The 133,856-nt window shown below is 35.5% G+C and overlaps 25 protein-coding genes and 1 long non-coding RNA gene across 56 annotated transcripts in view; 11 read left to right on the top strand and 15 right to left on the bottom strand.

The window, feature by feature from the left end:
• The window catches only part of LOC111478095 (mitogen-activated protein kinase kinase kinase 3-like), a 4,061-nt gene extending 3,368 nt beyond the window's left edge, over window positions 1-693 (top strand). The window contains exons 10-11 of the mRNA XM_023122194.1: window positions 1-79; window positions 170-693. The exon at window positions 1-79 is cut by the window's left edge and continues 22 nt beyond it. Coding sequence (XP_022977962.1) covers window positions 1-79; window positions 170-425 — 335 coding nt within the window. The 3' untranslated portion in view covers window positions 426-693. The remainder of the gene's footprint in view (window positions 80-169) is intronic.
• On the bottom strand, window positions 610-30,647 carry LOC111478100 (NAD(P)H-quinone oxidoreductase subunit O, chloroplastic). Of its 2 annotated transcripts, XM_023122199.1 has the most exons (8): window positions 30,547-30,647; window positions 6,322-6,326; window positions 2,618-2,784; window positions 2,463-2,518; window positions 1,439-1,504; window positions 1,323-1,364; window positions 1,142-1,201; window positions 610-799 (listed from the first exon to the last, which is right to left on the bottom strand). In XM_023122199.1, the coding sequence occupies exons 1-8, from the start codon at window positions 30,547-30,549 to the stop codon at window positions 770-772; spliced, it is 429 nt and encodes a 142-aa protein (XP_022977967.1). In that variant the 5' UTR covers window positions 30,550-30,647; the 3' UTR covers window positions 610-769. The 2 variants fall into 2 exon arrangements, with proteins under 2 accessions (XP_022977967.1, XP_022977966.1); XM_023122198.1 differs by lacking the exons at window positions 6,322-6,326; window positions 30,547-30,647 and having other exon boundaries at window positions 2,618-2,926.
• On the bottom strand, window positions 3,688-5,108 carry LOC111478101 (photosystem I reaction center subunit N, chloroplastic-like). The gene is made up of 3 exons (XM_023122200.1): window positions 4,639-5,108; window positions 4,062-4,187; window positions 3,688-3,949 (listed from the first exon to the last, which is right to left on the bottom strand). The coding sequence occupies exons 1-3, from the start codon at window positions 4,933-4,935 to the stop codon at window positions 3,860-3,862; spliced, it is 513 nt and encodes a 170-aa protein (XP_022977968.1). The 5' UTR covers window positions 4,936-5,108; the 3' UTR covers window positions 3,688-3,859.
• On the bottom strand, window positions 5,726-10,022 carry LOC111478094. 3 transcript variants are annotated; one of them, XR_002717400.1, is made up of 7 exons: window positions 9,689-10,022; window positions 8,866-9,179; window positions 7,980-8,631; window positions 7,682-7,881; window positions 7,349-7,593; window positions 6,228-7,200; window positions 5,726-5,985 (listed from the first exon to the last, which is right to left on the bottom strand). XR_002717400.1 is itself a non-coding variant. In XM_023122193.1 (6 exons), exons 2-6 carry the CDS (start codon window positions 9,132-9,134, stop codon window positions 6,410-6,412), a joined length of 2,157 nt encoding a protein of 718 aa, XP_022977961.1. In that variant the 5' UTR covers window positions 9,135-9,179; window positions 9,689-10,022; the 3' UTR covers window positions 5,726-6,409. The 3 variants fall into 3 exon arrangements, 1 of the variants encoding a protein (XP_022977961.1); XR_002717401.1 differs by having other exon boundaries at window positions 8,866-9,169; window positions 9,689-10,009; XM_023122193.1 differs by having other exon boundaries at window positions 5,726-7,200.
• LOC111478099 (SAL1 phosphatase-like) lies at window positions 10,647-14,024 on the top strand. The gene is made up of 8 exons (XM_023122197.1): window positions 10,647-10,905; window positions 11,240-11,315; window positions 12,116-12,189; window positions 12,279-12,484; window positions 12,746-12,956; window positions 13,047-13,145; window positions 13,246-13,399; window positions 13,600-14,024. The coding sequence occupies exons 1-8, from the start codon at window positions 10,702-10,704 to the stop codon at window positions 13,764-13,766; spliced, it is 1,191 nt and encodes a 396-aa protein (XP_022977965.1). The 5' UTR covers window positions 10,647-10,701; the 3' UTR covers window positions 13,767-14,024.
• LOC111478096 (2-oxoisovalerate dehydrogenase subunit alpha 2, mitochondrial) lies at window positions 14,057-18,047 on the bottom strand. The gene is made up of 9 exons (XM_023122195.1): window positions 17,579-18,047; window positions 16,425-16,562; window positions 16,167-16,349; window positions 15,478-15,635; window positions 15,290-15,389; window positions 15,079-15,190; window positions 14,859-14,998; window positions 14,598-14,783; window positions 14,057-14,352 (listed from the first exon to the last, which is right to left on the bottom strand). The coding sequence occupies exons 1-9, from the start codon at window positions 17,795-17,797 to the stop codon at window positions 14,182-14,184; spliced, it is 1,407 nt and encodes a 468-aa protein (XP_022977963.1). The 5' UTR covers window positions 17,798-18,047; the 3' UTR covers window positions 14,057-14,181.
• LOC111478097 (histone deacetylase 14) lies at window positions 18,562-23,898 on the top strand. The gene is made up of 9 exons (XM_023122196.1): window positions 18,562-18,766; window positions 19,217-19,461; window positions 20,011-20,085; window positions 20,380-20,481; window positions 20,973-21,044; window positions 22,410-22,466; window positions 22,675-22,926; window positions 23,144-23,325; window positions 23,455-23,898. Exons 1-9 carry the CDS (start codon window positions 18,724-18,726, stop codon window positions 23,753-23,755), a joined length of 1,329 nt encoding a protein of 442 aa, XP_022977964.1. The 5' UTR covers window positions 18,562-18,723; the 3' UTR covers window positions 23,756-23,898.
• A 3,934-nt stretch (window positions 30,648-34,581) lies between the features above and the next one.
• LOC111478028 (protein trichome birefringence-like 14) lies at window positions 34,582-40,001 on the bottom strand. 9 transcript variants are annotated; one of them, XM_023122096.1, is made up of 5 exons: window positions 37,417-40,001; window positions 36,979-37,144; window positions 36,291-36,473; window positions 36,023-36,218; window positions 34,582-35,591 (listed from the first exon to the last, which is right to left on the bottom strand). In XM_023122096.1, the coding sequence occupies exons 1-5, from the start codon at window positions 37,465-37,467 to the stop codon at window positions 34,763-34,765; spliced, it is 1,425 nt and encodes a 474-aa protein (XP_022977864.1). In that variant the 5' UTR covers window positions 37,468-40,001; the 3' UTR covers window positions 34,582-34,762. The 9 variants fall into 9 exon arrangements, with proteins under 9 accessions (XP_022977864.1, XP_022977859.1, XP_022977860.1 ...); XM_023122091.1 differs by having other exon boundaries at window positions 36,023-36,473; window positions 37,417-37,525; window positions 37,659-40,001; XM_023122092.1 differs by having other exon boundaries at window positions 36,023-36,473; window positions 37,417-37,525; window positions 37,705-40,001.
• A 2,404-nt stretch (window positions 40,002-42,405) lies between these two features.
• On the top strand, window positions 42,406-48,162 carry LOC111477854 (probable methyltransferase PMT26). The gene is made up of 9 exons (XM_023121792.1): window positions 42,406-42,516; window positions 43,333-44,574; window positions 44,691-44,840; window positions 45,578-45,848; window positions 46,012-46,122; window positions 46,244-46,418; window positions 46,684-46,956; window positions 47,225-47,419; window positions 47,512-48,162. The coding sequence occupies exons 2-9, from the start codon at window positions 43,369-43,371 to the stop codon at window positions 47,738-47,740; spliced, it is 2,610 nt and encodes an 869-aa protein (XP_022977560.1). The 5' UTR covers window positions 42,406-42,516; window positions 43,333-43,368; the 3' UTR covers window positions 47,741-48,162.
• Window positions 48,163-49,371: 1,209 nt separating this feature from the next.
• LOC111478539 (E3 ubiquitin-protein ligase RGLG3-like) lies at window positions 49,372-55,325 on the top strand. 5 transcript variants are annotated; one of them, XM_023122843.1, is made up of 12 exons: window positions 49,372-49,447; window positions 50,742-50,822; window positions 50,997-51,081; window positions 51,166-51,306; window positions 51,384-51,497; window positions 52,403-52,500; window positions 52,572-52,651; window positions 52,721-52,826; window positions 53,754-53,881; window positions 53,961-54,060; window positions 54,884-54,940; window positions 55,073-55,325. In XM_023122843.1, the coding sequence occupies exons 2-12, from the start codon at window positions 50,754-50,756 to the stop codon at window positions 55,154-55,156; spliced, it is 1,062 nt and encodes a 353-aa protein (XP_022978611.1). In that variant the 5' UTR covers window positions 49,372-49,447; window positions 50,742-50,753; the 3' UTR covers window positions 55,157-55,325. The 5 variants fall into 5 exon arrangements, with proteins under 5 accessions (XP_022978611.1, XP_022978610.1, XP_022978609.1 ...); XM_023122842.1 differs by having other exon boundaries at window positions 49,377-49,551; window positions 50,746-50,822; XM_023122841.1 differs by having other exon boundaries at window positions 49,378-49,551.
• Window positions 55,326-55,640: 315 nt separating this feature from the next.
• Window positions 55,641-57,397, bottom strand: LOC111478538 (gibberellin 20 oxidase 1-D-like). Its single transcript, XM_023122840.1, has 3 exons — window positions 56,846-57,397; window positions 56,104-56,425; window positions 55,641-56,035 (listed from the first exon to the last, which is right to left on the bottom strand). The coding sequence occupies exons 1-3, from the start codon at window positions 57,340-57,342 to the stop codon at window positions 55,760-55,762; spliced, it is 1,095 nt and encodes a 364-aa protein (XP_022978608.1). The 5' UTR covers window positions 57,343-57,397; the 3' UTR covers window positions 55,641-55,759.
• A 4,506-nt stretch (window positions 57,398-61,903) lies between these two features.
• LOC111477602 lies at window positions 61,904-69,792 on the bottom strand. 3 transcript variants are annotated; one of them, XM_023121460.1, is made up of 16 exons: window positions 69,612-69,792; window positions 69,315-69,405; window positions 67,763-67,937; window positions 67,553-67,658; window positions 67,061-67,143; window positions 66,551-66,577; window positions 66,278-66,447; window positions 66,066-66,182; window positions 65,511-65,591; window positions 65,106-65,167; window positions 64,822-64,878; window positions 64,450-64,521; window positions 64,038-64,283; window positions 63,270-63,385; window positions 62,855-62,968; window positions 61,904-62,178 (listed from the first exon to the last, which is right to left on the bottom strand). In XM_023121460.1, the coding sequence occupies exons 1-16, from the start codon at window positions 69,660-69,662 to the stop codon at window positions 62,019-62,021; spliced, it is 1,728 nt and encodes a 575-aa protein (XP_022977228.1). In that variant the 5' UTR covers window positions 69,663-69,792; the 3' UTR covers window positions 61,904-62,018. The 3 variants fall into 3 exon arrangements, with proteins under 3 accessions (XP_022977228.1, XP_022977229.1, XP_022977230.1); XM_023121461.1 differs by having other exon boundaries at window positions 61,904-62,172; XM_023121462.1 differs by having other exon boundaries at window positions 61,904-62,169.
• A 35-nt stretch (window positions 69,793-69,827) lies between these two features.
• LOC111477606 lies at window positions 69,828-71,926 on the top strand. The gene is made up of 2 exons (XR_002717329.1): window positions 69,828-69,916; window positions 70,485-71,926. It is a non-coding gene; the product is annotated as an uncharacterized LOC111477606 (long non-coding RNA).
• On the bottom strand, window positions 71,904-82,295 carry LOC111477601 (protein CHROMATIN REMODELING 24). 2 transcript variants are annotated; one of them, XM_023121458.1, is made up of 23 exons: window positions 82,213-82,295; window positions 81,476-81,741; window positions 81,232-81,363; window positions 80,127-81,115; window positions 79,911-80,041; window positions 79,763-79,817; window positions 79,395-79,523; window positions 78,860-78,967; window positions 78,689-78,744; window positions 78,479-78,569; window positions 77,614-77,751; window positions 77,452-77,529; window positions 76,064-76,273; window positions 75,915-75,986; window positions 75,444-75,524; window positions 75,250-75,368; window positions 74,376-74,487; window positions 74,065-74,133; window positions 73,902-73,996; window positions 73,229-73,363; window positions 72,711-72,779; window positions 72,494-72,626; window positions 71,904-72,218 (listed from the first exon to the last, which is right to left on the bottom strand). In XM_023121458.1, the coding sequence occupies exons 2-23, from the start codon at window positions 81,585-81,587 to the stop codon at window positions 72,069-72,071; spliced, it is 3,264 nt and encodes a 1,087-aa protein (XP_022977226.1). In that variant the 5' UTR covers window positions 81,588-81,741; window positions 82,213-82,295; the 3' UTR covers window positions 71,904-72,068. The 2 variants fall into 2 exon arrangements, with proteins under 2 accessions (XP_022977226.1, XP_022977227.1); XM_023121459.1 differs by having other exon boundaries at window positions 81,241-81,363.
• LOC111477605 (EEF1A lysine methyltransferase 1) lies at window positions 82,217-84,516 on the top strand. The gene is made up of 4 exons (XM_023121467.1): window positions 82,217-82,645; window positions 82,905-83,063; window positions 83,627-83,708; window positions 83,877-84,516. The coding sequence occupies exons 1-4, from the start codon at window positions 82,310-82,312 to the stop codon at window positions 84,020-84,022; spliced, it is 723 nt and encodes a 240-aa protein (XP_022977235.1). The 5' UTR covers window positions 82,217-82,309; the 3' UTR covers window positions 84,023-84,516.
• On the bottom strand, window positions 84,422-87,321 carry LOC111477603. 4 transcript variants are annotated; one of them, XM_023121464.1, is made up of 4 exons: window positions 87,129-87,321; window positions 86,813-86,911; window positions 85,049-85,981; window positions 84,554-84,961 (listed from the first exon to the last, which is right to left on the bottom strand). In XM_023121464.1, exon 3 carries the CDS (start codon window positions 85,843-85,845, stop codon window positions 85,090-85,092), a length of 756 nt encoding a protein of 251 aa, XP_022977232.1. In that variant the 5' UTR covers window positions 85,846-85,981; window positions 86,813-86,911; window positions 87,129-87,321; the 3' UTR covers window positions 84,554-84,961; window positions 85,049-85,089. The 4 variants fall into 4 exon arrangements, with proteins under 4 accessions (XP_022977234.1, XP_022977232.1, XP_022977233.1 ...); XM_023121465.1 differs by having other exon boundaries at window positions 87,162-87,321; XM_023121466.1 differs by lacking the exons at window positions 84,554-84,961; window positions 87,129-87,321 and adding an exon at window positions 84,422-84,503 and having other exon boundaries at window positions 86,813-87,061.
• Window positions 87,322-87,662: 341 nt separating this feature from the next.
• LOC111478769 (alpha-ketoglutarate-dependent dioxygenase alkB homolog 6) lies at window positions 87,663-90,498 on the top strand. The gene is made up of 7 exons (XM_023123214.1): window positions 87,663-88,073; window positions 88,160-88,220; window positions 88,323-88,361; window positions 89,497-89,609; window positions 89,756-89,987; window positions 90,059-90,105; window positions 90,204-90,498. Exons 1-7 carry the CDS (start codon window positions 87,966-87,968, stop codon window positions 90,360-90,362), a joined length of 759 nt encoding a protein of 252 aa, XP_022978982.1. The 5' UTR covers window positions 87,663-87,965; the 3' UTR covers window positions 90,363-90,498.
• A 2,212-nt stretch (window positions 90,499-92,710) lies between these two features.
• Window positions 92,711-93,579, bottom strand: LOC111478050 (RING-H2 finger protein ATL70-like). The gene has a single exon (XM_023122128.1). It carries the CDS (start codon window positions 93,415-93,417, stop codon window positions 92,902-92,904), a length of 516 nt encoding a protein of 171 aa, XP_022977896.1. The 5' UTR covers window positions 93,418-93,579; the 3' UTR covers window positions 92,711-92,901.
• Window positions 93,580-95,019: 1,440 nt separating this feature from the next.
• Window positions 95,020-99,163, bottom strand: LOC111477776 (digalactosyldiacylglycerol synthase 1, chloroplastic-like). The gene is made up of 7 exons (XM_023121662.1): window positions 98,160-99,163; window positions 98,011-98,043; window positions 97,817-97,904; window positions 96,906-97,387; window positions 96,566-96,832; window positions 96,029-96,378; window positions 95,020-95,942 (listed from the first exon to the last, which is right to left on the bottom strand). The coding sequence occupies exons 1-7, from the start codon at window positions 98,766-98,768 to the stop codon at window positions 95,411-95,413; spliced, it is 2,361 nt and encodes a 786-aa protein (XP_022977430.1). The 5' UTR covers window positions 98,769-99,163; the 3' UTR covers window positions 95,020-95,410.
• A 455-nt stretch (window positions 99,164-99,618) lies between these two features.
• On the bottom strand, window positions 99,619-101,742 carry LOC111477777 (ribosome biogenesis protein NSA2 homolog). The gene is made up of 9 exons (XM_023121664.1): window positions 101,613-101,742; window positions 101,402-101,521; window positions 101,237-101,304; window positions 100,795-100,903; window positions 100,643-100,711; window positions 100,497-100,554; window positions 100,107-100,342; window positions 99,955-100,006; window positions 99,619-99,861 (listed from the first exon to the last, which is right to left on the bottom strand). The coding sequence occupies exons 1-9, from the start codon at window positions 101,613-101,615 to the stop codon at window positions 99,794-99,796; spliced, it is 783 nt and encodes a 260-aa protein (XP_022977432.1). The 5' UTR covers window positions 101,616-101,742; the 3' UTR covers window positions 99,619-99,793.
• Window positions 101,743-102,956: 1,214 nt separating this feature from the next.
• LOC111478778 (exocyst complex component EXO70A1-like) lies at window positions 102,957-110,384 on the top strand. 3 transcript variants are annotated; one of them, XM_023123230.1, is made up of 12 exons: window positions 102,957-103,279; window positions 103,570-103,665; window positions 104,992-105,197; window positions 105,989-106,228; window positions 107,048-107,186; window positions 107,285-107,497; window positions 107,990-108,195; window positions 108,661-108,858; window positions 108,938-109,037; window positions 109,610-109,848; window positions 109,935-110,091; window positions 110,226-110,384. In XM_023123230.1, exons 1-11 carry the CDS (start codon window positions 103,121-103,123, stop codon window positions 110,047-110,049), a joined length of 1,911 nt encoding a protein of 636 aa, XP_022978998.1. In that variant the 5' UTR covers window positions 102,957-103,120; the 3' UTR covers window positions 110,050-110,091; window positions 110,226-110,384. The 3 variants fall into 3 exon arrangements, with proteins under 3 accessions (XP_022978998.1, XP_022978997.1, XP_022978996.1); XM_023123229.1 differs by having other exon boundaries at window positions 110,192-110,384; XM_023123228.1 differs by having other exon boundaries at window positions 109,935-110,384.
• Window positions 110,385-116,112: 5,728 nt separating this feature from the next.
• LOC111478384 (NDR1/HIN1-like protein 1) lies at window positions 116,113-117,065 on the top strand. Its single transcript, XM_023122605.1, has one exon. It carries the CDS (start codon window positions 116,250-116,252, stop codon window positions 116,874-116,876), a length of 627 nt encoding a protein of 208 aa, XP_022978373.1. The 5' UTR covers window positions 116,113-116,249; the 3' UTR covers window positions 116,877-117,065.
• A 1,490-nt stretch (window positions 117,066-118,555) lies between these two features.
• On the bottom strand, window positions 118,556-120,125 carry LOC111478813 (probable aspartyl protease At4g16563). The gene has a single exon (XM_023123289.1). It carries the CDS (start codon window positions 119,995-119,997, stop codon window positions 118,603-118,605), a length of 1,395 nt encoding a protein of 464 aa, XP_022979057.1. The 5' UTR covers window positions 119,998-120,125; the 3' UTR covers window positions 118,556-118,602.
• Window positions 120,126-122,516: 2,391 nt separating this feature from the next.
• LOC111478818 (NDR1/HIN1-like protein 3) lies at window positions 122,517-123,505 on the bottom strand. The gene has a single exon (XM_023123304.1). It carries the CDS (start codon window positions 123,392-123,394, stop codon window positions 122,654-122,656), a length of 741 nt encoding a protein of 246 aa, XP_022979072.1. The 5' UTR covers window positions 123,395-123,505; the 3' UTR covers window positions 122,517-122,653.
• Window positions 123,506-124,160: 655 nt separating this feature from the next.
• LOC111478815 (putative S-adenosyl-L-methionine-dependent methyltransferase MMAR_0539) lies at window positions 124,161-126,802 on the bottom strand. The gene is made up of 7 exons (XM_023123299.1): window positions 126,334-126,802; window positions 126,005-126,150; window positions 125,807-125,927; window positions 125,392-125,516; window positions 124,960-125,088; window positions 124,688-124,858; window positions 124,161-124,495 (listed from the first exon to the last, which is right to left on the bottom strand). Exons 1-7 carry the CDS (start codon window positions 126,521-126,523, stop codon window positions 124,424-124,426), a joined length of 954 nt encoding a protein of 317 aa, XP_022979067.1. The 5' UTR covers window positions 126,524-126,802; the 3' UTR covers window positions 124,161-124,423.
• A 382-nt stretch (window positions 126,803-127,184) lies between these two features.
• Window positions 127,185-133,053, top strand: LOC111478814 (transcription factor E2FA-like). Of its 8 annotated transcripts, none has more exons than XM_023123291.1 (16): window positions 127,185-127,540; window positions 129,308-129,500; window positions 129,735-129,788; window positions 129,897-129,982; window positions 130,054-130,142; window positions 130,268-130,322; window positions 130,507-130,559; window positions 130,637-130,687; window positions 130,780-130,828; window positions 131,215-131,280; window positions 131,384-131,460; window positions 131,665-131,896; window positions 132,192-132,258; window positions 132,379-132,499; window positions 132,576-132,720; window positions 132,802-133,053. In XM_023123291.1, the coding sequence occupies exons 1-15, from the start codon at window positions 127,370-127,372 to the stop codon at window positions 132,589-132,591; spliced, it is 1,380 nt and encodes a 459-aa protein (XP_022979059.1). In that variant the 5' UTR covers window positions 127,185-127,369; the 3' UTR covers window positions 132,592-132,720; window positions 132,802-133,053. The 8 variants fall into 8 exon arrangements, with proteins under 8 accessions (XP_022979059.1, XP_022979060.1, XP_022979065.1 ...); XM_023123292.1 differs by having other exon boundaries at window positions 129,732-129,788; window positions 132,382-132,499; XM_023123297.1 differs by having other exon boundaries at window positions 129,732-129,788; window positions 132,588-132,720.
• Window positions 133,054-133,856: the final 803 nt, after the last annotated feature.

The following is a 133,856-nucleotide window of genomic DNA, read 5'->3' as shown; positions in this document are numbered from 1 at the left end:
ACCGAAAAAGTATAAGCATATGCGATGGAGATTATGCGACGAACCCAACAATCTCTTCGAGAACTTCGAGGAGTCCTAGGTACTAAAACATCATTTCTTCACAATCTCCTCTTTGTCTAATTCTATATACTCACTTCGAGACCAATGCACTCGCTCGCTCTACGTGCAGGGGAAACGCAAGATTGATCACATCCTTGCCTGTCTCTCCTAGTTCAAGTCCATTACGGTCGTATGGCCCCGCACACCAGAGCTGTTATCTTTCACCACCACACACATCTTACATGGGGTTGGGTCAAAGCGGATACAATTTAAACGAATATGCATATAACACAAGACCGAACACATTGTTCACCCTCGATCCATCACGAGAGTCATTACTATTGAAAGTTCGGACTCACGGCGGATCACCAATAAGCCCTCTATGACTGAACTTTTCTTTAAAAACAAGGAAGAAAATCATCTTCCTGACAGCCCCAGGTGTGATTTTATCCATTATGTAACAATTGTGAAAATTTTGCAAGTGGGGTAATGATATGATGTAATTGGTTAGAGATATCTTTTTGGTCCTTGTAAAGTGACGGTGGTCTGTATATGTAATACTCAGTTTAGTAGCTCTGCTATCATCAACTTGGATCAGGCATTCAAAACAGATATCTATTCAGGAGGTTTCTATAGATCAATATATGTGTAAAATATGTAGTTTTAACTACAAATCTTTACAGAAACATGAGGAATAAACCTTTGAGGCATCCTTGATTCAAAGCTGTGATTACAGTCTTTCGTAGTTGAGTTTCTCCGACTGCCAGAAAAGAGAGAAGGCATCATAATATATGCAACAAATGGTTAGCAAAGGAAGTAAATAGGAAAATAAACAGGAAAGAAGATCAAAGAAAAGTCATAGGGAGTAGAGATGTCCACGGGGTAGGATGGGGAATATAATCTCGTTTTCGGCCCCGTTTATCCAACGAGGATAAAATATTCCTCACTCCTTCCTCCATTCCTTGTCTAAACGAGAAATCTCCTCCCCATTCGGGATAGGTCTCTACGATTTTAATGTTTAAATATATAGTCTTGCTTATTCGAAACTTGCTTGGTGACGAGTTAATGAACAAGATATCAAGAACAGCTTTTGAATAAATACCTTTATAAGCATGTCAGTCGGCAGCCATGCTGGTGCAGTTGGGACACCAACCCATGCAATCTGTCCAAGAATTTTGTGTAAGAATGTAACACTACAAATATATAGCAGAAATGAAAGAACTTGACATAAGATGGAAGCCAAAGCATCATATACAAATGGATCCCAAATCAAAGTTACTCACAAGTGCATACTCCCCCGTCTCGAAAATGCGAATATCTAATACCTGAAAAGAAAATCGACTTGTTAGAAGTCCCTCGTATATTTTAGCACGTTCGTGTGTAATCCGTGTAAACTGACCTCGCCACGGTCTTCGTAAATATAATCCAAGCCCTTGTAATAAGGTGGATGCCCAACAGATAGATACTAGTGGTAAAGAAGAAGAAAATATTGTCATCAGTCCAATAATCAATGGGAGAAATGAGAAGACATGTCAAATTCCATTCCTTTTAACATTATGTTCGTGTTTTAAAATTTTATGGTGGTGGCAATATTAAAAAGAGTTGAGCAGACAGTTTCCCATTGCCCCAATCTTAACCATAATAATTGAGCACAAAGGTCAGGTCATCATAGGACTATTGGGTGAGATCTATATCGGAAACGAAATACGTTTTATAAGGGTGTGGAAAAAGCTCTCTAATACACACATTTTAAAGCCGTGAGGTTGATAGCGATATGTAACGAGTTAAAACAGACAATATCTGCTAGCAGAGGAATGTTACAAATGGCATAAGAGCCCGTCATTAGACGGTGTGCCAGCAAGGATGCTGGCCCCCAAGGAGGGTGAATTGTGAGATCCAACATCAAATGGAGATGGGAACGAAGCACTATGCGTTTTATAATTGTGAAGTTGACGTTGATATGTAACGGGCCAAAACAAATAATATCTGATCGTAGTGGGGTTGGACGGTTACAAATGGTATCAGAGCCAAACACTGAGTGGTGTGCCAGCAAGGGCGCTGACCCTCAAGGGGGATGAATTGTGAGATTCCATGTCAGTTGGAGAGAGAAACGAAATACTCTTTATAATTGTGTGGAAATCTTTCTCTAACAGACACGTTTTAAGATCGTGAGTCTGATAGCGATACGTAACAGGCCAAGACTGTTACAAATGGAATAAGAGCCAATCACTTGACGGTGTGCTAACGAGAACGTTAGCCCCCAAGGGAGGTAAATTGTGAGATCTCACATTGGTCAGAGAGTGAAACGAAACATTTAAGGGTGTATAAACCTTTCTCTAAAAGACTCATTTTAAAATTACGAGGCTAACCGCCCTACTAATTACCACTAATTACCACAAAAACGATTCCAGAAAACTACTTACATTAACGCTATTAAGATACTTCTCTTTATCAACTCGCACAATCTGACCCTTCTTCACTACAGAAATCACATAAAAAAAAAAGAAGGAAATCAACAAATCTAAAATGAATCGTCAAGTTCAAGAACGAGGGCAGCAGAATAGCAGAAGAAACTCACTCGAATAGACGGGCTTCTTTAGAACCTTGGGAGAGGCGGCGGGGGAGCTTGAAGTTGAAGGTTCAGCCATGGGGGGCTGCTGGGTTTTGGTCTCCGATGCCTTATTCTCCGGATCAGTGGATTTTAGGGCTCGAATGGGATTAAAACGAAGTGGGTTTCTTCTAAAACTTTGCGGGAACTGAGTGAGGCATGAGAAAGAGTTGTGCGAAAGAGATGCAGAGAAAGCCATGGCGGAAAAAGGATAGAGATTAGTGTGTGAGCTATAGAAATGTCCCTCACTCGATGGGTAGTTCAACAGAGATAACGCTAAAATGATAAACCACATATCCACAGCATAAATTTTTTAACCGAGTTGTTACTACTTCCTCCCTCCCATCAACGTGGGACCCTCCAATTTACCCTCTTCGGAATCTAGAGTTTGTTAGCATTATTTCTTTATGTTTTTCCTTTCGAGCTTCCCACCGGATAGAGGGTGGTTTTCAAACTCTTAAAAAAATGTTTCGTTATACTCCTCAACCGATATGAGATCTCACAAATTATTTTGTAAAAATGTACCTACAAAGAAAAATTCACCATTCACATGAGGTTCTCTTGAAATATGTTTTACTCAAGGATTGAAGTACTTATTGTAGCCTTGGTGTTGAATGTGTTTTTAGCTTGTTGAGCTAGTTGAAGATTCGATCTTGAGACCGTCTTTTAAGTCTTTTGATCGTGAGAGCATTCTTGGTCTAGTCTTGTAAAGTTATAGAAGTATTCTAAGTGTTATGGTTCGAAACGAAGGAAAGCTACTTTATTCATCGGGCTTTCCATGTAGGTAATGTGTGATTGAACTTAGTAGACTCCGCCTCAACCTAGTTGACTCGAGTATTATTAGTTTTGAGCTTAACCCCTCAAGCTTCAAGCCAATTTACCCTTAGATGAGCTTTTTTTATTAGGCTTATTTTATCTTCAATTTTAATTTGAGACACGTGTCAATTGCAACTGTCTCAAATTTAATAATGGAATATTCTTTATGAATTTGAGAAATGTTATGATTTGTGATTGGTCAAAACTCTTATTCAACAAACTCATTTCCAACTTTCAAGATTAACTCGTTATTAGAATTTGAACATCACTCAACTAGTTAAAGACATTATATTTTCGATCAAAAGATTAAACTTTAAATCGCAGAATCGAACGCATAAAACTTCACACAAGTTGAGAATTAGATACAAAGACTTGAAATGGTTTCTTCCCTTCCCTTCACCATTTCCAGAAGACATTGGAACCACACTTGTACTTGTCCTTCCCCTCACACTCCAATTCCAAATCATCAGAGATAAATGGAACTTTCTGCAGCCATCAACAACAGAACAAAGAACTAACTTAGCTACTCAGCAGAAACTCATCACATATTGTCAGCATTTCAAAGGCAATAGTGATTAAAACTAAGCAATGTTCAAACCTTTTGTTTAGCAAGATCTTGGCACCCTGTGAAGTTCTCTGGGAACTTGCATGTTCCAAATTGAACGGTGTATGCCCTTGCAAAGTTTGCCCCACTTGTGGCCAATCTTTTCTTGTCATTCAATTCCTGTTGCAATAATATGCTTAGAAACATCATAGAATTTGCAGCTGAATCCTAATTCAGCCCCTTTACTTTGATCCTTTCCCATTCTATATTAGTGTTCAACTTTAAACTTGAGCGAGCGTTAGAGAGTCTAAGCTCATTGCTAGCCGATATTAATCCAAAAAGAAAAGCTTAAAGAAACAACATCGGTTGATGGACTTGGGCAGGTACAACAACTTTCAACTTTCAGCATAAATCTTGGACTCCCTACTTCTAGTTTAAGATATGACTTCTGTTTCATAAACTATGGAAATCCAGCAACAACAAGAACCATATACATTTTTGTGCAGAGTCAAAGAATCAAGAACCAAAAACATTTTTATCATTTTAGCTAACTCAAAGAATCGAAACAGGGCATTAGATAAAAGCAAATTGAACTCTTATGCATGGTTTGGTCAGCATAATAGGTAGCTACCTTGTTAGCTTTACTCTTCTCAAGGTACTCATCAATGACTCCAGCATTAGCAGAGTTGGAGGCAGCCGCAGCCGCAGCAAAGAGGGTGGCACCAAGGTAAAGAAGCGCAGACCTCCTTCCGTCATTCTTGGCTTCAGGAACCCTAGCCTGTTGAGCCCTAATCGCAGGCAACTTGTAACCCACAACCCCAGGAGATGCAACAGAAGGGGCGGCGTTGATTTTAGAGCTCAGGTCGGCCGATCCCGCGCCTAATATGGCGTAGTTGCAGGCCAGAACACTGGAATTCATGGTCGCCATTGCTTGCTGCGTAGGTCTCTGCAACTACTTAGACAAAATCAAAGTTGGAATTAATGGCGGTCAGTTGTTAATGGGGTAATGAGATTACGAGGGAAACTGATAAAAAAAGAAAAAAAGAAAAAGAAAGGGATCTATGAGATGGAATTGGATAAGGGACTGTGGTAAGAGTGTGGATAAGGTGAGATTTCCTCACTCCCAATTGGCAAACCATGGCTGTGATTAGGGCTTCGGACATGGAAATGTGTGTGGCGAGCTTCAATTCTGGACCCACAGTTCATCTTATAATTCCACTTCCACTTCGGACTGAATTTTATTATTTAAAATCCGCTATACTATAATTCCAATTCCTTTCAATGTATTTCATTTTCAGTAAATATTATTATTCTAATCTTTAAATTTTATTCGATTTGAAACTCTCTTCAGCACTTTAAAATCATGGGGCTGACAATAATAAGTAACAGATAAGAATAGACAATATATTGCTAGCTAGCAATGACCATGAATGGCCACAAATGATATTAGAGCCAGACATCATCGGGCGGTGTGCCTCTTCCTAGTAGATGCATTTTAAAATCATGCGGTTGATGGTGATATATACAGATCAAAACAAGCAATATTTGACCGTAAACTAATACAATTTTCTTTAAAAAAAAAGATTAATTGAACCAAACTTAGGCTATAAGGAAAAATATCAAATAGATTATCCAATCAAATTTTATAGATTCATAGACTTTTCAAATATTAAAGAAACAAATATTTTTAAGTAGTAAAATGTGCACCAAATAAGTTCAAGAAACAAAAGATCATCATTTATACCTTGCCCTTCAAATTCAGCTTCCACTTAGCTTCAATAAAATTGCTTGAATTCAGCAGTCATAATAAGCAAACACGATTATGAACAGTGATGACAGAGTATACATATGATCACTTTATCAGAGCTAAAAAAGAATGAACTTCTACTCATGCTCTACCTACTACCTAAAATGATCATATTAAAATGTTTTTCTATATACATATTCCTGCAATGATCCCTGGTAAATTCTTAAGGACCTGAAAAGGATGAAACATACGTTATGTAAGCAAAATACAGAAGGCCAAGAAGAATTTTGAATGCTTTTAGAATAAATTAATATAACAGCCCAAGTCTACCGCTAACATACATGTCCTCTTTGGTGGAAACCTCTTCCTAGCAAACGCGTTTTAAAAATCTTGAGGGAAGACCTAAAAGAGAAAGCCCAAAGAGGACAATATCTGCTAGCAGTGGGCTTGAGCCATTACAATGAAAGTCTAACCTCAACGACAAGACTCAAGCTATGCTTCTGTGTGGACATATCCGCACCATAACACGTGCTAGTTGTAATCTGTGCTTTTCACTCCATAAGCCACCAGATCTAACATCATCATACGAGTCAGAGTGTCGAAATCAAAGTACTTCAAATCCAGATGGGAATACAACAGCGAACAAGTGAGCAGTTTATCTTATTATTGACAATCTTTTTCTTTTCCGGCTCTTCTTTGGCATGGCCTTTTTGACAATATTGGATTCCAAGGGAAAAGCCACGGTTGATGATGGTTTCCTACAACTGGTTCTTCCCTTTCCAGAGGCCCATTTCAAGGGCAGCTTATTTACCACAGAGCTAATATCATTTGAAGAATTCAATTCAACTAGTTTCTGAATTTCATCAAGGATCTGATGGGTCCAAGCCATTGACACATCCAAGGCAACAGAATCATCCATTGGTAGCTTCCACATATTCATCAGTATTTCCTCAAATGATTGAAAAGACATGGAAGGTTTGTAACTCGGGCGATTTTCACATATCATATTCACCTTGATCACATGTTTGCAAAGATTTCCTTGCAATGACCAAGAACAATCGCAAAATGAGAATTCGGACCCTGGATTCCAAACTATATGTGAAACACTGCTGTCCTTTTGGCTCAGAACTTTGGCAAAAAGGTGATTTTCCTCATCCAAGGAAACTGAAGAATCTAGAATTTGCAGTGCACGGTGCCAAGAAGTAGAAGAAATATACTCCTCCTTGACATTTTGAAATGAATCACTTTCATCGGCGTATCGATCTAGCCAGTAGGTTGAATGCAATTCAGTGGTCAACTTGTGAACCAACCAGTCCACCCTCTGGAAAGCACCAAGATGAGAGTCATCAAACAGTTTTACCTTCAGTTTCATGTGATAGGCTTCAATAGCACCAGATGCCTCTTGGCTTGCAAGTGGAAAAGCTCTCATCGCAGAAAGCCACATCTCTGTAACAGTAGAAAAAGATTAACAAAAAGAAAATTTAGGGCGAAGTCTATATAAGGCTAAACATGTGCAATCCTTTCGATTGTTAAAATATATAGCACACTAGAAAGGTTTGAGAGCAGAGATAGATTGAAATAGAAGAAGTCTAACCAATCTTTGGCACCCAACAACCCTTGAAATATTCCATGAAAGCAGTTTGGTCAATGAAATCACGGATAAAATCTTCCAAGACAACTGAAGTATTGACTCCGTCCCAAATGCTGTGCACTAATTTTCCCAGCCGTTTGAACATTTCCCTCTGAACTTCAATGCTACTGCATTTCCTAACAACATTTTTTAGCCATGATCTACGAATGCGCCAAAGGGAAAAAAGCACAGGACAACAGAATATGTCCCTGAAAAATGAGTCAATGTTAATTATAACTATGTTTAAACTATACAGAGTTGAGGAAGGGAAAAAAACAGAGAGATTGGTCAACCTACGTGATAGGATCAATCTCTGTGGCTGCGTCGTCAATTAAAAACCCACTAACTTTCCATCCGGGCTCTACAGAATGAGCACGATCAAGTAAGGCCTTCATCCATTTGGATACATCTGATTTTGCAAAGCTGCGAGTGATGACCCATGCAACAGGGAGTGCATGCTGTCTAGAATCAAACACAAGAAATGTACACAGGGGGTACTGCACATATAAGGAAGATGAAGCATCTACAATTTTTAGTAAACCAGAAGCGATTGACATTCACAAATTTTTGTAAATCGTAAAGCACGTTCAATCACCTTAAGCCTCTTAATGCCAAATGTTGAATCAGCAGCAATGAGACTACGATGGCCAAACCGAATCATCTGTTGCAATTGCCATTCTGTTTGAATCCCAAGAATGAAAGGATTTTCTTCTGAAGTATCCTGATAAATAAATATGGATTTTTTATTGCGCTCAACCCACATGCGAATGCTAGCTTGATCATCCAGATCGAGCTCATGGGTAGACCGTTTGATGATCATCCCAAGTTTGTGAACATACTGGGAAGCAAGACTGTTTGCTTTTGCATTTGAACCACAGTATCGCTGAAGACACTCAAGATGTTTCTCAACAATGTTTGCCTCAGGAATTCCCAGATAAATCATTGACATTGTTTGTTGTTGGATCTCATTACAAATATATGGGATCCTATTGGCATTAGGGCCAATGGCCTCTCTGTCGAGTGGCCCATGGCAAACAAAGCCAGACTTGTTCACATGACGCCTCTCATTATATATTATAAGTGCCAGAGATGGACGAGCGTACAACCGCTTTACAACAAAATGGCAGGTGCAACCTCGCATTGATTGAGGTCTAGCAGCACGATTTCGCGTGTTAAGCCTATATCTTCTACTAGGTAAAATACATCCACCTTCCCCATAATTTTCAGGACCAAATGAGCACCAATATCTTCATACATGCATAAAAGGACCAGGGTGTCAATGAAAGAAATTAAGGAATTTATAGACAGATACAATGAGGGAGACCTATGCAAGGGTCACTTTGTAAGAACATCGCTTTTGTTTTTTTTTTTCAATGACAAACTCAATCTAGATTTTTCTAAATGAAAAAATAAAATTCTTAATTTGCTGAACTTTTTTTAGAAGGATAAATAAGAAATGTAAAAATTGCTATGAAACTTACTGTCGATATTCCAAATATTCATCATCCTTGAACTCTTTCAAGCTTCCCATCGATCGTTTCTTTCCCTTCTCAATATGAAACCGGGTCGGGCACTCTATATTAGTACATTCACCAACTATAAATGCATCTACTCGGACATAAGGAATCAAAGCTACTTCATCATGATGTTCAACAGTGCCAAACTTGGTCCAAGTCAAATCAGCTGAATAGAACTCCTCCTCAGGCGGATCTTGTACCTGAAGATCAAGTATTGATTCAACGATAGCCATCGAAATGTAGCTGCCGAACTCCAATTCCTAGCAATCTGCAAAGCTCTGTGCATGGAAGAATGTTACTCCAGAATTGTATAATCATAAGCAGTCACGAAAGCTAAGATAATTCACAATTGTACATACTACATTGCATATGGGCACCTTTCTTGTTGGAGAAAGTAGACAACAATAAGCATTTTTTCCAGTCAGTTCTATTAAGATATGATTTAAGAACTAATAGAGTATGCTTTCTTCTTCCCGCTTAAACATTATTCTTATTTTCACCAAAGGCGTCCTGGGTCATTTCGATGAAATTTAACCCCAACCCTCTTGGAAATTCCAACCATTATTTCCACATGGGCAATACCACTTCATAAACTGTTTTTACAAGAAAACCAACCCCTTAGAACAATTAATCACAGACTTTCAAGTTTTAATCAAACTTCATCACCCCATGTCTAATAAAGCCAAGACATGAACTACAGTAAATACACCCGTCGGTCCTATTGGAGAAACAAGAAAAACAGATAAAGACCAAAATTCGCAGCAATTTATCTCGTACGAGTCCTTACAGAGCATCAGGCGAAAACCAAATTCGATTAGCTAGAAACGCGAATTCTGAACGCAACAACCAATCTCCGAAGTAACAAATTCCTGGCAGGTCTAGTTGCTGGTCAGTCAGTTCTGGGTTTTAAGAACATGCTTCTGCACATATGGGTCAAAACTCGAGCTTGATTGTTCCTTCTTGGAAATGAATGCCAAGCAGTCAGTGACGGTGGAGCAAGAAAAGAGTCTGACCAGCGATGGTTTTGTGAATCCCCGAAGACGCAGGCATTAATGAAGAGTCGAAACAGAGGAGAACGAACGAAGAAAATGTTTGCACGATCTTCCTCGTTAGCCTGCACCGAGAGATCGAAAAAAAAACATAAAGATTAAGAGAAGAATCGGTCTGAGCCCTAAGCCCAATGGGCTTATTATTCGCTTGGCCCATTTAAATCGACATGAATAAAGCCCAAAACAAAGTGGCCCATGAGTCGCCCCATTCGTGACTGTTCTTTGTGCCATAAGTCCTCTTATTTTATTATTTTATTAAATTTATTTATTTTAGTGGAGGTGAGATTCAAATTTTCTTTTTGGTAATATTTTTATCGTGTTACTAGACCCATCCATACATCTATTTATTTATTCACTTACCAAATAAATAATTAAATATTTTTTTATTTCGATATAAATTATATTGAAAAATAAAAAAATATCCATTAAAAATATATTTGAAATGAATATTTCTTGAAAATATATATATATTTAAAAGTGTATAAAAATTCTCCGAAAATTATTCACATATCCCTACCTCGATTCTTGTAAAAATAAGTGAAGAATTTTGCTCGTTTATAGTTTATTTTATTTTTTAAAAATTGATTAAGAATTTAAATATTTATATAAAAAAAAATGAAAAGTATAAATAAAAAATAATAATGAAAAATATGCATTTCCAAAATTTATTCCGTCCAATAAAATTGTCATAAAAATAAAATTATGAAAGGAGGGGGCGAAGACGGAGAGAGAGAGAGGCAGAGAGAAGGAGATGGCTATAAATTTGTTGAAAACTGTACCGAAAGTTCAGAGCTCCATTACTTCAAAACCTTCCACCTCTCTGTTCTTCACAACCAGAAGGTTCTTCTCCGTCCCCTTGTATTCCCCACTTGCGTTGGCTGTTTCTTCGATGTCTTACGAGAAGGAGCTCGCGGCTGCGAAGAAAGCGACCTCTCTCGCCGCTCGTCTATGCCAGGCAATTCTCTCTTTCTAATACCCTTGTTATTTTCCATGAAATTTGTGCAATTCTGTAAATGTGAGCGAATATGGGTGACTTCCATGATGAATTGGATACAAATCAGGTGTGGTACTGTGATGTGATATTGTGATTCGAACCCTGCTCGTGTAATCGTTGTATGACCTAAACCAAAGTTATCAATTCATCGTACATTTACGTATCCTCATTGCTCGGGGGGTTTATTTAAAATTCCTACGATTGAAATTGTTCTTCTACAATGTTGCGCTCTTGGAAATTTCTTTAACTATACATCTCATTCTAAGCTGATTTTATCTGCTGTTTCTGGGCGCAGAAAGTGCAGAAGGCGTTGTTGCAATCTGATGTTCAATCGAAATCAGATAGAAGTCCGGTGACTGTAGCCGATTACGGTTCGTAAAGCTTCTATCGCTTAGTTTCGTTCTGTATTTTGTTGTTACCTTTTCCAAGCCAACGAGTCAGCTAGTCTGGTCGTTAGATCACGTTAATACTTGGAGTAAACAATATAGGAATATCTCTTGTTTCCTACTTTTTTTTAATTTTTTTTTATAAATACGAGTATAGTTGTCCCGGGCAACCTGTGTCTCTTGATTCTTGACTAATACCACAGAGAATCTTAGGATATTTCATTTACAAATGCGGTTCTTTTGACTTCAATGGAATATCACGCTCCAAATCTTGTGGAATTTCATTAGCTTCTCTAGCTTGGGTTTAATCATATCAAGCTACCGCATTGCTACGTTTGTAGCTGTGGCGTTCATTTTGATCCACTTAGCATAAGCTCACGTTCTTTTGGTAATTTTGATAGCTGCGACTTTTGTCTGATCACGAGTAGCTTCAAATATCTTCAAGAAAACTTATATAGCTGTCTGAGTTTCCATGAAATGTATATTGTATAACTAAGGAGATAAGCGTCAGCATAGAAGGAAATGTCGGGCTCTCAAATTTATGAAATATTGATATGATGGATATATTGAGAAAATCATTGAAGTGGTGATTGTCTTCTGCTTTCTTCACTTATGATCCCTTTTGCTTTTGTTAAGACAGGCAAATCCCTTCCCAATTCTTTTACTAGCATCAAGATTAAGACAAATAATTTTAGTTCGTGTGTGCCTCACTGCAGCTTAAAGAGTTACTTTGATATGTCAGAGGCTGACTGGATGTACTCTTTCTATGGCTCTTCTATGTCCAGGTTCACAGGCGCTGGTTAGTTTTGTACTGGAAAGGGAACTCCCTTCTGAACCTTTTTCAATGGTAGCTGAGGAGGTCAGTTTGTAGTTTTTATTATATTGTATTTAGAATCTGCTTTCTTTGACTTGTCTCAGCAAAATAATTTTGAAGTCTGGGGTCTCTAGGATTCAGGAGATCTACGAAAAGAGAGTGGCCAGGAAACATTACATCGCATTACCGAACTTGTAAACGAAACACTTTCCAGTGAGGGATCATACAGTGCTTCAACCTTAACGGCAGAAGATGTGCTCAGGGCTATTGACAATGGGAAATCAGAAGGAGGTCCTACTGGTAGACATTGGGTTTTGGATCCCATAGATGGCACCAAGGGGTAAGTTAGCAAATCAGAATTCCCTTTCTATTTTATGCACCTGTAATTGGTTTTCGCAAATGTCATAAATAATGCTTCAAACAATCTGATAGTTTTTATTTAGAAGTTTTTGGATTTAGAGGGTTTTTAATCCAATTAGCCATATTTTCCGGATGTTTACTTTTGAGTTTCATTAATATTTTATTCCCCACTTAATAGTTGATATTGATGGGGTTATCTGTCTATATCATGCGCATGTGTCTCTGACTATCTGTGTCTTAGATTTCTAAGAGGGGACCAATATGCTACTGCATTGGCATTGCTTGATGATGGGAAAGTAGTTTTGGGTGTCCTAGCCTGTCCAAATCTTCCCTTGGAATCAATTGGTAGCAGTAATCAGCATTCTCCACTTGGAGACGTCGGTTGCCTTTTCTTTTCTACAGTTGGTGCAGGAACATATATGCAGTCGCTTGCTGGTTCTACATTAACAAAGGTTCGTTCTTCAATGTTTTATCCAGGAGTTTCCTTCTTGAGTAGGAAAAAAGAAATGAAATAATATGTGAGGCATTTTGCTGCACTTTAGGTGAGTGTCAGTACCACTGAAAATTCTGAAGAAGCATCCTTCTTTGAATCATATGAAGCTGCTCACTCTCTGCATGACCTCACTAGCTCCATTGCACAAGTAAGCCATTCTTGGTCCACATTTGATCTATACCAGTTGTGTTTTATTCCTTGAAAGATATATTCTATGTGGTTTGCTGAGATGAGTAATTACCAAACAGAAACTTGGTGTTAAAGCACCACCCGTTAGGATCGACAGTCAAGCAAAATATGGTGCCCTTTCCCGAGGAGATGGAGCCATATACCTTCGTTTTCCTCACAAGGGATACCGTGAAAAGATTTGGGACCATGCTGCCGGATGCATTGTTGTTACAGGTGAATTCAAAATTTGGAGTTGTTGAATTACTAGTAGACTTGAGAGTTGTTAAATCATTACTAGATTTTAATGCTTCATTATCAAGTTCTGGTGATTTATCATTTAACATATTTTCAACGCTTCCCGTGGATTCAAATGTTAGTTTGATTCGAAAGGCCCATGAACTATTAACATTTTGTTTTCGTTGAAAATTCTACAGAAGCTGGTGGAGTGGTTACGGATGCAGCTGGGAATGCATTGGATTTCTCAAGAGGAAGATATCTGGATCTGCACGAGGGTATCATTGTTACGAACCCGAGACTGATGCCATCACTTCTCAAGGCAGTTCAAGAAGCTCTTCAACAGAGAACTTCTTCAACCTTGTGATTTTTCTTACGCTTGATTCTGTTCACATTGTTTTCAGCTCTGAATCCTTTTCTTCCACCCTCCTAGCTCTTCCCTCAATTGAAGCTTTTTTGAACTTCAACTGAACAAATCTTATTATTAGCAAAAAAAAAAAACTTCCGTAGTTGGGTTTATGCCCTCTTTTTATGATCATAACCAAGTAATACCGAGATTTTGAGGTATAGCAAAGATTTGAAGGAAGTGTTGCAGCTAAACTCAAATGAAATTCAGTTTTTTAAAGCTTTGTCTGACAATTTATTCAAGAACTTTGATATAACATTCCATTCATATATGGATGACTTGCTTTATTTCATCAGGATGCCTTTATGTCCTTTTATTCATAAACACTGCCACCAATTCACATATTTCTCAGAGTGTTTCAAAACCTAAAGACAGGTTAGAACAGTGGAAAGTCAGATGGGTAATCTTGTGGGTGTGTTTTGATTGTTTTTCTCAACCATCTCTCTTGCTCGTCAAGGTTGGAGGGAGGAACATCATACACATCAGTGAAAGCATCTGCCACAGTTGGCTTCTCAGATCTCTCTGCCAACTGAATTGCCTCTAATAGCTGTTTGAACCAAAAACACAGCAAATTAAGAATGTACACGACTCATTTGATAACCATTTTATGCTTATTCTTGTTTCTTTTCTCACCATTTCTTAGTTCTCGTGAAAGTATTTTTCAAAATTATTTAGTTCTCGTAGGTTGTTCTTTTTGTTCTCTTTTTTGGAATGGAATGGTCTCTTGTTTCTCATTAGGAAAAAGAAAAGACATGGCAAGGAGGTTGTTTAGTTGATGCACTGAAAATTTACCTGTTTTCTCAGGCTACTTCTAAGCTCTGCTTCGGCCTCATCACTCCACCAACCATTGCTTTCAATCCATTTCCTAAATCTGGAGACAGGGTCCTTTGCAACCCTCCACCATTCCACTTCCTCCACCGGACGATACCTGGTCGAGTCATCTGATGTCGTGTGGTGTCCAACTCTATATGTGAGAGCCTGTTAATGGAACAAAAGGTATCAGAACACCATTGTTATCCATTCAAAGAGAAAGAGATTGAGAACCCTTCTTACCTCAATTAAAATCGGCCTTCGTTCTTGAATTGCCATTTTTCGAGCAGCTTGAACTGTATTATATACAGCAAGTGCATCGTTGCCATCTACACGGATACTGCGAACTCCATAAGCCCGGCCTTTTACAACCACCCCATCACCTGCAAAACAATATAACACTCTAAAATCTAATAACGTAATGCATTCTTCACAACTGTAAATAGTGAGAAAAATGAGATACTTCGAAACTGGTCTGAAATGGGAGTACTGATTGCCCATCCATTGTTCCGGCAAATAAAAATCACAGGCACCTCCAAAACTGCTGCAAAATTTAAAGCTGCGTGGAAATCTCCCTAATGTAACATGATTCAAGAAACAACACAAAAATCAACTTGCAACTTGGAAGAGTACAACAAATTCGAACACTACGAGTTTTTCTTAGTATTCTGTACCTCGCTCGTTCCTCCATCTCCAAAATAAGTGACTGCACAAGCATCTCTTTTTTCCATCTTCATTGAATATGCAGCACCAACGGCATGGGGGATTTGAGAACTACAAATTAGAGTAAAACATGAGTAATAAGAGTTGAAGTGTTGGAAGATCTGCTCAAAATTTTTGACCAATTGAGCTCAAGTCTTACGCGATCGTTGATGCTACAGTAAAGTAATTGTGTCTCTTCGACCCGTAATGGACTGGCATTTGCCTCCCTTTACAATAATCATATTTGTTTCCGAAGCACTGGCTTGCAAATTCTTTCAAAGTAAAACCGCGCCATACGAGTACTCCTGCCTCCCTGTACTGTATGACGTAGGAGAGTTACAATAAGAACTATCAATCACACAATTGTGGTGTAACAACTTAAGCCCACCGTTAACAGATATTGTCCTCTTTCGGCTTTTCCTCTCGGGCTTTCCCTCAAGATTTTAAAACGCATCTACTAGGAAGAAGTTTCCACACCCTTATAAGGAGTGATTTTTTCCCCTCTCCAACCAATGTGCGATCTCATAATCCACACCCCAAGCGTCCTCGTTGGCGTACTGTTCAATGTCTGCCTCTGATACCATTTGTAATAGTCCAAGCTCACCACTAGCAGATATTGTCCTCTTTGGGCTTTCCCTCCCAGGCTTCCCCTCAAGATTTTAAAACGCGTCTACTAGGAGAGGTTTCCACACCCTAATAAGAAATGTTTTGTTCCCCTCTCCAACCAATGTGCGATCTCACATGTGACTAATTAGGTAAGATATTAGTGCAAGCAAATAATATTCTTTCCATGTGAGGATTTGAATGTGCTTTACTAAGGAGGATGATGAGGGGGAGGTATGAAGTAACCTGTGGGACAATGAGGTCATCCAATGACAATGCTGCAGCAGAAGCAATGTTGATTGCTTCTTCTCCGATGGAGGTCACATAGAAGGAAATTCTTCCTTGCCTTTGCGCTTCATAAAAGATAGTGTCCATTGTTTGAAGAGTAACCATGTCATTATACATCTTCATGGCAATCTCCTTACTCACCTAAATGAAAGTACCATCAAGTTCATAAATGCCTATCGTTTCACATGAACTTGGGACATGCTCAGCATAAATTACCTGTGTAAAATTACTGTACATACTAGGCTGCCCGTTGTCATCAAGAACACGAAAGCAGGGTATCCGCTCCTCCTCGCGCTCAGGGACGAAACTCAATTGAGGAGTAAATTTAACCTTTCCTCCTGGAAAGTTCAAAACCTTGTACAAGAAATGCAAGTTTCACTTCCAACAAATCATATCAGGAACTTGTACACAATTGAATGACATTGAATATTATGAACTCGTTCACAGTTGGTAAGAGGAACACAGAGAGATTTAAGGTGAGACTTTGAGAGGAATCTCTACTTTTTGAATAATTTATGCTCGAGATTTGTTCCACTTTATTATGAGGTCTTTGGTGTGGGAAAAACAATAGAATCGTCGAGAGGCGTGAGCGAATTCGTAACTATGATTGGTCTCTTCTTAGATTCTATGTTTCGCTTTAGACTTCTGTCACAAGGTCCTTTTGTAATTACCTATTGGATTTGCATTGAATTGCATCATTGCTAGAATACAGGTTCCTTCTTCCATAACCCGAGCTTGAAGAAGGCTGCAAGCAACAATGGTGGAAAAGCCATTACGCTTGTAATTTAGGAATCGGGATTTCAGGTTCATCTAACATAGTAGCAACAATGGGAGATTTAGAATTCGGGGGTCTAACTTCTTCTACACGAACCAACCAGCGAGATGGGTGGACCCAGGACAGTTCAAGGGGAACTTTCTGGATGAACTCAATCAATCCCAAAAGTAAACTCCTTTACATGAACTCATTTTCCATCTTCCAGACTACACAAATGGAATATACCATAATGACCTGTAACTTGGGAGTTTGAGCCACTAAAATACACAAAAGATTAAGGAATAATCTGTTCCCCTCAATGTCTTACCTTAAATCTCTCTCTGTTCTTATAGAGATTCCTCTCGAAGTCTTTCAAAGAACAAGGGGGAAGGAGTTGACAAGCAGAATGGAAAGGAAAACTACAGTTCAAAGTCTAAAACTACATTGTCAACAAATAATCATTTAGATGCAGTCTCGGCAAACACACAATCCTCAAACGAAGATTAAAAAATTAAGAGGAATCTTATCTAAAAACGATTAGGGATTATAAAAACAAAAAATACAAAACATGAAATTAGAAGACAATCAAAGTTGACCGAATCAGAGTGCATTCTACCTGATTGTCACGATCATCGTTGACAGAATCTATTTGTTTCTCCACTTCAGTCGATTTGAAACGATGAGCAGACAAATGGTTAAGCATATTTTCGAACCCCAAAACTCTGTTTCCGATCTTATGAACTGCAAATGGAGATTCGCGAAGCGAACCCAAGAGACGCATCCCGTTTCTAAAATGGGGGATGATCTTCGTTGCTTTTCTCACATGAAACGCCATCGCTGGACGGAGAATGCTTCAGATCGAGTCTTGAACACCGCGCAGAAGAATTGGGTCGTTGGGTTTCGTAATATAGATTAAGGGTCAGAGGGACATTGAGAAGTTTGTTGCCCTTGGACAGATTTTGCCAATTCCATTAAACGAATTCTTATCTAATTTAAGACTCCAATGTCAATCGGATAAGTAGCTATCGCACTAGCTTGTTGGCATTCATCCATATCCGTCTGAGACAAAAGAGGCATTCTTCTTTATACAAGCTAAGTTGTTCGTGTTCTTCACGACTAGTTTATGAAATATTTTGTTTTCAAATCATGATTACGATGAACTTCGCATTTATTTTCATGGCTAAATAGTTAAAGTTTTAATTTAATGTTATCATTTAAATTTGTTGAACCAACCCAAAATTTTAAATTTGTTGTTATGAATTTTGTTCTCATATATGTGAATCTCACCATTCACCTTTCTCTAGATATTGTCAGGGTCTATTACGTATAGTCATTATGATTTTAAAATACTTTGGTTCTCCTATGGAATCTCACAATAGCCGAAGGGAACCATATCTGTTAATGGTCGGTTTTGACGGTTCTAAATGAGACCACAATCAGTCACCACAAATATGAGTTAGAGTAGGGCTAAACCCTCTTCAAAGGCTAAAACAATACAATATGTACTAGTGGTAAGCTTGAATGATAAGAACGACTATAACAAATATACGAGCGATTGTGATTGTAATTTTTCTGAGAATAAAGGAAATTCATTTGTAGGTCAATGATTTTCAACGGCTATCGTTAATAATCGTGGGTTTCAATTAGGCCACGTAACAGATTCAGATTGCGAAAAGTTCCGGCTCCTCCAGCTTACCGCCTCGCCTGATATCTGGCGCGCAGTGTATCAACTATTCGTTTCCGTTATTGAAGGCTCTCCTAATGGAGTTTCGCATTCTGCAACAATCTTCATCATGTTATGCTGGTCTCTCGCTCCTATCTCAGATTGCGCTTCAAAAACTCTAATTGCTGCTTTATTTTCTTAATGTCTTCTTTGTTCTGGATTGTATTTGATTTCAAGTCTAAATTAGGGGGTGATTTGATTTTCTTCTCTATCTGGGTTCTTGTGTACTTACCTTTTTCTCGTCTCGAATTGATTTTATTTATATAGGGATTTTGATGTTTTTTGTTTATTAACTTCTTTAATGGTCGACAAATTTATGATCAGATATCACTGAGTCTTCCAGTTTTAGCATTCGTTACTTGTACACGAAGGTGGGGATGCTATCTGTTAGTAAAGTTATGACGATTTTGGGGTTGCAATTTCAGTGGGGAGCCTTCTTTACATCCTTGTTTGATGATTTTCCCCAGGATTTTTATTAGGCTATTCGATTATTTGGATGAGCGTTTCTGAATAGGATTGCAAATTGAACAGGAAATGTCTTGTGCTCGGTCCAGCCTCGTTTCGGAATTTGTAAGTTTCTTTGTTGGGCTTCCTCGAACACAACATTTTTGCAGAAGAGATGTTCACGAAACGAACCTAGGAGAAAAACACATTATCGTTCGGAAGTTAATAGGGTGGCTGTACTCTGTTCTTCTAGTTCAAGTGACAGTCCATTGAAGCTCTATGATAATGTGAAAATTATTTATTCTGTTGCTGCTGCTACGGGTCATAATCAGGTACTCCTAGTTTACTTAAGACCATGTTTGATTAATATATCACATGTCACGGTCATGTTTGTCCAGTATGAAGTTTCGGCAAAATCATGTCTATGTCTGGTAGACTTGAAAGCCTCAAAAGTACTATAAGGGGATGTGACTATGCGTCAATTCTTTCTATTTGGAGTTATATGCTATCTAAGCTGTTGTGTTGCTTTTCTTACTTGCTAGCCTATGACATTGCTTTCAAACTCTCTTTTTAAAATCTCCCTACCCACTTTCTACTCAAAACAGGGCGAGAGACTTGAGTATACGTCGTTTGGCCAACGACGACACACATTAGAATTGGCTGACTCATTCACGTTGAGAGTGTGTGCCACACAATCGCTTGTAAACATCAGAAGAAGTGCGATTGTGACACATTGCACTGGCTAAGAATACTAAACAAAGTAATAAAATGGGACAAAAGCAATAAATTCTAACTGGACCATCAAAGATCTTTCTGCTTTTCCCTACTTGTTTATTTACTTAGCTCTTGCATTGATTTGTTCCTTAAATTTTCTGTAACAGGAATCTCATCCAGAATCTCATCTCAGGGTCCCTGCTATAGCGAATGCTCTTGAAAATATGGAACTCACACCTAAGGTAATGCTCTTGGAAACTCACAACCTGATTCTGAGAGGTTTTTCCAACTGTTGGAAGCCAGAAATTATAAAACACGAGAAATCAGATTTTGAAGCCAACAAATCACACTTAGTCCCACATTTCTATCTCTCTATGTTTCCATTTCTAACTATCTCTTTCTCTTGCACATTTCATTCACTATCAAAGTCCTCTAGCCTTGTGCAATTCCTCCATAGCTGTGGTACTTTTTATTCATTATATGAACGTATGTTTTAAAATTGAACACTTTCCTTTTTTTGGTATAATATATTGCAGTTTCAAGGCTCAAATGTCGTTGAACTTCAAAATTACAAACCTGCTTCAGTTGATGACATTGTGAGTGTTCATTCAAAATCATACGTGACAGGCCTTGAAAAGGTAGCCTCTTGGTTTTCTATTAATTACAAGTTTAGGGTCATGCTATTGCCAAAGTCGATGTCAAAAATAATTTTGTTTTATTTTGAAATCACTTTCAGAACAGAAATGTAAATGTTCATACGTTCTAATGACTATGCATAGGTATTTGGACTATCAAAATCTTCTTTTTTGATATCAATCTTGTCATTCATGTTCACACAATATAATGGAGGTTGGTTTTTTTCATTTAGTTGGGAAAATTTGTAAATGCGCGCTTTATTTGCGTCAACTTGTTTCGACAACGTTCTAACCCTAGATCACGCTTGGAGTTGCAGAGGATTTATTTCAGTTGTAATCTTTTTTTTTTTTTTTTTTTTTCCTTCTTGCTTCTGATATTTGAAAATGTATCAGGACGTTTATAACTTATTTGGAGAGGCCAGAGTAATTCTGAAGCACTAAACATCTTCCTTAAAGGTCTTATTGCAATGGTGTTTACTTCTGCATATTTGCAGGCTATGGATAGGGCTTCTCAAGATGGTCTTATTTTAATTGAAGGCTCTGGACCGACTTATGCCACTGCCACTGTGAGTTTGTCTGCTGCAGCTTTTTATGCTTAATAATGTCAGTATGGAGTCGAGTCAGGACCCTAAATCATATTCCTTCCATCATGAACTCTAACCTTAATTGTGATATACTAAGGCAGGACCCTACAAGTCCAGGACCATAGCCACTAACGCCTTTGATGGCTAATCTTGAACATAAAGACCAAGGACTATAGCCCGTCCTTTCCATCCGAAGGAATCTAATAAACATCCAGGGGAATATTCTTTAATAGAGAATCCTTATAACTTTTTGCTTAAAGAAAGAAGAAAAGCACTTGACCATTTCCACTCTCCCTCTCTCTGCAGCCAGTTGGAATATGTCAACCATTTCGAGGCTGCAATTATGAGAATAAAATTTTGTTTTTAGAGACACCTGGCGAGTTTGTTTTAGCAAAATTTTTACAGCATTGCCTGTGGATGTGGACAAAGAAAACTTTTATTACCTACAGCTGTAGAATTCCGTTGTACTTAATTGTGAAGTTAACAACTCCCCACTCTTGAAATTCATCACCTAAGCATATTCCCCTTTTAAACCTGGCTTATATTTTCTTCTTCTGATGGACAAGAAACAATCAAGAATCATGTCCTTAAGTCACTCTAACTACAAAGTAGCAGTGATCACTCCCCCTATCGATTCCAACGTCACTTGATTGATTGTGAATTACTTATTTTAAAAAATATAATAACCATTTACAACTAAGCTATATCTTGATCTAAACTGTCTAATATTTTTACTTCCTATAGTTATTCCTATAGTTATACCTCTCTCATTGCAAATTGGGAAGTTCTTTTGTAAACGCCATGGATTATACATCCCTCTTATAAATTTCATTCATCAATGAAATTGTCTCTTATCAAAAAATAATAATAATAACCATTTACGTGTAGGTTCAATAACTGTGGTTTTGCTACTTCAGATTTTAATTGAAATGCATATTGGGTTGTGCATCACTTATGTAAATTATTATCTTGGTAGTTCTTACGGTGATTACGCTTAAAAAAGCTATAAGATTTTTTTTTTTGTTTTTGTTTTTCTACAATAATTTATTAAATGCATTATTTTCTTTTGATGAGATCCAATACATGAACGAAAAGGGAACAATATTTTAAGAAACCCTTTTTTTTTTCTTTGAAGAAGAATACGTTTCTCCCATAGAAACTATCTATGAAAGCGCCTTATTTCTGACCGTAGCAATCTGATCTCTGATCTCATGCGCATATGTCACACTCACACATGTCAAGTATGCGTCTTTTATATAATGTATTACATGATACTTTAGCATTAATGTTTTTTATTTGGAGCAATACCATTAGCTTGACCACATTTTGATACTGTTGGCAATGCAGACATTTAATGAATCACTTGTTGCAGCTGGAGCAGGAATTTCTTTAGTTGATTCAGTGGTGATGTCTCAACCCAGCACGTTAGTCACTTCTTAATGATAATTTTGTATGTAATCCCATATATTAAGCCAGACTACCAGTTTGATAGGAGAACTTCTGAGCTTTCTACTTTTAAGTGTTGAGACATTAGATTTTAATTCCGTAGTGTCCAAACCTTCGCATAAGCATAAGTAGTTGAAGTTTCATATTCTTGTGTACTTGGTTTCAGGTCAAAGCGTCAAAAACCTACAAGAATCCGCCAATTGGTTTTGCATTGATAAGGCCTCCAGGACATCATGCAGTACCCAAGGGACCGATGGGATTCTGTGTTTTTGGGAACGTAGCTATTGCAGCTCGTTATGCTCAACGTGTGCATGGATTGAAGCGTGTCTTTATTATAGATTTTGATGCTCACCATGGGAATGGGACAAGCGATGCATTCTACGACGATTCAGATATATTCTTCCTTTCAACTCACCAAGTTAGCATTCTTTAGAAACAATATGAAATATCTTTCATTCTTTGATGTGGTTATCAGAAACACGCATGAACAACTGAGACATGAGAAATTAACTGTAAACCTGTAATGCACAACTGTTGGTAACTGCATAGACTTGGGGGGGTTTCCTGGACTTTGCCCTGTTTCTTTTGCTTGGTGTCATTAACTTCCATTGGTAATTTAATCCCTTCTGGTTCAGGATGGAAGTTACCCTGGAACTGGTAAAATTGATGAAGTGGGTCGTGGAGACGGGGTAGGAACAACTCTGAATATTCCTCTACCAGGGGGCTCTGGTGATTATGCCATGAAAATGGTGTTTGACGAAGTTATTGTACCCTGTGCTCAAAGATTTAAGCCTGATATCATTCTTGTCTCTGCTGGGTGAGTCCCCCACCTCTAGAAAATTTTAATAAAGCTTGAAGATCAATCAACTTTTCCTTTTCTTTTTTGCATTTGATTTAGGAAGTTAATTATGTTCTAGTCTGAATTCGAATGATCTTATTTCTGCAGGTATGATGCTCATGTCTTAGATCCCTTAGCCAGTCTGCAATTCACGACCGGAACATACTACATGCTTGCATCCAATATCAAGCAACTGGCAACAGATTTATGCGAAGGTCGATGTGTATTTTTTCTGGAAGGAGGCTACAACCTCGAGTCTCTTTCATATTCAGTGGCTGACTCATTCCGTGCGTTTCTTGGCGAACGGAGCTTGGCGTCGGAGTTTGATAACCCTGCAATCTTGTATGAAGAACCATCAAGGAGGCTTAAGCAAGTGATCCAGAATGTAAAACAAATACATTCACTTTAAAGTTCAATTTATTTCTAGATATCTTCTTTTCATCCTAATTATTGTGTACTTTCAAGTAGACCTGCATAGTAACTTGATGTGTATTTGATGAACATATTTTCAAAGATAGGAAATATAAAGCAATGATATCTTGTTGTTTGTACCCCTATTGATCACAGATGATCAACATGGTTTGGGAGAATCTTGTAAACATATAAAGGAGTGGGGCAGTGGAATTCTCATTCCAGGATATTCCTACGCAACTCTTCTACTTTTCTTCATTTCATGGATATTTCTATACATCTTTTCTACTTTTTTCTCCATCAATGAGATTCTCATTCCATGAAATTTTGTACACTTCCATCAGCATTATAGAACTTACTAGTTCAATGAAAATATCTCAATTTATTGGTGTGGGAATCCCTTTAGTAGAAAAAAATTAGGAATAAAATAGCGTAGGTATCCATTATTTCTGGTAGTGGAAATCTCCTATCTGATCTATTATTTTGATCTATTATTTTTTGTAATGATCTGCGTAGTTTATTTGGAGACATTCTTCCTATCCCTATGTACCATCCTTTTAATTGGACTATATTCGAATTGGCCTCTAGAGATCGAGTAAGATCCAATAAAGATGAATATAACAGTTGTCGAAGAATTTTAGAAGTATTTTTTTCTCCTAGATAAATTTTATATAAATTTTATGAGATCACACGTTAGAGGGGACAAAACATTTTTTATAAGTATGTGAAAACCTCTCCATAATAGATTTTTAAAACATTGATGAAAAATGGGTGAATTGTGAGGTCTCACTCGATTGGAGAGAGAAACGAATACCTTCGAGGACACTGAGCTCCAAAGGGGGTAGACCGTGAGATTCCACATTAGTTGGAGGAGAGGGAAACAAAACATTCTTTATTAGTCTTTGCTGGGTCTCTAACGGGGATGGATTGTGAGAATCCCACATTAGTTGGAAAGGGAGAATAAGGTCGTAGAAAACCTCTCTCTAGCAAAAGTGTTTTAAAACCGTGAGATCCCACATTAGTTGGAAGGGGAGAATAAGAGCGTAGAAACCTTTCTCAACGCGTTTGAGTAGAAGAACAATATACCCTAGTGGCTCATAAGATAAAAGTAAGCTTGGTCCTGCCCGACTGAATTGGATTCAAACGCATCTTATCTAAACCATGAAATTCTTTGTGTCTGCATGCTAACATTCCATGGCATCTCAACTTCTATTATTGAACTCTTTCGTCTTCGAATCAACTTCCTTTATATCCCTTTATAACGACTAACCTCAACTCTCTATAAATATCGAGCTACTATGCCATATCCATACACAACAAGCCCACATTATTATAAACTTCTCTTCCAACCATCCACCAAAGATTACAATGGATCTCAAGGTAGTCGCCCACGGACAAAACGATGCCTTGCTTCACAAGCCCAAGTCTTGTGGTTGGGAACCAGTTAACGTCCATGACCCATACGTACAAGAACTGGGAAGGTTTGCAGTGATGGAGCATGTTCGCGGGCTGTGCGGTGTCGGGATGACGTTCGTTCGTGTGGTGAGCGGCGAGAGTATGATGGTGTGTGAAGGAAAAAAATACAGCCTTGTGGTAGAGGTGAAAGAAGTGCTGGTACTTCCTCACCAATGCCCTGCTATTAAGTTGTATGTGGCCGATGTGCTTGACAAGCAATGCGCCAAGTCCTGGGAACTCTTGGCTTTTGAGCCTTTCTGCCTACCCCCCATGGGCCCTGGCCCTGTCATCCACAATGCCTAAGCTTTCTTATCTCCTTACAGATGATAGCATGCTATTGTATTATCTTTATCTATTACTAATTATGCAAGAATAATATAAGAATAATAAAATAAAGACGATCTTACGTTTCAGTCGCTTATTTCTTTTCTCTTAAAAATCATAGTTAGCTTGTTAACATGAACATAACTTTTCGGTTATTGACATATATTTCTTTCTTTGAAGCTGAAAGATTAGATTCTTGTAACATTTCTTTACCACGACCAAATTTTCGAGAGTTTGAATCTCGGACTATGAATAAAAAGACAAACACAAAACCAAATAAAAGATGAAAATCTCAAACTATTCAAATTTATTACAAATGAGGAAAAGAGTTCGAGATACAAGTACAAAAAGAAATAGAAAAAACTCAAATATAAAAATGAACTGATACTCCGAAACGACCTTCTCTATAACTGCACAGATCTAGAATGCTCCTTCACCTCGACTCGCAACCTGCGAATAGCTCGAGAAAAAAAGGAAAGAGGGAAGAGGTGTATACACAAGAAGCAAAAATACTTGTAGACTCTTATCACAAACTTACCCTAGTAGGTATCGGCAGACTTTACTTTAAATTCTAACCTCTACTGTTACCCAAGTGTCTAAGGTGCTTTGAAGTTCCTAACAATACTTCAGCTGCTTACAGTCCCATACTGGATTCGAAAAAGGTGGTTCGCCATTTTCTCCATTTTTTTGGGTCGCAAATCGATTCACTTTAAAAGAAAAATATGGTTTACAGACTCATTTTTATTTGTTAATATTATTTTTATTTATTCATAATTAATTCCTTTGCTTTTTTTTTTTTTTTATATAAATATTTATAAATACCTATTGAGTGAAATGAAATTAAAAGATTAAAATAAATGGTTGAAATAATAAATATGTACTAATTTAAAAGAGAGCATGAGAATATTTATACCATTAGGTTTACAATTTTGCTTTAATATTATTTCTCATTTATAATTATTCAAATTATCTTAGCTTATAACCTTTTTTTATTTTACAATTGATTTTGATGATGGATGATTTCTATGTAAAATTCGGCGATCGCTGGAAAATGTGCCGAGTGCCGGAATTCTCACGCTCACAATCCACGTTCTCTCTCCAGCTCTAATCTTTTTTTTACGAGAGAATAATCAATACCGTACCATATTCGAGAGAGAATAATCTTTTTTTTTTTTTTAATCTTTGAAAAATAAAAGAGAGAATCAAAAACACTTATAACACTGACTCCTCGGAATGTTTTAAAAAAATGAAACCTTATATATTTTTAGATATAATTTAATATTGCTCGTTCAATTGGGCTCAGTCCAAACTTTGACTCACAATTTTATTTAAGATTAATTGTATCTAACTATTAATGTGTAATTTATTACTAAAAACGAAAAATACACTTACAAAATGTTTGTACTACCGAGTAATACACTAGTTTTAGTTGTTTGACTAAAACAATGTCGTAGTCATCCAAATTAAAGAATTTGATTCGAAACTATCTCCAAATAGATGAATGCTCAATTAATTTGTGTTGTAAGATTCGACTATATCAATTTGAATAGCGTTTAACAACTATAAATATGAAACTCCAAAATATTCATGAGCAAAGTAAGTTGGTTGAAGCTATCTATCAAAGGTGTTTTAGAATGAGTTCGGGAGAAGTGTGTCATTCAATTCCACTTCCAGTAATTAAGGATGTCAACGACAAAGAAGTGCAAGAGGCTGCAAGGTTTGCAGTGGAAGAGAATAACAAAAACGGTGGACATTGCTTCATTTACAAGCGTGTGGTGAACGGTCTGTTATATGGTATGGCCAACATACATATTGTAATCAAACATTATATTATGGTGATAGAAGTTCTAAACAACGATGGTATTCCTTGGTCATATGTTGCAAATGTGCGATTCAATGTGCGTCCCCTAAATGAGATGTATCTCGAATCCTTTGAAGATGTCCTTAAGGATTTCAACAAGCATTAGACTGCGCCCTCTCTCTCTCTGTACTCGCAGTTACTGTTCTTAACTATAAAAATGGCATAGAGCTACAATAAAATAATCACATACTTATCTTGTCTTTTTTTCTCAAATTTTGTCAAACTCGACTCTTATTTATGCATATTAAGGTACTACGAAGCTTCCTCATCGCTAAGTAAATATGACGATTATAAGTAAAATGACTAATTGTCTCAATCGCGCTTTTGATGGCAGCAGACTTGTGATTGTACGACACTCACTTCCCATCAAGAAGTGAGTTAAGCCAATTCGTTCTTGCGTCGCCTATGGCCAAACGACGTATGCTCAAGCCTCTGGCCTCGATTCAAGAAGAAAGTTTTAGAAAATTGGGGCAGAGAGATTTCGAAAGCGAATTTTGAAAGCAATAATTGAGAGATTGAAATTAGTGTTATATGTGATGCAAGCAAAATGACAGCAAAAACGGCTTACATCATATAACTATAGGAGGAGTAGGGAGATTTTGTTATACAAATTTTCTAATTTTATTTTGGATCAGCTTATTTTACTTCCTCACTATTACTCGTTTGAATATAAATATTAAAATGATTAGTTATTAAATATCGTTTGAATTAAAGCACAATCTTCCAAACCTAATTCATAAAAATTAAACTATCCGGTGTATTATACCATAAACATTTTTTTTATTTTAAATTTGGTTCGGTCATTTAATTCCAACAAATATAATAAATTATTCCTAACTTTAACGAGCATATTATCTTTTGGTTTGACACACATACGAACATGAACGAACTTGAATTTCGAGTTGGGTGAGTATCAAGGATCATAATCGATAGTACTTTGCTAATAACTTTGAGCATTCAAGAGGTCGAAAGTTGAATTTCTTTAAAAGGGTAAAGAAATAACCAAATAATTATTGTCAAATTTCAAAAAAACGCCCCACAAATTTCATTTATAAATAAATGGAAGCATTAGCTGATATAAAATCGAGATTATACCGTTTCATAATATTAAAATTAAATTATAAGTCATATATATTTTTTTTTTTGTTCTTTCAAATATTTTAATGCTCTAAATTTATTTGTGTTCAAAGGTTGAAAAAATGGTGAATTTATTTTTTAAATAAAAATATATTTAATTTTAAAAAATTGTGTTTTAAGTAAAATTTAGTTTAGAGAGAATAATCAATATCGTACTATATTCGAGAGAATAATCTTTTTTATCTTTGAAAAATAAGAGAAGAAGATTCGACTATATCAATTTGATTAGTGTTGAGCCACGACTATAAATATGGAACTTGAAAGTATTCATGATCAAAGGAAGTTTGTTGAAACTATCTATCAAAGGTGTTGTCAAAATGAGTCATGAAGATATGTTTCCTTCAGATCTATTTCCAATTAAGGATGTCAATCACAAAAAAGTACAACAGGTTGCAAGGTTTGCAGTGCAACGGAAAAACGAGAGTGGTGGACATTGTTTGATTTACAAGCGTGTAGTGAACGGTTTGTCCGATAATATCGACAACCCCGATCATCCTCATCAATATTATATTCTTGTGATAGAAGCTCTAAATGACGGTATTCCTTGGTCATATATTGCAAAGGTGAAGCACAATGGACTTAACTTCATAGATCCCTTCGTCTTTTCTTTTGAAGATGTCCTCAAGGATTTCAACAACCATTAGATTGCTCATTGTGTTTACACTAAGCCCTCTCTCTCTACAATAAAGGAGGCGTTACTGTTTTTAACTACGAAAATGGCATAGAGCCACAGTAAAATAATTACATACTTATCTATATATATATATATACTTATCTTTTTCTTTTTCTTTAAAATTTGTCAAATTCAACTCTTAATTATATATATTAGATAAGATCATAAGTGAAGGACTAATTTATTATATAAATACATATATATTAAAAAGAAATTCTAAATCAATATGTTAAATGCACTAATATATTTAAAAATAATTTAAGTGAAGTGTTCAATACTTGTGCGGTCGCCGGAAAATGCGCGAGTACTGGAATTCTCGCACTCACAATCCATGTTCTCTCCCCGACTCTAATCTTTTTTTTACGAGAGAATAATCAATACCGTACCATATTCGAGAGAGAATAATTTTTTTTTTTTTTTTAATCTTTGAAGATAATATAACACTGATTCCTGGGAATGTTTTAAAAAAATGAAACCTTATATATTTTTAGATATAATTTAATATTGCTCGTTCAATTGGGCTCAATCCAAACTTTTACTCACAATTTTATTTAAGATTAATTGTATCTAACTATTAATGTGTAATTTATTACTAAAAACGAAAAATACACTTACAAAATGTTTGTACTACCCAGTAATACACTAGTTTTAGTTGTTTGACTAAAACAATGTCGTAGTCATCCAAATTAAAGAATTTGATTCGAAACTATCTCCAAATAGATGAATGCTCAATTAATTTGTATTGTAAGATTCGACTATATCAATTTGAATAGCGTTTAACAACTATAAATATGAAACTCCAAAATATTCATGAGCAAAGTAAGTTGGTTGAAGCTATCTATCAAAGGTGTTTTAGAATGAGTTTGGGAGAAGTGTGTCATTCAATTCCACTTCCAGTAATTAAGGATGTCAACGACAAACAAGTGCAAGAGGCTGCAAGGTTTGTCGTGGAAGAGAATAACAAAAACGGTGGACATTGCTTCATTTACAAGCGTGTGGTGAATGGTCTGTTATATGGTATGGTGAACTCCAAAATATTTATGAGCAAAGTAAGTTGGTTGAAGCTATCTATCAAAGCTGTTTTAGAATGTGTTCGGGAGAAGTGTGTCCTTCAATTCCACTTCCAGTAATTAAGGATGTCAACGACAAACAAGTGCAAGAGGCTGCAAGGTTTGTCGTGGAAGAGAATAATAGGATTGGTGGACATTGCTTCATTTACAAGTGTGTGGTGAACGGTCTGTCATATGGTATCGCCAACATACGTATTGAAATCCAAACTTATATTATGGTGATAGAAGTTCTAAACGATGATGGTATTCCTTGGTCATATGTTGCTGACCATTCTCGTATCCTTTGAAGATGCCCTCAAAGATTTCAACAAGCATTAGATTGCTCCCTCTCTGCACCAAGTCTTCTCTCTTTATTAATGATTTTTAATCTTAAAAGTAATTTAAAATATTATATTATTGTGATTCAAGAACTAAAAAAATAATTTAAAATAATTTAAAATATCACAATATCGATTTAATCGTTCCTTAAAATTAAAAAGATGGCACGAATGACATTTAAGCATAGTTCAATTAAAATAAAAAATATTATCCGAATAAAATTTTAGAGACCAAAAGTAATTTTTTTAAACTAAAAAATAAGATAATTTCAATAATTAAATGCATAATATTAAAATTAAATTATAAGTCATATACTCATAAATTTCTTCACAAAATAGGGCCATAAAAAATTTAATTTTTTTCAAAAAGTTGCATTAATACTTTTTTTTGTCTTTCAAATTTTCTCATTGCAATCCCTAACGTTGAAGAAGTGGTGAATTTATTTATTTTTAATAAAAAATATATTTATTTTAAAAAATTAATTCATCTTTTATTATCTAAATCCACATTTTTTATTAGAAAGATAAAAAAAAATTACCCATTTAATTCTCACATATTTAATATTTAAATTAATTAAAATACATTACAAATTCATTTGAGCGATCAAATTTAATTACTTGTGTAAAAACTGTGTTTAACTTAAAATTCACTCGAGAGAGAATAATCAATAATCTTTTTTTATCTTTAAAAAATAAGAGAGAAATGATCCATTAATCTTTGTTGTAAGATTCGAGTATATCAATTTGAATAGTGTTCAACCACGACTATAAATATCAAACTCCAAAGTATTTAGGATCAAAATAAGTTTGTTGAGTAAATCCAGGTAGGAATATTATCTCTATTCTAATTATATACTAATTAAAAGTAACCATTTCTAGTTTCAAATTCTCAAAAAATTTTAATTAAAAATATAAAGATTTTAAGCCATATAAATTTTAAAAATTAATTAAATAGTCAAGAGATATTTTCATTTATTTTTCTTCTTTAATTATTTTTTAAAAAAATAATTTATTTATAGTTTGGAAAATAATAAAATATTAAAAAAATTATGAATATGAATTAAAATGAGATTATCAAACTAAATTTTTTTTAGAGACGAAAAATAAATTTTTTAAAATAAAACATACCATAATTTCAATAATTATATGCAAAATATTAAAATTAAATTATAAGTCATATATATATATATGTAAATTTCTCTAAAAATAGTAACCATAAAAAATTTAAATTTTCTTAAAAAGTACGTATATGTATATATANTTTTTTTTTTTTTTTTTTTTTTTTTTTTTTTTTTTTTTTTTTTTTTTTTTTTTGATACCAACAAATATTTTGTACAAAGGTTGAAAAAGGCCGTGAATTTATTTATTTTTAAATACAAATATATTTCATTTTAAGAAATTAATTAATCTTTACCTATCTAAATCCACATTTTTTATTAAAACAATCACTTGAAAAAAAATTTCCCATTTACGAGAATAATCAATACAGTAATATATTCGAGAGAACAATCTTTTTGATCTTTGAAAAATAAGAGAGGAATGCTAAATTGGTATTTATTGAAATATTCGACTATATCAATTTGAATATCGTTCAGCCACGACTATAAATATGACACTTCAAAATATTCAAAAAATAAGTTGTGAACGTAAGTTTCCTCCCGTAATATGTGCAATTAGGGTCTCAATGACTATAATGAAATTTANTTATTTTTGGAGTTTTTTTTTTTTTTTTTGAAAATTCAGGGTATTTTTTAAACCCAACTTAAAAGGCAGTTTTAAAACTCTTTAAAAAGTTGAAGAGTATGTTAAAAAAAATAATAATAAAATTAATAGTAGTGCCGAGATATGTTTAAATTTTAAAGTTTAATATTTTTTTTAGAAGTGTAAAATAGTATTTTTATTAATTTAGTTCTAATTTTGGAAAGAAAAAAAAAAACAAAATACAATTATTTTTATTGATTAAGTTAATATTAATTTTATTAATAAAACATTAAAAAATTTTGAAAAAAAAATCATAACAACGCATTAAAATTAATTTAACAAATAACAATGAGAGCAAATATAAGTTTTAAAAATTAATTAAATATTAAATAGATATTCTATATTCATTTTGGAAAACTCAATAGGAAAGATTTCAAAAAACACACTTATAACACCACACAGACAAAGATATTATCTCATTTTTTAAAAAACCTAAAGACGACAAAACACACCTCTCTTTCTCCTTCCTAATTTCTTCATTCTCACGTTTAATTTTAAAAACTTTTAATTGTAGAAGCCTATTAAATATTCTTGGACCGATATAAAGAAAGAATAATATTTGACGTTCTAGCTAGCTTTCAGACTGCTTTAAATGGGTCTAAAGAAAGCAACGAATAACTTATTTTCATGTCCCTAATCGACACATGTTGGACATGCATGTGTTGGATGATGAAAGTCCCACATCGGCTAATTTAGGGAATGATCATGAGTTTATAAGTGAGGAATACTAACTCTATTAGTATGAGGCTTTTTGGGAAGCCCAAAGCAAAGCCATCTTATACTCACTAAGATGTTTTACTTAACCTCATTTAGGTTTGCCGTGGAAGAGAATTGGACATAAAAAATAACAATAACAAGATTTCACTTCTTAAATATCCCATAGATATTTTTATGCATTCTAGAAAAATGATTTAGCAAAAGCTTAAAAATTAATAAATATGACCAAACAAATACTTTAATAATTAAAATTATATTTTATATTATAATAATATTCCCTTACATGGACAAAATTTCATGTTACCTTTAAAAAATTAAGGCATAAATACAACAAAACACACTTTATTTATTCGTTCTTTTCTTTCTCCTTCCTCATTTGTTCCTTCTGACATTTTACTTTTTTTTATAAAAAAAAACGTTAAACGTGAAAAAGGAGAAAGAAAACTTTTAATTCTGGAAACATATCGAATATTCTTTGACCGATGTAACTAAAACATGAGAATAATTTATTCTCATGTCTCATATTTGAGTACTGACATTTAAAACTTTTATTTCTCTTTCTCATTCTGATGTACATTTTTATCTTTGTTGCAATTTATAGTGCGGACAAATATTTTTATAGTCTCTAAATTTGTTTACCTTTCAAGGTAGTGAATTTATTTATTTTTAAATAAAAGTATATCTAATTTTAAAAAATTATTATTATTTTTCCTATCTAAATCCACATTTTTTTTATTAACTCTCACATGTTTAATATTTAAATTGATTAAACAACATATAATATATTAGCAATTGAATCGAGCCGCTAGTGTTTACTTGATCAAACTCAATTATTTATGCAAAAAATGTGTTTTAACTTAAAATTCACTCTAAAGAGAATAATCAATACCGTACTATATTCGAGAGAATAATCTTTTTTTATCTCTGAAAAATAAGAGAGGAATGTTTAATTGGTGTTTGTTGCAATATTCGACTATATAAATTTGAATAACGTTTAGCCACGACTATAAATATGACATTCCAAAATATTCATGATCAAAGCAAGTTTGTTAAAACTATCTATTAAAGGTGTTCCAAAATGAGTTGTGAACCTAAGTTTACTCCACTTCCATATTCAATTAGGGGTCTCAATCACAAAAAAGTAAAAAAGGGCGTGGTGAACGGTCGGTCCGATTGTATTTGCAACTACGAAGATCCTCAATATTATGTTCTTGTGATAGAAGCTATAAATGACGATGGTATTCCTTGGTCATATATTGCAAAGGTGAAGCACTTTGGGCATCACGAGAAAGAGCCTCATATATTTCCCTTTGAATATGTCCTCAAGGATTTCAAAAGTAACTAAAAGAATAATATTTAGAAAAAAAAAAAAAAAAATCCTTAACCCAAAAAAATATGTATTCAAAGATCAAAGAATTCAAAAAAAAAAAAAATAATAATAATAATAATAATTTAAATAATTATAATATTAAAATAAAATTGTAAATCTGATGCTCTCTTTTTGAACAAATTTGAAATAATAGTGTATTCATTTATATTTTCTTTATCATACAAAACAAATATTTAATTGAGAAGAGTATCCTAGCTAACAAACCCACCTCAAAGTTATCATCTTCGAGGCTACAAATTAAGATGTCTTACTAGGAAGCAAAGCTGAATGTCCAAAAGTGAACTTTTAAGACAAACGAAGCTATATTTGAGCAAGAAGAATCATGTTCCATGTGTCCGGAATACCGGGAAGACACCAATGCAAGCAATCACTACCACCCGAAGTTCCTTTGATATTGTAGTGGGATCTGTGAGCCTCATCCCTCAGATCGGAAAGAGCAGTTATATCCAACATCCTTACTTGTGTACCTCTTACAATACTCTCAACAATTGGATCGCTTGATCTATTCTGTTCTACTTTGCTTCCTCTTGATAACGGTGTGGTATTGACACAGCTACCTCCGTTATTCCATTCCCCATTGTGAAAATGGCGAGGAGACATGGTCCTGAAAAAAACCTTGAGTCGAGGATGAGAGGAGAGTTGCAAATCTAGCCATTGGACAATACTGTGCACAGTATAATTCTTAGCGGTGTCAATTTCTTTCAAGTTATCAAGTTCACTACGAATTCCATCTTTGTACATCACCCACCTATTTTCTCTAACTTTTGCTCTGTTCCAGTGATGTCCAGTATTAAGAACCAACACATCAAACAAATGGAGGAAGTTTCTCAAAAATGCTAGTGGACGGTCAAGATGCATGGCTACCTCAGTGGCTGGGTCTGACATGTTCAATGGCAATAACTCGTTGAGGCTTGTTGACCAATAGTATAAAATAGTAGTATTGGTACTCGGAAAACGATATGCCCATCCATTTGGACGAATAGCGCCCTTAGCTTTGACAAGACCATATTCTTTTCCTACATCTTTAATTTCAGGACTCTCTTCCCCACCCGTGGCCATACACATCAAAGATTGAAATTGCTGCCTTCCTAATGAATCGCCAATAAATGCAATGGTTTTGTCCTGCATTCTAGATCACTCAAAAAGTGTCAAGAATAGCAGAAACTAACCTAACTAAATCATAAACTATTAAATAGATACCAATGGCAGACAAGTTGAAGACCATAAGGTAAGTTAGATAACTATACTCTCTTAAGTCTCAGAATTCAGGGTAGGATGGAATTTGTTTAGTTGCATATTTTATAACTAGTTCGCTAAATAAAAACAAGACAGCTATACATCATCTTTTTTTTTTTTTTTAGGTGTTTCTAGTTTTTTCGTTTGAAAACTATCATCCCGAACATACTAGAGGTTACTAGTGACAAAAGAATGAAAAAAAAAAAGCCCACTGTTATCGCTTGTGGGAGAAAATCTGGATAAATTAACCTTCACTTCCCTCATGGAAAGTGGAGGAAGGCTTCCCGCTTACAATATGCTATAAACAAGAGGGAAGTCAAGTACCTTTTCAGGAATTCAGACCGCTCGAATGCTGGCAATTCACAATCTTTGGGAACCCAACGATATCTTTCATAGGAAAAATCAGTCCGCTCGGTCAGTCTACAAGCCCATGTTGCTGATAACCATCGCTTACATCCAAAACCAGAGTATAATGGTTGACTATCATCAAGGACCCATTCACCATTTCCATAGCTACAGGCTGAAAAGTTTAAGAAATAAAAATATAAAGTAGATTCGAAAGCAGCACCACTAGTTTGGGCTAAGTACTTACTGTTCTCATTACTCTTGCTCCTGTTAAAATTTATTGTGGATGCAGCATATGTGAGTGTAACTTCTGAATGTGCATCATCTTTTACGGTCTCTTCTTTTGTACTTGAATTTGAATATGTTTTTTCAGTATTCTCTTTTACTGTGTCAGGTATTACAGAACTGTATGTGGAACCTACCATGAACCCTAAACAATCATCAGCAAGAGCTACGCAAATAGTAAGAAAAGAAAAAGTGCAAAATAACCGATTTTAACATTTTCAATTGTCTGCCAGGTGTAAAGGAGGATTGCATGTTCACTTCGTAAGTTTTCAATTTTCAAAGCATTAAGGCTGAATAGAGGGGTGCGAGAAAAGGGATAGCAGCATGTATCAAGAGAAAGAGTTGAACCTATGGTAAAATGTAGAGATGTATTTTTAACTCGTAGGGTGAAGTCTCCATTTAAACGAGGAATGGGGGAAGGAGCGGATAGAAATTTCTCCCCATTAGCTAAACTAGGTTAAAAATCCCACATTAGCTAAACAAGGTTAAAAATCCCAATTGTTTGAACTTTCTCTTTTTGGAATGAGATAAAAATTTAACATTCAAAAACTAGTCTAAAGGTTCCAACAATAGAACGAAGAATGCCAAGAACTAGTCTAATTACATAATCGACATTCTCTACATTTATAAACAAGGGTTGACGAGCATACCTGAATAAGAAGTTCTATACCATGCTTGAACTGACTGAGAAGTGGTAATAAAAGAATTTTCCCCCCACGCCCACAACACCACGATGGTGAATGCAAGAGCAGACATAACAAAGGAACAATGCTTCCCTCTTGAGAGGAAATTGTTTCTCAATTTCATCTCTGCAAACTAATTCATAAGACAAAGCTCGATCAAACCTCAGCACCCAGAAATTTTTCTATCTAGATTAAGAACAACAGAACTTCATCATTTCTTTTACTTCCAGTAACAAAAATATTACTAGAGGATTACAGAACGAAAAGCAGCAAAATCAAAACCCTGAGAGTCAATCTTAGTTATTATTATCCATGTTGAAATGCTGAATGATGAATATTCTTATCCATGACCACCCCAATCTTAGTTATATGTTAAAAGAATAAATAAAAATAAAGGTATCCTACTTGATAGCAATCTCTCCTTTTCAGCCTTGTAGCTTCATCGTGTAGCTTCATATTCTCAAATTCTTTCCTTAAAATTGCTAGCTTCTTCAATGTCTATACATTTGCAACGCTGTGATCCAAATAAATCATGCTTAAAGTTCAAGTACTCTAACCATCATAAAAGTAAATACCATCGTCAAGAAGCATGTAACCAAATTTTTTCATATGATCTAGTAGTATGAACATTAACTCGTATATCTCACCCATCTGACTATGGGAATTATCTCTTGCCACAAACTTATGTCTTACGTTTCTTATTTCTATGAAGCTTTGTGCTACTTCCTTCTTGAAACCTCTTTCCTCCATAAGTTTTCTCACATTATGGGCATCCATCCATCTACTTGCTGCTGCAAATACATTAGATAACATTACATATCTTCCAGCATTATCTGGTTCCATCTCGAACAAAGTTTCTGCAGCTCTTATAGCCAGGTCCAAATTGTCGTGTATTCGACAAGCCCCCAGAACTGCACCCCATATACCGATGTGTTTTGATGCATTGGGTGCCCTGGATATTAAATCCAATGCTTCGGCAAGTCTATTTTTTCTTCCAAACATATCGATCAAGACTGCATAATGATCTAAACTAGGCTTAATATCATTAGACTTCTCCATTGACTCCATAATATATAATCCTTCAGATGACAAACCAGTATGGGAACAGGCAGACAGCACACCAAGAAACGTCACTTCATTAGGCTTTATCCCTACTTCTATCATCCTCCTATACGCAATAAGTGCTTCCCTTCCGAGCCCATTTTGTGCAAACCCAGTTATTAGTGAATTCCACGAGACTACATCCTTTTTAGGAACCAAGTTAAACAACGTCCTAGCTGATTTCATGTCACCACTCTTACTGTACAAATCAACTAAAGCATTACACATGTATACGTTCGGAAAATTAAGGTCGCTGCTCCTTCTGATTATGATTCCATGAATCTCTTTCCCTTTTGCTATCAAAGCAAGATCTGCACACGCACTTAAAACACCTACAAATGTGAAAGCATTAGGAGAATATTTTTCCTCCAACATTTGTTGAAACAAATCCAGGGCCTCATTGCTATACTTGTTTTTCACAAAAGCATTAATCAAAGCAGTCCATGTATGAACATTTTTTACTGGCATACTCCTGAACACTCGAAAAGCATCATCTAACTTGGATGTCTGAGTATAGGCTACAACCATGGAGGTCCAGGTAACAACATCTCTCTTCTGCATTCTACTAAAAACAGAATATGATGTGCCCGGTTCGCCACATTTACCATAAGCATTAATTACAGCATTGCAAACAATCATATTGAACTCCAATCCAATGAAAATAGCTGCTCCATGAATCTGACGCAACATTTCCAAAGCACCCAAACAGGCACAAGTACCCACAATACTCACAAAAGTAAACTCGTCCAAGACTAAACGATCAAAATCTTGTTGCATTTGCCAAAAGATATTCATTGCTTCTACATACAACCCATGGTGAGTAAAGCTAGAAATCAAGGTATTGTAGCTAACAATATTTGGATGAGGCATTTCATCAAATATCATACGAGCTTGACTCAAAAATCCAGCACGTGAGTAGGAGGCAAGAATGGTATTCCACGAGTGGATATTTTTAAAGGGTAAATCATCAAATGCCTTCTGCGCATTTTCCATAGAATTACATTTGGAATACATGTCAATAAGATGGTTAGCAAGGAACGGATCAAACGAAAGAGCGGACTTAATAAGGTGGGAGTGCAAGGACATGCCAACCTTCAAGTGTTTGTGTTTGATGCATTTTGAAATGAGAAAAGCATAGTGATCAAAGGATGGGAAAAAACCAGACAGAGGCATCATTTTCAGATCGTGAAAAAACAGAGAATTAGAATCGTTAAAGTGGGCTAGTTCACATAAATCTTCTACAAATTAAACGTCCTAATGCCCAATTATTACATTGAAGATTGTCCATTCACACTCTAGCAGGACAGCACTCAATGAGTAGTTCACCAGCAGTTGACGAAACTCCAACAGAGCAAGAACAAAATCGTATAACCAATATTATATCATACAAGATGACAATCTCTACAACAAAACCTTCATCAAAATCACCACGATTACTTCCGTTTCAACTCTAAACCAAGGCCAGTAGTTGAATCTGAATATAATGCTAATTACTAACTTAAAAGCGTCCAACATTCTGCCAAATCGATGTCCAAACAAAGAAATTCATACCTTCACGAACTCCGGAAACTTCAACAACAAAATGTCGAGCATTGTCTACAACCTGCTCGCAAATTTCATGGATTCACTAGAAAAAAATTTACCAAAATAAACAATAGAAAGCTCAATTCACAACTTTCCTCTTCCGTGTTTCTTTCACAAGTCGTGACCTAGAAATCCGACATGTGAACTTCGAACTTTTTTCCTCAATCCCCAATCGCAAAACCAAAGAAGCAACAAGAATTTTTCTTGAAATTCTTGGAGTATTCACCATATTTACTAGAAAACAAATTCCGCGTAGGGAAGACGAAGAACAGTAGAACTCAACCTCTCAGAATTTTTCTACTGCTTATCACAATTATAATGAAGTATTTAATTTAATCAAGTCGACCTAAATTTATTTATGATTTTTTCTATTTTAATTAAAATTTAAGATTTTACCTTTATTTTTATTAAATATGTCAAATTAACACAAATTAAAATATATAAAAAAATTGCAAATTTTGGACAAAAATTAACCCACAATGCCGAGACTATAATAAATTTTAAAAAAATTTAAATATTAATTTTTGCATTTATAATTTCAAAATAACTCTATTTCAAAGAGCAAATAATATTTTTCTAATTGTCCACTTTAAACATAAGCTATCGTCGGACTCACTCCTAACAATCCTCAACACATCCACATCCTCATCCATAGCCTTGTTGTTGCTCCGTTTAATTTTTATAGAGAGAATTTCGTATAATAAACCGTAAACCGTATGTGTTTGATGGTAAGAATTCTCGAACCTAGAGAAATCGATTCTATCCTAAAATTCAATAAAATTATAGATAGACTTTTAACGGACTCAAAAATACGCTGAGTTTCTACTTACCTTGTTGCTAGAAATCTTGCTCAACCGACGATGAATCAAAATGTTGCTTGGTATGGTTGAAGGAAGCTCGGAGTCCCTGTCATACTTGTTCTCTCTCTTCTACATGCATGCATTAAATAAAAATTCTCCATTTTCTCTCTCATGCATGCAAGCAAGACTAATAAGTTCTTACGTGCAACCTTAATTATTATATTTGTTAACTTTCTTTTATATGGTATTAATACGAGATTTTCGAGTTTAAACTCGTATGAGGACCGTTTCACTTCTCGTCCTAAACTCGTATAAGTTGTATTTAAGTCTTTGAGTTTTCCAACCTGGCATTTTAATCTCGTTTATTTAATTTTATTTTCCTCTTATTTCTTTATATGGGATCACATACTATATTTGGAATATTTGGAAATAAATTTGAAACTAATTATTGAGAATAAAGGTTAGTTTTGACCTGTTATATATTATATCTGTCTCACACTTTTAAAACGCGTCTATTGGAAGAGAGATCGAATGTTTTGTTCCTTTCTCCAACCAACGTGTAATATTACAATTTTATCTCGATTTTTTTTTCATCGATTAAAATTTTATTTTTTCAAATATTTATAAAAGTTCGAACTTATTGTACCTCATGAACTTAAAGTTTTAGATTTCACGATGATTTGATATCATCATGACTAAATTTCTCTCGGGCTTTCTTGACGTAATTTCTCATTCTCAAACCACGCTTGTAAACTAATGAACTTTGATTTCTTCTGTCAGCTCTTTTAAACGAACATCAAATACCAAAGTTTTTTTACTCAAACTTTTCTATTTTAAAGTTTTCTTTTACTCGGGATTTAATTACTTAAAAGAAATCTATAAATTTTGTATGATTTGTTTGTTTAATTGAAAAAGAAATTAGATTAAAAAGTTAAATCTACAAAATAATTTTTACAATAAAAAAAATAAAAATAATCCTTTAGAAATTAAAATAAATTTGAAAGGAATAAAATAATGAAGAAAAAAAAAATCAATGATCAATTTCAACGGTGTGGATCGAGAGTCGCTGTCACGTCTTCTAGAAGACGAGATTGAGATCTAAGTGCCACCTTACATTAAATTAAATTATATAGCGAAAATAAAAGACAAAAAAAAAAAAAAAAAAAAAAAAAAAAAAAAAAAAAAAAAAAAAAAAAGCTTAACCAACTTTACCTCTCTAATTTAAGTCTATTATTTTTAAATGTTTGAATTTAATATTTTAAAAATAATTTTTACCAATTTAATAATATAAAGAGGTGGGGAGTGAATCTGCGAACATACTAACTTAGTAGTAATTGAGATTTTTTTTTTTTATTGAGTAAATTTTAAATATTTAGAATTTACTAAATAATTTAAGAAAGAGAATTAAATATGTAAATATTTTTTTAAAATATTTAAAGAAAAAAGCGTTACAAAATTTATTATCAATTTTATATGTATTTTTATATATATTTTTTTTAAAGTCGACATCAAGAGATAGAGGGAATATTGCAAAAAAAAAAAAAAAAAAATGAAGCATGAAAATTTTAATAAATAATGTTTAGTTTAATCATAATGGCCACCTGTCATTCGCCCACATCCGATGTACCGCGTGTGATTTGCACGCGCACGCGCTTTTTTGAAAATTACAACATAGAAAGCGCGCGCGTGTTTCGCTCTCTCTCCTCACCGCGTGTTTTTTTCTATTATTTCTAAGGTCGGTGATTCCGGACACTGTTCGATAAAAAAGAATATGTTTAGCAAATTAATCATGTAATTACAAAACATTTAAATCAGTAATTTGATTAATTTCTGCTAAAAAAAAATTAATTAATTTAATCCACCATCTACTAATCCTCTCTTTGTCTCTCTATTTTCTCTATTAATTCTTCTCCTCCCCCTTCATTCGCCCGACCATTACATTTCATCCTCTCTGCCTCAGAAAAATGGTGGAATAGTTTCCAACTTTATTGTCTTCTTTTCTAGATCTGTTCTTTCCAAGGTAAGCCATGGCGCTATCGCTTATTGCTGGCTGGTTAGATCGCGCAGATCCCCTTCCATGTCCTCTCGTTGTTTCTTTCTTTGGTTCTTACAGTCAACATGTTTTAGCTTTCTTGCGCCTTCAATGCTCTAGTTTCTGGTTTCTGCTTGTTTTTTTCGTTTATGTGTGTTTTTATTGTAGATCTAATTTGGTTTTTAGCAAACTGTGGTTCCTTGTTGCTTTTTTGCTTCGCATTGGTGTGTGATTTATTCGTTTTTGTGCCACTTGAATTTAGATCTGGTGGAGTTTGTTTGAATTTTTATTGTTTTGCGTTGTGTGTGAATGAATGATGTTATCTTTTCATTATAACTTTACGTGATTTTTGGATTTTGTTTACGCGGGTAATTTATGTTTTTGTTCTGTGTTCTGGATCGACCTTGTTAGTATGGACGTACTAAATCATTGGTTGATATGTTTTAATGTGTTTTGAAGTTGATTTATCCGATCCTCCTTGTCTATTTCTCCATTAATTTCAGTGACTGATTGCAGTAATTGTGTCGTGAATTTTGGCTGAATTTTCTTTTTTGAATATTTTTCTTAGTGCTCTAGCCAGATCTATGTCAAGTTTCTCTCAAGTTGAATCTCTGTTTTTCTGGGACTTTGAATTGTTTGTTTGACGTTGATGTTTGAACGACTTCATGGGACCAAGTTTCACTTTTCATAATATCTTTTGCTTGTATGAATGCAGGTGTCAATGACCTTTGTGTATTCAACTAATTAATACTTAGTTTATTTTATTTTAAATTTCTAATCTGTCTATTCCCTTTCCATTCTCAGGTGCAAACTCTATAGGACACAACTTTACAAATAGAAATGGCTATAGGGAAGTATTCGAGAATAGATAACCGAAGGTCTTCGTCGAGTTACTGCTCTTCAGTGACCATTGTTGTATTTGTTGCTTTGTGCTTGGTTGGGATATGGATGTTAACATCATCATCTGTAGTTCCGGTTCAAAATATTGATGTGCCACAGGAGAACAAAAATATTGCAAAAAGTCAGGTGGTTGAGACCAATGAGGCCAACACTCAGCCTTTTGAAGATAATCCAGGAGATTTGCCTGATAATGTAAGGAAAGGGGATGGCAATGAAGGTTCTAATCAGCAGGAAAGCCAGGATGAGAAGCCTGAAGAGAAGCCTGAAGAGAAGCCTGAAGAGAAGCCTGAAGAGAAGCCCGAAGAGAAGCCCGAAGAGAAGCCAGAAGAGAAGCCGGAAGAGAAGCCGGAAGAGAATCCCGAAGAGAAGCCCGAAGAGAAGCCCGAAGAGAAGCTGGAAGAGAAGCCCGAAGAGAAGCCAGAAGAGAAGCCGGAAGAGAAGCCTGAAGAGAAGCCTGAAGAGAAGCCTGAAGAGAAGCCAGATGAACAGAATGGGGACAAGAATGGAGGGAATGAAGAAACTAAACCAGACGATGGAAGTAAAACAGAAAATGGTGATTCTAAGGAGGAAAATGGAGAACCAGGTTCTGAGTCTAAGCCAGAGGCTGGTGACAATGGATCCGGTGGACAAGGAGATCCTGAGGAGAATTCTAATGAGAAACAACCAAATTCAAATGATACAGAAGAGAACAGCAAAGACGACAAAAAAGCAGATGACTCAAATGATACTAAAGATGGAGAAAACGGTAACAGAAAGGAAGAGGAGAATGCGAAGTTAAATGAAAATAACCAATCCAAAAACCTGACTTCTGGTGAGGTGTTTCCTTCCGGTGCTCAGTCGGAGCTTTTGAATGAAACATCAACACAAAATGGGGCATGGTCAACTCAGGCAGCAGAGTCGAAGAATGAAAAAGAGACTCAAAGATCTTCCACGAAACAATCTGGGTATGAGTGGAAAATTTGCAATGTTACTGCTGGATCGGATTACATTCCTTGCCTCGACAATTTGCAAGCAATTAGGAGTCTTCGAAGTACAAAACATTATGAACATCGAGAAAGGCATTGTCCTGAAGAACCTCCTACCTGCCTTGTTTCACTTCCAGAGGGCTATAAACGCTCAATTACGTGGCCAACTAGCAGGGAAAAGGTTAAAAAGATTTAATATCTTTATTTCTGAAAATACGTTTTATGTTATAAGTTCAGTTTTTGAATTGTTTTTTTTCCCTTCATTCTTTGATTGTCTAATTGAGTGTGTTTCTGCAGATTTGGTACTATAATGTTCCCCACACAAAACTTGCTGAAGTTAAGGGGCATCAGAATTGGGTAAAAGTTTCTGGTGAGTACTTAACGTTTCCTGGTGGTGGGACCCAGTTCAAGCACGGTGCTCTTCACTACATTGACTTCATACAAGAGGTAACATTCTTCTCCTTGAGCTCCTGTTAGTGTAATATGTTACATGCCCATTTGGTTTGTACATTAGCATCTCCATCATTGGTGGTTGTGATAGTGTATCTGTGTACTTATCAGATCTTGCATTGCAATGATGATGCCGTGTCTTTTATCTAATCTACTTTCTCCACCACTTGCTGCTTTATTTAACTCATTCAAGCTAATTAATTGCATTCTTGATGGAAGTCACTCAGGGATATTGATCAACCTCACTATTAGCCGAGCAAACCCCCACACCCCACCTTTCTCTGTTTTTTACACAAATAGGTGCAATTTATAACATTACCAAACACACACACACACACACACACACACACACAAAAAAAAAAAAAAAAAAAAAAAAAAATTCTTAGTAACATTTGGTAGCTAATAAATTTATTTTCTACTTTTAGCAAAATTATTTCTCGTTGTGTAACATTTCTTCATTAATTCTATTGTTGTTGATGCTTTGGATTGGAGGAAATTTTATTGTATGATATTATAATTGACCAGCTAAGCTAGTGGTGTGCCTGTTTATATTGGTCGTTCTGGTCTGTTAGTTTCCTTTTACTTCGTTGGAAAATCTTTTTTGAGTGAATTTGTAAATGTACACAATTTCACGCAATCTAAAAATAGATGAGGATGACTACAGTTCTGTGGTCCTATTGAACTGAAGAACAATGCTTTCTGATTTATGCTTAACAAATTTTCTTACTATGCAGTCTGTCAATGATATCGCTTGGGGAAAACGATCACGTGTAGTTCTGGATGTTGGATGTGGAGTGGCAAGCTTTGGAGGATTTCTTTTTGAAAGAGATGTACTAACCATGTCATTGGCCCCAAAAGATGAACACGAAGCACAAGTCCAGTTTGCACTTGAGAGGGGAATTCCTGCCATATCTGCTGTTATGGGCACGAAAAGACTTCCCTACCCCGGAAGAGTTTTCGATGTTGTCCATTGTGCTCGTTGTAGAGTACCATGGCACATAGAAGGTAATGTGATCAGTAGTACGTTTGTTGGATAAATTTCTATTGTTTGGAACTGACTTCAATTTCATGTAGTGAACAGACTTCAATTTCATCACGTCAGTTACTGAATTTAACCATTTTATCAATAGCTTGAGTTTCAATATTCACTTCTGAAGAAACTGTGCAGGTGGCAAACTTCTGTTGGAGCTGAATCGTTTGTTGCGGCCTGGTGGCTTCTTTGTGTGGTCTGCTACACCAGTCTATCATAAGAATGCTGAAGATGCTGGAATATGGAATGGTTGGCCATCTCTAAAACCCTCATGATCCTTTATCAATTTTAGTTGTAAATGTATATGTAAAACTAGAGATCTTCAAATTTAGAGTCCTAATAGCTTTGCATCTTGTGGAACTATTTGCAGCCATGACAGAACTGACGAAAGCTATGTGCTGGGAACTTGTATCAATTAACAAGGATAAGGTGAATGGCGTTAGTGCAGCCATATACAGGAAACCTACTAATAATGATTGCTATGAGCAGAGATCTGAAAAGGAGCCGTCTGTCTGCCCGGATTCAGATGATCCAAATGCTGCCTGGTATTTATCTCTTATAATTTTAATTACTCCAGTTAAGAAATGTGTACTTCCATACTATCCAAGATCCAATTACTATGAAAAGGATTCTGCAAATATTGAGCCTCTAGTCCAGAATCATTCCCCCTCATATATGCGTTCTTGTTTGTTCAATTCCTTATTTCTATGTAAAGCTTAGACCAAATGTACATGTAATTTTTCTAAAATAGGTAAGAAAAGTTTATAGCTTTGTTGCTACTACAACTGAATTTGTTCAAACCATCTGCAGGAATGTGCCACTCGAGGCATGCATGCACAAAATCTCGACAAATGAATCAGAACGTGGTTCTAAATGGCCCGAACAATGGCCAGCGAGATTGGAGAAACCACCATACTGGATGTTGGATTCTCAGGTTGGAGTTTATGGAAGAGCTGCTCCTCAGGATTTTACTGCAGATCATGACCACTGGAATCGTGTCGTGACAAAGTCATATCTAACTGGCATGGGAATTGACTGGTCAACGGTGCGGAATGTGATGGACATGAGAGCTATCTATGGAGGGTAAGATTCTCCTCCCCTCACAGGAAATATACTTCAAAATAGCTATCATATCTGTCGCTTGGCAATAAATCTTATCAGTTAGTTTATATCTGGATCTGCAGTTTTCTACAGTTAGAGTTGTGTGTAATTTTATAATTATTAGAGTTTGAAAGAGTTTACTACGTATAGGGTATAGAAAAGATGAGTGTCACTACCGGTAAATCTGTTCTTCAAGTGTTGGGGGCATAGGGTTGAGTAAATATATGAACGGTTCTTCACTTTCTCACAGTTTTGCTGCTGCATTGAAAGATTTGAAATTGTGGGTCATGAACGTAGTCCCAATAGACTCAGCTGATACTCTCCCAATTATCTACGAACGAGGTTTGTTCGGTATATATCACGATTGGTGTGAATCATTCAACACCTACCCGCGTTCGTATGACCTTCTTCACGCAGATCATCTTTTCTCCAAGGTCAAAAAGAGGTAAAGCTTTACTGCTTATTATAAACAACATCATTTATCACTCCTTTCCTGAACTTTTGCTAATGCTTTACTCGATCTATCCACGTATGCAGATGCAATCTAGCAGCTTTAGTTGCAGAGACGGACCGAATCCTCAGGCCAGAAGGGAAGCTCATTGTCAGGGACAACGCGGAAACAGTGAACGAGCTTGAAAACATGTTCAAGTCGATGAAATGGGAGGTTCGGTTTACTTACTTCAAAGACAATGAAGGATTGCTATGCGTTCAGAAGTCAATGTGGCGACCAAGTGAGTCTGAAACACTCCAGTATGCTATTGGTTAGAGCCGATGGGTGGGCGTCTTGATTGTCATTCAACGGCACCATCATCTCACTCTACTTGAATTAGATGCCAAAGGAGGAGGGGAAAGGTTAGGTCATAATTCTTTTTTTGGTTTGGTTATTCAAAGTTTCAATTTCATGGGAATGCTACTTCTTCCTAATTAGGCTGTGTATCATCATCATCATCATCTTCATCTCATCCAAAGCCGCCGGGTGAAATTCATTTTATTCCTTCTTCAAAGGCTCGGTTTTCTCTGTACTCTATCATCTGATACTCGAATAGTTATTAATGAAAAATCACATACATTCTTGCATACACATGTATTTTCATTCTATCAGTTAAGGATAATTACACATTTTAGTTCTCTTTGTAATAGTTATGAAGCCGGACCTAAGATAGATAAATGACATTTATTTTTAGTTCAGTTGGTTTCTATTAAGAGTGTCTTCAAAATTTGTTGACTATGTAAGCTGAATTGGACTGAACAAGCCACGTGCCCATTTCTTTATTCGTTTCCTTTTAAATTCATTTTAAGGTAACTTAATGTAAAATTGTCCACTGCCTTAATTCTAAAGAAATTATTAACTTTTAGTGCAAACTATCTTAATTTTAATTCTAATGCTAAAATTACGGAAATTGTTTGACTTTCATTTTTCTAATGCTATAAATATTGGAGTCTGATTTTAATTGTTAAAATAATATTTTTGTCTACATTTATTTACTTTTATTTATTTAAACTTAATCGTTCTATTTTTAACCACTCTTAAATTTAGTCTTTTAAGATATTTTAGGTCTTAAAGACCATAATCATTTACTACAAATTTATTTGTTTTATTTTATAATTTTGAAAATTATAACCAAAAAAAAAAAAAAAAAATTGAAGTGACGTTTGATAATGATAGTAAATAGTAGAAACGTTCTTATAAATATTCATTATAAATTATAACTATTCTACAATACCATAAATACCCATTATGGGTTGGAACTCTCCCAATCCCAACTGTTGTGCCAACACCCAACGGTCATTTTGTCGAGGGTATTTTATGTATATAAAAAATACTCACGTTTTTCTTAAATGCTTTTAACTACTAATTAATTATTATAATTTAATATTTAATCTTAAATTATACGAAATATGATTGAACTTTAAAATAGGTTTTAATAATATTCTTAATATTTGTTAAAAAAAAAAATTTAATTTGTTTCAAAATAATTCTTTCATTATTTTTTAATTAAATAATTTAAAAAGTGATGTGATCGTGACTTATAAAATACCAATGCACATGGCAATAGCATAGATTTGACTTGTAATTTCGATTATTTTTGTGACCGTTTTAAAAAAATCATTTTTATTAATTTTCTTATTAAAAGAAAGATAAAAATAATAATAATAATAATAATAGTTTTTTTTTTTTTTTTTTTTAGTTTGAATATATTAATAAATTTTAAAAAGTTGTATTTTTTGTAACAAAATACTTGCCCTTTCCTTAAAAAAAAGTTTTAAAAGTATTAATTACTTTATGGGTATTTTTATATAATATACCAAATTCAAAAATATTTTATATAATTTAACAAAAAAATCTTTTAAAAAAATTAATTACTATCTCATATCAAGATAGAGTCATTAAAAAGGGGAAAATTTCTGGCTTTTACTCCCATTTGAAGATGGGTGCACGCATTAACAACCAGCCTTTTGCTTAAAGTCTGAGGTGATTTATATCGCATATTCAAATTCCCTTTTGGCCTTCTTCTCTGTTTGTATCTGTTTCCATTGCAGGCCATCAAAAGCTCTCTTTTCTCTCTTCTGCTCTCTGTGAGTTTCTAATACTGCTTGCTCTTACATGTAACCCTTTAATTATGCTTTGATTTGAACTCAACGCGTCTGTTTTCTTCTATTCACTGCTATTTGGACCTCCATGGCTTGATTTTTCTTCTGGGTAATGCTCAATTTAGCTTGGATACGGAGCTTTGAGTTCAATTCACTGTTTACCCATTGTTTTGGTTCAGCAGCCAACGTACCCAATTGCATTTTCCCCACATTTAGTTACTAATTTTATGTTCTCTGCTGGCGACCTATGAGATCCCATGTCGGTTGGGAGTAGAATGAAGCATTCATCATAAGGGTGTGGAAACCTCTCCCTAGTAGACATGTTTTAAAACCTTGAGAGGAATCTTGGAAGAGAAAGCCCAAAGAGGACAATATCTGCTAGCGGTGGGCTTAGATTGTTGCAAATGGTATCAGAACCAGACACTGGGTGATGTGCAAGTGAGGAGGTTAAGCCTCGAAGGGGGTGGACTTGAGGCGGTGTGTCAACAAGGACGTTGGGTTTCGAAGGGGGTGGATTGTGAGATCCCATATTGGTTGGGGGAGAATGAAACATTCTTTATAAGGATGTGGAAACTTCTCTCTAGAAGACGTGTTTTAATACCTTGAGGGGAAGCTCGAAAGGAAAAACCTAAAGAGGACAATATCTGCTAGCGGTGGGCTTGGACTGTTACAAGTGGTATCAAAGCTAGATACCGGGCGATGTGCCGCGAGGAGGCTGAGGCGGTGTGCCAGCAAGGACACTGGGCCTCGAAGGTGGGTGAATTGCGAGATCCTACATCGGTTGGGGAGGAGAATGAAGTACTCGTTATAAGGGTGTGGAAACCTCTCCCTAGCAGATGCGTTTTAAAAACCTTGACAGCCCCGCCTAGAAGGGAAAGCCCAAAGAAGACAATATCTACTAGCTGTGGGCACGACCCTTTTTCCTTCTAGCATCGATGAATCGAGCTGGGGTTCTTGCTTATGGGATAATCATAGATTTTCAATGTTTGACTTAGGAACTTAGAATGATTTGTTAGCTGACTTGATAATCAAAATGTGGTATTTGAGTATTCAAACTGGAAAATATTTGGGATGCCAAACATGTGGATGTTGTCATGTTGCTTTGAAGGATTCAAGTTCTGAGAAAAACTACTTTCTCCTTAAATGATAACGTACGTGCTCGAACCTTTTTGTAGGCAGACAAATAAATGGATTCAAATCGTCATCGTAAAATCGATTATCGACGTATTGCCGATAATTTCACCTCATTGGATCAGGTTTTTTCTTTTATCCTAACTGCTTAATTCCTGTGTAAAAGCATGCTGAACAGTCCATACTACGTCTACTTTGTAGCGTTTTTCGGTTTTTCACCTAAGATTAAGAATAGAATTACCATATCCCATGAAAATTATGTTCAAGCTGACATTCACTCGCGTACACATTTCGCTCAGGTTATATCTGCATTGAGACACGAAGGTCTTGAATCATCGAATTTAATTCTCGGTATCGACTTTACGAAGAGCAATGAGTGGACAGGTGAATCTTTCTTTACTTGATAATCATTATGAAGGTTATGAATGCTTCCATAGATTGCTAGAGGATATATGTCACTGACTGCAGGCAGGCGTTCTTTTGGAAGAAAAAGTCTGCATTCAATTAGCAGCACACCCAATCCATATGAGCAAGCAATATCTATAATTGGTCAGACATTGTCTCCTTTTGATGATGATGGTTTGATACCTTGTTTTGGCTTTGGCGATGGTTAGTATTAGTTTGTTTTTTAGATTCTTCATTGAAGTGTGAGTAACCAGCTTATTTTGGAGTTCTTTTTTCTGAAGCATTGACACGTGATCAGCACGTATTCAGCTTTTATCCCGATCACAGGCCATGTAAAGGGTTCAAGGAAGCTCTTTTTCGGTATCGAGAAATTCTGCCATACCTGAATTTATCAGGTTCATTTGATCTTTTCAGTTTACTTTTTATTTTGCTATTCATCATAATGAAGAGCTAGTTTTTAGTATCCATATGTAATACTTTCTGTGGCTACTCTCTTCTTCCTTTGGTTCTTTCGTTTCCTTCTCCTTTCGTTCTCTATTGTTTATATGGATGAGTGAGGAAACTGAAGATAGTAAGACTGTGAGATCCCACGTTGGTAGGAGAGGGGAACGGAAGAGTCCTTATAAGAGTGTGGAAACCTCTCCCTAGCATACTTGTTTTAAAATCGTGAGGCTGACGGCGACATGTAATGGGTCAATGCGGACAATATCTGCTATCGATGGGCTTGGATTGTTACAAATGGTATCATATTGTGAGATCTCACATTGGTTGGAGAGGAGAACGAAGCATTCCTTATAAGGGTGTGGAATCCTCTTCCTAGCATACGCGTTTTAAAATCATGAGATTGACGGCGATATGTAACGGGTCAAAGCGAACAATATCTGCTAGTGATGGGCTTGGACTATTACAAATGGTATCAGAGCCAGTCACTAGACGGTGCAAGACATTGGTCGGAGTAAAGCTAAACCCTCTCCATAGTAAACGCATTCTAAAAACCTTGAGAGAAAGCTCAAAAGGGAAAGTCCATAGAAGACAATATCTGTTAGTAGTAGAATTGAGCCATTACAAATGGTATCAGAGTCAGACACTGAGTAGTATGCCAGCGAAGACGTGGGGGGTGGATTGTGAGATCCTACGAAGCCATTTGTTATAAAGGCGTGGATACCTCTCCCTAACAGACACGTTTTAAAAACCATGAGACGTGATACGTAACCGATTCTTTTCATTGAGATTGACAATGTAATTTTCTTCTACCCAAGTTATAAATGTTCTAACGATGAACTGAAGCTTATTGATGTAGGTCCAACCTCTTTTGCTCCTGTTATTGATTCTGCTATTAGCATTGTTGAGAAAAGCAATTGGCAGTATCATGTCCTTGTTATTGTTGCAGATGGACAGGTTGTTGGATGTGCTCTGTTCTCATGTATGCTTCATTCTCTTAATGCCTAAAGTTGTATGCTATTGAACAGGTTACGAGGAATCCCGACGCGCCACCTGGAAGATTAAGTTTTCAAGAGCAGGCAACCATAAACTCCATTGTTGCTGCTAGGTAAAACATTAACTTTTATAATGTTCGGTAGCTTTTGTGCTCGAAGTCTCATAACGTTCGAATCACCAGCCATTATCCTTTATCGATCATTCTAGTCGGGGTAGGGGATGGACCATGGGATGCTATGCAGAAATTTGATGATAACATCCCTCGGTGCGCATTTGATAATTTCCAGGTATTTTCATTGAATCTACTTGCTTGGTTGTTTTTTAATTTTCTTGGAGTTATGAATGCAACGTTTGGTTTTGGTTAGGTGTGATGGTTTTTGTGAGATCTCACATCGGTTGGAGAGGGAAACGAAACATTCCTTATAAGATTGTGGAAACTTCTCCCTAATAGACGCGTTTAAAAATCGTGAGGCTGACAGTGGTACGTAATGGACTAAAACGAACAATATTTGCTAGCGGTGGGTTTGGGCTGTTATAAGTGGTAGCAGAGTTATGTGCCAGTGAGGACGCTACGCCCTGAAAGCGGGTGGATTGTGAGATCCCACATCGGTTGGAGATGAGAACGAAGCATTTCTTATAAGGATGTGAAAACCTCTCCCTAGTAGACGCATTTAAAATCATGAGGCTAACCGTAGTACATAATTGACTAAAACAGACAATATCTACTAGCGGCGATTTGGGCTGTTACAAATTGTATCAGAGTCAAACACCGAGCTATGCGTCAACAAGGACGTTGTGCCCCCAAGGGGGTTGGATTGTGAGATCTCACGTCAGTTGGAGAAGGGAACAAAGCATTCTTTATAGGGGTGTGGAAACCTCTCCCTAGTATACGCATTTAAAGATCATGAGACTAATAGTGATATGTAACGGGCCAAAGCGGACTATATCTGTTAGCGGTGAGTTTGGGCTGTTACAAATGGTATCAAAGTTAGACACCGGTCTGTGTGCCAGGGAAGACGTTGTACCCCCAAGAAGGTGGATTGTGAGATCTCACATCAGTTGGAGAGGGGAACAAAGCATTCCCTATAAGGGTGTTGAAACCTCTCCCTAATAGATGCATTTTAAAACTTTGAGGGAGAAAGTCCGAAGATGACAATATCTACTAGCGGTAGTTTGTAACTTAACTTTATATCGGCTTCTCTGTAATGGTGAAGTTCGTAAACTTCACAAAAATCATGTCTGAGAGCAAAGAAGCATCAAAGAAGGAAGCAGTATTTGCCCTGGCTGCGCTCATGGAAATTCCATTTCAATACAGAGCCACCCTCTCTCTGCAGGGTTCAAAGTAAGCCCCGAATTTCAATTCCAAGTGAATTTACAGTTCCTGTTTTGGATTTGACAAAATGACAGTGAGTATCATGCAGGAGAGAATCTGTGTATTCCAAAAGTGCAGGGCCGCTTCCTCCTCCTCCTGAAGTCATCAATCATGACAATGCTGAAAACCAGAGTTCCTCATCCGAATTGGTAACTTCGTTTTCATTTATTTTAAATGTCACGTTGGTTAGAGAAGGGAACGAAACATTTCTTATAAGAGTGTGGAAATCTCTCCCTGCTAGACACGCTTTAGAATTGTGAGGTTGACGGCGATACATAAGGGGCGAAAGAAAATATTATCTGTTAGCGGTGGGCTTGGGCTGTTACAAAGGGTATCAGAGCCAAACACCGGGCAGTGTGTCACCGAGGACACTGGGCCCCAAAGGGGGTGGATTGTGAGATCCCACATTGGTTGGAGAGGGGAATGAAACATTTCTTATAAGGGTGTGGAAACCTATCTCTACTAGATACGTTTGAAACCGTGAGGCTGACGACGATAGGTAATAGGCCAAAGCAGACAATATTTGTTAATGGTGAGCTTGGGCTATTACAATGATATCAAAGCCAGACACCTGGCGGTGTACCAGCGAGGACACTGGGCTCTCAAGGGAGTGGATTGTGAGATCTCACATTGGTCAGAGAGGGAAACAAAACATTCTTTATAAGGGGGTGGAAACTTCTTCCTACTAGACGCGTTTTAAAACCGTGAGGCTGACGGCGATATGTAACAGGCTAAAATAGACAATATCTTGTAGTGGTGGGCTTAGACTGTTACAGTTACAAGGTTACAAATTTAGGGAGGGGCTTCTCGTGAACAAGAAAAAATTAAGTGACATTGATGAAGGGGAGGCTAAAACGGCATATAATTTAGATCCTGTTTGGAATGACTTTTTAAGTGGTTAAGAACGTTTTTTTCACTCTTTAGTGGTTTCATTATTATAAAAAAATTTAAATTCAATTTCTCTGGTTCAAGGTCTGCCCCATCTGCCTGACAAATCCAAAGGATATGGCTTTTGCATGTGGTCATACAGTAAGTTCTCTACCATGCAACTCTCACACTGCCAATACTTTGACTAATATTTTCTAATGAAATGATATCGTATTACCCGACCGAGACACTCACGAATATCTGCTCACTATTCCCTCGCTGTATTCTTACTAGACCTGCAAAGACTGTGGGGTAACCATCTCAACATGCCCACTGTGTCGAGAACCTATAACGATGCGCTTGAGACTATATGCCTAAGTCATCAAACAACTTCCTGCAGCTGTGTCTATGCAATACCAAGTTGTAAAAACGATACCCGGTTCGAGATTACTTTGCTTTTTGATTCAATTATAGTTTATAAAAACTTGTTCATCTACTTGTAAAAGTCTTATGTTTACTATAAATTTTCAAACGAGTTAGATTTCTACCCGTCCTCAATTATAACAGCCTAAGCCTACTGCTAGCAGATATTGTCTTTTTTGGACTTTTTCTTTCAAGCTTCCCCCTCAAGGTTTTTACCATGTGGGATCTCACAATTATACAGGCTATTTCTTTTCAAATCGAAGAACTTATGTCTCCTATGTGGGCTTTCCCTTCCAGGCTTCCCTCAAGGTTTTTAAAACACGTCTATTAGGAAGAGATCTCCACACCCTTATAAAGAATACAGGATCTCACGTAAACTACGTCAATCTGTGTTTATACACTAAAAACAACAAATTTAAGAGTACAAGTAGGCTTAAAATGGGTTTGGTAAAAAGGCATTATATAGCAGCAGAAGAATGGGCAAAACACAGAGAATATGAATAAGAACAAAGTAAGAAAAAAGACAAAGGGGGAAAGAAAAGGGTTTATAATGAAATTTCAAATGGAATTGGTGGAAGGTGAAGATCGCAGCCAATGAACAAAGCTTTGTAGTGTAGCAACATCAGCTCTGTAATGTTTTTGTGTAAACTCCAAAAGATCTGACCATGTGAAATCAGGGTACTGTCTTGGCCCTTCTCTGCCCACCAAATCTCGTGGGGGTTGCACCACTTTATCATCTTTTGGGCACACAAAGAACACCAATGACCTCCTCACTCTCTTCCTGTTCACCACTGCCCTATGTAGACAGCTCTTATATGCACCGTTCGACAGTGCCTGCATTATTAAAAAAGTTAGTGGTTCAAATCTTCTCGACCCACCCTTAAAAACTCAAAAGGGTTTACCATAAAAGTGTCTCCAATGTTAATAACTAAAGCATCTGGTCTGGGCTTGACAGAGAGCCAAGTGTTGTTAGCGAACACTTCAAGGCCACCAACTTGGTCCTGATGGAGAATGGTGAGGGATGTTGGGTCGCAGTGAGGGCCTGTGCCGAAGGTCAGGGCGGCATTCTCGCATGGTGGGTAGTAATTGCATCTCATAATGGACCTTCCATCTTCGAAGAACTTCCTGTAATGGAGCCGCTCTACGCCCAAGCTTATTGCTAGAAGCTCCATTATCATTAGCCCTGTTCTCGTCATTTCCTCGCAGTATTTTTGGTACACCCATCTTCACAAATCACAACAAAACTTATTAAATAAAAGACAAAACCTTGAAAAAAAAAATAAAAAAATTAGGAATCACGCCTCCTGTGATATCATCCACTTTGAGCTAAGCTCTCATGACTTTACTTTGTGTCTCTCAATCATCCTCCTCTCGAACAAAGTACACTATAGAGCTCTCGAACCTGTGACACCTTAATCGAGACTCGACTCTTTCTATGGAGTCCTTTGTTCGACACTTGAGAATTTTATTGACATGGGTGAGTTAAGAATACGACTCTGATATCATGTTAGGAATCACGACTCTCCACGATGGTATGATATTGACCACTTTGAGCATAAACGTTATCATCCCTACATCAGCTAAAGTGGGACTCCTTCCGAACAATTCTCAACAAAAAAGAAAAAAAGTGAGAGGACGACAAACCCGGTTTTCTCGAAGTCTTGTCCCAAGAAGGATTTGAAGTAATGAAGAACATGGAGGCGTTGAGAATCATCGCTACAATACTCAAAAGAGAAGGTTTCTTTCCAAGGCAGCTTGGAGCTGAATCGATCAGCATGAGCTCCTGAATATCCACACACTCTCCCTGCCTTCTTTCCCACGCTTTTCTTCTTCCCCAATGGCATTTTGAATATCGTCTCCACCTGTTCGTACGCCGCCCTTATCAGATCCGGGTCCACCCCATGGTTCGTCACCTGGAACAATCCGTGGTTCCTACACGCCACCCGGATCATCGCCGCCGCGTCCGCCGTCGCCGCCGCGTCCCCTCGTCGGAATCCAGCTAAATCTATCAATGGCTCTTGAAGCTCTTCTGGGTCGTCGACAATGGCGGCTAAGTCGGCGTGTGGCCAGACAAATTCGGTCGGAAGGTTGCCGTTGTGAAACAGTGTCGGAGGAATTGCGGCGGTGCCGGTGGAATCCATTTTTTCTTTATATAATATATATATATATATATTTCCTTCAAGGGGTTGGATTTTGCTTTAAATATACCATGGAATGGATCTGTACGGCGATGTGATTATGTGAATGTTGCTAAGTATCTATCTAGTCTCTATTATAATAATAAATGAGTTCTTGTCTTTTTTTTTTTTTTTTTTAATTAAAGGAATAAAATGACACTCTTAATCCACTAATACATTGTCTGTTTGTCACAATTGTACTAAAACAAGAGTGTACAAAATGTGACATATGAGTGACACCTATCAAACTACGTGTGATCGAGAAAGACAAACATCATAATATAATCGATGTCGTTTTCTTACCATTATGTTATTCTATCACTTAATATTACCTATTGATTACTTATTTGAGTCGAGTCAAAAGTAAAATAACGTGGAATCAAACAGTTTTTTTTTTTAATATTAATACATTCTATTGAACTGGGTCAATATAAATATTTTTAACGGGATTTTTTTTTATTAGTATAAGCATGATTTATCAATAATTGACATATATTTATATGGTTGAGTGTCGGATTCAAATTTATTCAATTTTATTATAATCTATTAAAATCAAACAAAATTAAACGTACAAATAATTAAAATTATAATTTTTTTGGAAGTTAATTATAATAATTGTCATATTTTATTGTAGCTTTTTAAATAATTGCTGATAATTATGGTTTTAGAAAAATGCGGTGTAAAATAAAGTATAATAATAATTGATATATTAAGAATAAATTGATGTGTTTTAATTATTTAATTATTATAAAATAATTATTTAAAACTTATATGCTTTAAATTGTATTTAATTTTGCTTAATCTAAATTAAAAATTAATTTCATAAAAAATATATAAATATGGAAGGATAAATTTGAGATTCGTAAATGTCCATAATTACTCTTTTACCCTTATAAAAACAATGTGAAACAGTCCCTTAATTGAGAAACAAATTTTCTTGTAATAAAAAACAACTTAAAATTAGCTAATAAAAAAATACTTATTAAGTTTATGTTTTATTATTTAGATTTAAAAAATTAAGAAAATAATATTTACATTTATAACCTCAATTTCTATATTAAGATTGACTTTTATTTGATCAATTTTCGACATAAATTTTAACTTTATTAAATTTATAATTATGAAAAAAAATTTGGTTAGAAGTGTTGGATCATGAAAGTCCCACATCGGCTAATTTAGGGAATGATCATAGGTTTATAAGTGAGGAATACTAACTCGATTGACATGAGACCTTTTGAGAAGCCCAAAGAAAAGTTATGAGAACTTATGTTCAAAGTGGACAATATCATACTATTGTGGAGAGTCGTGTTCATCTAACACATAACTGTACATTTGGGAGTCGTGTTTTTTTTTATTTATTTATTTAAAGAAAATTACTATTATTTATTTATTCTGAAGCCGCAAGTAGGAAATGAAAAGGGCAAAGTCGTAAAATCACTTGTTTAATTGATTCCAGCTGCTGGCTGCAACTGCAGCAATGTCAGTGTACTTTGTGTTTGTGGTCTCTTCTTAAACCATGAAGTTTATTGTTGATATGACCAAATTATCCCATAATTATATTAATTATTAATTCTATCTAATTATTAATAATTAAACGTAAAATTTTGAGTTAGTGAAAAAAAAAAAAAAAAATTAATTTTATATAAAATTTACGTATGGTTCTAAACATGACCTGAAATTGATTCAGAATAATCGAGATGATAAAAATAGTTCAGAATCCTTTCTCGAATTTCAATACGTCCCTTAAATTTGCCTCTATAAAGGTATAATAAAAAACAAGAAAGCAAGTGAGTAGATTTTTGATGTCCTTTTGTTGTTGTTTATGTGACGAAGAATCCAAAAGAGAGCTTAAAAGTACACTCCAATTATCATTTCACCATTATTAATATTCACTCTTCTTCTTATCCTTTAATTCATCCATCCCAACTCAATTATTTTAGTTTTTTATACAAAAACTTTACTACACATCTAATCATGCTCATACATCATAACAACTCTTCATGGATTACACTTTCAACTCCAAACATCGATGGATGTTACACACGTTCATAACTAACTTAACTAATTGTGAGGTACGAGTTTTAAATTCTTTGTAATATTATTTATTTGCTGTGAAGTAATTTTTCGTAGTAAATATTATTTACACATATAAATATAAGTTATTTCAGTATGTTTTGTTCTTACTCACGTTTTTTTTTATTCTTAAGATATCACCAAATATAAAATTATTCAAATAAGTATATTTAACTTTGGAGTTTTTATGATTGAGTAATGATCGGAAAAGAAAAGTATAATTGGTTGATATTGGTTTTTTTTTTTTTTTTTTTTTTTTTTTTTTTTTTTTTTTTTTTTTTTTTTTTTTTTTTTTTTTTGTTTATCCCTTTATATTTATAATATTTTAAATATTCCTAATAATTGAGAGGCTTCATTAAAATAAATGATTTGATTATGTAACTAATATACTACAACCATACATTTATTATTTTCGTTTAATATTTAAAACCCAATTTCTCCATAATTTGAATCTGCCGTCATTTTCTGTCTTTATTATTTTTTGTTTGCATTTTATGTTTTGTCTTTTTGCACCATTATTTTCTTTTTTTCCTTTTTTTTTTGTTTTATTGCATTAAAAAAATATTTTTTTTCTTATTATATTCTTAGATTCTGATTAATATAGGGCTTCCAAGCGGAGAGTTTTATGAGTGACAGTAAGAAGATGTGTAAACTATGGGTAAAAGATCGAATTTGTGGCCGATCGATGATGGCTTGACGATGAGGGCAACAAGCATTAGACAATTGGCCATATAAAAGCAGAAGTTGCATTTTGTGGGTAACTAGACGTGACAATTGAATGCATGGATGAGATATTTAACTTTTTTTTTTCTTTCTTATCGTATAAAATTATAAAAATATAAAAAGTATATATTATAAAGGTTGAAATGACCTATTTTAAAGGTGAGATATTTAAGTGTTCGTTCTAGGTTGTTACGAAGTAGAAGAAAAATCGGCGACAAGAACTAAAATAGCTTTGATATGATGATATAACATCAAATTGATGGTCGTGTCGACCCGACAACGAAAGGAAATGAAAAAAAAAAAGAAAAAGAAAAAGAAAAAAAAGAATCCAGTTGTCGTATTGTGGGCGATGGTACGAATTGGGGGAAGGGAGGGGATGTCCGGTGGGAGGGAGGGGGGAGACAGGAAGCAGACCAAAGAGGCTTCACGTGGGTTATATTCCCATGCACTTCGTCCGGAAGCACTTCTGTCCCCACCAACACGTGCTTCTCACGTGAATCCATATGCCTTAGTTCTGTGGGCCCTCCTTTTTTTTTTTTGATGATGGAGAATTTATTTATGGCCAAATTCAACCATGTGACATTTGAATACGATATTTCAAACCTTATTAAATGCTTTAGTTTTTAATATTAATATATATATATATATATAAAAAAAAGGAGATTTCTTGTTTTTTTCCCCTTATTTTTTTTAATAATTTTTTTATTTAGAGAATTTTAATTTTAAAATAGATAATAGAATATAAAAATGTTAGTGGAAGAATTAATCTGAACGCTCAATATGAGTAAATGATCTCAACGTTTCCAAAGAGAGACCAGAGATTTGAATTTCTTTAACCTTCATTTCTATCTGAACTTAAAAAAGAAAAAAAAAAAGACGAATTATATTTTCATAAACCTATTTTCGATAATACAATGAAAATATAAAATAAATAAATAAAAAAATATATATATATATTAGAAAAAATGGTATAAGTCTAATGATGTTAAAGTGTGGAAGAAGACAAGAAAATTAAATAATTAATGAAATGGATGTAGTCTGGTGCTCCAAAGGTGTTTTATGTCCTCAGCTTTGAAAAGTTTGGTGTTGTAATTACACTTCTGCCCCCACTTTGATTTATTGACTAATTAGAACCCAAAAATAAATTAAATTTGTCAACAATTTAATAGGGTTTGGGGTGGGGCTTTGTGGGATAGAAGAAATGGAACATTTTTTCAACCCAATATTTAATGAAAATATCAAAGCTGGACTCAATGGGACAATAATACATCAAAAAATTGTTGTTTTTTTTTTTTTTAATTGATATAAAATATTACTAATTCATAAGGATTAGGTTTGTATTATCGAGCATAGCGTAACGAAACTTATAGAGATGATGAACAATACTAATTCAAAAATTTAAAAATTGATGTGTTAAGGAGGATATTTATAATATTACTTACTTTTCAATCATTTTTTACTATTATTTTTCCCGTGCTTAAAAATATTTTTCTAAGAGGTGTGAAAGTCATTCTTAATAGTTCATAAATCTATTGTCTTGAATTATCTGTATAAGTTACCGAAAATATAGTATTCCAATTATCACAACACTACACATGCATAGAAAGAAGGGTTCAAATGGAACAATATATGGAAAGAAAGAAATCAGAGAATATTTGCAGAAAAGACGCGGGGCCTACATAACTTTTCGACAATGTTGTGTTGTTTACGAAGAAGTTATGACCACTAATTATGGAGTATGTTTTTTTTTATATGAAACGATAAGTATAAGGAAGATCAGGAAAAAAGAAGACATTTCCATGCATTTAAATAACAAAGAAACAGATAGAAACCTTAAGAGATGTTCAGTTTTCCTGGCTTAAAGACAATTGCAAAGCGTGTTCTGCCTCCTTCAGAAATAGAGTGGTTAGCTGCTTCTGACCCTGGCGATAAACAATGCTACACCACTCATTCCTGCTCACCCATTTTCGTTCCTTCCTGCCATCATCTGACCTTCTGCTGCGGCCGAGGAGAATGGGAATGGAGAAAGATGACAATGGTAAGAATTGATGGACTTTTAAGGAAAAATAACTATCAAATAGAAGAATTTTGTAACGGCCCAAGCCTACCTCTAGTAAATATTGTTCTCTTTGAACTTTTTCTTTCGGGTTCCTCCCCAAGGTTTTTAAAACGCATTTGCTAGAGAGAGGTTTCCACACCCTTATAAAAAATGCTTCGTTTTATTCCCCAATTGACGAGGGATCTACAATTCATTTCCCTTCCGGACCCAACATCCTTGTGGGCACACCGCCTCCTCGCTGACACATCATTTGGTGTCTATAGCTCTGATACCATTTGTAACAGCCCAAGCCCACCACTAGCAAATATTATCATCTTTGGGCTTTTCCTTTCGGGCTTCCCCTCTAGGTTTTTAAAATACTGTCGGCTAGGGAGAGATTTCCACATCTTATAAAGAATACTTCGTTCTCCTCCCCAACCGATATGAGATCTCACAAATTTGAAGCCACGTGATACATGGATTAACATTCTTGGTTTAAAGTTTTACGGAACTCAATTTGGTATTGATGAACCTCTCCCTCTATCCCAACACAAATTCATCTATAAAACTACAAACTTCTATGTACTCAGAGCCACAAAAAGCATTGTGAGGTTAAACTTAATCACCAATAAAGGATGGTACCTTGCAGATTCCGGACATGAGCCATTAACGTTCATGCTTTCAATCACTTGGACCTCTTTTAGCATCATAGTGTCGCTTTCCAGAGTTCCGGTGCCCTCTTCAAGATCCATCATCCTAAAACATGGATGGTTACCATCAGTTACCTCAAAACTCAAAGGGGATGCCTTGTAAATACTTTTTCGGTAGTAGAGTTTTTCACATATTAAAAAAAAAAAGGAATAAAAATTTCAATCATTAAGAATAAAAACAATAGATAACTAAGAAAATTAAACTTTGAGATGAACTCCCAAAAGAGGACTTGAAGTGAACCACAACTCAAACTTCCTCTCAGGACACCTACGAGGGTTATAATTAATATTGCATCTTGAGTATAGAAAGTAGAACAAACATCGCTAAAATACAATATAGCAATTACTTCTTTTGAAGAAGATCAACAAGTAATTGCAAGGCTCCAGAGTCACCACAAGCCTCCCAGACTGCTGCTTCCACATCAGTTTCAGTGGGCTGCTTATCCCCTTCAGGTCCAACAACCTTACAGAAGAAAAATAATTTCAATTAGCAGAAACATTAAGCTTGACAAGAAAATAATTTTTTCAAGTTCCTCAACAAAAAAAATATACTTTCAAGTTAATATAATATTACTTCAGAACATGAGAATTTGCAACTACATTAAGAATTATCGATAGCTCGCTCGTGATGTCTCACCTCAACTTCTCATTGAATAAAAATTTTCTGTACAACATCCAGTAAGAAAAAATTGAAGGAAAGATATTATCAATTACCAATATATTGAATAACAAAACTTCCTGGAATATCACGATCAAGAGCAAAGAATTTCACATTATTCTTTATCATTAAAAGATTATTCTATTCTCTGTTTTTCTTGTTTCAAATTGGGTGAGACCAAGTAGTCAATTGTCTATGAAAAAATATGCATGCTGATTAGAATGTGTGATCAACTTTCACTTCATCGAAAGTGTTCTTGAGGTCTCTCGTCCTCATACAAAGATTTAGACCAATCCTACAATAGTTAAACAAAAGGGGCGTTAAGAAATATACGGATTTTCACATTCAAGACCACTAATGGTTATATCTACTTCTGATAATTATTACTGAACGTTGCACCAAGCAACAAGGAGCTTCAGCATATTGATTTAAATGAACCCAAAAGTTCTAGCCCTACCTCTGCCAGTAATGATGAAACTTGCATAAGCTCATCCTCCTGCATAGATATAGTTCTTAAGGCAGTTAAAAATTTCTCAGGGAAAACCAGCTTGTCCAAGTAAGCAGGTATCTTGCGCTGACCGCTCCAGCTGTAATTGCAGGCTCTGTTGCTACAGACATCACTTTGTTGGATATTTGAGGTTTTTGGTGGGTGAAATCCATGATCCAGCAATCTTCTTGGTAAAAGGCATCGCATTTCAGCCTTCTGTAAACAGGAGTTAAAAATAAAAATTTGAACTCATTAGATTCAGCATTTTTGTCCAGACAATGAATCGACTAAACATTTACAAATAGTAAAACATACTATCTGTTAAATATGATAACCATTGAACATAATATAAGCTATGTACGTATATTTTAAAATCGTTAACCTGTACTTCAAGGAGCTGCATCTTCGAATCAGAAAAAGGAACATTCTGGATGGCTTCTAAAGGATAGTGTACCTACATACCACCCATCAAACAACTGGTTTTTGTATATACGAAAACAAATCTTTATAAGTGGAGGGCGTAAACAAAAATTGAAAATCCAAATGATTTGAATTGGTTTGATTGGTTCGACTTTGTATAATTGTAAAACAAAAAAATATTCAACTTCATTTTTCTTCAATCTCCTAAATCGTCAGCAGGCATAGAGTCAGCGTTGACAAAAGACTGACCCAAACCAACCCTCCTACATACCCCTAACTAAAGGAAAAGGGAGAATGCATTGTCCAGTAGTCCTACTGTGTTAGATAGCATTACCATGAGATAATCATCTGGATTATTTTCAATGACAAATCCATAAAGATAAAGAAGCTCCTGCCAAGGATGGAAAAAATATAACCTTATCAGAAAGATAGAATAAAAATAATAAACAATAAGCTTACTCTGTAAAGGAATTTCAATGCAGAAGAAAACTGTGGACGTAACAATTTAATTTAGAGTAAGCTAAAGATGTTTCCTTCTATCATATATGCCCAAGTATAAAAAGATGAAAGCAATATTCACGGTTCACAGACAAGATTTTCGAACCTAAAAATTGATACCTCGTTCCCCTTGTTACCGTAACTGATTGAAACCTCCTCAATTCTAGAAGACCTTGCACCAGCTTTTCCGGATATATCAAGTATAAAGAACTGTTAGAAATATGCAGTAACATTATACTGAAAAGAGAATGGAAGAGTGAAATGACAACAAAGAATAGATGGTTTCATTGGCCTCGGGGGAAAAATGAAGTTGATGAAAGATAACAAAGAGGTCCTCACTTTTCCAACAAAGTTGAGTATTTAATCATTTCAACACCAAAGCTCAAAGAAATCTGAATTCTAGAAGGGAGAACTCTAGATCATATGAAACAGAATGACAAAAAAAGGGGTGGAGAAAGGATATGGAATTCCAACATAAGCATTGAAGAGTAAAAGGCATTATAAGACCAGAAAAGATCACAATACCAGAGAGGAGGTACATTGAAAAAGGCACTCCAGTAATTGATCCTGGTCCATCAACTTCCCATGTTGCTGTTGCTTTCAGATCTAAAAGTATGATGTTTAGTCAGAGAGTGACTGATGTGAGAATTTCGCAACCATGGCCAGTATCAGATAATGTTGACAAGCAAACATCCAAAGAAAAATTCATTCCATCCAACAGCTCCAAAAAATTTCCAGACAGCACATTCAAGAAGAATGATTTCCTGATATTTTTCCCTCAATCTCTTCAACACTACCATGAACAAAGTTTAAACAGGCATTTCCTGTTATTTAGCATTTTTTTTTTTTTTAATTATAACTTATACACTTGATAAAGTTGATCACGATTCCGGGAGGTATCTCTGACCCAATCGACAATCCATTTTTATAACATGATTCTATTGATGAAAGAAAAAAAGAATTCATACATGATTGCAATGAAACATCATCTGTATAGAATTTGTTCAGAATAAAGTGAAATAAACACAAAAGTGAACAAGGGATCAAAAGAACTGTAGTATCTGATAAATTTCTACACACCATGATTGCAAAAGTCAATGCCAGGAACAAGACCCTCCACCCAAACAGTTTCTTGTTTCAGAGACCCAAATGTTTTTTCACTAGCTGTGCTATCAGTCATCCGATGATCTTCACATCCTGAGATTGAATTAGTTGTAAGTTCACATAAAATAATTCCTCCCCATATCATCACAAAAACCAACTACAAATAACTTAGGTACAAGGGCGAGCACCATCTTCATTTTTCGGGCAAGCCAACTGCACCTTGGAGACAGTAGAAGTTGAAACCTCAGTATTTTCTTCGGTCAAGGAGACACTTCCAATCTCTTCTTCAATTTTAGGAAACACATAAGCATGTGGCATTGGAATGTTCAAGGCACGTGCCCAAAAAATGGAATTTGCCCTAAAAAATAATCATGTTCAATCTTGGATGAAACATGAATGGATAGTTAAGCAGAGGCTCGTTAAACAAGATTAAGATAAAACTATCCTGCTAAGTTGCATACCATAGGAAATCTTCAAAGCTCAACTCCCTGAAAAAATGAAAATAGAATATAGCACATAAAATGACTTTCCTTTGCATCAGTGAACAGCATAGTGATACAACATTAAAGACAAAAACAGACAGAGCAAAGTCTAATTTCAAAAAAAAAAAAAAAAACCAAACTTTCATTTGTAGAATACAAGGGGGAATAAAGACAAACAATCCAGACAAATGAGCTGAGTAATAAAAAGAAATTCCAATCAAGCAAAATAAGACCTAAAGGATAATCAAAAAATGCTTTAAACACCAAAGACCACTGAGATTCATGGAATGGAACCTAACCAGGAACTACACATCTGAGGACTTCTCAACCACTTCAAAGATTCTATGGTTCCTCAAAATAAGGAACTTTAAGGATAAGATACGAAATATCAAAGTAGGAAAATTTTTCTAAGGACATACAGTAAAAAAAGAATTGTTTCCAAATGATCAATTTGAAACAAAAGGAGAAAATGGCATCCAAGTTACAGACCTTACTGAAGACCCATCAAGAGTCAACAATCTATTAACCAATTTCTTCACTTTTTTTTCATACAATGACTGCAATGATTTTTTCTGCAAAACAAGAAAAAAAAAAAAAAGATAATAGATTCTTGGTTAACAGGTAAGTCTGGTATGAGAGATCACCATAAAATTGTAATGCAGAACATGATTATTCATATAACCATGTACAGTGAGATTCTGTGTGCGTGTGTGGTGGTGGGGGATACCTGTGATTTCCTGGCCATCTATTTGTAAAACAAAATAAAATTAAGGGCAATAGGTGTAAACTACAACTGCATTAACCATCATTTTTAACGTGCAACCTTGAGACTCATGCAGTTGATCATGAAGATTGATCATAAATGGTATTCAACAGTATCAATAAATTGACTCCATTTCTTCAGGTGATGAGAGAGTAGCAACTATTCTGTATGAACTAACACTAAGATTCATATAACATATACCAAAATGAACTTTGCACCTGCAGTTCAGTTGCTCGATTAAGTGTAGTACCCTTCAGTTCCAAAAGCTCGTTATCAGTAAACCAAAGTGGATTCCCAAATCTTGCAGGAAGCACATCAAGGTACCTGATAATTAAATCACTGAGATCTCACCAACTATAGGACAGAAAAGTAAATGATCATTGAGAAAGAACGTTTATCAGAAACATAAATTAAGAAATGATACATACGGTTTCCATGAAGAATTTTCACGCAGCCGCTCAACCATGAGAAATAAATTCATCAAAAATCTATCATCTACTTCACCTTCTTCATACATTGCTCTACACTCTGGTCCATAAAGAGGATCTTGCAAAACTCTCATTGGAGTAATAGCTAAATTTAGGGGAACAACTAATAGAACCCCTGCACAAGTAAGAAAATGATTTAGTTCCCTGAGAAACTGAGAAGTTATGACAAAAGTAACCCTGAAGTACTTCGAACCAGTATGATTACAAAAGCGTGTTAGCTTTTCTTTTTCAATAAGTAAATATACTTTCATTGGGATAATGATTACTGAAAAAAAAAGCAAGGAAAAGTACAAGTTTCGAAAAATAATTTCCAGTTGGTATATAAGCACATCAAGTTGTAATTACAAAAGGAATTCTCAGCCAACATGCGGCAGCCAGAACTACGTTTTCCCAAGTAGACACCCCTTTTCGAAATGTTGGAATAGTCCTATATTTCTTTCCTTCTAAACTTCCGACAAAAAGGAAACTTCTAAAGTCCTTTCAAGAGGAGGCGACTCCAGAGAAGTGTCTAACGTTTTCCAATGTTCCTTGCATAAGTAGCAGCACGAGAGGGAAATTTGATGGTGTTTGGTCTGGAAACTAGCTTGTATGTTAAATGTTAATACTAAGAAGTTTTAAGTTCAAAGAAAAATTTTAACTTTTTCAAGACTCTGTATTGCAAAAAAGTTCAAGAAAAGGCCAGGGGAAGGGAGACCTCCCCTCTGCAAAATTTCAAGAAAATAGACTTGGCAGAGAGAACATCTGAGCTTTTATCAGTCAACTGTCACTAATCTGGGCTGTTGGAAGGCTCATAGTTTCACAGCAAGAACAGGAGGCCCAAGAGCCTAGGACTGATGTGCTCATCACATAACCAGCGACTGATGTGCTATCTATCTATCATCATCATTACAGAGAACAAAGAGCCTAGGAAGCCTAGAAAATTGGCTATGTAGCAGCTACCAGCATCCAAGAGTCCTTATAAAAAGAATATTATTATGTCTTCCTACCTTCAAATTCACTCTCGCCCACCAAACTATTTAGAGACTGTATGCCAATTCCATTGAATTTAGTCTCCAGAGCTACTCTGCAGGAACAATCACCAACTTCCACTGGAAAAACCAGATTTACTATGAATGCACCGTACCACCAACATCAAGTTGGATAGAAGTGATTTTTATGGAAACGAACTACTATTTTTATTTTTATTTTTTTTCCTTATTCTTACATAGACGCCTTTAGTTAGAATTATTTGTATGGGACATCTACGAAATTCAAATTCATTTCCAAAACAGGTCGTGTGTATAAAAAAAAAGATAAAAATTTTGAATGATAAACTCTCCACATAGAAATTCATGAGCTTCTAGCCCTATATTTATTTCTCAAATAATCAAACAACAGCGAAAGCCAAAGAAACAGCCAAGAAATTTGGCTTCATACTCAAACACTACCGAATAAATTTACCCGCATGAATACAATTCAATGTGACAATAAAGAAGATCGAAATTTAGAATACCGTCAGAGGCATCGTTAGCAGAAAAAAGTCCACATCCTTTGCTTAAATCGCTATATTTGATCGTGCAACCTCGAAGTTCTGCTCCATTAACCTGAATTGGATCCCAGAAAATGAAAAGGCAAAGAACTCTAATTCATAACTCAGCTACACACGCATATGAACACCACTTGACTGAAAAATAAGATGCTACTGATTTCCGGAATCATAGAAGCTGAAACCATTAAGCTGCTTAATTTTCTGACATCGTTTTCTTTCGATTACCTATTCAGGAACTGAGAATAAGTTCACCATTGTTACCTGTAACCATTGGAGGAAAAGTTCGAGCTTAGCTTCAATGGAGTTCGCCATTTTGTGATGACTGCCGGTGACTGTTGCGTCTTAGGCACACGAACACAATGGCGTTTTTGGAGGGTAATGGCCGAGCGGCATTCTACAAGGGCAAAATTGTGAAACGATTATAAAATTTATTATTTTTTATATTACTCTATTTTGAGACCATAAAACTGCCTCTGCCATAGCGCCAAAATCAGCCCCGCCGTCACGCTGCCCCGGTGGGATTCCTCGTCGCTCACACAAACAGTTCTTGATTTCTCTCCCTTTCTGTAAGTTTTCGGTTCCACTCGAAATTACTCCAATTCTCTCGGTTCGCAGTGGCCATTTGGTTCTGAAAATCCCGAATATCAGTATTAAATATTTGACGTTAATGGTTAATTGGAGTTCGTCTTCTTCTATAGCTATGGCGATTGAGTTTACTGTGATTCGATTCTATAAGTTTCCTTGTTTCAGATTTCGTGCATTTAGGTTGTGTTTATTCCTTTGATTTAATGCGTTGCAATAAGTTTTTCTAATTAGAATTCGAAATCGAGGGCTTAGCTTCGTTAATAGATTACACCTTAACTTTCTTAGAGTGTTTGGTCATGTGTACCAAAAAAATCATAAGTAACCATTAGTTAGTCTAACCTAAACCTAAACCTAGCTCAATTGGTTAAGCCTATGCACTCGGGTTCAATCCCCCATGTTTGAGTGTTGTGTTGAATTCAAAATGGAAAAAGTAATAATCAGTATGTCTTGGGACCAAGAGACCAACGGTTGGAGGCTGCAAAATCAATGTATTCATTCCTGTAAACTCATGTATTTCCTAGTTTCTTATGTAACATATCATTTTTTCAGGATGTCTCCGGTGCGAATTCTGGTCATGTATAATGGCGATTGAATTTTTAGTGAGAATGGTTTTGAATCCAATGGTGACGAACTAAAAGGAATCATCGTCGATGAGAAAATTACGTATATCGATCTTTTGGACAAAGTCTATGATATTGTCAAAGTTGACCCAGGTGAATTTGTGGCCACAATGAAATGTTTATATAAAGCTCATGTTTCAACTCCACAAACAGAGATATTAGACAATGAAGATGTCGAGTTTTTCATTGGTGAGAATCTTGTAGACGACCGTGGCCGGAGAACACCCTTGTGCATCACTATCAAACGTAGAGAATCACTAGATCAAGGGGAGGAGGTACGTTCCTACTGCACAAAAGTCTGAAATTCCTCCCTTTCTTGCTCTTACTGAAATTGTAGAACAAAACACAACTTCCATAAGCTGTGGTCCTCAGACAGACTTGAATTGTGATGGTGAGATGCAAAATGTTGATCAACATCAACATGATGATTGTAATGATGATAGAGGACATGATACTGAGGTAGAAAACAAACATATGCAAGACGAGACTTACGGTTGTAGCGATGAGATTCATCCCCATACCTCGAATGATATGTATTTTGATAGTCTTACCATCCGAAATAGCAGAAAAGACGTCCAAGAATATGTAACATCTGATCCATTGAACTCGAGCATTCAACCGTGCTTGTATTCTGAGCGGCTGAACACTGATGTACCAAAAGCTTAACTATTGAGCAGTTGATGTCGGGTGATACTATAGCAGTGGGTCAGACTTACCCAAGCAAGAAGGATGTACAGAGCAAGTTAAGTCTTATGGCTATAAGGGGAAATTTCGAGTTCAAGTAAGGCGTTCGACAAGAGATTTATTGTTCGTTATATGTGCAGACAAAAGCTGTAAGTGGCGACTTCGTGCTTCTTGATAAGATGAACGATTTGGACTGCTTCTTGATAACAAAGTTCCACACTGTCCATACTTGTTTGACAGAGAAGGTTCATTGCAACCATCATCAAGCCAGTAGTTGGGTTGTTGGTCAGCTGATTAAGTCCAAGTTTGAGGAAGGTGCATCTGATTATATAGACCAAATGACATAATCAAGGATGTAGAGGAACAACTTGGATTTACTATATCTTATAATAAAGCTTGGAGGGCACGGGAAATTGCTTTTCGATGCCTAAAGAGATCCCGGGATCGAGAGAGGCGGTCTCGGGGGAGGCCAAGGAATCAATTTACGAAGAGTCGTCTCTACGATTGTGTGGGACGTGTGGTGGTCGTGGCCACAATAGAAAAACTTGTAGGACTCTTCTTGTTTTGCAGTGAAGTGCTAGAGAACTGGGAGTTGATGAAAGAGTAACACCATGAATCCCAAACCAAAATTTATTTAGGATATGTCATGGGTAAGAGTTTATAATACTAAATAATAATTTAGATGCACATTCTATTAATTTTTTAGGGATAAGACTCGATGATTTGTGTAGCATATTAAAGAACAAAACCTCAGTTGTCTCAAAATACATATATAGTCAGCCTCAAGCCTCACTCATGAGAAGATTCAGTCTTCACATCACAATACAAACTATACATTCAGCACCTTCTGAAACTCGTCGGTGATGTCGATGACTTCACTTTCATGTTCTTTTCTCTTCAATTCAGAAAGCTGTAAATTCAGTTCAACAATTTGCTTCTGAATTCTTTCTCCCCTGTCTGGTAATCTTGAGATAAGGACCTGATCATTCGTTCACCCAAAGAAAATTTGAGCTGTTTGGATCAAATGAAGTAAAACCAAAACGACGCTGGGAGGTGGCGAGATCTAGAGGTTTAATGGCTCGTTATTAACATTGGTAAATAGACTCTCTAGTAACTATGGTCTTGTTTTGATTTTGTTGGATTGGATCTGTTTTTTGAGCTACCCCGGAAAAAATAAGGCATTGTTTGCTGGTTGTGTCAAGATTTTATCGTTTTGAACTGTCACTCAAAAGGGAAAGTTGCATAGAACCGTACCTTATTTTCTAGAGTTTGGGACAGCCGATTGATTCTCTCTTTGATTTCCCTTTCAGTCGGCTTGCTTGGACTGCTTGCATTTGTAGCAAATCTATTCAACTTCACATCCTTTGGGTTAAAAGCAAACCTTGCCCTGGAAGCAACGTAAAGGATGTTATCACACCCTGTGTCAATGTAATTCTTCGGTAACTGATAAGTGTAACGTATGAACTCATACCCATCTGTATCAGGATCGATTGAAGAACTTGAAGTTGCTCTTTCACCAAAAGAAAACTCCTTATTCCTCCTACAACCATATTAACATACAACTGGTTAGTTTGAAAAGATAAAGAACATTGCAAGGCTTTTAATTATCTTTTGTTTTTGTTTTTTGTTTTTTTTTTTTTTTTAAATAAGGACAAGATTTATGATGATTGAAATATAGCAGCCTCCTGCAAACAACACTTCTTTAACATGTTTGATTAGTTTTATTTCTAGACCCTGGTACATAGGAACTAAAAGTGCTCAAATCCCTCCCCTTCCAAAAAAAGAATTAATTTTATCGTCCGAATTCATCTCATTTTTCCTTTATTTACTTCCGGTTCTCATACATGGCAATGAAAAATCTGCGTATGAACATATTCACTTTTTTCCCATCATCCTGCGGTTAATTATGATTAAAATTTGCCAATAAAATTTTGATGTTTTCCCTGGCTAAATGCTTAGAAATAGAAGTGGAACGTAAAATAAAGCTACCTGAAAGATGCCTCTTCTTCCTCCAATACGTGCACAGGTTCTGGAGCTGTCTTGGAGAAGAGCAAATTGTGGTGACTAACTCCTGCAATACCTTGTGTTTCCAGGAACTTTATGTGACATTTCAAAGAATCGTCCCTGTAGCCATGAACAACGAGTGAAAACGGGAAAAGTGGAAAGAAAAAAATGTTGACAACTGCAAAATGTCGGTTATGGTCTCCCGTTTAGCAGCCCCAAAGGACTTCAAAGACTAGTAAAACAGTAAGACAAATCAGGACGCTAATTATCAACCTAACTGCTAATACACTCATTTCTTCTCACGCAAATTCTCGACCAAATAGAAGTGTAAACATGTAGGGTATCGAAATCATATTTACCAAACCCCGTAGACTCTTAACAAATCATACTAATATAATCCACAAATGATCCTACTCAACTAGTACAGTCCAGTTGATAAAAGAGTTTTCATCTAAAATTCAAATCTCTCCAAAACGCAGAATGCTAAATATTGAGGCTCCTTGGTCAAGTTTAGTATCACTTGAAACCTGTAGTCAGATGACAATATCAAAATTTTAAAATTATTGTATTGTAAACCATAGGCATTAAGTGTTAAATGTGGACATGCATCTGGATGCCTTATCATATGCTTTAGTGGAATCTATTATTTGAATCGTACATTGTAATTTGTCGATCATGTTCCTCATGCAATTGTTGTTGTGTGACAGATATATCGAACCCGTCTTTTGGAAGGCTAAAAAGCTCCCGAAGATCCTGAAAATTTTACAATGTTAACCACACAATCCAACAGGCAAAACAAATAGATTATTTACATGTATTACCTGTTGACTAAAGTACCGAATCTGTTCTTTGTGCTCTGTTGCGGTTTTAAACAGCCCCCCTTTATAAATCTACACACACATTTTAGAAATCAAAATTTCTCAGAGGCATTTATGAGCCTCCCAGCAGGAGCGCAAAACTAAATTACTGATAAATATGGTCTATGGATAAATCATGGGTATATGTATAGGGAAAAAAGTTTACTCATTTGGCCAGTAAACTATTTTACATTCTCAGGTTTATGTATGACACATTTAACATCATGCTTAATAAGACTTGTACATCTAACAAACATTTATAGAATAAACATTACCTGTTTCCTGTAGATCTTTTCTTCAACAGTCCCACAAGTCATTAATCTGTACACTATAACATCTTTCTTTTGTCCAATTCGGTATGCCCGATCAACACTTTGGTTATCAGTACTGCAAACAGATTGAGAACATCTAGTTAATTACTACAAATTTTGTATATAAAACAAAATAAAAACTTGTCCCTTTTTTTTATGTATCCAAATTTATGATGCTTTGAATATGGCTGTCTTCAATCCCAACACTAAACTAGGAGATTTTGATGCTACACTACAACATTCACCATGCATCTTGTATTAAAAATCAACTGCCTTTAAGTTTTCATATTTTCTATTTTAGGATTATGAATTTTTGTAGCACATAAATGGTCCATTCTCCCTCATCACCCCTTCATTAAAAAATAATAATAATAATAATAATTCATCTGATTCTTCTCCTTCTATTGCATCATTCCTTTAGACTGAACTCTCCTCCCTAAAGGCTAAGTGGCTTATTTCTTTAATTGATTCTATCAAAGATATACAGATAAACAAAGATTTTATCTGTATTTCTTCAATTTATCGAAGATATACAGATAAACAGGAAAATAAACTTGTGAATAAATATCCATAACTATCTTTTCAGTCATTTTGTAGGAAACAAACTTTAATTAAAACATGTTTGTTACTGTTTAACCAATCAATGACAATTTTCTCTTGTATAACCATAAAGAAATAAAATAAAATGAAGCAATAATAGCAGATAAAAAAAAGATGAAAAGATATAGAAATCCGCTTTAATTGAAAGAAGATATTTAGTCATGATATTCTTGAACAAATTTGAGCTGCAACGTTGATGCAAGCATGAGAAAGAAATAAACATATATATTTCAAGAACCTTGGATTCCAGGCAGGATCTACTACAATTACACGATCTGCTCTGGTAAGTGTAAGACCTAAACCACCAACTTGAGATGTCAAGAGAAAAATCGAAGGTCCTCTACCTTCTTGAAAATCCTAAGGGGGGAAAAAGTTCATGTCAAGACTAAGGTTATATGAATATATCTAAGAGTCTTTCGGTACTTTACTTACATTTACAATCTTTACTCTGTCGGTGGCTTTTGTAGTACCGTCAATGCGCAAGAACTCGTAATCATTGGCTAATAGTGATTCCTATAGAGAAAAAAACACCTATATTAATTATTTCAACATTAACTTCTAAACATCTTGATTAGAAAGGGTGGTACTCGTTGCAGATGCCAATTCAAGTTTCCATGAACTGGTGCATTTTCATTCAATTTCACACAACAAATACTCCCACGAACAAGTACAGATGTCCCTTTTAACTTTTAATTTTTTTTAATTATATCAACGAGAAGTTGTTTCTCATTAAAAAAAAATATATTTGGATGGATAAATCGCATGCCACTGTTTATACCAAAGTTGTTTAATAGCATATTTATCATCAATCATCCTGACATTTTGCACTATGAACCAAATACCCTATTTTGTAATGAAACAGTGTCATTTGAATACCAAACGTCAGCATAAGTCAGAGCCAACCTCAATAAGATTGAGCATCTTGCGAGTTTGAGAGAAGATTAGAACATTATGCCCCTTCGGGATCAAATTATCCTGCCAATAACAGAAAGGACGTTATATTGAATATACTAGCTTTTATGAAACAAAGGATTCAATCAAACATCACTAACCAATAAAGACATTATGAAGGATATTTTGCAAGAGACATTGTCATTATACACTTCATAATCATCCCTATCAGCCACATTTGCTAAATGCATTGCCAGCTTCTCTGCTACACCAGCATCTTCTGGACTTAGCACAGTTTCCATTCCTTCCAATAGATCTTCAGCTGCTCTTTTCGTCAAAAGAAGTGGATGATCGCATATTTTCTTAAGAATCTACACCATACCAAATGAATAATTAACTTACATATAACCTGTGGCACTCCCCCATTTGTGGCATGGGTGGATGATGATGCCATTTCAAGAAAGAACAGATAGTGTTAGAACATAGATGCGAGTGGGGGGTATCACTTGATCTCAGCTTTATTAAATGGTGGATTAGTTTTTCTTTCAATTTTCTAATTCAAAAAAAAAAAAAAGGGAAAAAAATTAGCCCAACTTGCATTGTGAATAGTAGGGCATAAAATAAAAAAGCCACGTTCATTAGTTCTATGACAATCCACATGAAGCAAACAGTACTGTCAAGTGTCAACAGACAAGCAGTAAATGATAGGTAAATTGCATAATAATAGAACTTCCTTAGATATTTAATTGTTCCAACAGCGCAAACACTGTGCTTCAGAATAAGAGAATTGAATCACAAGTACAAGAAAATATCCAAATGAAAAAACATTGCATTATATAAGTGATTTCTAAAAAATTGATTCACTAAAGCCCCTATCAAAGAAATATCATTCACAAATAAGAATAGAACACTAAAAGTAATTTTAGATCTACAGACAATGCCATATGAATATCAAGTTGTAGTATAGATTGAACAAATAAGCCAAACTCGATACTTTTGCACATTATTTTAACCGAATTAGAGTATCATCGACTTACTGAGCGAAGCAATTAAACTTAAAACAATGAATAGGTTACTAGGATAGAAGAATAAACTATTCAATTATATGTTCATGACTGAGGCCATAACGTAAGTGTCAAAAGCACCAAAACATCTCATATCTATTACTAATTTTAAAAGCAATAAAAGCCCAATGGAAAGAACTCAAACAGATTTAAATTATTCAATTACATATTCATGACTGAAGCCATATCGTGAATTAATAACTGCAAAAGCAATAACAATGGAAGCAACTCAAACAAATTTAAATTTGACGTTCAAAACATAACTAAATGTAAGTAGCAATTTGAGCTAGAACATAATGATAAAATGTATCATAAAGATGAGGGGTTTATGGATTGTTTAGTTTAATTTTTATCTTCTAGTTGATTTCTAGGCTGTTCCGTGTACTTGGTTATTTGTTGATATTTTTCCTCACGGTTTTCCACTTCATCAATGAAAAATTATGTCTCCTTAAAAGTATAAAAGTAAAAATAAAAAATAAAAGTACCGTAAGGGCAGCCAATGGTGAGCCATCAAATGCTGAAAGTACCAATTCACTCTTCAAAAAAGCTTCATAAAGTTTTCGCTGCATCAATTAATTTGGGAATGCATTATTATTATACTTTGAATGATGTGATCAAGAAGAAAATTGATAAATAATTGATCGAACCTGACAACTAGTCAATTTAAGCCAAACAATAATGTCATTCTTTTTAGAGAGTTTGGCAGCAGCTTGATCATTATCCTCGTTAAACACTTCACTCTTCATACGACGCAAAAAGTAGGGTTGGATACGTTCCCGTAACTCCTGTAAAAAGGTACCAAATAACCATTTTTGAAAAAGAAGGTTGGAAAAAATGCAATATATATATATAAATATATATATATATATACACTGACCATGATAGGAGGATGCAGCCCCATTAATATACTTACAATGCTACAGATAGCTAGTAGACTGTTTATTCATAATGAACATAAGATGGAAATTATTTCATTCATTGATAAACATTACAAAAACCGAAGATAAAGAATTCTCCCAAAACCAAAGAGTCAGTTTTTTTTTTTTTTTTTTTTTGTGTTTTCTAGGAAACAAAAAAAAAAAAAGAAAAAAGATTTCCAGTTAGCATGAATCAGAAAGGGGTAAATCAGACAAAACTGGCCATCGAAAAGAACCTCCTGAACCTGCTGTTAGAATTTTCAAACCAAAATTATCAAAATATAGCACCAACCAACAAAAATCATAATCTACCGTGATTACTAGTCACCAAATTATCACGTATCGTACACCAAGGTCCAGGATGCAGCAACAAAAAAAATCTAAGGGAAAAAAACAGAGGGAGAGAGAGCTGGTACTTTCCCTTTTCATAAAGCACTGTTGTTTTCTTCCAGCTCACACGCAACAAGAGAAAAAACCCAATGCTTTTTTTCCCTTTCTACTATTGTAATAAATAAATCTTAATTCCCAAAATTGTGCCAAACTGGCAGGCGACAACAAAAAGGTTAAAGGTCCATAAACAAGCAATAAACATTACCTTTGCAGCCATTGAACCAACACGCTTATCTCTTTCAGAAGCCTTTTTGTCATTTCCACGAAGAATTGCACACTCATAGTACTCTTTAAACCTGAGCAAGTCCAAATTTCATACCAACAATACATGAATAAAACTTTGAACAAGTAACATGAAGAAGATGAAAAGATATCTAAAAGACAAAACAACCAATAATAAAACAAGGATGCATACCATTTCTTGTCACCCAATAGGTCAGGACAGCAAAAATTAAACAGGGCCCACAGTTCCTAGTAGCGAGAGAAAGAGAACGGAAATTAAATATGTATGGGATTCAAGCTAAAAATACACCTCCCATGGAGTATTTATGATTGAAAGCAGATAAAAGAACTGGTAATGTGATACCTTCAAATTGTTTTGCAATGGTGTGCCACTTATAATTATGCGATGAGCACTAGGAATTTCAAGCAAACTTTTGGCTCTTTGAGTGCTAGGATTCTTTATTAGATGACCCTGGATTATAAATGGGTTGATCAATCACACTGATATATATAACGAATGGAAAGTCTACATTAATTTGTAGTAAACAAGTTATTTATGACTGGAAATATCCACTACATTCAGGTAATGGCATGTCGATTGAAATGAGTACCAACCTTCAATCTATTTCAAAAAATTCAAAGCTAAAAACCATAGAACCAGTTCTTGAATCTCGGAAATTTGGACTTCTAATAAAAGAATCTAAGTTTGGTATAGAAGTTTGAATCTAACCAACAAAAACTTTGATCTGTAGGGTGGAATATAGTATAGTTTGTTTATTATATGGAACAATCATACAAATAAAATAAGTGTATCAGCTAAGTATTAAAAAGATATATATATATATATATATATATGAACAAATTCATAATTAGTAAATTACAAGTATATAAATAATGACCTCATCAAGGATCATATAATCCCATGTTGTTCCATCCTCAGTTTCTTCATCATCAAAGAAGCTGTTTCCTTGTAAAGACTTTGAATTATTCCTTACAATATCATAAGTCGTCAGAAGAACACCTTTATCCTGTTGCGGACACAAGTAATACAGACAAAACAGAACTTTCAATTATACGCAGCAATTAAAAAACTAATTGAAGGTATCCGATAATTTTGGTTAATCCCAACATAGGTAAAATTTGATTAATATCACTGTGCAACAAATTTCTACCAAGAATAATGCAATCTAATATTTAGAATTGTCTTTGCTTCTTCTAATCAATGGTTACAGGCTTAGTTTAATCACAAAACTTGGATATATCTAACCTGGAGAATATAATTAAGCTCATACTGTCGAAGTTTAGCCGACGTCCCATAGTATCTGTACAGGAATTGGAAAGCTCAGCAGCTGCATTCAGTTCTATAACAGAAGTAAAAATATATATTTAAAATAATCCGGGCAATAAAGGGTTACTCTCTCGTCTTCTCAGAAAGACCCACAACAGCTAACTCCTTAATCCAATGGGGCAGGAGAGTTTTAGGAGCCACAACCAAGACCCTCTTTATTAAACGCGAATAAAAAAGTCCAGCTAGAAAGCCACAAATCTGAGAAGAAAGGGACAAAATATTGTATTTAGACACATCCAAGCAAACAAACAGATTGAGAGAGAACAGTTCTTTCTGTTATTACCTGCATTGTTTTCCCTAAACCCATGTCATCCCCTAAGATTCCACCCTTACCCCGACAATGTAGAGACCACAGCCAACGCAACCCTTCACGCTGATGTGGATACAGCATCTTTGCAATTCTACCTTGCAATTTGAAAGCAGACTTGTGACCAGTGGAGCTTTTTCCCTCCAATATAAAATCCTCAGCAGATTTATCAAACATGTCAATCCCATCAGAATCATCACTCTTCTTTTCATATTTGTCATGTTGCCTTCTCACTTCATTAAAATTCCTTGTTTCACGATTCAGAACTACGCAATCATCCTCCAGGCCTACCTCTCCTTCGTCTATCAACGCAGGAGTTTTTCCTAGGGAATTATACGACCTTTGGACATCCTGATGCATGTATTTATCTCGTCCTTCGTGATGTTTATTGTTTCCATATTCTAGATTTAGAAGTTGTTCACTCCCTGTACTGCACGTATCAACTTCATGAGTTCCCTTGTAAAACACATCGACCTTCACCTTATTTGGGGGAATTTCTACTCCATACTCACCACTCAAACCGTCGTTCAGAGTCTTAACAACATTCTCAACTTTTGCATTTTCACCTAACAAGGAATTAGATGGGTTGGTGGAGAACTTCAGACTATCAACCTCACGTTCATCGGCTTCACTTGCTTCCTCGGTCCCTTTTCCACAATAAGAAGCAGATAAGTTTTCAAGAGAATCAAATTTTCTTGGTTTTTCACGCTTCTTCTCGACAGACAAAAGCTCAAGCTTCGTGCTCAAGTCATTCAGAATATCCCTGATATCACTTCCCTTGTTATCGCGATGATCCAAGGGCGGTGGAGGTGGTGGAGAAGGAGAATCAAAATCTGTAATACCAGAAAAATTGGGTTCATTGAAATCAAACCCCACTGGATTATCCACATAACCATCTTCTCGGGACGAAAGTTTGCACAGACGGCGTCGGCCACCAATCTTAACCTTCCTCGGCTGTTCGTCCACTAAAAATTACGGATGAAAAAAAAAAAATAAAAAAAAAATAACATCACCGACAGGAAAAGATACTACCAATAAATTTTATGGTTATGAAACTGCAGGAAGAAACTGAAATCCGTACCATTAACACCTGAAGACTGCGGAATACTATTATCATGAAGTTCGTCAACATTAGTCGATACTTCATTGAGGCGACGTTGATTCTCAAGTTCGATTCTCGAGGGCTTTTCATCTTCGTCTCCTGCCCTCTGACCTGCACACACACAAATAAACTCACCAGCGATTACTACAGAGCTACGAAATTGGAGAACCAAGAAAAAAAGCGGAGTGCGCGAAAGGAAGGAAGTGAGTGTACTGTACTGTACCACGAGCGGTTGCCAGAGAGGGTTTGGGTGGAGCAGAAAGATCCTGAAGGAGTCGGTAATGACGATCGTTCAAGCTGAGAGGTTTCTTCCTACTGGTCGTGGAATCGGCCATGCCTGAGTCGAACTGGATTAGCGTTTCTTCTGCCGGAGGGATTCTGGACAACGGCGGAACAAATCCGACAGAGGGTTTTGGAAATGGAGTTTGGTTTTGTTGGTCTAGCGTTTGAATACTACATGCGATGGATTTCGATACCTTTCCCGCTTCCCTGCAAGAAATTCGAACAATTTATATGAGATTTTTCACTTTCTTTTTCCTTTTTTAAATCATTTTAACGTAGGGTTTTGTTAATTTTTTTACTTTTAAAATATTTATTTTAATCCATAGACTATTTTAATTTTTATTTGCAAAATTTTAACATAAAATTTAAAAACGATGAAACATATATTTGCAAAACACTGTGCTTCCGATAATTTTTAAAATTAGTATTTTGTCTATTTGCGAAACATATATTTACTTATTAAAAATTAATTTTGATAGTATAAAATTGTGAAATAAAATATTAAATTAATGTTATGACTAATATCCACAAAGTTTGGAATTTGTGTTTTTTTTTTTTTTTTAATATAGTAGTTAATTAAAAAAAGGGTGGAAATTAATTTTATGTATAAATCAATGAATAATTTTTTACGGGGAAAAAAAAAAGATTTAAATTAAATAAAAGGAAGTAGATTTTTACCTAAAATCGTTGGGAAGAAATAGAATTAATTCCCTCTATCAGTCATCGCCGCCGCTTCGGTCCTTCGCGCGAGAAACGGTCTGAAAGAGTGCAAGAAATGGAGTCACCCAGCAAATCAGAGACCACTTGCGGAGACCTGAGGATTGAAGAAGAAAATGATGATGATCCGCCATTATTGAGCTCTCATGCTCTAGCTGCACTCAAGGAGTTCCTTGACGAGCAAGCCCAAACTCAGCCCGATGTTCACTTGGAAAGCGGAGTTTCCGAAGACTCAGAAGTCGCTTTAGTGACGGAGGATTGGAGGCTGAGTCAGTTCTGGTACGACCGCGACACGGCGGAGACAGTGACTAATGAGGTTCTTACGCTGTGCCAGAACTTCGAATCTCCTCGAGTCGCTTGTATTGCTTGCCCGACTCTCTATACCTATCTGAAGGTAATTGGATCGTCGTTTTCTTTTCATCACATTTCGAAACCAGAAATTTGTTCTTAATTTTCTGTTCTTGGAGATTCTGCTTTAATTTACTCAGTATAGGTTGAAATTTCAAGTGTTGGATAAATATACATACCTTCAATCATACAGAGGATCAGAATGAGTTTTGTTTTGGATTGGAAACCCTATCCTTCTCTTCCAGAAGTAACCAGCTGCTCTATTGGTTGTAATATATATTGACTGTCTGATCTTCATTTCTCAGAAACTCGGTCCGCATGTATCTGCACAACTTCTTGAGTATGACGAACGCTTTTCCCAACACGGCAGTGAATTCACATTTTACGATTATAATGAACCAGAAGAATTACCGATGGAATTGAAGCATGATTTTCAGATTGTGATAGCAGATCCTCCTTACCTGGTGAGAGATAATATCTATAGCTTACACGTTTATGATTAGTTTTTTTCACACTTTTGGATACTTTGTTTGTGAATCAACCTTCTTTGTATGAGCTTACTGTCTCATATAAATATGTCTGAAATCTGAACTCTGAACTTTGGTGGATTACCAAAGAAATTAGGGCTGGCAAGTTCCTGCCTCCGGCTCTCTCATAACTTCGTAAACTCGGTCAAAAGACCGTGACGCGTCTCCTTGGTTGATGATTCTGCATTCTGATTGTATTTGGATAAAATCTGGATAGACATGCCTTATAATCCAAAAGGATGTAGAAAAGGCGAGGTCAATTCCTCTCTTTGAGGAAACCAGGGATGATAAGCTCTAACTAACTCTACAGCTCCTGAGCTATGGAGTCATTCCACATTACTCCAGTTTTTTCATAGTTTGATTTAAGAGAAAATGGGAAGTCAGAGGAAGAAAAGACAGTCGAAACTGATTTTAGTGCTTGGAATTATATGTGTGTGTGAAACAATGGTTTTGTATCGAGCTATGAATAATTTGTGCTCCTGCCTTGTTCGTTCTTGCAGAGCAAAGAATGTCTGGAGAAAGTCACTCGTTCAATTTCTTTCCTGGCACAGAATCGTGAATCCTACCTCCTATTACTAACAGGTATTGTGATGATGAATAACCTTCCTGCCAAGCAATTTGCTTTTTTTACTGTAAATAGATGTTCTATCAGTTGCCTGATTACCAAGATTTCTAAGATACTGATTAGATTCTTGGATTTAATTCTGTTGTTTTGCTTCTGACAAAACATTGTGCAACAACAAAATGCAGGAGAAGTGCAAGCAAAAAGAGCAGCTGAGCTAATGGGTTTTCATCCTTGTGGTTTTAGGCCACACCACTCTAGCAAGCTTGGAAACGAGTTCCGACTGTTCACAAACTACGATCCAGGGCCGAGATTAGGAGGTTGGGAGCAATAGGTTTAGGATCGCAAATTTTCAACATGAATAGAAATCTCCCTGTATCCCCTTGAATCTCATTATCAAGTCATATTGTTGGTTCAAGCCTACAATGGAAGAAGGATTTGGTGAGAACTCTTGAGTGAACTTCTGAAATGGATCGATGCAGAAGCCAAAATGTAGTAGAAAAAAAAGCTACTTTTGGAGCATTATTATGCAAAAGTAGAGAGGAAAGCAAACACTAAGTAGTATTTATCATAGATATATTTGGGAGCTTCATGATCTCAATTTGGAGTATTTGTTTGAACAGATAATGGAATTAATGTGTTTATTTGTGTACAATTGAGTTCATAACGTGACGTGAGTATGAATCGATCGATCACGAATAGCTGTATAAAAATTCTTATTAGAAAAGAAAAGTCTTGCCTGCAGGGAATATGTCTGCCCCAAGTCTTTTTGTATGTCACAAATAGAATTCCTCCACGAGATCCTTGGCATTGCTCTCAAGAAAAAAATGCTTTCACTGTATAGTCGAATAAGAACAAAGGGGAAGAAAAAAAAACTGGGTAATTCAACATAGCTCCAAGAAGCCAAATCTTTTCATTCAACAAACACCTCATTACTGTATGATAGGAATGTTGCTGACCAGTACATCTATCTCTATTGATCGCTCTATTAGCTCGGTATTACCTTCGAACTCCTAGCCCCATACCCGTGTGTATCTACCAATGAACAGTCTCCTAGACAGATTAAAGATGCACCCCAAATCAGCCCCATTATCATGCTGATTATATGGTGATCTTGTTCTATAAAAACCCATCACGTTTGAGAAAACATGTGCTTTCTATCTTCACTATCCAAGAGCTGGAGATTTACAGAGTTCTCTGCCTATTGAAGAAGAAATCCTGATGCAAGGGCAAGTGATAGGCCCTCAACCACACACTCTTTCGGCCATCAATCCTTTTAAGATTCAATAGACACATTTAGAATTAATATATACACAACCAACAACCAACAACTCAACAATTCAAGGATGGAACTGCATACCCTGGCAAGGAGAAGCTGAAAGGCGGGTCTAATATCATTGATTAAATCTCATACACCGGCTCAAAAGTTTCAGAACTGTAGGGTTGACAGACACACTCAATTGCATGTATCAGTTTTCTACGCGGCCCCACCGCATTGGCGCCCATATCTTTCAGCTTTTTCATGGTTAGATTTACCAGGTGAAATTTACTGATACTTTTTCTCTGGAAAATACCCACAAATTGGTTCAGTCCTAGTGATTCCAACCATCTACTTAAACCACCAGCTTTCTGCAGCTTCCTCTCCAGATTAAGTGCTTTAAGTCTCTGATTTAACAATGTGCTTCCAGTGAGAAAGCCCCCAGGGCAATGTAAATGTGTAGGCTGCTTCATAGATTTCGCACTGTTCAATAATCCTGAAACCTTACAAGGCCTTGAATTGCAAGCTTCATCTGGGTTTGGGGTGACAGCTTGCTTCAGTGGCTCTTTCACTGTCGAATTACAGTGAGCAGCAATAGATTGCTTAACATTTTTAGAAGTTGATGGCAGTACAACAGCAGGTGATTCTTGACATGTCTCTTCAAGAGCTCCTGCTTGGCAATTTGATACGTTTTGGGTAATTGGCTGCAGCTGACTTTGTCCAGCATTGGGAGATGAGGATTTTGTTACTATTGAAGTGGGAGGCACTAGGATTGTGACTTTCTGCTTCTTTACCACCACCCAACTATCATCTCCAAGCAAATCCAAATCAATATCAGAGTTTGAAGAGCCAGAAAGATGAATAGGATTACTATTCTGTCTTTGCTTTGTTTTCACCATCAGATTCAACCTGATTGTTTTAGACAATAAGCAACTGAAGTTGTTGATCCAAAGTAATGGTATAACTATGCAGAAGGCATGCCAGAGTTTATATCATATGTAGCTACTTCTCAGTTCATCTACACACAATATTGTCCTGCAATCAGCAAAAATGAAAATTTTGCATCAATAGACAACAAGATACATTTCCAGTCCCCGATAAGGACATCAAGAAGAATTTCCAATTAAAAAGTTAAGGCCAACGCCCAAATTCCGTGCTCAAATGCTTAACCTTCCCCAGTGTTGGTTCAAGTAAAAGCATAACTAAACGCAAACACATATCCAATACGAACAACTAGATCGATGGAAGTTTATCTCTATCTGGTCTCACGACACGCTAGATAATTAAGGTTTTTGGTTTAGATGTGAAACAATTGAGTCAAAATCCATTTGGGATCCCGACCAGTTCCTCACCCCTTCAGCCTTCCCGACTATAATTTTGTACGCTTTTTCCACTCATAGCGTTCTCTTTACGAGTTTGGCAATCCGCATGAACTTCGAAATTTCAATCCTGCTAGGGCTCACAAAACATCCAAAATTCGCAAGCTAATTTGCATTTTCGCGCCGACGCCTTCACAATGACCTATGCTCCCAAGTGTTTCGTGAGGTAATATTAAACTCCATAGACATACAGCGATAGCGTTTATCTAAGAACTAATTTCTGTAGAGAAGACCACAACTGACACCAAAATATCGATTAAAATGATACAGTCTCTAATCATAGAAAAGAAAATTGCCCGCGCAAAAATTCGAAACTGATTTCGGACCTAAAGATTCTGAAGTAACACTACGTGACGGGTGAACTTGTTCGAATTCTCTATTTAAGCTAACAATCATTATTTTCAACTTCATCTCGACATCTCAGACTCAAATAATTTCTACAAAATCAGAAGCAAAAAAAAAAAAAAGAACAATAGTGGAAGCATACCATCAATCAGATCTAATCGAGAGAAAACGAAGATCTCCACGTTGTAATACAGAAGTCAGATCATAATCGGATAGATGGAGCAAGGATCGTATAGTGAATCTGTCAAAGGAGCCAAAAGATCATTAGATGTGAGAAAGAGAAAGACGGATGAGTCTTCTACTCCCCACGTTCGTTCACCACTTCTCGATTTCTCTTATTCTTTATAAATTTCTCCTCCTTCCTCCTTTTATGGGAAAAAAAGTTCACAAATCTTTTGTATTTTTGAAACCAAAAAATTAATTATTTCCATTCAAAATTAAGATAATAAGAATTATACAAGTAAGAGAAGTAGATCAAGTGGATTTGTAACCTCCAGAAAAGGATTGACTATCAGGACTTGGCACAAGGTCCTAGTCCCGAATCCGTCCATCGTCGGTGTTCTACTCGAGTTGTTGCATTACACTAGGAGATCGACATGTGGGCTCCCCATTCGACTTGTCTTGAACCACAGACCACAAACGAAGAGACTTCCTAGATCATCATATGCCCACCGAGCGGTGCTTATAAGGACTAACAATACTCTCTTATATAATTCACATAAAAAATAATTAAATTTTATAATTTAACATTTTAAATTAGTTAAATTACAGATTAATGTTTCTTAAACTTTAAAGAAATTAGTATAAATGAGTTATAAACTTTAATTTTTTTTTTTTTTTATCCGGTAGATATTTATAACAATTGTAAAATTTAATTATAAAATATTTAGTTTCTTATATTTTTTGAATTTTAAAAAGAAATCGAATAAAAAGTTTAAGAAATTATTATATATTTTTTAAATCGGAAGATTTATTGTTCTCGTTTCCCGATTAACACAAAAATGTTCTTCTCGCAGCAGTTCTTCTGTTCGGTCTAAACTCTGAACTGAAATTCTCATTCTCTTTCGTCAGTCAATCCATTTCTCCATATGCTTCTCTATTAGCATGTTTCTTTGAAATACAACTGCGGTTATCATTAGGGTTTTGATCTTCGATTCATCTTTCCAAGAGACGGACCGGAAGAGTTCGTCCACCTCCCATCGTTTCCCCCTGGCTTGCTGTTTGCGCAATAATCTCCATCTATCTGTTCTTCGGCTCCTAAATCCTTCTGGAAATCGAGATTTTAAACCAGAGATATGGAATCAGCGGAGGGGCTTAATCACTTCAAAGTTGGGCTTCTTCCAACAGTGTTCTATATTCCCGACTTCATAAGCGACGAAGATGAGACTATGATTCTGGATGATGTACCAAATTTTACTATTGCTTTTCGTTCTTTGCCCTTTTTTTTTGCCCTGTAATTGTTCGCTAAACTAGGTAATTTCATTTGTAGATTTATAAAGCGCCTGCGTCAAAATGGAAATCCTTGAAGAACAGGAGGCTGCAAAATTGGGGTTTGTTGAATAGCGATCTCATTTATTTTTGCTAATTGTTCGAAGTTCTGAAGTTTTGAAAGATTTGTAAGACTGCTTTCCTTATCCATTGATTTCTTGCAGGTGGCGTTGTACATGAAAAAGGTCTTCTTCCTCAAGAATGTAAGTAAAGAAAGAACTATATTTAAATGTTCTTAGTTAAGCTTAAACTTGATTGCCATATATCAGCTAATATTAATGCATGGAGATGGACTTCTTATTGACTTGATTACAGAATTCTAGCATGCTCTATTCATAATAAACTTTATATATTCAAGGTAATAGTACATTTTGTTCCCTGTTCTGTGCAATTTTTTCTTGAACGTTTAAAAATTGAAGACAACCAAAGGGAGAAATTTGGTGCATGAGAAATTAACTTCAAATTGGAAGTATAAGGCAACTTATAGGATAGGTGAACACACTGTGGAGGTTTGGAATGCAGCAAATTTCATTTTTGTCTTCCTGTTGGCTGTCCTACCAAATTTAACTTTTGCTTTCGATTACTCTGGGGGAATTAATACTTTTGGTTAGACTAGTTTAATCCAATCTCCTCATGGGAATGACTGAAAACCGTTGGAAAGACTTATACTGTGAGATCCCACATCGGTTGGAGACGGGATCGAACCATTCCTTATAAGGGCATGGAAACCTCTCCCTAGCATATGCATTTTAAAACCGCGAGGTTGACGGCGAAACGTAACAGACTAAAGCGGATAATATTTATTAGCAGTAGGTTTGAGTTTTTACAAATGGTATCGGAGCCAAACACTGGTCAGTGTGCTAGTGAGGACGTTAGGCCCCCAAGAGGGGTGGATTGTGAGATCCCACATTAGTTGGAGACCGGAACGAACCATTCCTTATAAGGGTGTGGAAACCTCTCCCTAGTAGACGCATTTTAAAATCGTGAAGCTGATGGCGATATGTAACGAGCGAAAGCAGACAATATCTAATAACGGTGGGTTTGGGCCATCAAGCTTGCAATTGGATATTTGTGTGGGTTTACGAACTTGAAGAGAATCTGTTCTATAGGTTTTATAACAGTGTCCTTTGAGCTCTAAAGTTTTGATCTTAGCACGGTTTTCTTACTCATCTACGTTGGGTAGTCCATATTTCCATGTCCCTTTTGCAAAAACTTGGATATTTCACATTCTTCTACGACGATTGCTTAAGTAGGACAAACAAGCATCCATATCATTTATCATAGTACACCACTTGAATCAGTTAAATTGACAAATCTCTGTCTTTTGATGTTCTGCAGTGCCTATATGGCTGACGAATATCACCAAGAAGATCTATCAAGAAACAAATCTATACCCTGCACCCATAAACCATGTTCTTATCAACGAATACCGTCCTAATCAAGGCATAATGGTACGAGCCTTCGTTTACCCGTTCTTAGTGCAGTTCTTGTTTGAATTATAATTATGTTCTTGCCATGATCCTCATCATAGAACTAATCTAGCGCTGTATTTTACCAATTAGCAACATCTTAGAAACAGTTTTTGGCTCTTGTGTAGCCACACCAAGATGGGCCTGCTTACTTTCCTGTAGTAACAATTCTGTCTCTCGGTTCTCCTGTCGTTATGGACTTCACTCCCCATTCGAGGTTGAAATCATGTCCAGACCAGTTGACAGAAAGCTTCGACGACAATGATTCTAATGGAGCTTCTGATGTCGAGACTCACTGCCCTTTCTCTATCCTTCTAATGCCTCGTAGTTTGCTCGTTTTTAAGGATGAAGCTTATTCAGGTAAATCTTGCCCTTGATTTTGTCTTTTAACCTTCCCAGTTTACTTGATTTTATCTTCTAATGCCTCGTAGGTTACTTGCATGGTATCAGTGACAATAGTCTTCAATGTTACGAACAGGTATGATAACAACTAAATGTAGCTATTGCAGGATCTAATTCATTCTTGATATTGATTTCATCATTGTAAGTTTGTTTTTCATTTCTTTGCTTTCTCAGGCAGTGAACAAAATTGAAGTTCGAAACTGTCTATTAGAAACTGAAAATCCAACCGTTGAAGTGAACTGCAATCATAGTTGTTTCGAGAGAACGAATAATCGGCTTTCGTTGACATGTCGACTCGTACCAAAGGTTCACAAGCATTTGTTCAGGCGTTGAACGGCTTGAAGGAACTTTTGGTTTGTACAATATCACAAGTTCTAAATAATTTATATGGCTATCCTAGGTTCGTTAACTATTGGTTTATGATTCTATATTTTAATAATATGAGGTAAAGGATTCAAATTTTTGATTTCGTAGTCGTTAGTATGTAATTTTTTTTACAACTGCTTAACAATATAATTTTATTTTTATTTGATAATATTTCTTTTTCTTTTATCATATACATAATATCATTTATTTATAATGAATAAAGGGAAGATTTTGAGTTTAAAATAACAACACGATCAATTTTATTTTTTATTTTATAATTTACAATTACATTTATATTTTTAATATATTTTCTTATCCACACATTACCATATATTTTAAACTAATAGAGAAGAGTTAAAAATAACAAGGTAAAAATATGTTTGAGATAATTTTTTTTCATAAAATATTTTGACGATATCAATTTTATTTTTATTTTCTCATCTACATAATACCATTTAGAGAGACTTTAAATACAATATTAGAAAGACATTTTTTCCACCTGATTTTATCATAAGATATTTATTAAAAAAAAAAAAAAAAAAAAAAAAAAAAAAAAAAAAAAAAAAAAAAAAAAAAAAAAAACTACAATTGTGTTATTCTAGAATATATATACACATAAAATGTTGTTCCATAAGGTCGGGCACGTGGATCGAGTACAGTAGATTTTCACTTTGTGTATTCAGAGGGGAAAAAATGTAATAAATGAGAGGAAGGGGAAAGAAAAATAGAAGAAGCAGTGCAGGAAAAGAAGTCAAGAAAGAAAAGAGAAGAGTGGAAGAAAAAGAAGAGAAGAGAAGAATAAATGGAAAAAAGATCAATAAAGCAAAAGAAAGAAGATGAGAAGAGGTAGAAAAGAGAGAGACAGAGAAGCCAGAAGAATATGTGAAAGAAAGAAAGAAAGAGAACATAAAAAGGAAAAGGAAAAGGAAAAACGAGTTCCAGCAGAAATGGCCTCTTCAATTTGAAAAAGAAATAGATGATTTAGACACAATTAACTTAAATATAAACGCCTTCAAATTCACTACGGTTAACCAATGAATTTCATAATACAAAATTAAATACTTAGACATAATCTAAGAGTGAAATCTAAATTTTAGAGAGCACAAAACTCAATTTTATTAACTAAACTTGTAATTAACAAAAAGAACAGAAACAAGAATCACTTCGTATGAAGTTACTAAATTCAAAATTGACTGATGAAATTCAGGAAACCAATCCACACCATAAAAAGAGAGACAGAGAGATAGAAACATTACATGGCGAGCACAAACATCCGGAAGAAAATAATCTTTCAATATTTTGAATCTACTTCATCTTTCGCAAACAAACATTAATATGTTCAAGGACCTGCAGCACTCATAAGATCAAAAGAAAAAAAGAAAAAGAGAAATGAAGAGAGAACATAACGATGCTCGAGTCACCAGATTTCTGCTTCTTCCTCGAATCGGAACTTCTATTACACACAGAATTCAACTTCCATTGAAATCGATCTACCTTCTGTAATCGAAACTTGAAATTTCTAGGTTTCAGGAAGTGAAATAGAAAACTGGATGGAGGAACAGGTGGAGTAGCATGATGCAAGTGAAAGAGAAAGAGAGGAAAAATAATCCGTACACAATTTGTAAAGCCATAGTCGAGAAATTACGCAGATCGGAGCCTCTGGTTTGATGATCGCAGATCTCCGATTCAGAGAGAAAAGCGGCTAACCCAATTTTGCCGGAAGGATTTGAGATATTTTGAATTGTTTATATTATTACAGCAATTGCCAAGCCGAACGTGGCAAAGCCCAAACAGTGAGTTTGCCACGTGGCACAGAACGGAATTCATTCCGCTAATGAATCACAAATTTACCAACATTTGGATTAAACTAATTTCTAATGTTTATTAATTTTATCTAACAAAATTTTATATTTTGTATTTGGTAAAATTTTCAACATTTAAAATTTTATATCAAACCATATTAATAACATAAAATACGTACGATAATAAATATAATAAAATATGTACAATAAAAAAGTCATAAATATAATTATAAACCAAAAAATAAAAGAACTACTATAATTATTATCACTTGTATTTATTAACTATCACTTATTTTTAATGATAAATTATAAATTTAACTTCTAAGCTTAGAAATTGATGTCTATTTAGTTAACTTGATTATTGAAGTTTCTGTTTAATAACTATTTTATTTTTTATTTTTAAAAATTAAACTTAAAAAAAATAATTTTAATTCTAAACATTTTTTTTAAAGAACGGAACTATTTACTTTGTAGATAAAAAATAAACATAAAATATGAATAATCAGATTCAGGATTTCATAAATGGAAAAAAAAAAGAAAAAAAAGAAAAAAAAGTAAAATAAATACAAGAAATATGTTTGACCTTGAAGAAGGTTGAGATTGGAGCTTCGTTGCGGCGATCGAATGCGATGGAATCAATCTGTTAAAGAAAAAGTACGGCGAAAACGACGTCGATTCATCCACATCCATCCAGATCGTCTGCTTCAATCCCGCCGACTGGCCAATGGAACTTGCTCTGCCAGAGGAGTCGACAACGGCGTCGGAATCGGCGAGGTGCGGCAAACCGGACAGGTCGGATGAAGCCTCAGCCACGGATCGATGCACTTGAGGTGAAAGAGATGGCCGCAATCAGGCAAAGCCCTAAGAACATTCGAGTTCTTGTAATCGGCCAAACAGATTGAACAGCAAGAGGCAGAGGAATCATTCTTCAGAAGCTTCGCCTCCGAATACAGCAATTTCGGATAACTCTTAATTGTCTCCTGATCGAGTCCGACATCGACGACGACGGCGGCTTCTCCCTCCGCCTGCGGCGGCGAGCGATTGGTGTTTCTCTCGACCACGGACGTCGACGATAAGCCGTTTCTGGTGCAGTAATAGGAAGCTAAGAGGATCGTAGTGATGAGAATCAAAAGCCCTAACGAGACGCCGATTCCGTAGCCGAAACCGCCGATGTTGTTTGAGGACAGAAATCCGCCGCTGTCCGCCGTGCCGTTGTTCATCGCGGTGAGACGCAGAGGATGAGTAGCCGGAGCCGGAGAGGGAAAATGAGAAGATTGGATTTCTCGGTTGCCATTGTTGTAAGCCTCATTGACTATTTGGGAGTTTTCACGGCGCCTCCACTAAAAAGTCAATGCCAATTGCCAAGATGAGATTTGAACAAAAGAAACCCAAATTTATTTATTTACTTATAATGTAAGCTAAATGTATAATCAATAATGTTTGAATCATTCAATTATTTTTTAGGTAATAAATTAATAAATAAATTTTATTCCTAATTTAAATAAAAATAACAACTTAGTTCCTTATTTTAATTTGTAACAATTTAGTTTCTATAGCGAAATATATTATTAATATTTAATAAAATTATATATAAATATTATTATTAAATAGAGTATATATTATTAAAAAAGTCTACACATAATTTTTTTTACATGTGTGACGATAAAGATTTAATGCAAAGATATTTGATATTGATGCATAAGAGATTAAATTAATCTGATTTAATATAATTATAATAAAAAATAAAATTGAAAAATAATGCCAAATCAAAATTTATAGATAGTTATTAAAAATAAAGTCAATGGGTATCCATGTGATGGGGAGACTAAGTATGCATTATCACTGGATGAGGATTTTGAATATTTTAATGATATTTTCAAAAGTCAACGCTTTCTTTTTTTTCTTTTTTTTTTTCTTCACATCAAATAATGAAAAAGAAACTGAATGCTTTAAGGATCATTATTTATGTATATTTGTAATCGATTTTATTTTAAATGAATGCTAAAAATATCTTTAAAAAGTTTTAATTACAAAATTCTAACCATTTTCATCTCAGATTTTTTTTAAGTTTTAAATATATTATCAAAACTCAGTATTTTGTTTTTAAATAATATAAAATTTAGAAATATTTTTATTCATTAGGATCACAATAATTCGCCGATCCACCATGGAGCATTTTATATTTATTAATATAATAAAAACAGAAAATGCTAGGAGGGTGGGAATATCTTTATTTAAAAATTATTCTTAAAAAATTTGGTAAATTTATATAAAATATTTTGTTGTAATGATATGTTCATGCATGTTTAATTAGTATTAGTATGAAATTTTAAATAACTATGAAATTTAATTAGTATTAGTATGAAATTTTAAATAACTATGAATGTTAAATAACTATGAAATTTTAATTAGTATTTGTGATGAATTGGAATTCATCTGGGTCAATGTATATCTAATAAAATTAGGCAAAATTTGAAAATTGATAATGTGTCCAAGGGATAATGTTAATATCCAAAGAAAGAAGGATTTTGATCGAATTGACCGTTCTTGATGAAATATGTGAGATCTCATATTGGTGAGAGAGGAGGATGAAGAGAGTGTGGAAACCTCTCTCTAACAAACCAGTTTTAAAATCTTGAAAGGTAGCCTGAAAGAGAAAGCAGAAAAAACACAATATCTGCTAATAGTGAACTTGAATCGGGTAGCCTGAAAGAGAAAGCACAAAGAAAACAATATCTACTTACAGTGAACTTGAACCGTTACAAAATAAGTGATCTTATAAACTATTTTCTAAAAATGAAATTAATCCATTAGAGCGTTTGTGACATAAAAAAACATATTATTGTAACGTGGATGTGTATAAAGTTCCCTTTAGACTATAGTTTCAGAAAGTAACTATGTATAACTTCCTCAACACTTAATAAATATTGCAATTCCTATGCTACACTTCCATTTAATCAATAACATAGAACTGGCAATGAAGCATGTGATGGTTTCCACAAAACCCAGCAGCTTATTAGCATAGCCAGATTCTTTACACATATTTTCTATTCTGTTCTATTTTCATCTAAGAAAATCGGCCATAGTGATCCGGGAGTTCCGCTATTCTACAGGGATCACACACACACCCTAAATAACGATCCTTGGATATGCATCTACCTACCTAATAAAACAGAGCACAGTTTTGCAGATGAAAGTTTGTAATGTATCTGCTTACCATGTATAGATAGGATTTTCGACCTGAGGAGGAAGGAGACGGAGGTCTTTACAGTGCTGTCTGTCGTAGTCACGGGTCCCCGGAATCGCTCCGGTACAGAGTCTGAGGAGTTCGTTACCAGTAAGACAATAATGGGCAAACGCAAGACCACCATCAACGACTTCAGTCAGACTAGGTGTTGAGATCGACTTCCTGATCGCTTTCCGATCGGTTCCGTTTGATTCCAATTCTTTATCACTGTTCAAGACTTTGTTGAGATCTGAATACTCCAAGAATCTCTGGGTAGCAGCCTCCCATGAGAGATTGTATCTTTCCTCAGGAGTAAGAGGGTGAGGTTCGTTTTCCAATGCCTCTTTCACTTTGGCAACAAAATCTTCGGATGACTTGAATGTCAAACAGTTGGGGAAAGACCTGAAGAAATCATTGGATGGATGATCTGCACATACTACAAACTTTCCCATGGCAAGAGCCTCCGCCGTAGCGGTACAGAGCACGTCGCTGACGCTCGGGTTTATAAAAACTTTGTAGCTTCAAGGAGAAACACAGAAATATACTTTCAGAGGAAGAATACAGAGAAATTATGTTGCATAAGCATTGAAAAAGAGAGTTCTTACTCGTGAAGTGAATCATCTGCATGGTCCCTTCCTCTCAAAAAGTTCACATTCAGCTCTAACTTTTTAGCTGTGCTCTGAACCTCGTGGGCGTCCTCTCCATTTCCAAACACATCCAAATTGAACCCATCAAGCTCATGCTTGTGCTTTGCAAGCAAATCTATCAGTTCTCTGTATCCTTTTGCCCAGACCATTTTGCCTAAGAAATATGCGCCTTTTGAAAAAGTTATATTCCCAAGCTTTCTATCTTCATCGACTTTTTCTCCAATTTTTAAGAACTTTGGATTTACACCATGCACATTGCAAATAACAGACTTGGGAAGATCTTGGGTGGCAGCAGAAAGTCGAAGAACCTGGAAAAAAGATAGAACAAATGGTCGAGTAATTGAAACTGTGAGAGCCCACAACAATGTTAAGAGCGATCCAATCACGAAGAAACATCTAGAGGAATGATATTCTTCCATAGCAAACAAGAACAGTTCTCAATTAGACAAGAACAATTCAGATCATCCATTATGATTTGCCCAATTAGATTAATACCTTATGACAGTAAGCTCTGATGACCCAGTTGTTTATGTGTTTCACAAGGAATGCTTGCAGAGCGCCATTTTTCTCCCGCTTGATGTATTCCAGGTAATTCGTATGGACCACACCGACAACGTGGTTAAATTTATCGGTCCAACGCCTGCCATGATGGTACCAATTAAGGTGTTCTGGTTCTTCCAAGATAGCTATGTCAGCGTCCTTGGAAGGGATAAACTGAGAAGTATCACCAGCTGGTATGATACTCCGCCTCTCTTTTGAGAACTATAAAACAATGAATCAGTCTAAGTTCAATCCCTCAGTGAACAAAGTTTTTAACAATTCACAAGAAACTCACCTTTCCTGGATAGAATGAAATTTTAAAATCAGGCTTAAACCCAATTCTTTCCTCAAGCCATTTACGAATGTAAGTCTCTTGCTCTTCTGGAGAACTAAAGGTGAGATGGTTAGGATAAACTAACTCCTGATCTGACATGGAAAGCCAAGGAACTAATAACGTTACACTTTGTTTTGCAGATTGTGCAAGATATGCAGCCCTAAACAACGGGTTTACAGCTGTTCCCGTCATCCATGGAAGGCTAGCGGTCGTGACGATAGCAACGTGCCTTTTCCCGTCTGATGGTATGTGCTTTCCATGATCAGTCCAAAACCCACCATCATAGCAATGTCCAGTACTTTCTAGGACGCTGGCTACCCTTGAATCCAATTCATCATTTACGCTATCATTTCCTAAAATAGAGGTTTCTCCTGAAGTGGAGCCCCATAGTAATTGATTCTTGCGTTTGTTACACAAGTTTTCCACTATCTTATCACAAACATCTGCAAGAAACCAATCAACCGGTTATGTACAAATTAACACAGATAGAGGGAGGAGAACGCATCAGGACATCTTGAAACAGCCTAAACTCACCGTTAGCAGATTAGTCTCACGGTTTTAGAACGCATCTATTAAGGAGAGGTTTCCACACCCTTATAAGGAATGCTTCATTCTCCTCTCTAACTGATGTGGGACCTCACAATCCACCCCCCTGGGGCCAAGGGTCCTCACTGACACACCACCTAGTGTCTAGTTCTGATATCATTTGTAACAACCCAAGCCCACCGCTAGCAGATATTATCCGCTTTTACATCAGCCTCACGGTTATAAAACGCGTTTTCCACACCCTAATAAGGAATGCTTTGTTCTTCACTCCTACAGCATCTTAAAGGCTGCAGTTCTAGATAACTATAACAGATTTGAAAATTTACCTCTTCTAATGCCAATTTGATCAAGGAAAGATCCAGATTGCCTAACTAAGCATGCTAAAAGCTCAGGAACACCCAGTGGTGGCACCTCCTATATGCACAAAAATGGTGAGATTATTAGCTTAATTATACCACAGAAAAGAAATTGAAGCATGTTCCCACGGCTTAAACATTTTAGAAGCAAAGATGAGCCAAACCTTTGAGTCTTCAGGGTCCTTGCAGATTGATCTCTGCAAACAAGGGATTCAAGCAAATCATTATGGAAGAAACAGAAATATAACAAGTCTACGATGATAGCATTAATCTAAATGTCATGCTAAACAAGATTAAAGAACAAGAAACATACCAAGCTCGACTTCACTTTCTCCACGAAGTCCCCGTTCTTAAAACTCTCAAACATCTCGGCCGACGAACTCCGCTTCTCGAACTCCCTCAATCTCGTTTTCAACGCTTGGATTGGCTCCCAATCCCTAGTAACGGTCACCTCCTCGCTCTCGTTCTCTCCCCAAAACTCTCTAAACCTCACTCTGTTCCATTTCCTCATCCCAGCACCATCGATAACCCCATCCCCATCTTCCACCTCGGATACAATTGCGTTCTTAATAGCAGACAAATCGATCCGAATCCTCGTCCTGGGCTTCCACTTCTCCAGTACAGTCTTGCTAAAGTCCGGCGAAGAGTACACCCTGCGAAATTCCGATATCTTCGGCTGCAATTTCTTAACAAACTCAATTTCAGCAGGAGGAGAGGAACCAGAACCAATTGCAGGAACAGAGAAACTAGAGGCGGAATTAAAGAAGTTCTCGATTTCTCGGTCGAACGACGTGGCCAAATTCTTGAAAGAGTTAGCTCTGTCCTTAATCAACTGAAGATCCGCATCCGCCGAGTCGCGAACCTCCCTCCAGCCTTTGGAAAGAAAGGAGAAGGCGTTGGAAGAAGAAGCATCACCGGCCATTGCGGATTGTGATTGAAGGCAATCACGAGGTCCGGAGAAGGAATCCCTGGGAAAAGGAATTACGCAGGAAGAAGCAGTAAGGAAGAGAAATTAGGAAATTTGGGTAAAGGATTTTGGGTGGGGTTTGTCCTTCTGAAACCTCCTGGAAGCGAGGGAAGAAGAGCCCACCTGGAGGAAAGTGGAGGAAGATGGAAGATGGAAGATGGTAGATGAGAATGGAGGAATGGAGAGGGAGAATGACGTGGCGAAGTGGGATTGGAGGGATGGGGGAGAAAGGAGAATCGTTTAGGGTTTCATTGCAGAATATTCTGAAGAAGAAAAAAAAGAAAAGGAAATGTGAACGATGGATAACAGACTGTGAGCACATCCGTTTGTGGCTGAGGTGACGGTTGGGGATTTTCCCCCAATTTTATTAGCGGACACTAAAATTCAAAATACCCTCTTTTTATTCACATTATTCTTTCTCATCGTGCCAAATTTATTTTCAACCTATTTTTTAAAAACATTTAAAATATTAATCTTTTTTTTTTTTTTGTCGACATGGACTACCAGAGTATCTAACTCTCATACTTTTGCACCCCAATTCAAATTCCACCCCTACACAAAATTTCACTCTCCTCCGCTTTGGTGATTTTCCCAATCAACCCAAAATTCACCACCTACCTTGACGATTATTAAAATAAAAAGTTGACCACGTTTGATTACTTTAAGCATATTCATAAGCTAACAAATGTTCCAGGGCATATGACCATTTTCCACATGTTTATGTATTGTAGATTGATAATCACTGTTCCTGAAAACACATGCAATTAAATGATACGGTGGGGGTGGAGGGGAATATTAGCGTCCAGAGACAAAATCCGCATGAAAAGTATATATATTTAAATAAGAATACATTTGTGGTTACATGTCAAGGAAGAGAGCTAATGGCCACAAAAAAATTGACAAGAAGAAAAAAGGAAGATTGTTGCTACCACTTGAACAATAATGCCTACCTGTGCTCCCCCAAGTCTAATTAAGTTTCTTCAGACAAGCAGAACAGCATTTATGCAGCCATCATTCTCCGGATTATTGGTCACCTGAGCATACTTCCCTGAAGAGACCCACCACACAAACAAAATATAATGTCAATAAACTTTCGTCCCAAATGAAGAAGAGTCCAAAAGAAAGGAACGAAAATCCTTACCCCACACTACTTTCCCAGCTGGTGTGACCAGTCCAAGTTCACTGACATTCACCTAATGAAAAAGGAAAAGAAGGGCATGTGTGACTAATAAGAAACAGAATTGATTGAAGACTTCACGCACAGTGAAGAGGTTGAGCGTATGAGCTATGTACCTCAATAATAGCTCCCTTGGTCATGACACCAAGAGACGTATACATAGGACCATTTGGATTTTTCTTCACTCCAATGATCTCGAGATTGAAAGTGCATTTAAGTTCGGGATGTGTTACATGTGCTTTTGTAAATCGAAGCCCAGATGGGCGGATAAACCGCTCATACTTGGGAGGTTTTCTTGTAAAACTAGCCCCGACAAATGTAGCTTTTGTGACCATCCTCTTCCATTGTTTTGCTGTAAGAATGCATGGATTAATGATTGCACTTTCATAGTTTATAGAAAATAACTGAAGATTCTCGACAATGGCTACACAGATTGTATTGCAGAAAAACTACAATTCAAGACGAACGTTTGCAAATAAACGAAGAAATCAGATATCAATACTTACCTTTCCTTTTACCAGTTCTTATCACTTTAAACATTTCATCCTCCGCAACAGGCCTGACCTAAATGAGGCATAAGAAGAGTGTGAACCTCAATAAAAATGTTACTCTTAAACGAAAGATAATTAAGGCAACAACAAACAGCTCTTACCTTGGGCAGGGGAACTTCCCACTTTCCAGCTTTTTCTTTCCTTTTTTGCTTAATGGTGTTGCTAAGAACCTATTTTAAAGTACAGTCAGATTCCCAGATTTATTTAGAAAAACTACATGACTAAGTTAAAAGAAAGTTCCAATATTGCATACTTTTGCCCGAGCTGTATTTTCACGATCCAATAGATAGGCAGGAAGAGCACCTTCTTGAACATCATCATCAACCTTGCGTCTACTTGAAGACTCCTCGTGCATAGCCAATCTGTTGAAACAAGCATACAGTAATTACCAATCTAGCACTATTTATTTCATTCAAAATGCATTAATGTAATGAAATTTGTCAAACGCCCTAATCAAGAGAGTGCCACTTTAACGAAACTACTACTCTAATCGATTATAGCAATACCAAATGCACAATAAAAATAATGAACGCTTATCAAACTATTACAACTCCAGTCTACTATAGAAAATACGAAATGCACAGTAAAGAATTGGAAAAATGATAGAATTAAACCCCTAAAGGACTGTTGAAATACAAGATCAAAGATATTAACAACCGGAGAAGAATTCACAAGAATCCACAAAAGATACTCACGTTTTTTTCATCAGAGCCTTCTCCGCATATCGTTTCTTCGCGAACATCTTACCCTTGATACCCAAAGCCTGCAACATTAGAGTTCAATCAGAAAGAGAACGTCAATATCATAACCGAATTGAAAATTACAAATAAGCGGAAATTGAAATAAGGAATGAAACCAACCTTCTGGGCCATAGCAGATCGTTTGTGCACTTCACGAGCCTCCTTCTTGCGTTTACGCTCAAAGTGATCATGGCGGTAGCCATGTCGCTTCCTGTGAAGCTCAATGTAATCTCCCTGCGGCTGTTATGCAACAAAAGAATACAGAAACAATATTTCAAATGCAAATAACTGGAAACATATAGAGTTAAAGTTTACGAGTCGAGAAGCAAACCATGGCGAAATTTCACAGTCGCCGACCGGATTGTTCGTATAAGATTAAACCCTAGAGATGATGAAAAATCGATCAAAATTAAACCCCAACAAACTACAGGGAGCTCTTTGGGGAGTATTCCTACGTTAGAAAGAGGAGGTGATTCGACTCTCGAAATCTTAGGTTTAAATGATAAAGTTGGGCTTCAACCCATAATCAGGCCCATTATAAGCCCACTATTCGCCCGGCCCACTTTCTCTTTTTTTTAGAGTTAAATACACTTTAAATATAATAATAACGTGATTAATCTAACTCACCTAATTGTGTGAGAGTAATTAATACAATTCAGAACTTTCTATTTTCACAAGAGGATTCCGCTCGATCTAATTTAGTATCAAGGTGATTCTCTTTCTCTTTCGATATATATGGGTCCTTGCAACATTTTGACGACATCGTTATGATCAATTAATGAGACTTTGGTAGAAAATGTTCTTGCCTCTATCATTAGCTCGGGTAGTGGTTGTTTTTGGTGTTTCAGTCACCTTTCAATAGCTCTCTTAATTACGTGCGAGGAAGTACCTTCGTCGAGTAACGGAAAGCAAGTTAGTCCCCAAAAATGCTTGTTCTTTTGTTGTCGTCGGGGTCCAAAATCTTCTTTGACGAGACTTGAATTGGAGTATTGTAAGAGCGTGCACTTGAAAAGACCTTTAAAGAGAGAGATGAACTCAGTACAACCAAAATTCGTTAGTGAGTTTGATATTTTTTGTTGTGTTTAACCCAAATAACCAAAAAATAGAGAATCAGATTAGGTTAAGTTACGAACAACCTAATTTTTATTCAGTTATTTTAACTGTAATATATTTAATTAAAATCGAAAAAACTTACTAATGTATTTAATCAAAAGTTTTGTTAATATTTTATAAACTTAAAAAAAAAAATAGAAATACTCTTAACTATAGTAACCGGTTGAAAAAACATTCAAAAAATTTTAAAAGTAAAATTAAAAAATTTGAAGATAATCTATGAATGTTTTCATATTATACTTAACCTTAATTTTTTTAATAGTATTAAAAATTTATATTTTTTAAATAAGAAAATATTAATTATTTTTAGAATATTATAATTTTAAGAAGTATTTTTAAAATATTTGAAAATTTTAGAAGTATTATTGAAAACTTCCAAACAAAAAAAAAAAAAAAAAAAAAAAAAAAAAAACTATTATGTTTATTTTATTTTATTTATTTTCATCCGTACGCAAGATCTTCTCCAGGTAATTTTCGCGGTTTTCAAACCGGGTCTATTGCGGTGAACCGTCGGTATATAAACGGGGCCCATATTCTGACAACGAATAGCCTTTGGCAACCACCTTAATTTTTCGTCCTGCATTTCGAAGGGAGAAAAAGGCTAAAAAGGAAACAGAAGCTAGCTGAATTCTGTTCTTGAATCGGCTGCTTCGTGATCACGCATCTGCACTTCCATTCCGTTTTCTCTCCCCTACCAGACACACTGGGAGGAAATTTCCATCTCCAATGGGGGTTCCACAGACGATGGAAATTCTGAGCGCGAGAGCCGCACTTGTGAGAGAGTCGCTGCAGAAGAGCCAGAATGTCACAGAGAACATGGTCTCCATTCTTGGCTCCTTTGACTACCGTCTCTCCGCCCTTGAAACTGCAATGCGGCCTACTCAGGTGCTTTTTAATGATTCGTTGGTTAGCTTGCAGAATTTAGAAATGCATTAATTAGACACTGTTTCTTTGTTCTGAGGATTCTGCGAATTTATTCATACGTTGCGTACTATGTGTGAATTTGTGTCGTTATTGTGATCGTGCTGTCTATTTAACGTTAATTATAAGATCTGCTCGACGATTTGTTGATACGTTTGATTGATTTTAAGGAAACAGGACAGTTGCTGTTATTGTTATCTTCGTTTGTATTTTCTTTTATTTTTACTATCGTGTTCTTGTTTTTGACGCGACAGATAAGAACTCATTCAATCCGGATGGCACATGAAAATATTGACAAGACATTGAAGGCTGCGGAAAGTATGCTGGCTCAGTTTGATCTTACACGCAAGGTTGATAGCTCTTACCTTCTTGTTTATTTATTTATGGCTTCTGATATGCTGTTTGTTGTTAATATTATAAGCGTCTTGTCCTGTAGCAATTGTAGTTAGTTGGAATAAATATATCATACCCAAGCCACGCTCGTAATTCATGCCTCGCGACTGACTGGATTTGAATTGACTATAAGTTTTGTGTGATTTTTTATTTTATTTTATTTTTTTGTGTGGATATTTGCGGCACTGGAAATTTACATGAAATTGGTAGCGTTGCATTCCTTGGTGACTTCACGTCTCAGATTGTTTAGGCACTTTAAGAGACTGACAGGTGATAAAATCTTAAAAGTTTCCATTTGCACCATCTGGACAGGTTTCTTTGCCCTCTTAATTCTATTTCATTACGTCTACAACTTGGAAGCATAAATCATACCAGTTAAATATATAATCACCTGGAAATACGAATATACCAACACGCTAGAGGCACATGTTGTACAAAATTAGTTGGAACTTCTTTTGTTCTTTATTGTTAACATGGTGGGACACACAAGATGTAATTGAAGCCCTTGTGCGTTCTTCTCTGGTTCACACAGAGCACATGTTTACTTTTGTCTCGGGCTGTAGGATTGTTCTCCTCCAACTTGATCTCTGAATGAATTGATGAAAAATCAGTCTTTGTTTCTCATTGTCTATTTCTCTTTAATCATACTAAAGGGGGTTGGCAGCTTCTGTGCTTGGTTATGAATCCTATTTTTGTTCATCAAGTGAAGTGGTAGAGACAAAGAAAAAAGTAGCTGCTGAAATAGCTGGCTTGAGCAGCACATTGCCTTTTATAGTGATGAAAACGTGATGTTCGCTTGGCCTTTTGGCCATTTATGACAAAAATTTATCCCGGATGTTTAGAAGCAAAATGAGTTTAGCCAAAATCACCTTTTCTGTATGTCTGTGTATGTATGATTCCGTGAAAATCATATAATCAGTGCATTCTTTTGTATTGATAAGGCAGTAGAACCAAGTTAAATCATATATGTGATTACATGACATTAACGTGCCTCTATTGCATTATCTTAATCATTTGGATGACTTTTTTGTTGCAATGCCTGGTGACATGTTCGTGCTTCTCAATGTTATTTTATTATGTAAGAAAGACTGTTGGCAGTTGGTGGCTTCTGTAGTTTGATCAGAGAATTTACAGTGTTAGCATTTGGGTCAGTAAGTGGAACTGAGTTCCTATTTCTTTAGTTTCATATTTTTCTTTGAACACTATTACTGTCACTATTTTCAGTGTATGCAACTTGATTTTCTGTCTGCAAATGATATTATTACTTGAATTGAAAAATGTAGGCCGAGGCTAAAATACTCAGGGGGCCACATGAGGACTTAGAAATGTACTTGGAAGCAATTAGTCAGCTACGGAGCACCAATCGCTACTTTACTAGTAACAAAAATTTCAAAAGGAACGAAGCTATTCTTACCCATACAAGCAACTTGCTTGTCAAAGCCATTTCAAAGCTGGAAGATGAGTTCAGACAGCTTTTAACAAATTACAGGTTTGTTTTCTATTTTTTTATTGCTTTTTATGGGTAACTGTACGTTCACTGTTGTAACGTTTTTTAAGAATTGTTTTATAATCATTTGAATATTTTGATTTCAAGTAATCACCAATATATATAGACTTCCTCGTTTCTTTTCTTAGAGCTGTTCTCGTTCAGTTAAAGGTTTCAAAAGTTTGTGACGAAAAGGATATAACAGATGTTTCTCTCCTTGTTTCTGATTTAAATTAATAATCATCTTACGAACTTATGCTTGGTTAACATTTTTAATAATGCTTTTATTTTTCTCGGAGCCGTGGTTTCATAGAATAGATGTTCGTTTTTGTAATTTCTATTAGAATGAAAATATGAGGCCTCCGACAGTAAAGACATATGAGAGTAAGGGCAAAATGTCATTAGGGGATGCGTTGTGCGGGGGGACAGTGAAAATGTCATTAGGGGATGTGGAATTTCTGGCAAGTAAAGTTAGGAAGAAAGGTTACCAGCTTTCTGAAGTCAACTGGGTGTTTGGGGTCAAACCCAAGCCCGGGATGGGAACCTTAGATAAATGAACAGAGGATTCCTTGCTATGGTCACCTTGATCAACCCAACATTTTATAGTTTTAATTCCATCCTTTGGCTGTTATATTGAACTGTCAATTTTGTTATTCAGATTTGCTGCCTTCTTATCATAATTAGCCCTGCAGAAAAGCTAGGCAGTTGTTGTAATTAATATTTGAGATATTTGCACCACATTGTACTATTAATTGGTATACAAGAACAATGAATGTGGACTTACCAAATTGCAGTAAGCCAGTGGAACCCGAACGTCTATTCGACTGCCTCCCCAACTCGTTGCGTCCATCGTCAGCATCTAGGCAAGGTGATAGTGGTAGCAAAAATAGTTCTGATCATCACAACAAAAGCTTAGAAGCTTCCGTCTTCATTCCCCCAACTCTTATTCCTCCCAGGGTTCTTCCATTGTTGCATGATTTGGCCCAACAAATGATTCTAGCTGGCCATCAGCAGCAACTGTTTAGAATATACAGGTATCACCTCTTTTCCGGTTTTCTGATGATGTTTGACTAGTTAACGTTTTGAATACAAATTTGTTCAATATGTGGGTTGTTTTTTTTGTGAGATCCCACATTGGTTAGAGAGAGGAACAAAACATTCCTTATAAGGGTGTGGAAATCTCTCCCTAGTGGACGCGTTTTAAAACCTTGAGGGGAAGCCTGGAAGGGAAAGTTGCTAGCGGTGGGCTTGGTATGTTACAAATAGTATCATAATCAAATACCGGGTGGTGTGCCAGTGAGAATGCTGGAACCCCAAGAGAGGTGGATTATGAGATCCTACGTCGGGTTGGAGAGAGGAATGAAGTATTCCTTAAAAGAGTGTGGAAACCTCTCTCTTGTAGACGCGTTTTAAAACCTTGAGGGGAAGCCCGAAAAGGAAAGCCCAAAGAGGACAATATCTGCTAGCAGTAGCATGGGCTATTACATTTCTCATGCAACTTGCCATTTCCTTTGTTTAATATGCAAGTTGTAGATTTCTAGATTTCGATGAGAACATGTTATTTTATGCGGACTTTTTGATGATGCTAAGTTGCTGACTACTGACTTGAAATTCTGTATATTACATCTTTTTAGATAAAGTAATGAAATTTTGAGTACTGTTTGAGAATGAATCAGCCTATCGCTGTTCATTGTTCTTATATAATTCATTGTTATGCTTTAGGAAGCTTATACACGGAGTGATCAAATGTTTAAAGAGCGTTTGCTTAAAGAATGTCGCATCTTACATGTCTTACTTTCTATTCAGCCCTTCAAAATATGGACCAATTGAATAAATTATTTCTTTTATTTCAGGGATATTCGTGGTGCAGTCTTAGAACAGAGTCTTAGGAAATTAGGTGTTGAGAGGCTTAGCAAGGATGATGTCCAAAAAATGCAGTGGGAGGCTCTTGAAGCTAAGATTGGGAACTGGATACATTACATGCGCATTGCTGTAAGGACTTGCCATATTTGGTTGTGGTCATTTAAGCGTTCTATTCTGCGGTCCTATTTAAATTTTTATTCTCAACTATTTACTCCTGCTTGAAAAAGGTTAAATTGCTGTTTGCTGGGGAAAGGAAAATATGTGATCAAATATTCGAAGGTGCAGATGCTCTCCAGGACCAATGCTTCGCAGATGTGACTACAAGTAGCGTGTCAGTGCTACTAAGTTTTGGAGAGGCAATTGCCAAAAGCAAGAGATCTCCAGAAAAATTGTTTGTTCTTTTAGACATGTTTGAAATAATGCGAGAACTGCAACCTGAGGTACAACGTTATCCTTGCTTTCTTTTTTTGTCTGTTTCATTTGGGAGTGGAGGGATGGATGACACCTTATGGCTTCTCTTTTAAATGCCTGGGACTCAAATAATAAACGTTTTCTTCCAAATATCGGACATTACTTTTAATATTTTCAAATTTATGATATTTGGGATATCATTGCATATGTTATATTGCACTTTTACCCCCGAGTGTAAAATTGCCAATTCACTTTTGAGCCATATAGTCGGTCTTTTTCAATGGTTGTGGTTGTTGTTTGCATATTTTTATGGATTTATACCGTCAAGCTAAAATGAACCATTGGAATCTGAAATGGGTGACTTATTAACACTGTATTTGCTACAGTAAATTGATGCCATGCGGTAGGTTTTTATGCTTCTGTATGTGAGAAGATCAAAATCATATTTCCACGAGTGCAACTTGCCAACACTAAAGTGTATTTTACTTTTCAATTTCCTTTTGATGACGTGCTAAGAGCAGATTGAAACACTATTTGGAAGTAAAGCATGCATTGAAATGCGGGATTCTGCATTGAGCTTAACTATGCGCCTTGCCGAGACAGCTCAAGAGACCTTTGTTGATTTTGAAGAAGCCGTAGAAAGAGATGCCACAAAAACTGCTGTTCTTGATGGGACTGTTCATCCCTTGACTAGTTATGTGATAAATTACGTCAAGTTTTTATTCGAGTAAGTTAATACTTTCTGTGGCTTCCACTTCAATATTTCTTGTCATACTTTTCCCCCTTGAAACCACGACCCGCATCCCAGACATACCATACAACAACAGCTGCATTGTACGTTCTCCAAGTTGTTGCCTGAAGTACACGCCTTTCTCAATCATATTTACAATTATTACATTAAACTACAGCCTATTTTTCTGCTCTGGAACGTTTTGTTTTAATTCATAGATGATCTCCAAAAGAACTTTTCTGGCTCCCCTTTTCTTCTTCTTCTTTTTCCACCCTCGTTATTTGGTTCTTCTAAGAAATGATTTTTGATACATTTTATAAATACATCAGTATGGCTGATTGGCGCCTTTTCATGTGATTTCCTGGCAGTTGCATGTCTGTTGTTTTAGTTGTTGTTTTTATATCCTATTCGTACCCTATAGCTACAAAACTATGTTTCTCACAAACATCGTAAAATGTACAGCTACAAATCTACTTTGAAGCAATTATTCCAAGGTTTTGAAGCTAGCGATCCAGATGCTCAGTTAGGAGTGGTAACTAAAAGAATTGTGCAGGCCCTTCAGACTAACCTTGATGGGAAATCTAAGCAATATAGGGATCCTGCACTAACTCAATTATTTCTGATGAACAATATTCACTATATAGTGAGATCTGTCCGAAGGTTTGTAGTATATTTGGTTTGTATGTCAAAAGACTATGATTTATCCTATTGGTAATAGTTTGTTACAATGAGTTCTCAGATCGGAGGCAAAGGATTTGTTGGGTGATGACTGGGTGCAGATACATCGAAGGATTGTACAGCAGCATGCAAATCAATACAAGCGGATTTCTTGGGCAAAGGTTTGGTTCACTCGACTCTTTCTAGTGCAAATCAATTCAAGCGGATAACTTTCGATCTTTTACTTCTGGTTTTTCTCTTCTAATGCAGACAATAGATCAGTCTAAGAGAAAAAGTTAGAGGAAGTCCTATCCTTACCGGAACTTTATCTGTATAGTGTATGATATGATCTTTATGATGTCAAGGATGACATCATGAACTTGTAACCACTTTGGTGAAAAAGTTGGTTTATTTTTCATGGGACAACTGAACTGGTTGTCTTGACAAAAAGAATTGCACTTACTTATTCAACTGTGTGCCTCTTCTTTACCGAGAGAAAAAAGAATAAAGGGAAAAAGAAAAGAACTCATTTACATTAGGATGGGTCAAATAACGATCACAACTCACATTTATCACTGTACAATGTCGTTTAATAAGGTCGAGATGTAACCCTTAAAATGCAAACTTTTTCTAGGGAATGTGAAGATCATGGAAAACATATTAGCTTTTTCTCAGTATTTGCTATCAAGTCCCAAAAAGACCAAGAAATACTCTGGAGGGTTAGTATTCTAAGGTTTTTGTTTCTTGTTTGCAGATTTTGCAGTGCCTCACTGTTCAGGCCTCAGGTAGTGGTGGTGCATCGGCAGATGCTGGCGGTGGACTTTCAAGAGCTATGGTGAGAGATAGGTTCAAGACTTTTTACATTCAATTTGAAGAGCTTCATCAACGGCAATCTCAGTGGACAGTTCCTGACAGTGAGTTGCGGGAGTCATTGAGGTTGGCAGTTGCTGAAGTTTTATTGCCTGCCTACCGATCTTTCATCAACCGTTACGGGCATGTTCTCATTACTGCACTCTAAAATGATAAAACCTTAACTTTTACAATTGTGTGTATTCATGTGTAAACTACATGTGCAACAGGCAGATTGAGAATGGAAAAGCTTCTCAAAGATACATCAGATATTCACCGGAGGATCTTGAGCGTATGCTAAATGAATTTTTTGAGGGTAAGACATTCAGTGAACAAAAGCGCTAGTAGCTTCTCCAAATGCTCTGTACATGGACAAAGTTAGCGCAGGTACTTCCCCTCCCCCCCTTGTTCTTTTCTCTACAATTTGTATCATTAGATTCGTTCATCCATTTTTTAATATTTTCAACATCTACATGCTCGTATGCAGTTTCTAGCAGTATGACAAGTCCTTCCTCCTGCAGGCACCCTCATTTTTTTTAATGGTCTTGTTGTGTATATGTCAATTTATTCTCGCGAGCCTGCCTAGGAAAATATTCAAAGCTGTGTTCATTAATTGTATCTCTAGAAATTTTCAGAATCATAATAATTCATGTCAATGTAGAAGAAAAATTCCCAACGCTTGAGCTTGGCTACTCTTTCTTCATTTTTCTTTAGATTTCTTGTAATAAAGGGACAAAAACTTAACAAAATTTATAAATATGGCTGAAGTTAACGAAAGACTTTTTCATCAAATTAAGTAGGATATGATTCATCTCCCTCTCGGCTATTTAGTGGTTTCTATCCAATATACTTGGTGATTTCCAATCCTTGATATTGTAGTAGTAATAGTAGTATACGATGCTCTCCTCCACACTTTCCCTTATAAACAAACTTTCCAAACTGCCCACCGGAACCTTTCCTCTCCTTTTCCTTCCTTCTCACTTCTGAGACCTGAGCACACTTTTTACATCTATTAGGTAGGTGAACAAGACCTTTTCTTTGGTGCCTACGAGTAAGAATTAAGCGACGCCGAATGCGTTATATAGATTTTTTTCTCTCCTCGTAGTCTTCATTTGCCTCATGAAAGATTAATATGATTGCCAAAGAACCATTAAAATCACACGAGGATGCCGAGGCTTATACTTTGGTGCACCTTGAGCAACTAAAGATATGCCAAGGTAAGCCATCTGATAGGTTATATGGATTTTCCTTAAACTTCAAAGATCGAAAGTACAGAAGGCAAGCCTTTTGATCATTCAAATGGCTTCCTTCTGGCACACTCAATTGTTGGAGGTACATGAGGGAAGTAATTTTCTGTCATCAATCATGGAGGCCTGTTGACTATATTTGTTCATTTCATTCCGTAGGCTTCAACTTTACATCGTTGAATGCCCCTCCCCCAATTTGGATAATTAGTACAATTTATCCTAGAAGTTGCTAAGCTTGGAGAGATTAAAGTGTCATGAACATGTTGATGGTTTCCTTAGAACATCAGGAATATTAAGTAGAAGCCTGTTATGCTATTAGAATGGCCTCTGGTTGCTGAGGAAAATCTTCGTTAGTATTTTCGTCCCCGTCAGCATCGACATCTAAAACCTTGAAAATTAGTAATGTCACTCTTCGAGCTAAAATACTACAATAATTGCGAAGGGAAAACATCTGAATTATAAAGCCAAATCATTTGATGATCTAAGTTTTGCCTTAGGTCTTATTTTTCTGTTGAGGTGGCTTAATTTGTTTATAGATGGGTTATGTTAATTTCTGATAGGAAGTCATATTCATGGTCAAATGGAACATAAACTAATAGATTTTGTTCTATCGTATCTGAATTTATCTATTTTTCTTTTACATATTTTGAGTAGGAGTGTTCATTATCCAGTTGAGTTGAAATATTTTTTAGATTCAACTCTATTGCTCCAATTCAACCCAACCTGATTGTGTTGCTCGAATTATTTATGTCATTTATTCAAATTTTTGTTTGTGCAAAATATCCCCCGTTTATTTTCTAACATTGAATCAAAATTTGGCCATTCTATTTAAATATATATTTTAAAAAATTATGTTCTAAAGAACTTGAGAATAAATTATTGAAAAATCACCTAAGGCTATCCGAAGGGATTGATTCTATTCACAAAAGAACCTGAACCATAACCTTTTTTGCTCCTTCCCGCTTTTCTTTTATTCCCTTCTTGAACTAACTGTAAAGACTCAACTCTCAATTCTTTCTCTTTAACTCCTTGTTACCAGAGAGTTATCGACCAACACGAAATAATTGAAATCTTATCTTCAATCAATTCCTTCGCTTAGGATTTCATAAGCAGTTCAATGAAAGAATAGGAAAATAAAAGGCAATGGAATTGTGAGATTGTAAGTAACTAATTTAGTCAAAGTAGCAAATAGACAGTGTTAATCATTCATTTAGTAAGCCCCTTCATCCTAAGCCTAGTGCTAAAGCCGTATTGCACCTAACTACGAAAGTCTCCCAGCGGAAAGAAGACCAATAAGGTGGGATCAGAAGGCTCAGTCCCTCAAAGAGCAAAATAAGTCACCAACCACCCAAGTAGATATCAGATATGCAAATCATGAAAGATTCATTTATTCATTTGACTGAACTAATGAACCTTCACCTATCTATTCTTTCATTCAATCCGGAACCTGAACGGGAACTTGAACCGAATAAATATATGCATATATAAGTGTATTCATTTGTTTTATTATTATTATTATTATTTTGCCATTTTCTTGCTTGGAATTATCACATATGAGAACTTCCAAACCCTAAAAACTTTCTCCGAGCGCATGACAAACAAGGTACGTGCTTTACACGCATCTCAAAAGAAGACAAACGCCGGCCTTATCACTTCATCAACTAGAGAATTTCTACCAAATTTATGGTTACCTTAATTAAAAAAAAAATATATATGTGATTCAATTTGTAATTTTTGAACTAAAAAAAAGATTAATTATAATTATTTAACTGAAATGGTCCATTACATTTAAATTCTCTAATTTAATATTTAAATGTTATATATATTCTATTATTATCCACGTTATTGAAATTGAATCAATACAATTACCTTATCTAAAAATGGTCACCAAATTATTATTTTTTAAAATATAAAATAGGTTTAAAAATTTGCTAAAAGGTAGGACGAACTCATCTATATTTTTTTTAAAGATTTTATGCATTAAAAATATATATATGTATTATATATTAAAAAAAAACTCCTTGAAAAAGGTAGAAATAGAAGAAGAGAACGAGGAATAATGGGGAATCGAGGAAGATAGTGTAGGGTTGTTTAGGAGAACAAAAAAAAAAAAAAAAAAAAAAAAAAAAAAAAAAAAAAAAGGAAATTAATTAAACCACAAATTGAAACACCTTAAGGCCCTACGGTCAATCCTATCTTCAATCCCAATAATTCTATTGCTCCTTTCCCACATGCCTCTCTTCCTTTTTTTTCCCACCATATAATATTTTATTTAAATTAATTCCCAATTTGTTCTATTCAAATGTTTTATTTATGTGTATATATATATATATATATGTATGAGAAAAGACAAGAAGAGAGAGGGGATAGTCATTTAACTTTAGATTTTTTATTTTTTTGAAAATTTTATATCTAATAAAATTTTTAACATTAATATATATATATATATATATATTATCAAAATTTAGTGAGTAAATTTTTCCAATAGAAAAAATACCATTGACCTAAAATTTAATGAAAAAATATTTAGCAATAAAGACAATATAAGATTCTTCTCAAGGATTGACGACAAAAATGTCGGAAATGTCAAAAAAAAAATCGAACATTTCAACTATACATGTATACACATTATTTTATGTACTTATTTTCGATTACGTTCAAATAAAACTGAGCTACTTATTCGAACGGATTTTCTTTCGAATTTCAGTCAAAATTCTAAGAAAAAGAAAGATGCTTAATTAGATAAAAGAAATATTTTTAATTAGTCATATTCATCTAAAAACGGACAATAATAAATTAAGTTAAGTGTCATAGTTTTAAAAAAAAATGTTATAAATTATCTAATTATATGTATAAGAAAGTGATACAATTATCGTTATAATTAGAAAAAATAGGTTGAAAATGATCTGATTACTATATCTATAAGAAAGCGATTTGATATTAAAAATAATAGTTTAAGGTGACCTGACAAAAAGATTCCTAAAATAAATTTAAAAATAATAAAAATGTCAAAATTTCACTCTAGGTTAACTTTAAATTTTTTTAAAACGATATTCATAAATATAAAATTAGCAATAATATATTTTTATATTACGTTTTATGGTATAAGAAAAATAAATAATTAAAAGAAATAAATCAATAAATCGAAGGGTTATAAAAAATCAGTAGCGAAAGCCTTTTGTGTGGTAAAAGCATGTGAGCTTTTTGTTGAAAGAAGAAAATGAAAGCACTCGATTAGCTTTAATACGTGAAATCCTGAAATTACCCATTTGCCCCTGCAGACTTAAACCCGACTAATCCGAACTATCAAACTCAAACCATAAAAATTGGAGTCAACCTCGTTCATTCGAAAATAGAGGTACAACTCAATCTAATCATAATTTTATATTACGATAAAAAAAATAAAAAAATATTTAACAGTGACCCGTAAATGTTTAATATTTGAAATTTACTAGATTTTAGTTATTAAGGTAAATATGTATTTTAAAAAAAACAACTCCATAACTTAACTCAATTGGGTTCAGTTGGGTCGAATTGTGAACTCTACTCAATTTGTTCGGATCACCGACCTAACTTAACCAACACGGTCCCTATTTACAGCGGTCGGCTTTGGCGGCTCGGGGTGTGGGGCTTGAATATTCTCCAATAACTCAAATGTGGAAAGGAAAACCGCCATTTTGAAATTAGCTTGGAACCTTCCTTTGCACGTTATCCCCACATTTTCTCTTTCCTTTAAATAATAATATTAATAAAAGACGACTTTCCCTCTTTCTATGGTGACACAAAATTTTATTACAATTTTACCCTTTTGTATCTAATTAGATACATATTTTTTTGTTCTGTGTACTTCTTCAAAATTTCTTTATCGGGAGGGATCTATACAAAACATCGTCATTATACGTATAATTTTTTTAATTATATTATATGTATTTTTTAAACGTTCATCAAATGAGATCGACGAACCATTGTTCTTTTTATACCATGATTAAATAGAAATTTTAGTATGGAAAAATAGACCTGTGTTTTAGAAAAAATAATAATACGGCGAATGTTATTTTTATAATATGCGTAATTTAAAAAATTATCGAAAACTATATAATTATTTAATAACACTTGGAATTTCTTCATTTTATTATTGGAAATAAAAAAAATTAAAAAGAAATGATTATCCAATAACCTAAAAAGTAATTAAAAAATAATGACAAAAAAGGAATAATTTTGAAAGAGAAAAAAAAAAGTGAGTCATCAAACACACAAAAAGGCAACAAAACTCTTCAATAATTAAATGTTGCCTTTTTTTTTTTTTTTTTTTTTTTTTTTTTTTTTTTTTTTTTTTTTTTTTTTTTTTTTTTTTTTTTTGTCTTGTCTTCACAAACTAATTATTATTGAAGCGTAAAATAAATTATTTCCAACTACTATAGTACCCTGATATTCATTTTCTTTATTATTAATTTTTTAAAGCTTTATTTTTATTTTTTATTTTTTAATTGTTGTCTTATTCTTATACATACAAATTAAATTCTTTTTCATTAATGGAAAATAATTTTTATTTCGTTCTTTCAAAATATTTTTATTCGATTTTTTTAGTTATATAAATACATCCAAATAATATGAGTGGGTGTGAGTGAGACTAGAGGCGAGAATATGGACGAAAAATATAATATTCGTCACGGACCCAATTTAGCTAATAAAGAGAAATCTTTTCCCAGTCTCTTCTTACGAAAACGAGAGCCAGAATATAACCTCTGTCAATAACCCAATTTAGTTAGATAAATCTCTCTCCACATACTTTCTCGTTCTCCATTTAAATCAAATTTTTTTGCCCTTTTCGAAATGGGTCATTATGCACCCCGACTGTGAGATCCCAGATCAATTAGAGAGGAGAACGAGTGTCTGGAAAAACACTAGGTCACGAAGGGTGTTTGGGAATAAAACATTATCTACAAGGATGTGTGAAAATCTCTGTAGAGGAACCCCGAAAATAAAATTCCAAATAAGACATGCTAGTGGTGAGCTTGAGCTGTTACACCGACTCTACCAAAATACCTTAATAGGTTAAGAATACTCTAACTTAAATTTAATAATTTATGGTAAGTTATGCTTTAAAATATTATTATATATTTATATCACAAATTTGTGGTCCATAAATAACACTTCAAATCATCATTTTCCCAACCAATCTCCACTACTGATGAGATAGAGAGTTGAAGAACGACTTCAAAACCGCCTTCTTCTCTCTCCCTCTTCAACAGATTCTGATCCACCGGCACCGGCAACGGCAACGGCACCGTCGACAATATGGTTAAGGAATGCGCTCACCACAGCAAAAAACGCCCAAAACTAATCCGGAAAATCTACGCCGGAGTCCTAATCTTCCTCTTCCTTGTCCTTCTCACGATCCTCTTAATTTGGGCCATTCTTCAGCCGACAAAGCCCAAATTCATCATCCAAGACGCCACCGTCTTCCTCTTCAACGTCACCGCCGCTAATTTTATCTCCTCCAGTATCCAAGTCACCATCTCCTCCCGGAACCCTAACGACAAGATCGGAATCTACTACGACCGCCTCGATGTCTACGCCGTCTACCGGAACCAACAGATCACTCTCCGTACCGTCATTCAACCTAACTATCAAGGCCACAACGACATCAACATCTGGTCACCGTTCGTCGTCGGTAACGCCGTTCCGATCTCTCCCTACAACGGCGCCGCTCTCAATCAAGACCAGGCCGTCGGCACCGTCTTGTTGTCCATCAAAATCGACGGTCGCGTCCGATTCAAGGTCGGCACCTTCATCTCCGGCCGCTACCATCTCAACGTCGACTGTCCGGCGGCTATCATGTTCGGAAATCCAACCGCCGGTATTATAGTCGGTAATAACGTCGTTAAATACCAGCTGGTACGGCCGTGCAGCGTCAGTGTTTAAGCTCCCGTTATTGCCGTCAGAATTCTTGCTCTCCGTTTTCTCTCTCCTTAACGTCGTTAGTTTTCTATATTCTCTGTCCTTTTTTTCAATTTAAGACGATACGTCAGGATAAAGGTCTGTGAATTGTAAATTTTTCCAAATAATAAAAATGAAAAATGAAAAAAATAAAAATAAAAATTATTACGTGAATTTGTAAAGAGAGCAAAAATTTAGAGGTCGGTGGCAATTGTGTAATTTTCTATTACATTTGTATTTAATATTTCTAATGAAAATTTAATATAATGTTTAGAGATTATGCATATCTTCTCCCCATTGCCATTTTGCTTGAGCTTTGGACATTGCCACGTCATTTTCATTTCATTAACTTATTTTTTTTTTATTTTTAGCCCCCACTTTCCAATTGTACCCCTCTTTTTTTTCTTCATTATAATTTCGGTCCATTTGCGATTTTCACAAAAATTATAAAAATTTCGAGATTGAATCTCTAAAAAAATCGAGTTATGCTCCCGACCCTTATAAAGAAAATGAGTTATCTGGTGATGACTAAGTTAAAAAGCATGTCCGATTGTTAAATCCCGAGCAGCCTCAATAAGGTATATAAAAATCTTCTTGAAAGTTCGGGCCAAACCCCATCCATAAGCCAACTACAAAGTATAATTTTTTAAAAAATAAATATTTAAAAAAAAAAAACAAAACAAAATTGAATAATTGGGGGATGGTTTTAGGTGGGGTGGGTTGATTTTGGATGCATATGGTAATGGGAGAAAATGGGCAAATGAAAAATGACAATTTCCTTACCTAACAATAATTGAATTAACAAAAATACCTTTTTTCTTTTTTTTCTTTTTTTTTTTTTTTTGCTTTTATTTGTCTCCACTTAATTATATTTATTTTAATTTATTTGAATGAAAAAATTATTTATGAGGTAATTGAGTCAATCCAAAGCTTCCACATGCCCTCACCAACTTACCCTCCATTTTATAAGCATTTTGGTTTAAAGTATAAGCTAACATGTGATGTCTTTTCTAACCAACTAATTAAAAATGTAGCTAATCTTTCTACCTAATAAATAATTAATCATTTTTTTTTATTAATTAAGTTTCGAGATTGAGTTGACATTATATTCAATTACATTAAATAAATATTGTTTGTTAATACAATGGTGTCGATTCATATTTCAATTTAACGTTAAACAGTATTTTTAAAATGAGGTGCAAAATTAATCGATATTTTATATAATTTAGTAAAAAAAAGTAAAAATTTAATAAAATTTTCAAACCTAAACCATCTATTAACCCAACCCAACCTAATCATATATTTATTGGGTTGAGTCAGGTTATTTGGACTATTTATAAAAATAAAAAACTAATTAGTAAAATATATATTTACTTTTTCTTTAAACATTTAATTACATTTATAACACATTTGTGAAAATCTACTTTCCAAATAATAAAAAATAAGAGAATAAATAATAAAAAATAATTATGTAATTAAATAAAAATAAAATAAATATATTTATGCGTATACACCAATTTAATAGTCACAAACACACACACACATATATATATATATATTTTTTTTTTAATTTTTTTTTTTTTTATTTTCACATACATACATATTTAACCGAATACCGCCAGGTGGGAGTATATAAACTAGTTTTTACCTTTTACCCCTCGGTATATTCTTTTTTATTATTATTATTTTTTTACCGCAATTATATTCATGATCAATTTCCGGTGCATCTCTGCTTCCGAAATCCGATTCTCTCCTTCGCCAAATCATACTGCACCAAAACATTCTGCTGCTGAAACGCCCCGAATATAATCGCCGGCCCACCGCCGCCGCCGAGGAAGTTTACATCCGTTATCATCGTTAAGCACACCACGCCGGTATCCGTCACCAACGCCAAGTAATTCGCCGGCGGCAAAGCCAGCGTCGCTCCGCCTTTAAATTTCAAAATCAGTTCCGGAAACTCCACTGATTCCTCCTTGGATATATCGAAGCACGGCCTCAAACCGGACTCTGCTTCAACGCCCTTAGCTCGGGGATATTTCACCAGTTGTTTCTCCAACTCTTCCGCTACGGCTTCGAAAATTGGTTTATCTAGAAACGTGAACGTCGAACCGGAATCGATGATCGCACCGCCGTTTCCAGCGGAGTTTGGCACGAGGTATTTGTACGGGAACTTCACCGGCTTTCTGCCGATGAGGATTCTCCGAAGAGTAAGGTAATAGTACTCTCGAAATGCGGCGTTGGATCCTGATGGATTTTCTCGGAACGGTGCGTAGATGAGACTGTTAGTCTTCGAATCGCCGGATTCCGGACTGGAGTCTAGTACGAGAGGGCTACTCACTGGCGAGTCGTCGAACTGGCGTGGAACAAGGCAATGGGAGAATCGTTTCAGTCCCATTTGCGAGGGCAACGATTCGGGACCGCGGCCGAATCCAGCAATGCCGGCTGGTTGATGAACGGACAAGACGGAACAACCGACGAGAAAATCCGGAACTCGTTTCTCGGGGAAATCGAGCGTTTCAGAGAGGAGGAACCCGGCAGTTGCGCCAGAGCCGTATTGAATGCCATATCCAGGACAAGTATCGGAGCATTTTCGCGATCTAGGGCTACAACTTCTACACGAGGACTTCAAATTAGGGCCAAAAATCCAAGAACATTTTCGATTTCGACAACCAATAATCCTCGCAGAGGAAGATAATTTGGGGATGAATTTCGGAATCGTTGCAGCATCGACATTGGGAAACGAACAATTGGAACAGCGGTAACCGGCAGTACATGGGAACCAGACGAGACTACTTCCAGTATCGAAAACTAAGGATAAACTCTGCGGTGGAGTTCCGAAGGCGAGAGAGATTGAATAAGCTCCATAGCTACGAGGGAACAGAGCAACATTCTGAATGGAAGTATTTGATTTAGTTTTTGGGGTCTTGAGGTGTTGAGCTCTGGCGAGGGAAGCAGAGACAAGATGCTTGATGTTTTTCCATGGATGAGTAAGTGGAAGCGAAGGGAAGGCAGTGAGGGGGAGTGTAACGGTGATGCTGGAGGAAGAAGATGAAGCGGAAAGAAGAAGAACGATGGAAAGGAGAAATTGAATGGGAAAAAACTCCATGGATTTGATTTGATTTGATCTGATCTCTGCTCAGAAGAAGATGATTTGGGGGAAATGGAGCTTTTGATTTGCAGAGTTAATGGAGATGACAAGTTGCCACCGAGTCCAAACTGCATGCCACGTTATCATCTGCCTACGTCTATGCCCATCCCTGGTATGTTCAATTTTCCCATTGTTTATCGAATTGATTTTATAAACTTCAAATGGGTAAGATACACATATCATATATTATCATATATTAGGTTATAAAAGTCAAATATTCTTTGTCCTTACAAGTATGGTAGAGTTGGGTTAGATTGTAATCCTATTTTTAGGTTGGTTGGGTTGGAACTGACTCGAATTTTCTGTTTTTCGAAAATTGAACAAAACCCTAAACTTTAAAAAAAATATAATCCAACCCAAGGTTGGGTTGGTAGTCTAGGTTGATCGAGTCTCTGGTAATATGAACTCCTCTAATTATAATGCTACTATGGTATGATTTTATGTTAATTAAACCTCACATTTAGCATATTTGACGTATTTTATGGATTAAGAGGTTAGAAATTCAAATTTTTAGTTAAAAATTATGTAATATTCGAGGATAGAAAGATACCAATGCGTTTTTAGCCCATAACCCACCAAAGGGACCATATTTTCCTTCTTTTGTTTTTTTCATGAAGATTGTGAGGTGCACCTTTCGTGTAGCCTAAAAATAAGCAATGGAGCTGTATATCACATGGTAGTGGTTGTATAGCAAATGGGGAAGTGAGGAAAATGATGAAACGTTTAATTATTACCATTTAGATTAATGTTTGGTTTTTATCCCAATAAGGGGTTTGATTCTTTTTCACAAACTTTCAAAATTTTGATTTTAGTCCTTCCATTGTTTTCTTTGTCATTTTGGTCCTTCTTTCCTAATGGAATAGACATTACTAGCAACTCAATTGCACAAGTGTTAGTGTATGTATAGTTTGTTCCACTTGATAAGATTTCTAAGATTGAGTGACGCCTATGCCATTCAAGGGAAATGATTCATACGAATGTGGATTAACTATAACTATCCAAATTTTACTGTGGAATTTTGTCACACGTGATAGTGTTTTACTGTATCAACGGTTTTCTTGTTTTTGAATATTACTGAGATAGGCTTTTCCCCAATACTATGATCAGTGGAGGAATAATACCCAAATTTGAGAGGGCGACGATCGAGATAAGCAAACTTGGAGGAATCCTTTACTTGTATCATAAACTTGTGTGTTGTTAACTTGAATGTAATTCATTGACTTAGGTATGCACTTTTTACTAAAGGTCAAAAGAGAAGATTTTCTCATTTACACAGGGTTGAACTTCGGAAAAAAAAAATGATTTCATATTAGGACATGGGAGATTTGTTAACTGTGTCAAGTTATGTTGAGGTTGTGATAATTATTAAGGTTAAGAGGTGAACTTAAGTATGACTCAATTGGTTAAGACATATTTTGAAGGAGGTGATTGAAAAAGATGACAGAAGCCTTTTTGGAATGTATGCAAGTGTGGCAAGTATAAGATCAAAATAGTTTCGTTCACCAAACTTATTAGGTTGTCTAAGCGCTATGTATAATCTCAACTTCTATGTGAATGACCGTAATTTTAATTTAGGTAACACATATATAGTTAAATTACAAGTTTAGATTCATAAAATTTCTAGTTGTATCAGTTAGGTGTCATGGTTGCATTGTTTTAAGGTGTGTTATGTCAAAATCATGCCTACACCTATCAATGCTAAAATGATTCATAATGGGCTATAAGAGATATGATTAGGTGTCAATTTTCCTACTCAGTTTATATAGTATCAAAGTCATAGTTGTTGTTTATTCGGTTTTAACCGTTCCGTCATATGTTAATAAAATTCACCTTTCATACAACTGACTTATTTACTGAATTAGAATAAATGTCTCACAATTGTTGTCCTAGCATAATTCCAAGAGTACATTTGTAACACTATATACCTAAACTTTAAAAATATCTTAGAAAGTTTTGAAATTTTAATATTAGGCAAATAAGTTTCTAAATATTCAATTTTATTCCGATAAGCTAGTAGATTAATTAATCCCATAAAATTGAATATATATTTTTATAAAAAAAAAAATGTGAAAGGGATATATATATACACTAAAATGGATTTAAAAAATTCAATTATTATTTATTACGTTTTTTATTCCTAAGCTTTTAGATAGTTTCTATTTAGTCCCTCAAATGGTTACATTTTATTTTTATTTTTGACTTTCGAAAATTGAATTTCAATTTGGTCCTTAATTTAAAAATGTATTAAAAATAGCCTTTCAAAAGGAAAGCCGTTCGCATCGTGCCGTTGAATAAACAATTTGAAATAAAAAGGAAAATTAAACCAAATCCCGCGTCATGGTGGGACCCACTTACCACCATGCTTCCTATCAAATCGCGTAGCGTACAATAAAGCTGTCTCTCTCTCTCTCTCTCTCTCTACAGTTTTTTGAAAAGTAAATTTCAATTTCAAACACAAATGCAGCTGAATTTCAACCTTGAATTTAAAAACAAAAAAAAAATTGAATTAATAAAAATTCAGTAAAAACAGATGCGAATCAAGAACTAATAATTACAGCAGATCAATCCGGAAAAGAGAAAGCAAAGAAGATGGCAGATAATTGAGATCTAACGATTACAAGTCATAGCTGCACTTGGTGGTTTCGAACACGCCATTTGAAGAAGAAGAAGAAGAAGAAGAAGAAGTACCATTGGATGTTAAAGGCACCTTCAATGGACAGTTTATCTTCGGTTTATAGTGCCCAAATTTCACAAAGCCGAACTTGAATCTGATCCTCAAGTTTAGCTTCACATCAATCTTGAAAATCCCCGAGCTCTTCTCAGAATTAAACGACGAAATTCCATCCGTCCCTAGAAGAATCATATGCTGTCCGACGAACGTAGGGCTGAGTAAACTGGTGTTCTTGTGCCCCTGGTAAAACCGGCTCAAATTCACCGTACTGAACCGCTGAGATTCGTAGAAGGCGCTAACCTCGACGTCGTCGTAATAGATCCCGATCCTCCGATTCGGATTTCTGGCGGTGATATTCAAAGCCAGATTGTAGTGGAGGTTATTATTAGCAGTGGAGAAATTGAACTGCGTAAGAGAAGCATCGACGGCATGGAATTGGAGGAGATTCGGACGGAAGATCAACCACAAGAGGAACACAACAATGCCAACGACGATGACGACGGTGATGATGATTTGACAGATGAGATTGACGATACAACCGCAGCAGCAGTTGAAGAGGCAGCCGAGACAACCGCAGCAGCCGCATCCTCCGTCGCCGCGAGAGGGGCGGTGGTAGGACTTGGAGGGGGGAGGAATGGAAGGGCCGTAGAAGGCTCCGTTGAGATGAGGCTGCCCATTGGCCATTGTAGAAGAGAGAGAGAGAGAGAGAGGGAGATTGAGTGTGGTTTGAAGGGATGAGGGGGAAAGGGGGAAATTTGGGGATTTATAAAAAATTAGGGTTTGACAGAATCTGAACGTACAACAACACTCTAACCTTCCTTCCTTGAAACCTTATAGGTCACCAACACATCTCTCTCAATCTCTATCCTAAATTCTCAAACATTTGTACCTTTTAGATAGTTTTGTATAAACAAATATAAACATATTTTTCTAACCCATTCAAATATTTTTAATAATTTAACCTTTAAACTTTTAATATGACTTTAAAACTTTGAGATTATGAAATTTTGAATGTTTGAGTTTAGAAATTATTTTAAATTCAAAATTTCAAGACTAAACTTGGTAAGTTTTTGGAGCAGATTGTGAAAGGATCTTCGTTTAGAGGTGTAATAATTTTTTATCTTTTCAATTGTTGTGTAAATCTTTTAAAAATGTTTAATTAGTTTTAAACTAATTATGTAGAATTCAACACTTTTTAAAACTAAAAAACTTATTAGACAAATTTAAGAGTTCATAGAATACACTTGTAATCGTTGACTTTTTTTGAGTTCTTAAATTGACTAATTATACCTCGAAAATAAAAAAAATTTGCAATGACATCCTTGTTTAATAGGCTAATTAATTCTTTAATGGATGATTGTCTTATTATGGGGCTATGTAGAGCTAATGAAGCATGTCGCCATTTGTTTCTAAATTTCATTATTTTGATTAAATAGTTGTTGTACTATACGAGTGTAACTATAACGTCACACATTACACCTTCTTACAATTTTTAAACATGATGAATTAGATTGTCCATTCGAGCACAACTTAGTGAATAATAAAGAACCATTGACCATTCCAAAGGTGGTCGATGATTCGACTTCCCACCCTCCCACTAGTTGAACTCAAGAAAAAAAAAAAAAAAACTTTGAAATCAGATTGCCTTATTCATTTTCAGAGCTAAGGAGCAAAAATGAAAGAACAAAAAAGATGCTACCTTTATGAACAAAATCATAGTTCTTCAAATCCTTCTTCATCTCCTTCATTCTCAATCCTCTCGAATTCCTTCCTCCAAATTTCCATCTGAAGAAAATAATCATATATCATATATCTATGCAAACTCAAAGCATTAGCAACTATAAGTTAAAGCAAATAAGTCAAACACTACTTCTTTTAGAATTAATCCAAAGAGAATAACATCACAATGAAACTAGAGTTCTTAGCATGTTGACAGGAACTACACAGAAAAGAGGCAGCAGGAGCAAAATATTCTACCTCGTAATCCGAAAATCGCAATTGTTCTGCAACAAATGGAGTATTCTTATAGGGTTCCAATGTCAATTCCTTGCCTAACGTCCTCGCAAATTCCTCGAGGACGATCGTTTCCACCCGAAAACCATTGCTCATAAAAATTTTGTCCATCCACTTCATTGTACTTGTACTAGACTGTAATAGGAATCATACAAATGGCAGCATGTTTAGAGAGGCAGAGAAGCAATTGAAAGACAGAAAAATGTTCCTCACTCAATGCAACTAAACAAACTAACCCTGGACTTAATTTCAGCTTCAGCCAACCAAGAAGGTAATTCACCCAAGAAATAGCTTCCTTTCATAGCCAAACTGCTAACAATGAACAGAACATCTTCAAAATCCACCAAAGTCTTAATGGGAAGTCCCTGAAATACAATAAGAAAATAAAAACTAAGCACTTTTACTATTGCTACTCTACACAAAACTTCATTTCTTTCATCCATTGAATAAGAGTGTTCATTAGGGGTGTACATTCAACCCGACAACTCAAACTAATCCAACCCAAATTATAGAGGTTGGGTTGGGTTGGATTAGAATTTTGGGTTGGGTTGAGTTCATTTTTCTGAACCCGAACTAATTCAGTTCGGTATCGGGTTCATAGGACAAAAACTTAGGGTTGACCTGAACCGAAGAACAATTTATAAGATATATTAAGAACTGTTCATCACCTGCATCACCCATATACTCGGTTGATCTCCTCGAAAACCTCTATTGAAGATTTCTAGCGGTATATTTGGGGACTCCAATGGGACATGGCAGAAAAAGTTGCCTCTTGGGATCTTGGCTCCACTGCCTAATCATTTTCAAGAACATTTAAATCATATTCTATAATGGCTTCATAAGCCTTATAGCTGCAGTGAATTTCATGAACATGCTGCTTGCCTAATCAATTTTATGAACATCAGATCAAGTTCATGAACCTTGCAGCTTATAGCAATTAATGATTACAACAGATATTCATAACTGAAATAGTTAAATGGTAAACAAATTGGATATCTCATAAATTAAGTTCAATGTAAGGCTCAAGTTAGCAGCAATTAAAAGACAAAGATCTGTTTATGTAAAAACTTAGATAGAACAAACCTTGCAGATCTCGAGCCGCTCTTCTAAAAACATTGTCTGGAGATATGTCGAATATTGTTGTTGACATGGGCCAACGAAGCCTATATGGTCTAGTATCCATTCCATCCGTTAGCAACACAACCTACACATGTTAGAGAAATGTTAAGAAACTGATAATTGTTAAGTTCTAACTTATTTCTTATAATTATTTGCTAATACCTGCTTAACTCCATTAATATGATTGACTTGTTCAATCAACTTATCATCTAAGAACTTTGTTGCAACACAATAGTGGTGAGACTTTTGCTTGATTTGAGGATTATGAGCAACCCAGCAGCCAGCATATTCATCAACAAAAAGGGGCTCTGCATACATATAATCCATATAAAATCAAGTTCTAAGCACGTTAAAACAATTCATAAATTGTTTCATTTGCTCTGCTACACAACACTCCTCTGATTCTAAACTCCCTGCCTACTACTCACTAAGTGCACATCAGTTGTTCGACGAAATGTCTCCCCGAAATAATAGATGGAAACTGAACATACCCGGTTGGCGGGATTCCATGAACCGGAGAGACGCAGCTTCTTTAGCACTGAGGAACAAAGGGTCGTCGTCTTCACAGAGATGTGCTCTGAGAATCCCAACTCGGTTCTTGGTCCGCAGCGATGGCGAGCGAAGTACCACAGTCCACGGCGAAAGCATGTTTGCTCTGGGGAAGCTCCCCGTGAAAGCCATGGGTGAATCAGTGATGATGGATTTAAAGACACACCGATGCAAGAATCACTTCATGCTCGTCGACTGTGCGGCCATTTCTCTCTAATAATTACTCGAAAGCTCCAAAAACCAACGCAAATGGAGCCACGGTTGAAGAACGAAGAAATTAATACTCGGCTATGGCTCAAACTGTTCGAACCTCATCTCAATTTCTTCCGTAACTGCAAATCTTCATTTTCAATCAGTTCTCAGTTGTGAAATTTCTATACCAAAGAGAGAGGGAAATGCCGGTAAAGGAAAGGAACCGCTCTTTCTAATTTTTTTAAATTATAAAAAATACCCCTAAACTATCATTAATTCTAATTACACTCTCAATTTTGAAATATTTCATTAAATCTTTGTTGAATTTTTTTCAAAATAACCCTACATATTTTTGTCCACAAATTCATATATTTTTTGGTTATAAACTCAAACATGACTTATAAGTTAATGATTATAATTTTGAATTTATTATTTAAAAGAGAGAAAATTTTATCTATAATTTAATTTAGAAAAAAAAAAAAAAAGGAAGAAAAAAGAAAAAGTCATGTGGGGTTCTTATGCAATATGGAAGGATTTCAGGGGCCAAAATACAAATAATTTAAAAAAAAAAGTACTTTTGTTCCGCTACTCTTCCCTCCACATCCATCTAAACAAATTTCCCTCCTCCCATCTAAAAGCTACCAAATGCTATTCCTCAAATCTTCACCTTTAGTTCCACTCTGATCATAGAACCCTATTCCTCTTCTTCCTCGGCTTTTCATCCCATCTTCCATCTTCCATCTGCAAATCCTCTGTATTCGTTTTCTCTTGGCCTTTGGATCCTCCATGCGTGGCGGCTCTCGATCTCCGTACAGGTCGGAGCCACTGCCCCTCTCACAAACTGCTCAGATCCTGCCGCCTCTTAAGCATCAGCAAGCTTTCGAGTCGAATAAGCCGGTGCTTGCTTTTTCCAATTCTTTTGATCAAGAACCTGATTCCATCGCTGTTAAACCTCTCGTGAGTGCTGCAATTTGTTTATTGACTTGTCTCTATTCTGCATTGCTGCATAATTTGCTATTTTCTTCCTTGTCACTTGTTGCTTTCAAACCGTATATGGATTCATGTACCATTGCACGTTCGTCGTCTCTGCTTGTATGTTTTAAATTATACTTTTATGAAGCCCTCAAGGTGAGTCGATTCGTGTATTAGTCTCAGTCTAAGCTGTTTGAAACTGGAATGTTTTCCTCATCATGGTCAATCATTGTGTACGTGTTTTTCTGTGGAAGTAATTCATAGTGGGGCTTTCCAAACGTTGTTGAAGAAGCCTTTCTCACTTCTTATCAAAGAACATTTGAAGTTAGATGTCTGTGTCTTCAACTCCTGTTGCTTGTTATAAGAACTAATTATTTATGTTTTACACCTTAAGCATCATTAGAGAATTTGTCTCACATGCTGTAGATAGTTTAGATATTAAGGCATTCCAACAATATTTTATGTCCTAGCAACATCTAGCGTTCCTTAGATTTCAACTCTTTCTCTTGTGTTCTTTCTTCCTTAGGTTTGCCTCCTGGGGCAGTCCTAGGAAGATTGTGTTTTGGACCCCACGATCTAAAGAATTAGAGGAAGCTTTCGTAATGGATGAAGTTTTATGTATCTAGGCTTGAGAGGAGTAAGGCATACATTAATCCTGTTTGACACGGTGAACATTCCCACTTACTTTATCTCCCTCTTCAATTACCAAGTAAAGTGAGCTACCTACACATTTCTGAAGGGATGGGTTTCAATGATCGTTATCACTCGGCAAATTAGAAAGGTAGTTTATTTGTCCCTTGAAGGATGGAAACTTGGTATAACCCCGTATAGGGAACAGGCAGTTCTAGTGAATAGAATGCTTCTCTCCTTGCTAAATGCTCTTTAGAGATTTTAATTAGAAAGAAAACAGATCATTAAATGGAAAATTATCTCTTGTAAATATGCAGTGATCCTTCTGGATGGCATATTATTGGTAAATGCTCTTGTTCCTTGGCTAATAACCCTTGCATATTCATAGCTAGGTGCCCTTTGCTTGCTCCTCAAAGTTTGATGTGGAAGTGGAAACGGTTGGGTTTTGGGATGCCACTTGATTTGGTGATCAGAATGTATGTGTTTCTTTTTGGAGATTGTATGCACTGGCTTCTTGTAATCTTTCTAATACTAGAAGTTTCTGAAATGCTGTTGAAAATGGGTTGAATTTATATTTTCGATGCAATCTCAATGACAAGGGGGTGATTGAGTGGATTTGTTTTAGCTCTTGACTCGGCTCCTCAATGCCGTGATTCTAGGGATTGCAGGATTTGCTACATTTTGATTCCACTTATAACTTCTGCCAGATCCCACTTTCTGAATTCACAACTACATGGAACCTTTATAAAAGTGATTTCTACAGATCCATTTGGAGGGGAAAATACTTAAAAGTGTTAAATTCTTTTGTTTTTTTTGTTTTTTTTTTTTTTTTGGTAGTACTCAATAGTCATTCTACAAAAGGCTTAAGTTTTGTGGTCTACCCCGTGAGGCCCATTATGAGAGTTTTAATTTATCCGGGAAGGATGCTCCTGTTGACCTTGTAAGCGTATAGTTACTGAGAACATGTATTCTGAACTGATCTCTTAGTTTCTATTTCAATTGCATATATTGTTCAATCCTTCTTTGCTGTGTTTGAAAATTATCTTCTAATATTCTACTTGCTTCTAATATTCTACTTGCTTCTAAATTCTAATATTGTCGACCCCTTGATGTTTTTTTCAGAAACCAAAGCAGACAGATGTTATGTATACCAACGTGGTTGAATCAAATGACTGCATTCATGATCAGGGATTTTCTAAAGATTCTCTAAGTTCTGTTCAGACGCCCGTATCTGCAAAAGGAGGAAGGATGTACAATAAGTCAAAAACTTCAAGGAGAATGACATCTGGGACTCAAACACCTATCTCAGACACTAGTGAGAAATTTTATATGGTTTTAATATTCTTAGGTTGAAAGTCGTAGCTGTTAACTTTTTTTTTATATGATATTGTTGCTGAAAATTAATTGGTCAATATTTTGAATCCTGTTTTGTTTGTGGGGTGTTATGGGGTATGGACTTTTTAATGGAATTTCTGAATTTTAATAGTATAATCCTTTGATGAGTATTAAAACAGCATGAATAATATTAATTAGTTTTCTCTTATAGCAGCCATTTATTCTCCTCTTACTCCAGCTGGAAACTGTCGATATGACAGTTCTTTAGGTAACTTTGCAGTTCTTGCCAATTTAATATTATTCATTCAGTCCAAGCTACCTCGATGCATGGATTCTTGTCACATCAATGGTGTTTGAAAGTATCTGAAACTTTTAGGTCTTCTGACAAAAAAATTCATCAATTTAATTAAGCAAGCAAGGGATGGCATTCTTGACTTAAACAAAGCTGCAGAAACTTTGCAGGTAAAAATTTAAAATACATTGAACTTTGATTTTCTGTCTAGTGGTGACTAATATGTGTATACATCACACAGGTGCAGAAAAGGAGAATATATGACATAACAAATGTTTTGGAAGGCATAGGTCTCATAGAAAAGAAGCTGAAAAACATAATATATTGGAAGTAATGTACAATAGATGTGTTGGTTCAGTGTTTTTTTTTCCCTTTTCATTTCGTTTGTTAAATAGAAATATTGATAATAAATTGAAACAATGATTCATTTAGAAGTCTATTCAATATTTTCACAGGGGATTCAATACACAAGTTCCAGGAAATGTGGATAGTGATACTTCTATGTTGCAGGTTTGTTGTTTTGACTACTGTCTTTGGGCTTTAAAACTCTGGAATTTTTGTTTTTAAGAATTATTTTAAAGAAAGTTCTAGTTTTCGTTTGTACAACTATGTATTGAAATGTCCAATAATGTCTTTATCTTGAACCTATTCTGTGTAACAGTCGTAATTTGAGAGTGCACTTTGTATCCTGCAGGTGGATGTTGAAAACCTTTCTTTTGAAGAGCGTAGATTAAATGATAAGATAAGGTTGCATATTTATTCTGTCATTCATATCTATATCTTGAATAAAAAATGATAAACTCATGTCCATAATTATATTGCAGAACATTGCAGGAAAGACTGAGGAATCTGAGTGAAGACGAAAATCTCCAGAAGTAAAAGTTCTTTTCTGCTCCATTCTGTTCCATTTCCACTTAGTGCTATATGAATAAAATAACAACATTGCATATGTTTCCAATCATGATAGATGGCTCTTTGTGACAGAAGAAGACATTAAAAGCTTGCCTTGCTTTCAGGTGAACTTGTCATAAATACTTTATTTGAGCTCGAACATTACTTCTAATGTTAACATTTATTTATATCGTCCTAACGAACACAAACACTTCAGTTTAGCTAGCGTATCCATGTCTAACACGTGTTGGACACCTCGCACTAGCTGAACACGTATAGGACACTTGTTAGGGTCATACTTCTGAGACACTAGTTGTTTAAAGGCAAACTAGGTCCAACTTTGAGTTCTATCAAATTAATGTTTCTTAGTATAATGATGAGATGATGATCGGATGGAGCTTTAGCTATATATTAATATTTTTTACAGTAACTTTTATATGAAACCGTACACGTTTAGTTCATTATATGAAAACCTTGCTAAAACTTAAACTAGCCCTCCTTTTTTGAGCAGAATGAAACGCTGATAGCAATTAAAGCTCCTCATGGAACCACATTGGAAGTTCCTGATCCTGATGAAGTAATGAGCTTAAAGTTTTAAGAAAGCTATTTGTTATGCGCCATATCCTTTTTGGTCCCCTTTTCTGATAGCTGAAAGCACGTTCTTATTTTCATCATTCTAGGCTGTTGATTATCCACAGAGAAGATATAGGATAGTTCTTAGGAGTACGATGGGTCCTATCGATGTATATCTTGTCAGGTATCCTTTTCCCTACATCATTGTGTTATTCTCTTTAGAGGCTGATTCTTATAGATCACATTCCGTGAAGAGTTAATTAAATGATTATTCATATAATATCCATTTTTCTATATTTTCAGTTTTTCTTATTTAGTAACTGTAACCTTTCTTATGCAAACAAGAATTTAATTGTTTTTTCGTATTAAAATTCTCCTTGTTTCGTAGTCAATTTGAGGAAAAGTTTGAGGAGGTGAATGTGGTCAAGCCACCCAGGAACTTCCTACATGCTTCCAGTTCAGGATCAAACGAACATCTAGCAACAGAAGCCATTGGGGAGAGTAGTAGAGACGAAATAGAGCCTCAAGCTCACCTGTCCCAATACAGCAGTAGCAGTGATGTGAATGGTTCAAATGAGTTTCCTGGGGGAATGATGAAGATTATTCCTTCAGAATTTGATGTAAGCAATCATCCTTGTATAATATATTATTCACATTGACAAAAATGTCAAAAAGAGCATAGATAAATATGCCACGACATGCTTTTCTAGGGAATATAAAGAGAATAGATTGGGATACATGTCCTAAAATACACCTTGCTTATCTTCACTCGTCTTAACTCATTTCACTACAATGAATTACATGATATGTGTGTGTTCACATGCGTGATCTGTGCAAATGGCTTTGGTCGATCATTATTCATGAGATCAGATCATTGTTGATTGCTTTTTATATGCTCCTATTATTTGATTGCAGAATGATGCAGATTACTGGCTGTTATCAGATGCTGAAGTTAGCATTACAGATATGTGGAGAACAGATTGTATCCTTATTTAATACCACCATCTTGTTATTCATATTTTTTTATAATAAATTTCAGAAAAGGGAAAGAAACCATAGAAAGAACTGACGATAGAGTTGAATTCTTTCACTTTAGCTACAGCAGATATTGCATGGGATGAATCGCATATGGTTTCTCAGGACTTTTTGATATCCTCGCCAAGACCAGGAAGCCCACATTCGGAGACAGTCGAAGCACCATCTGATGTTAACTTAAGACAGAGGTGACAAAGGAACAGGTCTGACTTTAATTCATTAATTATCTGTTCCCATTCTCATTACTCAAGATGTGATTTATAGCCAAACAAACAGTTGAATTGTACTGGAACTCAAGCTCAACTGTTCAGTGTAATTTCTATAACCCAAGTAATAATGTACTGGGAAGATTTTCCAAGCATGGTATAGAATATAAATTGCGAGGACTAGTCATACGCGGTGTGCAGAGGTTCGTATTTACACATGCTTGTGCTTCTATCTCTTTCGACCTCTATTCTGTTTGATTTTTTATGAACTTGGATCATTTCAGGAAATAGAAACAAACTTTTGTAAGGTTGCAGATGGGCAGACGCATGTAAGATCGGTTTCCAGACATCATTAGGCCGCCAAGAGCTTCAATGCGTTGGTAAAACTTTTCATCTTCAGTTTCAAATCCATTTTAACAATAAAGGGGTTTGATTTGAGATATCTCTGATAAGGCGAAGAAATAGTTTGATTTAATTGAAATTTTGAGACAAAGTTTGTTGTTAACCAAGGATTATGGAAACCATAGATTACTATAGACCTCGGTACAGTCTATTTATTATTATCAAAAACTTCTTTGAATGTTTTGGTTAAAACACATTTTTCATGTTCGAAGTCACTCTCAAACAAGCCTTTCATCATTCAAAAATCAATTTAACGCCATATTTTACCTACAATTAAAATTGATTTTGATAGAATTGCTTTATTTCTAAACATGTAACACATTTTTTTACTAGGAGGAAAATTTAGAAGGTTTTATGTAAAATGGAAGAAAAATGGGAGGTTGAATACATATTTATTTGGTCAAATTTGATGGGTTTGATTCCACCTAAGATTTATTTCTGTAAAATCTTAGTATATAGTCTTCCTTCAACTTTATGTCATTGAAATCTTAGTATATTATTTAGTCTTTAACTTTATGTCATTGAAATCTTAGTATATTATATAGTTTTCAACTTTATTTCATTGAAATCTTAGTATATTATATAGTCTTCACTAACTTGGGTGGAGAACTGACTACGATGGGTCCAAATATTTCTGATTGGTCCGCGGTGGGTTTGGCTTTGGACCACCACAAACTTTTCATCTTTTTAAAATATTTTTGTAAATTTTAGTACATTCTCATCTATTTATTTATTTCTTCTAACATTAATTTTTATTTTTATTTTTATTTTTGTAAAATCTTTAAAATGAAAGAAAATTGATAAACTCCATCTTCATTTGGAGTTTATGAAAAACTTGCTTTACTCTCTAAAATAAATTAAAAAAAACTTAAATCTAGGTTTATTTTTGTTTCATTATTAATTTTTTTTTTATTAGAATCTATGTAAAACGAACCCA

Source organism: Cucurbita maxima, unplaced genomic scaffold (assembly GCF_002738345.1).
Source record: "Cucurbita maxima cultivar Rimu unplaced genomic scaffold, Cmax_1.0 Cma_Scf00004, whole genome shotgun sequence".
Classification (NCBI taxonomy): domain Eukaryota; kingdom Viridiplantae; phylum Streptophyta; class Magnoliopsida; order Cucurbitales; family Cucurbitaceae; genus Cucurbita; species Cucurbita maxima.
The sequence above is the reverse complement of the archived record's forward strand: the minus strand, read 5'-3'. Positions and strand labels throughout refer to the sequence as shown.

Bases quoted from the DNA above. Each gene is read 5' to 3' on its own strand.
- LOC111478050 (XM_023122128.1), bottom strand. From the start codon at position 93,417: ATGAACAACGGCACGGCGGACAGCGGCGGATTTCTGTCCTCAAACAAC.
- LOC111478778 (XM_023123230.1), top strand. From the start codon at position 103,121: ATGGGGGTTCCACAGACGATGGAAATTCTGAGCGCGAGAGCCGCACTT. The intron at 107,498-107,989 runs GTACAACGTTAT...TGCTAAGAGCAG, and splicing joins TGCGAGAACTGCAACCTGAG to ATTGAAACACTATTTGGAAG. The intron at 109,038-109,609 runs GTTTGGTTCACT...TCTTGTTTGCAG, and splicing joins AGCGGATTTCTTGGGCAAAG to ATTTTGCAGTGCCTCACTGT.
- LOC111478814 (XM_023123290.1), top strand. From the start codon at position 127,370: ATGCGTGGCGGCTCTCGATCTCCGTACAGGTCGGAGCCACTGCCCCTC. The intron at 130,829-131,214 runs GTGAACTTGTCA...TTTTTTGAGCAG, and splicing joins AAAGCTTGCCTTGCTTTCAG to AATGAAACGCTGATAGCAAT. The intron at 131,281-131,383 runs GTAATGAGCTTA...TCATCATTCTAG, and splicing joins AAGTTCCTGATCCTGATGAA to GCTGTTGATTATCCACAGAG.
- LOC111477603 (XM_023121464.1), bottom strand. From the start codon at position 85,845: ATGGTGAAAACAAAGCAAAGACAGAATAGTAATCCTATTCATCTTTCT.
- LOC111477601 (XM_023121458.1), bottom strand. From the start codon at position 81,587: ATGGCCGATTCCACGACCAGTAGGAAGAAACCTCTCAGCTTGAACGAT. The intron at 81,116-81,231 runs GTACGGATTTCA...CGTAATTTTTAG, and splicing joins GCAGTCTTCAGGTGTTAATG to TGGACGAACAGCCGAGGAAG. The intron at 73,364-73,901 runs GTACGATTCAAA...TCATGGCTACAG, and splicing joins CATGATCGACAAATTACAAT to GGACGATTCTTTGAAATGTC.
- LOC111477602 (XM_023121460.1), bottom strand. From the start codon at position 69,662: ATGGCGAACTCCATTGAAGCTAAGCTCGAACTTTTCCTCCAATGGTTA. The intron at 67,938-69,314 runs GTATTCTAAATT...TTACTTGTGCAG, and splicing joins TGCTAACGATGCCTCTGACG to GGGTTCTATTAGTTGTTCCC. The intron at 67,659-67,762 runs GTATGTATCATT...TTTAATTATCAG, and splicing joins GAAAATTCTTCATGGAAACC to GTACCTTGATGTGCTTCCTG.
- LOC111478097 (XM_023122196.1), top strand. From the start codon at position 18,724: ATGGAGTTTCGCATTCTGCAACAATCTTCATCATGTTATGCTG. The intron at 21,045-22,409 runs GTGAGTTTGTCT...TTGGCAATGCAG, and splicing joins CGACTTATGCCACTGCCACT to ACATTTAATGAATCACTTGT. The intron at 22,927-23,143 runs GTTAGCATTCTT...CTTCTGGTTCAG, and splicing joins TCTTCCTTTCAACTCACCAA to GATGGAAGTTACCCTGGAAC.
- LOC111477854 (XM_023121792.1), top strand. From the start codon at position 43,369: ATGGCTATAGGGAAGTATTCGAGAATAGATAACCGAAGGTCTTCGTCG. The intron at 44,575-44,690 runs GTTAAAAAGATT...GTGTTTCTGCAG, and splicing joins GGCCAACTAGCAGGGAAAAG to ATTTGGTACTATAATGTTCC. The intron at 47,420-47,511 runs GTAAAGCTTTAC...CCACGTATGCAG, and splicing joins TTCTCCAAGGTCAAAAAGAG to ATGCAATCTAGCAGCTTTAG.
- LOC111477777 (XM_023121664.1), bottom strand. The intron at 100,712-100,794 runs GTATGCAATATT...ACTTTAAAATAG, and splicing joins AAAATACAGCTCGGGCAAAA to GTTCTTAGCAACACCATTAA. The intron at 99,862-99,954 runs GTAAGGATTTTC...GGGTCTCTTCAG, and splicing joins AGCTGGGAAAGTAGTGTGGG to GGAAGTATGCTCAGGTGACC.
- LOC111478815 (XM_023123299.1), bottom strand. From the start codon at position 126,523: ATGGCTTTCACGGGGAGCTTCCCCAGAGCAAACATGCTTTCGCCGTGG. The intron at 125,928-126,004 runs GTATTAGCAAAT...TAACATGTGTAG, and splicing joins ATATTAATGGAGTTAAGCAG to GTTGTGTTGCTAACGGATGG. The intron at 124,859-124,959 runs GTTAGTTTGTTT...TTCCTATTACAG, and splicing joins AAGCTGAAATTAAGTCCAGG to TCTAGTACAAGTACAATGAA.
- LOC111477605 (XM_023121467.1), top strand. From the start codon at position 82,310: ATGGAGTCACCCAGCAAATCAGAGACCACTTGCGGAGACCTGAGGATT. The intron at 82,646-82,904 runs GTAATTGGATCG...TTCATTTCTCAG, and splicing joins CTCTCTATACCTATCTGAAG to AAACTCGGTCCGCATGTATC. The intron at 83,064-83,626 runs GTGAGAGATAAT...TCGTTCTTGCAG, and splicing joins TAGCAGATCCTCCTTACCTG to AGCAAAGAATGTCTGGAGAA.
- LOC111477776 (XM_023121662.1), bottom strand. From the start codon at position 98,768: ATGGCCGGTGATGCTTCTTCTTCCAACGCCTTCTCCTTTCTTTCCAAA. The intron at 96,379-96,565 runs GTATTAATCTAA...TCTTTTTTCCAG, and splicing joins TCAGAGCTTACTGTCATAAG to GTTCTTCGACTTTCTGCTGC. The intron at 95,943-96,028 runs GTAAGAACTCTC...TTCTCCTTGAAG, and splicing joins GCAGATGATTCACTTCACGA to CTACAAAGTTTTTATAAACC.
- LOC111478818 (XM_023123304.1), bottom strand. From the start codon at position 123,394: ATGGCCAATGGGCAGCCTCATCTCAACGGAGCCTTCTACGGCCCTTCC.
- LOC111478028 (XM_023122089.1), bottom strand. From the start codon at position 39,288: ATGATGCCTCTGTCTGGTTTTTTCCCATCCTTTGATCACTATGCTTTT.
- LOC111478769 (XM_023123214.1), top strand. From the start codon at position 87,966: ATGGAATCAGCGGAGGGGCTTAATCACTTCAAAGTTGGGCTTCTTCCA. The intron at 88,074-88,159 runs GTACCAAATTTT...TTTCATTTGTAG, and splicing joins AGACTATGATTCTGGATGAT to ATTTATAAAGCGCCTGCGTC. The intron at 88,362-89,496 runs GTAAGTAAAGAA...GATGTTCTGCAG, and splicing joins AGGTCTTCTTCCTCAAGAAT to TGCCTATATGGCTGACGAAT.
- LOC111478539 (XM_023122843.1), top strand. From the start codon at position 50,754: ATGGATTCAAATCGTCATCGTAAAATCGATTATCGACGTATTGCCGAT. The intron at 54,061-54,883 runs GTAACTTCGTTT...CTCTGGTTCAAG, and splicing joins AGAGTTCCTCATCCGAATTG to GTCTGCCCCATCTGCCTGAC. The intron at 54,941-55,072 runs GTAAGTTCTCTA...TATTCTTACTAG, and splicing joins CTTTTGCATGTGGTCATACA to ACCTGCAAAGACTGTGGGGT.
- LOC111478096 (XM_023122195.1), bottom strand. From the start codon at position 17,797: ATGGCGTTTCATGTGAGAAAAGCAACGAAGATCATCCCCCATTTTAGA. The intron at 15,390-15,477 runs GTAAGACTTGAG...TCTAATTTGTAG, and splicing joins ACTGTAGCATCAACGATCGC to TTCTCAAATCCCCCATGCCG. The intron at 14,353-14,597 runs GTAAATTTTCAG...TGGTTCAAACAG, and splicing joins GAAGTAGCCTGAGAAAACAG to CTATTAGAGGCAATTCAGTT.
- LOC111478100 (XM_023122198.1), bottom strand. From the start codon at position 2,846: ATGGCTTTCTCTGCATCTCTTTCGCACAACTCTTTCTCATGCCTCACT. The intron at 1,202-1,322 runs GTGAGTAACTTT...ATTCTTGGACAG, and splicing joins AGACGGGGGAGTATGCACTT to ATTGCATGGGTTGGTGTCCC. The intron at 800-1,141 runs GTATTTATTCAA...CTTTTCTGGCAG, and splicing joins CGACTGACATGCTTATAAAG to TCGGAGAAACTCAACTACGA.
- LOC111478094 (XM_023122193.1), bottom strand. From the start codon at position 9,134: ATGGCTATCGTTGAATCAATACTTGATCTTCAGGTACAAGATCCGCCT. The intron at 7,594-7,681 runs GTAGGTTGACCA...CTCATTTTTCAG, and splicing joins ACAGAGATTGATCCTATCAC to GGACATATTCTGTTGTCCTG. The intron at 7,201-7,348 runs GTTAGACTTCTT...CTACTGTTACAG, and splicing joins TTGTTGGGTGCCAAAGATTG to AGATGTGGCTTTCTGCGATG.
- LOC111478099 (XM_023122197.1), top strand. From the start codon at position 10,702: ATGGCTATAAATTTGTTGAAAACTGTACCGAAAGTTCAGAGCTCCATT. The intron at 11,316-12,115 runs GTTCGTAAAGCT...TTCTATGTCCAG, and splicing joins GGTGACTGTAGCCGATTACG to GTTCACAGGCGCTGGTTAGT. The intron at 12,957-13,046 runs GTTCGTTCTTCA...GCTGCACTTTAG, and splicing joins CTGGTTCTACATTAACAAAG to GTGAGTGTCAGTACCACTGA.
- LOC111478101 (XM_023122200.1), bottom strand. From the start codon at position 4,935: ATGGCGACCATGAATTCCAGTGTTCTGGCCTGCAACTACGCCATATTA. The intron at 4,188-4,638 runs GTAGCTACCTAT...TTATTGCAACAG, and splicing joins AGAAGAGTAAAGCTAACAAG to GAATTGAATGACAAGAAAAG. The intron at 3,950-4,061 runs GTTTGAACATTG...TGATGGCTGCAG, and splicing joins AAGATCTTGCTAAACAAAAG to AAAGTTCCATTTATCTCTGA.
- LOC111478538 (XM_023122840.1), bottom strand. From the start codon at position 57,342: ATGGATTCCACCGGCACCGCCGCAATTCCTCCGACACTGTTTCACAAC. The intron at 56,426-56,845 runs GTTTGTCGTCCT...TGATTTGTGAAG, and splicing joins CAAGACTTCGAGAAAACCGG to ATGGGTGTACCAAAAATACT. The intron at 56,036-56,103 runs GTAAACCCTTTT...TTAATAATGCAG, and splicing joins ACATTGGAGACACTTTTATG to GCACTGTCGAACGGTGCATA.
- LOC111478813 (XM_023123289.1), bottom strand. From the start codon at position 119,997: ATGGAGTTTTTTCCCATTCAATTTCTCCTTTCCATCGTTCTTCTTCTT.
- LOC111478384 (XM_023122605.1), top strand. From the start codon at position 116,250: ATGGTTAAGGAATGCGCTCACCACAGCAAAAAACGCCCAAAACTAATC.